Source organism: Schistocerca cancellata, chromosome 9 (assembly GCF_023864275.1).
Source record: "Schistocerca cancellata isolate TAMUIC-IGC-003103 chromosome 9, iqSchCanc2.1, whole genome shotgun sequence".
Classification (NCBI taxonomy): Eukaryota; Metazoa; Arthropoda; class Insecta; order Orthoptera; family Acrididae; genus Schistocerca; species Schistocerca cancellata.
The window spans coordinates 250,492,805-250,636,983 of record NC_064634.1 but is presented as its reverse complement, the minus strand read 5'-3'; the positions used below and the strand labels follow the sequence as shown (position 1 = coordinate 250,636,983).

The 144,179-nt window shown below is 39.0% G+C and overlaps 1 protein-coding gene across 1 annotated transcript; it reads left to right on the top strand.

The window, feature by feature from the left end:
• Window positions 1-68,466: 68,466 nt before the first annotated feature.
• LOC126101319 (RIMS-binding protein 2-like) lies at window positions 68,467-131,532 on the top strand. The gene is made up of 4 exons (XM_049911993.1): window positions 68,467-68,515; window positions 68,642-68,803; window positions 106,774-106,919; window positions 131,215-131,532. Exons 1-4 carry the CDS (start codon window positions 68,467-68,469, stop codon window positions 131,530-131,532), a joined length of 675 nt encoding a protein of 224 aa, XP_049767950.1.
• The last annotated feature ends 12,647 nt before the right edge of the window (window positions 131,533-144,179 follow it).

Here is a 144,179-nt window from a genome sequence, read left to right as displayed (position 1 = left end):
TGGGGTGAGTTTCATGTGAAGACATGCCTGCTGGCTAAGCCTCATGAGCTGTATCAGATTATCTGCCCATATACTTGCACCATCCATTAAGCATCTCAACCACACCTAATTGTACACCAGATCATGCCTGGTACAATAACACCCATTTCAGCTTTCCAAACTGGAAAATACTGCAGTCTCGTTAACACATAGAGCTGCCCTATCCTGCAATATTTCTACAAGCATTGTCACAAATGTTTTCTAATCATGAGCTGTGGGCCCATGGTTTAAAATTTCTATTATTAATTTCTTTATACTCAGGGTTCCTTGCCAGAATTTTGCGACATGTGGAAACTCACACTCTGTAGGAGTTCTCCAGTGATTATTTACATTGCTTGAAAAATCTGTCCAAGCAATTCACAAATTTTATTCCCCACAATTTAGTTAAGGTCCACTCAAACCAAAATGCAGTTGTACACACTGCAATTTTTCCAACTGCTCTACAGCCATTACTCTACTGTTATCTTTTAAATGAATGTTATATTGCCATATGTAAAAAGAAAAGGCTTCTTTTTTGTTTTATATGATTTTATAAATTCTACATTTCCATCTATACTCCACAAGCCATCTGACAGTGTATGGTAGAAGGTACTTCTGGTATCACTAACTGATCCTCCCTTCCCTGTGGGAAGAATTGTCGTTAGTGAACCTCTGTATTAGCTCTATTTTCTCAGATTTTCTCATTGTAGCAATTTTGCAAGATGTATGGGGAGGAAGTAATGTGTTGTCCTAGTCTTCCCAGAATGTGCTCTCTTGGAATGCACCGAGCCCCTCTCGTAGCATCTACCACTGGAATTTGGTGAGCATCTCCATAATACTTTCAGGCTGACTAAACAATCCCATGATGAAATGCATCACTCTACAATGTCTTGTCTCACTCTTCTATTAATCTAACCTGGTAAGGGTGCTAGACTGATGAGCAACACTCAAGAATCAAGAATTGGCTGAACAGGCACTTCTGGATGAGTTATATTTCCTTAAATCCTTCGTATGAATCTCAGTCTGGCATCTGCTTTTCATGCTACTACCTCTTTTTTTTTCTTAAAAAAGTGTGGTCATTCTGGATGGTTATTTGTAGATATGTTACAGTAGTTACTGCTTACAGCACTTTGTCATAAGTACTGCTTGTGTACAGTAGTGGATATCTTTTTCTGTGTATATGTAGTGTGTTCCATTTATTTACATTCAGAGTCAATCACCAGTCACTGCAACATTCATCGGTTCTCTGTCGGTCTTCCGCAAATTGTGACACTATTCTGGTATTGGTACCTTCTTGTAGACAACTGCATAATCTGGAAACAGCCTTATGGAGCTTCCGAGTAGACAGTAATGGTCCTACCACATTTCCTTGGGGTATTCTTGAAATTACCGTTACATCTGTCACTTTTGTTCATAATACATAAGCATAAAACATGTTCCATAATTCTACAACAGAATAATGTCAGTGACACAGGCCTATCATTATGTGCTTCTTTCCTAGAACTCTTCTTAAAAATGAGAATGTTTTGAGGTGGATTCCCCCTCCAGCATGAGGTACTCTTTGTTGTTTCAGTGACTATGCTAAACTGCTGCAAGTAGGGGAACAAGTTTTTGCACACAATGTATGCAGAATCTTACAGACATCTCATCTGGCCCATTCTGCGGCATTTCTCAATTGTTTAAAAAAAATGTGAGTTTTATATATGAGGAAAATATAGATTGCTACTTACTTTAAAGATATCATGTAGGTTGCTACTTACTATGACGATGACATGTTAAGTTACAGACAGGCACAATGAAAAGACACTTTCACATTAGTTTCAAATGGGTGCAATGAAAAAATGCTTTCACATTAACTTCTGGTCAAAGACTTCATCAGAAAATGGAAACACACACATGCATATTTATGTTATGTGATTTTAACAAAAAGTATAGTAATAATTTTAGTAGTAATAATATTAATAGTAATAATATCAATAGCCATAAAACATACAGTATGTCAGCTGGTTCTGTTTAGAAATTCTTCAATGGTGCAAAAGGAGTGGGCCCAAAGTAAGCCTTCAAGGTTCCTCTTAACCTGAACTTTATTTGTAGCTACATTTTTATGAGTGCTGGCAAGTTTCTGGAAATGTGTGTTCCTGAACAGTAGACCTATTTTTGCTTTATGAGGGTTATTCTTGTTCCCAGTATTGACTTTGTGAACTGAGCTGTTTGTTGGGAAAAGTTTATATTATTTGGCACAAATTTCATTAAGGAATAAATACGCCAGAAGCAGTAGTTAGTATACTCAGTTCATTGAACATGCTTCTACAGTGTGTTAGTGAATTTACATCATAAGTAATATATGTTATGCACTTTTGGACTCTGTAAACTTTTGTTTTTATTTCTTTTAGTTTTAGGTCACCTATGCTTGATAACATTCACATTGTAAATAAAGATTTGCTTAGGCGTTTCAGCAGTTCTGTTGTGTGCTCATCCAAACTGAATTTTCTGTCAGGTTGCACTCTCAGGAATTTCACACTGTCAACTTCTTCTATCTGTGCACCTTCGTACTTCGTATATATGTGGGGTGTAAACCTCTTGCATGTTCTTAACTGCATGCAGTAAGTGTTTATGAAGTTTAATGACAGTGGGTCGGGTGCAAACCATGTATTAATATCCTTGAAAATGTAATTTGTAACCATTTCTAAAACTATGCACAACTTGCTGTTTATTGCACTATTTGTGTCATCTGCAATCAAAACAAAGTCTGCCTTTGGCATATTGTAACTGATGAGAAATCATTAATCTACACAAGAAAAAGCAGTGGCCCTAAGATGGATTCTTGTGGGGCACCGCAGGTAATTACTTCCCTATCTGATGATGGTAGCTTAATTTACTACTCTCTCATACACACATTTTGTTTCCTGCTTGTGAGATATTGGTTAAACCTTTTTGCAACATTGCTAGTGGTGTCATAATGTTCTGGTTTACTTAGAAGGGTGTTGTGGTTCACACAGTCAAAAGACTTTGACAAATCATTGAAAATACCTGAAGATTGTAATTTATTATCTAATGAATTAAGTACATTCTCACTACATGTATAAATAGCCTTTGCAATATCAGATGCCTCAGAAATCCATACTGTGTCTTGGAAAATATTTGATTTATGGTCAAATGATTAAGAAGCCACCTGTACATTCCTTTTCCAAAATTTTTGGGGATACTGGCACATGTGAAATGGTCTGCAGTTTGGTGCCTTTTTTTTGTCCCCTTTCTTGGACGGAGTTTCAATGGAAACATATTTCAACCAATCAGGAAATGTTCCAGTGGCAAAAGTCTGATTCAACAAATAAGCATTTACCTGTCCACGAAAACACTCCTGAATTAACTTTATTGATATGTCGTATTTGGCACTTGAATGCTTTGATTGTAAAGATTTTATTATGGATATTATTTGTCTTGTTGAAATGAGTGTCGTATTCATGTAACTGAAGTTAACTGTAAAGGCTTGTCTAAGATATGCTAGTGCTTTATTTAATGATCCTGACAATCCTATGCTATCAGTGGTAGATGTAAAGTACTGTTCAAGACATTAGCCACACTACACCCATCTGTTATCAAGTGTATCACCAACTCTTAAAGCTGTCTGTTCCAGTTCCTTCCTAGTTCTGCTCATTCCCTACATCCCATATTCCAGAATGAAATTTTCACTCTGCAGCAGAGTGTCCGCTGATACATAACTTCCTGGCAGATTAAAACTGTGTGCCGGATCAAGACTTGAACTCAGAAGCTTTGCCTTTCACAGGCAAGTGTTCTACCAACTGAGCTACCCAAGCATGACTCACAACCCATCCTCACAGCTTTACTTATGCCAGTAACTCATCTCCTACCTTCCAAACTTCACAGAAGCTCTCCTGCTAGTTCTGCATGTTTTGCATGAGACCTTCTGTGAAGTTTGGAAGGTAGGATACGAGATAGTGGTGGAGGTAAAGCTGTGAGGACAGGTTGTGAGTCATGCTTGGGTAACTCAGTTGGTAGAGCATTTGCCCAAATTCGAGTCTCGTCGGTCTGGCACACAGTTTTAATCTGCCAGGAAATTTCATATCCCATTTTTTTTTTTTCACTTTCTTTCTTTCTTTCTTCACCCCCCTCCCCCCACCCCCCACCCCCCATGTAGCTATCTGCTTCTCATAGTGAATTTCTTATATGTCTGTATTACTTTTCTTAATATTCTGCAGTAATCCTTGTAATGAGCTAAATCATTAACATCAGAGCTCATCGAGGTTACCAGATACAGTTGCCTTTTCATCCTACAAAATACCTTCATTCCTCAATAATCCATGATTTTTCTGTAGACTTCTGTTTAATGTGAATTACTTTAGGAGGAAAACAATTTTGAGCCTAGGTCATGACATTATTAATGGAAGAATTGCATTTTTCATTCATATCACGAGCTCTGTATATATCTTTCCAGTTAATATCTTTGAGCAATTTCCTAAAATACTCAAGTTACAATAGATTAACTCTTCTCCTATACTTGGATTTAGTACACTTTTAAGCAGCTCAGTATTTGCTCATAGAACAAGGAGAAGCATGTTATGGTGTGGAAGGCTGTTGATTATTGGTTTTGCCATACGATTTTATTCCTTTGATGTGCCTAGAAAAATGTTGTCAATGACTGTTTTAGAGCATTTAAATATCCCAGTTAAACATCTTACTGTAGAAATTATATTAAATGACAATGTTACTTATTGTAATAAACATTTATTGGAAGAACTTTTAAGAAAAACTACGTTAATATCATCATCAAACACAAACTCTTTGGTCTTTACTGTTACATAGGCCAATAGAGCTTATGGATGATTTATGAGCTGGTTACAATTTCCTGCAGCTACCCAGTATATAGTTACTATAGTATATGGAATGGTATGAAAATTTTATATAATATGAATAGATAAAAAAATCAACTCACCAGGGACAGAAGGAAACACATATAGAAAATATGAAACTCCACAAGCATTTGCAGTCAGTGGGTTCTTTTACTGGTGGAAGTGTTGAAGGAATGGAAGGAAAGGATTGGTGAGATTTAGGAAATTGGGAGAGTTACAGAAAAGTTACCCAGAACCCTGAGTCAGTGGATACATATTGGACAGGATGAGAAGGGGGTGGAAAGTAGGGTATAAGCAAGACACATGTTACTTAAAAAGCATCATGCATGAGTCAATAATAGCAGAAAGCTAAAGGTAGACAGGTAAGGACAGTGGAGGAAAAGAGACAGGTTGGAAAATAAAAGATATAGAAAAGTAGAATGGAGCAAAGAAGAGAAATAGATACTGAAAAGAAATGCTGAGACCACATAAATTAACATAAATTTAGACCAGGTGTGTGGCAAGAACCAAGCACATGTTATAATTCTTAGTTACCACCTGCAGATTGCTGAGAAACTAGTGCCTACAGAGAGAACACAGATAGCACATGCTGAAAAGACACAGAGGTCATGACTATCATGTTACAGGCTGTATTTTGCAACAGGATATTATGTATTACCAGTATACACCCTCTGCCTATGACCATTTGTCCTAAACAACAACTTGGTAGTAGTTATACCAATGTAGTAGGCTGAACAGTGTTTACATAACAGCTTGTAGACTGCATATACCGTTTTACAGATGGCTCTCCCTTTGATAGTGTATGTGTTGCCATTCACAGAGTTAGTGCAGATGGTATTAGGAGGGTGCATTGGGTAAGTTGTACAGTGTGGGCGGTCACAAGGATAGGAGACATAGGGTAGGGAAATGCATGCAGAGGGAGAATAGGGCCTGACCACGGTACTGCAGAGATTCGGTGGGGGACTGGGTTACAAAAATTTATTCTAGATGTGGTGGGCAAAATGTCAGACTGAATGGACCTTGTTTTAGTTCACGGTTTTTGAAAGTCATAGCCTTGTCGAAGTAGCTGACTAATACCCTCAAGATGAGGATATAATGGGTCACAAGAGGTTTACTGCTAAGGTTTGCTTTTTATTTTTTTATTTTTATTTTTTAAGGTTTAATGTGAATAGAAGTGTGTAGCTTACCCTTAGTGAGGATGACTTCATCATCAAGAAAAGTGGCATGAGATTCAGTTTAGGCCCATGTGAAATTTAATTTTGAGAATGTATTTAGATATACCAAAAATACAACAGGTCAACCTCACCATGAGCCCATATGGTAAAGATGTCATCAGTGAATCTAAATCAAAACCAAAGGCTGAAGACTTATAAATTCCTGCTAAGCCCCCTCAAAGTGACCTATGAAAAGGTTGATACAGGAAGGAGCTATCCTAGTTCCCCCGGACATACCCCTGATCTGTTTGTGTCTGCCCCTCAGAGGTAAAGTAATTGTTCATAAAGTACGAAGTTGATGAAGGAGAGCAGGAAATCTGTCACAGTTTCGGAATCAAGTGGGCATTGGTTGAAGTTCTCTGTGCTGTGTGTTCTGTGTAATCCTCTTCATCTCTACGTACTAGTCAAGTTGTAAATTTCTTTTTTCCTTATTTGATTCAGTACTTCCTCATTTGTTATTCAATCCATCCAGGTAATCTTCAGCATTTTTCTATAGCAACACATTTAGAATGCTTCTTTTTCTTCTTATCTGAGCTGCTTATCATCCACAACAACACTTTCTTTCTCTTAGCAGATTTTTCTACCTTCTTATTTCTCAAATTCTTGTTGTAAGTTTTCTGTGCCCTTTGTACAGCTACATCTATGTGATGTTGCTGAAAAGTATACCTTAAAATGTGTTATGTCAAACCTCTTGAAGCTTTTTAAATAAAACAAATGTTGTTAACATTTGACATCTTTATTCTTCATGTCTACATATTTACATCTCTCTGACACAAGAGAGCTTCAAATTGTAACCTGTAACAGGGCAGTATGTAATGTAACTATGTTGGTGCATGAGAAATGGCATTCTGTTATTGAACTTCACATTCAAAGAATGCACCCTCACATGAAGTCTTGCTCTCCTTCAGCATGGCAATGCCAGACCAGACACAAGTGCTGTGACATCTGCGGCAATTCGATGCATTGGGTTCACTGTCATCTACATCTTACGTACAGTACCAACTTGACCCCATCTGATTTTCATCTGTTTACAGAACTTAAAGAACACATCCAAGGACTTCATTTCACAGGCTTATAAATCCCTGCTAAGCCCCCACAAAGTGACCTATGAAAAGGTTCATATAGGAAGGAGCCATCCTAGTTCTCCTGGACATACCCCTGATCTGTTTGTATGTCTGCCCCTCAGAGGTAAAGTGGTGCAAGCAGAGGTGAGAGTGTGGCTTCTTCAGCAGAGTCAGGCATTCTACAGTAACAGTATCAACAAACTGGTGTCTCGTTGGGAGAAATGATTCATCACCATAGTGACTATGTTGAGAAATAACTATCTAGAGATGAAGAATAAAGATATTTATTTATAAACTTTCTAAGTTTTCGTCTAAAAAATTCAGAGGCATTACTTCTCAGCACGCCTTCATACATGTGGCTGATGTTTTTCTCACTGGAGCCACAAGTCAAATATATTTGTCACGTTAATCACAACACTGTCTGAGGAAGTCCTATGTCTCTTTCCTCTATTACTTGTGGCTGTTTCCCACTTCTCTGTAACATTCTCCCTCCTTAATCAATTCTAAAATTGCAAACAGTATTTTGCTATTGTACTCCAAACAACCCTGATGTAAACTACAAATTTATCATCTCAGGTGATAGTGATTATAGTAAACAATCTGACAAAGACATACTCAAAGTTTATTGTTTGGCAAAATTACAAATGCAATACATTCATTACTGCCACTTACAATATTTCAAGAATTACATAATGAAATGCAATATGTCATTTTTGGAGAAGTGGTTTGCCCATTGATAGAAAATATGAGGAGGCATTTTTGTCACAGATGGGAAAATATTTTACACTTATATGTATGCCAGAGCAAGAAGATTTGCTGAATGTTCATTTGGGTAATGACGAGACAATATGGCCTACTGAGGTTATGAAGTGGGATCTTCTATTGATGCAACTGATTGTTTAATTACATTCATTTGGTAACATATAAGTATTGTCATTGACTGGGAAGGATACAATGTTTATACTGATTATTTTATTAACAATGCTGATACGCAAACATTTTGTATCACATGCAAAGCCAGCCAGAAATTCTTTTGGTTGAATTGTTTGTTTGAAACACAACATAAAATTTTTTGGTAATCTTTAAAAACTTTGAAACCTCTTCACAGATTGAAATTGTGTGCCAGACCAGGACTCGGTCGTGAAATGTAACCTTCCATGAACAGTGTTCTTATCAGAATGAAATTTTCACTCAACAGTGGAGAGTGCAATGATGTGAAATTTACTGGCAGGTTAAAACGATGTGCCAGACTGAACTTTGAACTTGGGATCTTTGCCATTTATGGGCAACTGCTCACAAACTGAACAACACAAACTTAGCTCATGACCTATCTTTACAGCTTCACTTCCACCAGAGCCTCATCTCCTACTTTCCAAAGTTCACGTAAGCTCTGTGAAGCATCCCCTTGGCTGTGTCAAAGCCTTGTCTCTGGAGTACCCTTCCTTCCAGGATTGCTAGTCCTGCAAGTTTCGTAGGAGGGATTCTGGAAAGTTTGGAAAGTGGGAAATGAGATACTGGCAGGAGTAAAGCTGTAAGGACAGATCATGCGTGGGTAGCTCAGACAGGTGAGCACTTGCCCACGAATGGCAAAGTTCAAGTTCAAGTTCATGACTTAGTCTGTTACACAGTTTTAATGTGCCTGTAAGTTCCATATCTACCTACACTCAGCAGCACAGTGAAAATTTCATTCTGGGAACATGCCCCAGATTGTGGCTAAGTCATGTTTCCGCAATATTCTTTCTTCCAGGAGTGCTAGTCTTGTAAGTTTCACAGGAGAGCTTCTGTGAAGTATGGAAAGTGAGCGATGAGGTACTGGCAGAAGAAAAATATGAGAACAGTCAATGAGTTATATTTGTGTAGCTCAGAGCTCTTGCTTACAGAAGGACAAGTTCCCAAATTAGAGTCTCAGTACAGTACACAGTTTTCAGCAGTCAGAAAGTTTTAAAGACCTTATCAACTGAGCACTTAAGGAATGACTTACAATCCAGCCTCTCACTTCTACTTTCTAAATTTCACAGAAGCACTCTCACATACCTAGCAGGACTAGCACTCCAGGTAAAAAGGCTGTTGTGGAGCAATGGCTTAGGGCAGCCTACGGTAATGTATCCTGAATGAATTTTTCACTCTGCGGCAGAATATTTTCGATCTTGAAACTTTTTGACAAATTAAAACTTTTTGCCAGACTGAGACTCGACCTGGAATCTTAATTTATTGTGGCAATGCTCTGTTGCAGTGGTTGTGCATACATGACATAACTGCATGCGAGTAGAAAGAGGCAATCAGTGACAAACTCTAAAAATAAGACTTCCACTACAAAGGCATCTGCTGAAGTTATCATATTCCGAAAGATCATAGTGTCACTGAAAACAGTGCAATGGGGAGTGCTTGAATAAAATATTCATCATAGCTCAGCTACTGCCAAACAAGAGGAACATTTAAGAGGCATCAGGATCCACTGCAAGTACTATGACAGTTATGTGGGAGGTGAGAAAAAGTGGATTTCATGGTCGAGCGGCTGATCATAAGCCACACATCATGCCGGTAAATGCCAAATGATGCCTCACTTGGTGTAAGGAGCATAAATATTGGGCTATTGAACAGTGGAAAACGAATCACAGTACACAATGTGGTAATCCATTGGCAGGGTGTGGGTATGGTGAATGCCCAGTGAACATCATCTGCCAGTGTGTGTAGTGCCAACAGTAAAATTTGGAGGTGGTCATGTTATGGTGTTGTTGTGTTTTCCATGGAGGAGGCTTGCACCCTTTTTGTTTTGCATTTCACTATCACAGCACAGGCCTACATTGATGTCTTAAGCACCTTCTTGCTACCCAGTGTTGAAGAGCAATTCGGGGATGGTGATTGCATCTTTCAACATGATCAACCACCTGTTCATAATGCACGGCCTGTGGCAGAGTGGTTACACGGTGCTAACATCCCTATAATGGACGGACCTGCACAGAGTCCTGAGCTGAATGCTGTAGAACACCTTTGGGATGTTTTTGAAGCCGACTTCATGCCAGGCCTCACTGACCAACAGCAATACCTCTCTTCAGCAGAGCACTCTGTGAAGAATGGGCTTCCATTCCCCAAGAAACCTTCCAGCACCTGACTGAACATATGCTTGCGAGAGTGGAAGCTGTCATCAAGGCTGAGGGTGGGCCAACACCACACTGAATTCCAGCGTTATCGATGGAGGGTGCCATGAACTTGTAAGTCATTTTCAGCCAGGTGTCTGCATACTTTTGATCACATACTGTAACTCACATGAACAAAAATGGACATTCTTTTGTGGAGATTTATTTTCAAAAAGCTTCTGTATAAATGTGTTGTGTGGTATGGTAACCTATCAGTAGACATGGCTCGTTGTGTTATCTCACTGCCTTATGAGGCACCATTGTCTAGAATTCCTTGAAAATGAGCTTCAAGCATTATTGGAAGAGTTTCCTTTGGCTACTAGGAAGAGTTTATTCTTCCCGCATGACAGAGCCCCCTCACATAATAGTCATCAGGTGACATCATTTACGTAATAATTACTGGACGATAGGCAGACGGAAATAGTGTGGTTCATTGGCCGTAGAGGTCGCTGGATTTGGAGCATATGTCATATTAAGGCTTTTTGAAATTACGTGTGTAAGTGACTTAAGGAAGAGACGTTTATGAAAAAGTATATTCTGCATTGACAGTGTGTGTTTTGCCTCTTGTAAGAAGTATTTACTTCTTGGTTCAGTATGCAACAGCTGTCATTCTGTAATAATTGAAATAATTTAAATAATTTGCATGGCAAATGAGAAACTAGATTTGTGAGTATTAAACATAGCATATAGAGAGATGCCCCACCATGAACCATGGACCTTGCCATTGGTGGGGACGCATGCATGCCTCAGTGGTACAGATAGCCGTACTGTAGGTGCAACCACAACGGAGGAGTATCTGTTGAGAGGCCAGACAAACATGTGGTTCCTGAAGAGGGGCAGCACCCTTTTCAGTAGTTGCAGGGGCAACAATCTGGATGATTGACTGATCTGGTCTTGTAACACTAACCAAAACAGCCTTTCTGTGCTGCTACAGCGAACAGCTGAAAGCAAGGGGAAACCACAGCCGTGATTCTTCCAAGAGCATGCAGCTTTACTGTATATTAAATGATGATGATGTCCTCTTGGGTAAAATATTCCAGAGGTAAAATAGTCCCCCATTTGGATCTCAGGGCAGGGACTACTCAGGAGGATGTCGTTACCAGGAAAAACAAAACTGGCGTTGTGCGGATTGAATCATGAAATATCAAATCCCTTAATTGGGCAGGTAGGCTAGAAAATTTAAAAAGGGAAATGGATAGGTTAAAGTTAGATATACTGGGAATTAGTGAAGTTCGGTGGTAGGAGGAACAAGACTTCTTGTCAAGTGAATACAGGGTTATAAATACAAAATCAAATTGGGGTAATGCAGGAGTAGGTTTGATAATGAATAAAATAGTAGGAGTGTGGGTAAGCTACTACAAACAGCATAGTGAATGTATTATTGTAGCCAAGGTAGACACAAAGCCCATGCCTACCACAGTAGAACAACTCTATATGCCAACTAACTCCGCAGATGATGAAGAGATTGAAGAAATGTATGATGAGATAAAAGAAATCGTTCAGATAGGAGGGGAGATAAAAATTTAATAGTCTTGGGAGAATTGTATTCGATAGTAGGAAAAGGAAGAGAAGGAAAAGTAGTAGGTGAAAATGGAGTGGGGGTAAGGAATGAAAGAGGAAACTGCCTGGTGGATTTTTGTACAGAGCATAACTTAATCATAGCTAACACTTGGTTTAAGGATCATGAAAGAAGGTTGTATATGTGGAAGAGGCCTGGAGACATTGGAAGGTTTCAGATAGATTATATAATAGTAAGACAGAGCGTTAGGAACCAGGTTTTAAATTGTAAGACATTTCCTGGAGCAGATGTGGACTCTGACCACAATCTATTAGTTATTAACTGTAGACTAAAACCGGAAAACTGAAAAAAGGTAGGAATTTAAGATGATAGAACCTGGATAAGCTGAAAGAACCAGGGGTTGTAGAGAGTTTCAGAAAGAGCAATAGGAAACGATTGACAAGAATAGGGGAAAGAGGTACAGTAGAAGGAGAATGGGCATCTTTGAGAGATGAAATAGTGAAGGCAGCAGAGGATTGAGTAGGTAAAAAGATGAGGGCTAGTAGAAATCCTTGGGTAACAGAATAAATATTGAATTTAATTGATGAAAGGAGAAAATACAAAAATGCAGTAAATGAAGCCGACAAAAATAAATACATTCATTTTAAAAATGAGATCGAGAGGAAGTGCAAACTGGCTAAGCAGGGATGGCTAGAGGACAAATGTAATGATGTAATGGCATATATCACTAGGGGTAAGAGATAGAAACTGCCTGCAGGAAAATTAAAGAGACCTTTGGAGAAAACAGAATCACGTGTATGAGCATCAAGAGCTCAGATGGAAAACCAGTTATAAGCAAAGAAGGGAAAGCAGAAAGGTGGAAGGTGTATATAGAGGGTCTATACAAGGGCACTGTACTTGCACGCAATATTATGGAAATAAAAGAGGACATAGATGAAGATGAAATGGGAGATATGATACAGTGTGATGAGTTTGACAGAGCACTGAAAGACCTGAGTTGAAACAAGGCGCCAGGAATAGACAACATTCCATTAGAACTACTGATAGCCTTGGGAGAACCAGCCCTGGCAAAACTCTTCCATTTCATGGGCAAGATGTATGAGACTGGTGAAATACTCTCAGACTTAAAGAAGATTATAATAATTCCAATCCCAAAGAAAGCAGGTGTTGACAGGTGTGAAAATTATTGAACTATCAGTGTAATAAGTCACAGCTCCAAAATACTACCATGAATTCTTTACAACTGAATGGAAAAAGAGGTAGAAGCCAAGCTTTGGGAAGATCAGTTTGGATTCTGTAAAATGTTGGAACACATGAGGCAATACTGACCCTACAGCTTATCTTATAAGATAGGTTAAAGAAAGGCAAACATACATTTCTAGCATTTGTAGACTTACAGAAAGCTTTCGACTGTGCTGACTGGAACACTATCTTTCAAATTCTGAAAGTGGCAGGCATCAAATACAGGGAACAAAAGACTATTTAGAATTTGTACAGATACCAGACGGCAGTTATGCGAGTTGAGGCCATGAAAGGGAAGCAGTGGTTGGGAAGGGAGTGAGACAGGGTTGTAGCCTATCCCCGATGTTATTCAATCTGTATATTGAGAAAGCAGTAAAGGAAACGAAAGAAAAGTTTGGGGTCGAAATTAAAATCCATGGAGAAGAAATTAAAACTCTGAAATTTGCCAATGACATTGTAATTCTGTCAGAAACAGCAAAGGACCTGGCAGAGCAGTTGAACGGAATGGACAGTGTCTTGAAAGGCGGATGTAAGATGAACATCAACAAAAGCAAAACGAGGATAATGGAATGTAGTCAAATTAAATCAGGTGATGGTGAGGGAATTAGATTAGGAAATGAGACACTTAAATTAGTAGATGAGTTTTGCTATTTGGAGAGCAAAATAACTGATGATTGTCGAAGTAGAGAGGATATAAAATTTAGACTGGCAATGGCAAGGATAGTGTTTCTGAAGAAGAGAAATCTTTTGACATCGAATATAGATTTAAGTGTCAGGAAGTCTTTTCTGAAAGTATTTGTATGGAGTGTAGCCATGTATGGAAGTGAAACATGGGCGATAAATAGTTAAGACAAGAAGAGAATAGCAGCTTCTGGAATGTGATGCTACAGAAGAATGCTGTAGGTTAGATGGAGAGATCATGTAACTAATGAGGAGGTACTGTATAGAATTGGGGAGAAGAGGAATTTGTGGCAGAACTTTACTGGAAGAAGAGATCGGTTGGTACGACATGTTGTGAGGCATCAAGGGATCATCAATTTAGTATTGTAGGGCAACATGGAGAGTAAAAATCTTAGAGGGAGGCCAAGAGATGAATGCACTAAGCAGATTCAGAAGGAAGTAGGTTGCAGTAGGTACTTCAAGATGAAGAAGCTTGCAATGGATAAGGTAGCATGGAGAGCTGCAGCAAACCAGTGTCTGGACTGATCACCAGAACAACAACAACATAGAGAGATGAACAGTGGGGGGAGTAAAGGTAACTGATCAGTATTTAGTTGACCCATTGGTTTGTAGACAAGACTCATAAACAGGACTGAACTCATAGCTAAGTTTCGAGACAGTGTTCTTTCTCAGAGGTACCACATCAACCAGACCAAGCATGCTTGCATGTGCATAGCCTGACTGGGATGAGGATGTGTGTTTGGCAGAGATGGTGAGAAGATCAAGGAATGTTAGGGTGACTAAGGAGGAAGAGGTTAAAGGGAACAGGGTAAAAATCTTGCATTCATTGCAAGCGTGAGAAGTTGAATGTACTTCATGAAGATATAAGAGGCAAGAGGCATTGGTGTGTTGATGTGATTCGATTATTACTGTGTGTGTGTGTGTGTGTGTGTGTGTGTGTATGTGTGTGTGCAGCAGGACAGTGGATGAGGGAGACTGGAGTGAAAAGTGTAGGTGTAGATTAATGGATATGAAGATCAAAGTCTAAGACGAGTGAGGTCCCTAGAGATAACAGTGGCTGTGGGGCAGTGGCTATTAAAAATTGAGGCTGGGGTGATTGCAGAATTGTGTATAAAGAAATACAAGTAGAGAAACATAAGGAAAGATATGGATCAACAAGAGAGAAGTACATCACAACAATTATTTCACACAAAACTTTCTAGTGTCATGTTAATGTCTTTAAAGAGATGTCCATCATTTCCATGAAAAAGTCTAAGATTTGACATCACAAGAAGATGATAAATTGGTCAAAGTTTCTCATACTGGCACTGAAAAGGAGGATGATATGAGAAGGCTGAAATACAAAAGTCCTTCAGGAAAGCTGCACAGAAATGTCTCTTTTCAATTAATGTATGAACACTCGACAGAGGAAAGGAAACTGGACCTACCAGAGTACAAGTTGAATTCTTTACATGGTGAATCTCATAAAACTTGCACCACAAAAATTATGGAAGTGGAAAGTGCCATTGGCGTGCAGTTTTCACAGATTGACAGATTGGAGCAGTAGTCAGGGGCTCATATCGTTAGCCAATAAAGAGATTCAGGGTGAATATGCCCCAGGACAACAGGAAAAATCACAGGATGTGTTGGTTTTTTTTTTAATTTTTTAGTTTTCATTTAAATTTTTATAATTGATGCTCTAACAAAGAATATTACTCTAGTCTGCTGCTTTGGAACTATACTACACCAATAAAACATAAGCAAGAGAATAACACCAAAGTTACTAAAATAAAACTTAAGTTGCAAAGAAAATGCACCATTTACAACAACAAAACAGAGTCCACAAGCAAGCATCTGTTAACAGCAAAATGTGTCAAAAGTTTTAGGACTTTAGGATGACTGTGCATTGGTTTGTAACAACAACCTACTTTTGATGAGTGTGCTGCAGAGGAAAGTGTTCTGGCATCCATGGAAGATAGTGTGTTAGGAGGCAGCAATACTTGTGTACGTTCAGTGTTCAATCTGTGAAAGATGGGCCTATGAGCTGATGGTTCACTATCTCACACCACATGTTTATACTCCATAGATGCTGATGTTCCACCTAATGAAGACAATGCAAATTGTCTAGAGACCAATAGTGCATGTTTTTGCGGCTAACCTGGCTATGATTCATAAATGTGGCTTCAGCACTAAACAAGGTACAGTCATGTTAAAAAAAAAGTTCAAGGTCAACATCTATATTGTGGTGGAACGCCACCCACTGCTAAAATGTGCCTCCAGCTCTCTTTGTTGCTATAAATCAAAGGTAATGGACCACTGTGACATGAGCAGTCATGCAGAATGCCTCGCAGATGTATGCACAAACTGTGCCGTCAAATCCATGTGTTTGAAAGAGGGCGCATTATTGGCATGAGAGATTGTGAGACATCCATCCAGGAAATTACTGCTCAAGTGTTTCGGCAGTGCAGTGGGTGTGTGTAGAATGATTCAAGGAAGGCTGTAGAACACAATGTGATGGATCAGGTCTCTCCACTCAGAACACCTCCCAAGAAGATCAACATCTCATGCTAATGGCATTGCAGGACAGATCTGTATCCTCCTCGACTCTTGCACAACAGTGGAGCAGTGCGCAACAATGGAGCGGTGTAACACATTGTACACTATCAGGGGTGGCAGTCCATTGCTGTTTATTACGGTATGGGTTATGTGCATGTCATCCACTTGTCTGCCTACCTTTGGCAGATGTGCAGTAACATGCTAGAGGGAGATGGTGTATGGAACAGGAAAGACATCGAATAGTGTTTTATATAAACCCAGGTCCTGTGACTGAAAATGAGGGCTGCATTTTGGTTTGCCGCAGACAGGGGGAGTGGTATCGCAGTGACTGCATGCAAGACATACTGCACCAAGTTGAGCCTTATGTTGTGGGGTGCTATTGGGTACAACCACAAAGCACAGTAGGTGCGTGTCCAGGGCACTTTGACCAGTGTGACCTATGTAAATGACATCCTGTGACCTGTAGCCTTACCCTTTGTGCACAACACCCCAGATGTAATTTTTCGGCAAGCCATTGCCTGAATATGTGCCTTCTTGGAGTCACATGATATCAGCCTTTTGCCCTGGCCTGCCATATCAGCAAACTTATCGTCAATCAAAAATGTGTGCTATATAGTGAAATGATGGGTGCAGCACTGTGACCCAGTGACAATCACCATGGATGGACTTTGGAACCAGGTGAATACAGCATGGATGGCTATACAACAGGATGCAATTTGTGCCTTATATGCGTTGATGCCATCATGGGGAAATAAAGGAAATCAGAGCTCGTACAGAAAGATATAGGTGTTCATTCTTTCCGAGCGTTATACGATATTGTAATAATAGAGAATTGTGAAGGTGGTTTGATGAAACCCTTTCCAGGCACTTAAATGTGATTTGCAGAGTATCCATGTAGATGTAAATGTAGATGTGTGTAACAAGCTATCAGGGTCCATGGCAGACCCTGTGCCTACTAGGCTAGGGGACACATGCTGAACTGAGGTGACTGGAATGCTAATCATTTTGCAGAACATACTAATGTACATGTCCTGTGAATATGACTGTCCTATCTCTAGTCATTCAGGGTATTCCATTTTTTTCTGAACATGAGTGTACATGATGTACCTGGAGTATCCTGTCTTAATGCCCATGTGGAGAAGTTAACATGATTCTCATAATAGCTTCCTTGCAGCTCTTGATGGAATGAGGTGTGATACGGATGGAACCTATGTTGATGGAGAATGTGTAGGAAATTTGCCTGACTGATGCCACTTCCTTGCCGATTGCGCAGGAGCTTACCCGCAGGTCAACTGCAACAGCAGCAAGAAGATTAATTTCCTCCCTTTTCTGTAATTACTTGTTTTCTTCTGTTGCATTTTCTAGGTTTTACTCTGCCACCTTTGAGTAATTGGTTAAAAAGTTTGATAAATAATTGCCAAGATGGTTGATGTCTATTGGGATATCGTGCCACATACACCACACAAGAACAAACTGCAATAAACCATGAGCATGTCGGCTTTCTCTACATTGGTAAATACCATCATCCACTCATGACCTGCTGCTCCATCCACTCATGACCTGCTGCTTTGAGTCTCACACACTAATTGACCAACTAATTGCAGTGCACTTAGGGAATGCACAAACACACTGTAAGCAAACATAACAACATCATACCTAGCAAATATGTAGGTTGAATGGCACCAAGAGATGTCGATGTGAAAACTTTTCAGTACATGATATCTTGTAAACAGCTTGCATTTGAATCCTGCAACAAACACCACTGTCATTCTCAGGTATGCTTCTTTTAGTTTTTTAATGTCAATAGGCATTGTTCCATTTAAAAAATGTGTTTACACAAAAAATTGACTTTTTAATTATTATTACAGTCTGTTTATTGACTAACAATATGAGCCCCTGACAAGCAATCCATTGTGTGAAAACCACACATCAGTAGCACTTTCCATTTCCACATTACTTGAGAGCTCAAGTTTTAGGTAACTCACCATGTATAAACAATGTAAAAGAACTTGTTCTCTTTTAGCATTAACTTTTTGTAGGTTGTTGGAGCAGCAGAGTATTTACAGTAATTGAAAAATGACCAGCACCTACTTCCCAGAATGGTCACTGGACATGCCTATCACTGAGGCATAATGGTTGTAAAATTATGGAACAAAATTCATGCTTCTACATAATGACCTTTTTGAAAACTGGAAGTCTCCCCTTTTGGGATCAGTCCTTTTTTCCCTTTAGGTCAAGGAGGCAATAGGCCTGATTGATGATGTGGTTCTTGACTTCAAAAAGCCATATAATTTGCTTTCACACTTTTCCCTAGTGAACAAAATATGAGTTTACAGAATGTTGGACCAGCTTTTTGATGGGAATGAAGACTTGTTAGCTAGTAGAACAGACAATGTCATTCTCAATAGGGAAATACTGTCAGATCTGGAAGTTGTTGCAGGTTTACCCAGGGGAGTCTTGTTCATGATAAATGTATATGACTTCTTGGATGACTTTGGAAGTCCCATGAAGCTTTTCTTGGACAAAGCAGTTTTATATAATGAAGTCATAGCATCAGAAGAATGAGAAACTGAGCAATACTTGGTGCAGTGTATTTAAAAAAGTGCAATTCCTGAAAGTACTTTTCAGAAGCACAGATGCCAAACAACCACTCAGCCTGACCAACAGTGAGATACTTTTTACTTAACAATTCCATGATAAGAAAAACTGAAAATACACAATTACAAAACTTCTCTTATACTGGTATCTGTATGCATTTTTAATTCCATACTATACGATGATGTAATTTTCCATTTTGTGTGTGTGTGTGTGTGTGTGTGTGAGAGCAGGGGAGTGGTGGTGATGGGGGGGGGCGGGGGGGGGGGGGGGGTTGTACTCCGTTATGGGCACCAGCAGCAACATATATTGAACTTACAGCATAGCATTTTTGTAGCCTACATCCAGTTCCACTATGCGAGGTCTGTTCAGTCAGTTCCAGAATTTAGTCCACAAAACTCATCTACGCATACCTTTTACTAATTGTGCTTGGTCTCCATAATACTCTCCTCCACAGTTGATACACTGCAACCCAGTGCTGTTTGCACTTCAAGAAGCAGTCTTAGTACGCCTCTTGCTGGATCCCATGAAGCACTGTCTACAGATTTTCTTTTATCTCATCTGTCATTGTAAATCTTCCTCCTTTCAATATAATTTTCAACTTTGTAAATAAAAAAAGTCCACAGTGGCCGGGTCTAGAAAGCATGGAAGATGAGACAGCACAGTGATTTCATTTTTTGGTGCAATGGGCATGCACCAACAGGGATGAATGTGTGGGTGAATTATAATGATGCAAGAACCATGAATTTTCTTGTCATGTTTCAGGCCATTTCCTTCTTGCGTTTTCTCGCAGGCGTTGCAACACATCCCAATAGTGCCATTGATTAACAGTTTCTCACTGTGGCATGAATTCATAAAGAACTAATCCTTCAAAGTCAAAGAAACTGTCTGCATGGCTTTGACATTCAATCTGACCTGGTGAGTTTATTTTGGTCATGGAGAACCTTTTCCGATTTTGGTCTCAATATCATAGCCATAGACCTACATCTAATCACTGGTTATGATTCTCTTAAGGAAGATCTTGTTCTCATTTGTGTGATCCTAAAGCTCTCCACAGATTGTGAGGCGAAGGTCTTTCTGGTCTGGAGTCATGAGCCATGGAACAAATGTGGTACCAACACAAAGCATTCCAAGATGCTGTGTCAGGATTTCATGACATGATCCAACTGAAATGTTACATTCTTCTGATATCTCTCAGTCTGTCATGAGCATTGTTGCTAGATGTAGAAGGGCTTGATGAATGAGGGTCATCTTTAACTTCTCTCCAGCCATTTTTAAACCACGAGAACTTTTGTAACACTGAGTATGGCTTGAGCATTCATCACTGTAGGGTTCCTGCATCATTTGGTGTGTCTCTGGAAAGGCTTCCTTAAGTTCCATGCAAAATTGAATGATGATGTTTTGCTCTTCTAACTCTGATATCTTGAAATCCGCAAACTGTGTGACACAAAGTTCTACTGAATACAGCACTGAACAATAAGTAACCAACATAAAACAATGAAACTTCGTATCGTTACACACTAAACACATGTGTGTCCAGGAATACCAACTGCACTTTGCTCCAATACACCATTGGGATGAAATTATGGATGTTCCGGAAGTTTTTGAGCAGACATTGTAATTTGTATCTGTCAAACCCCGTAGCACAAATTTGTTAATCTGTTAATGATGCTTTTTCATCATCAATCATCTGCTCTGTTGCATTACATTCTACAATATTTCAGCAACTTCAATTTTCTAGTGAAAAAAATAATGTTTGATGTTGTTGTTGTTGTTGTGGTCTTCAGTCCTGAGACTGGTTTGATGCAGCTCTCCATGCTACCATATCCTGTGCAAGTTTCTTCATCTCCCAGTACCTGCTGCAACCTACATCCTTCTGAATCTGCTTAGTGCATTCATCTATTGGTCTCCCTCTACGATTTTTACCCTCCACGCTGCCTTCGAATGCTAAATTTGTGATCCCTTGATGCCTCAGAACATGTCCTACCAACCGGTCCCTTCTTCTCGTCAAGTTGTGCCACAAATTCCTCTTCTCCCCAATTCTGTTCAATACCTCCTCATTAGTTATGTGATCTACCCATCTAATCTTCAGCATTCTTCTGTAGCACCACATTTTGAAAGCTTCTATTCTCTTCCTGTCCAAACTATTTATCGTCCATGTTTCACTTCCATACATGGCTACACTCTATACAAATACTTTCACAAACGACTTCCTGAAACTTAAATCTATACTCGATGTTAACAAATTTCTCTTCTTCAGAAACGCTTTCCATGCCATTGCCAGTCTACATTTTATATCTTCTCTACTTTGACCATCATCAGTTATTTTGCTCCCCAAATAGCAATACTTTAAGTGTCTCATTTCCTAATCTAATTCCCTCAGCATCACCCGACTTAATTCGACCACATTCAATTATCATCGTGTTGCTTTTGTTGATGTTCATATTATACCCTTCTTTCAAGACACTGTCCATTCCGTTCAACTGCTCTTCCAAGTCCTTTGCTGTCTCTGACAGAATTACAATGTCATCGGCGAACCTCAAAGTTTTAATTTCTTCTCCATGGATTTTAATACCTACTCTGAATTTTTATTTTTATTTTCTTTATTGCTTGCTCAATATACAGATTGAATAACACAGGCTACAACCCTGTCTCACTCCCTTCCCAACCACTGCTTCCCTTTGATGTCCCTCGACTCTTATAACTGCCATTTGGTTTCTGTACAAATTGTAAATAGCCTTTCACTCCCTGTATTTTACCCCTGCCACCTTCAGAATTTGAAAGAGATTATTCCAGTCAACATTGTCAAAAGCTTTCTCTAAGTCTACAAATTCTAGAAACGTAGGTTTGCCTTTCCTTAATCTTCCTTCTAAGATAAGTCGTAAGGTCGGTATTGCCTCACGTGTTCCAATATTTCTACGGAATCCATACTGATCTTCCCCAAGGTCAGCTTCTACCAGTTTTTCCATTCGTCTGTAAAGAATTCGTGTTAGTATTTTGCAGCTGTGACTTATTAAACTTATAGTTCGGTAATTTTCACATCTGTCAACACCTGCTTTCTTTGGGATTGGAATTATTATATTCTTCTTGAAGTCTGAGGGTACTTCGCCTGTCTCATACATCTTGCTCACCAGATGGTAGAGTTTTGTCACGACTGGCTCTCCCAAGGCTGTCAGTAGATCTAATGGAATGTTGTCTACTCCGGGGGCCTCATTTCGGCTCAGGTCTTTCAGTGCTCTGTCAAACTCTTCACCCAGTATCGTATCTCCCATTTCATCTTCATCTACATTCTCTTCCATTTCTATAATATTGTCCTCAAGTACATCGCCCTTGTATAGACCCTCTATATACTCCTTCCACCTTTCTGCTTTCCCTTCTTTGCTTAGAACTGGGTTTCCATCTGAGCTCTTGATATTCATACAAGTGGTTCTCTTTTCTCCAAAGGTCTCTTCAATTTTCCTGTAGGCAGTATCTATCTTACCCCTAGTGAGATAAGCCTCTACATCCTTACATTTGTCCTCTAGCCATCCCTGCTTAGCCATTTTGCACTTCCTGTCAATCTCATTTTTGAGACGTTTGTATTGCTTTTTGCCTGCTTCATTTACTGCATTTTTATATTTTCTCCTTTCATCAATTAAATTCAGTATTTTTTCTGTTACCCAAGGGTTTCTACTAGCCCTCATCTTTTTACCTCCTTGATCCTCTGCTGCCTTCACTACTTCATACCTCAAAGCTACCCATTCTTCTTCTACTGTACTTCTTTCCCCCATTCCTGTCAATTGTTCCCTTGTGCTCTCCCTGAAACTCTGTACAACCTCTGGTTTAGTCAATTTATCCAGGTCCCATCTCCTTAAATTCCCACCTTTTTGCAGTTTGTTCAATTTTAATCGGCACTTCATAACCAATAGATTGTGGTCAGAGTCCACATCTGCCCCTGGAAATGTCTTACAATTTAAAACCTGGTTCCTAAATCTCTGTCTTACCATTATATAATCTATCTGACACCTTTTAGTATCTCCGGAATTCTTCCATGTATACAACCTTCTTTTATGATTCTTGAACCAAGTGTTAGCTATGATTAAGTTATGGTCTGTGCTAAATTCTAACAGACGGCTTCCTCTCTCATTTCTTACCCCCAACCCATATTCACCTACTATGTTTCCTTCTCTCCCTTTTCCTACACTCGAATACCAGTCACCTATGACTATTAAATTTTCCTCCCCCTTCACTAACTGAATAATTTCTTTTATCTCATCATACATTTCATCAATTTCTTCATCATCTGCAGAGCTAGTTGGCATATAAACTTGTACTACTGTAGTAGGCGTGGGCTTTGTGCCTATTTTGGCCACAATAATGCGTTCACTATGCTGTTTGTAGTAGCTTATGCATACTCTTTTTTTTTTTTTTTTTTTTTTTTTTTTTTTTTTTTTTTTTTTTTTTCACCTGACCAAAAGTCTTGTTCCTCTTGCCACCGATTCACTAATTCCCACTATATCTAACTTTAAGGTATCCATTTCCCTTTTTAAATTTTCTAACCTACATGCCCGATTAAGGGATCTGACATTCCACGCTCCGATCTGTAGAACACCAGTTTTCTTTCTCCTGATAACAATGTCCTCTTGAGTTGTCAATGTGTTGTTAAAAAGTCTTGAAACCATTTGTGCGTGGTTTTTTCTTTTTCTTTTTCTTTTTTTTGTTTTTAATTGATTATTTCATTGCTCTTATGAGTCTTAGCTATGTTGATTCAAACAAGCAGTATCCATCAGTTTATTTGCAATACCCCACAACTAAACATTTGTGGATTCTCCTTTTTGTAATTTGGACAGTCACTTTACTACTGAATACTCAAAATTTGCTTCTAGAAGGATGAAGTCAGCCTTAGTTGCTTTGCTGTGATTGACATCGTACATGCAGCCTTCATTCTGAATGCTTGTACTTTTATCAATGTGCAGCCCATAACAGGCACTTTGTACTTAAATTTTAATGCAGTAGTGGTTTACCATTTTTCCTTCTCACTGCCATTCATGCGTACATCTTTAAAGCAGATGGTTATGATGTTCTTTTCCAACACAAAATCTATCAAAACCTAATGCTCAACATTTGACCCTGATATGAAGAGAAAAATTCAATTCGAAAGCCTTTGCCTTCAACCCAGTTATCACTAATACTTTTCTCCGCTGGCATGGTTGAAATGTATTTTTATGGTTTTCATTCCAAGGTGTCGGCATCTCTTCTTCCCGAATGATCAAGTGAACATCACTGGATGTATATTTTTTCTTGCAGGGATAAAAATAGTGTACTATTTGTTCCAAATTATGCTTCCAGTGTGGGCACATAGTGGCAGAGCACAAGTGATTCTGCAGAGCCACAAAAATTTATTACTTACAAAGATGAACAGTTTGGTTTAGTTTGTACTAACGTGTTTTTTGCTGGTTAAATTCGAAATTCAGTATATCACATTCACTGTGTGGTAACAAAATCTTGTGTCTCAGAATTGTTCTCTTTGAAATCTTTCATTACCACACACAAATTTTTTATGTTTTCTTCAGAATCTTGTGCAGAATTTTGCTCATATAATTATTTTGCTTCTCTTTCAGGTGCACTAAATGGCCTTCAATTTCATTTAGATTAATGTAACATTGCTTTTTCATTTGATCGCTTTGGGAATTATTCATTATAGTGATTGGTTAGGTTCATACTTGCACAGTTGTTCCACACTTCTTTTTTTCTTAGAAGTGAACATACTTTTTGTGTTCAAGTTTGCACTTCCTTGATTGTTATGAGTAGTTTTCTTCCCTTTTATGATATCTATTCACTACCCTTCATGTTAAATTAAATTTTATACATGGATGAACATAGTAAGGTTTGTTTCTGACCAAACATAATCACAACACTAGCTGAAAGTTGAATTTATTCTATAATCAACATTAATTCTCACTTATGACAGGATCCCAAGAACCCCAAAGTGAGTTTCCACAACAATCTTACTTTATTTACTTCATATAATTGTCAGTAAGAGAATCTGTGGATTTTTGTATTGTGCAGAGTTGTATGCCATTCTTATTACTGTGTTTCCTTTCATTTTTCCAAGCTTTTGTCTAATTTCCAACATTGTACAACTTACAATAATTCTGGAAACTGTAGTTTAATATATTCATGCAAAATGAGAACTAACTGAAGGCAGATCAATTTTAATTTTTATTAAATGCAATCTCACTCCAATAAACAGATTCAAAACATCAACAAATGCCAGAAAAAGGCTGCAGAGTGCAATATCAACAGTGTTCCTTTTTGTTATATAGTCTCTGTCAGGTATAACCTGTAACAGAGTTCACGATTTGTATGACACTTGATTTGAGATTTTTGTGATACAAAGAAATCTCTGTTTAGTGTATTGATGAACTATCAAACACATTAAAGGCTGTAGTGTGGGCAAAATGACCTGGTTTTCTTTCTTACTCCAAGAGGTTGTAAATTTGGAGAATACTACAGTTGTAAATAGTTTCTTGTTATTTTGTATTTGTTTATTTAGTTAGTTATACCATTTGTCATTAATGTATGTAGTGATGTATTTCATAACAAATCAGCTTAGTCTCAAGTAATTTAAGAAAACAAATCAATCAATATAAACATTAGTGGTTGAAAATATATGTTGGAGACTTAAAATTAATATGCTTGGAGAAATTTAAACCTCAAGTAAGAGACCATTTACTTCTTTGCAATTACAAGCTGTCCATTTACAGTTTCAGAAAAAATAAATGTGTTTGATGGCAGTGAATACTTTATTTTATGATAACAAATGCAGTGTTTTTCAGAACTATACTCTCAGTAAGCTTTCATTTTGTTGCTAATGACACTGCTTTCTGTGGCACAAAAAAAGTGACAGAAATAGCTTGTCTTTTATATATAATGGTACTGACAAATAAAAAATGTTCTGTCTTCAAGCAGAGTTATATACTTCATTTTGCAACTTACTGAATGGAAAGGGCCATTTGATGCAGCAATATTTTGATAATAGCTTCCTGTTGTGCAGTTGTTGCAGCAACACTTGTAATATTTTTGTACAGACCAGCAGTCTCTTTAATATCTGTCCACCTTTTCTATAGTGAAACTACAATAGCAACTGCTGTAGATTCAGCTCACTAGAATTCCATTTAGTATTGTTGTTAGTTTTGTAACCTCTTAGTTTTACCATACAACACAGAAAGAGTTTATCATGACTAACCTGTACTTTAAATAACCCATCAGAATGGGTTCTTGTGATGTATGCCTCATGCCTTTAGTGAATAGATATATTTAGATACTGTTAACATTTGTACTATTTTCGATTTTATTTCTGAAATATTTCTGTTTTAGATGTCTTAAAGTATAGTGACAAAACTGGTTGTATTCTCACATGATAAACTCTGTCCTTCAATGTGAGAGCATCATTATCAGCTTTTTTAGCTAATAAATGTGTATAACTGTTGCCTTTATAATTTACTGATTTTTCTTTTCTTGTATTTGTCTGCTTGCATGGATAAAAAAGGCTGCAAAGGTGATTTGATCATTCTAATTTCTTTATTTTTTCCATTTGAAATATTATTTTTACATCCTTTTGACCATTTTAAGCACAGAATTATGTTTGTACTGTGCTCATTTTAGTGTCTCTGCTTAGTGTCATCATACTAACCATGATCATCATGACATTTACAACTGCATGCCACACACAATTTAAAAGGAGTGAAAAGACATTTACTTATAAGCTACTGTATCTGTACAATTATCTTTGAGCATCCAGTGTTGCATTTGCAAGTCCCAAATTCCTTCCAGCCAAGCGCCATTAGCTTTTGTTAGAAAAAGCCTGTGCTTGTTTTGCCATGATGAAGACTTAAATTTTTTTTATACCTATGGCTCAGAGTACTATTTTTGTTGTATATGTAGTCATAAGAAAGTTTAATTTTGTTACAGTTTTATAACTATTAATGACATGTCCCTTGTACCAGGCAGTGACAGAAAAATTATGGACAAAAAGTGATTCAGTACTAATCTTAGGAGTCAGAGGTATGTTCATTTTACAACAAGGAAGTAGTTGGAAGATATAACACACTTCAAGTATTTACTTCAAAAATCAACCATAATTACAAGTCATTGGTAGCAAAATAAGACAGACTGAGAGGCAAATGGAGCATGAAATGCTACTGGAAGACAAGTTTCAAAAATCTGATTATTCAAAAATTATGGAAAGGGCAGTTAACAAGTCAAGGTTATTCTAAGAACACACTGATGCTAGAAACACAGATAAGACAAATGTAGAAAATATTCCTTTTCTTTGCACATACCCATATTCATGTATGCTACAGATTTCAATCTGGTCTTATGTTACCTCTGAACTAATTGGCTGCTCTCTTGCCACTTCTAACTTCTCAGTATTTCAAATGTTGTTTTCATGCCAAAATTTCATAGATGAATTTCCTCTTATCCCCTTTGGCTTGCAACCTCGGATGAATTTTTACTCAAGCACTGAATGGATAGATTACTTCCTCCACGGTTTGTAGATGAAACTTTGGTGTGAAAATATAATCTATATGCCACATTTTTCATGTGCGTATTTGCTATTGCCTGGTAAATACAATTTTTCTGTGTTTATTTGTGGTCCTTTGTTTTGGATGATATCTTCTTAGATGTAATAATAAACTGTCTTTGTTTAGGATAAAAAATACAACATCAAAAATCTGTCAGAGCAGCAGTGTTCAAACACTTAATTTTCTTGTTTACCTTTTGATGAAAGACTGGTGTAACTTGCTGGGTACTGGTATTCAATCAGTTTTCCTCAAAGCTTTTGTTCTTCCAAACAGAAGGAAAAAAATTACAAATTATGGTATAAAGTAGTCATTTGGCATTTGTCTTATCTATTTTTCAAATGTTGGTCCAGGTTTATCAGTTGTGTGCGTCAGTTTTCCAGACTGGTAGTCAAAGTGTATTACTTGTATTAACAAGTCAACCTGTGTTCTAAAAACTTAAGCCATTGTATTATTACAAGGATCAGTCTTGAGATTCTGAGATCAACTGGATTTTGATCCATTTTCTCACATGCCAGGAAGATATGTAACGATTTCAGCAATGTGTAAGCAGTGGAAATGCTTAAAATGGATCATTCATGAAGTTAAAATGAGAGTATTTTCATGTGGTGATTTACCATTTCAGAATGCATCTGAGTATAAATCTCAGTGGCATGAAGCTACATCTGCCACTTTAAGAATCTTTTCCCTTCTTAGCCATGTTTACTGCAACAAGAAAGGAATTTTCACAAAGATAATAGTCATTACAGGTTCACAGTAATAGTCCTTATAAATGTATGTACATATCATGTTCTTTGTTAAATGCGAAGTACATTTTCATTTGTTTTTATCTTTCCTGTCTTTCCTCATCTCATATATATAATTCTTGGTCAGTCATACAGTGTATACCGTGTCTATATCTCATCCACCAAGAAAATAAAGACTTTGTAAATGATGTGAATTATATATTTTTTGATGGTCATGTATAATTGAAAAGTAGAATATTACATCACCACAACCACTCTTGAAGAAGGCAATACAGTAATTATAAATGAAGTAGTCTCTGGCTGCAAGGATGGCGTAATGACTTTATTTTAGTACATAATTGATACTGGGAATTTCATTCGTATGTTGAGAGGCATCTGAGCATGTGACAAAATTTTGCAATCATTACATTCCATCACTGCATTATACAAAATAACAGCATTTCTTGTAAAGCGTATGCTGCAAGTTGTTAAGCTTATTGAACAGAAGATCAGGTTAAATATCTTTTGCTTTTGTTGGAATATGCAAGGCATTATAATGACTCATAGCCCAGACCAGATACTAAGCCAATAATGTTTTCTGCCTTTGTAATGTTAATATCATTACATGTTATTGGTAACAAATTTACAATTCTGTTTAATCCTGTTGTAGTAGTATTGTGTATTCACACAGTAGGCAATAACCATTTATGGCATTAACAGCAAAGCTCTCTACTGAACATAAGTGAAAATTTATATAAAAATTGGCATATAATGAAAAATATTTTATGCTCCATAGGCTACAGAGTCAGAGCATGAAATCAGATGAGTGTTTACCTATAAGAAAGTCATATGATAAATTAGAAGTTGCTAAAATTGCTAGAATTATCTTGTTTGACACATGGTGTAATTATGCATAGTCATAGAAGACAGTATTAATACTTAAAATTAAGGTACATTTACTGTGGGAATGTTGTTGTTGTTGTGGTCTTCAGTCCTGAGACTGGTTTGATGCAGCTCTCCATGCTACTCTATCCTGTGCAAGCTTCTTCATCTCCCAGTACCTACTGCAACCTACATCCTTCTGAATCTGCTTGGTGTATTCATCTCTTGGTCTCCCTCTGCGATTTTTACCCTCCACGCTGCCCTCCAATGCTAAATTGGTGATCGCTTGATGCCTCAGAACTTGTCCTACCAACTGATCCCTTCTTCTAGTCAAGTTGTGCCACAAACTTCTCTTCTCCCCAATCCTATTCTACACCTCCTCATTAGTTATGTGATCTACCCACCTAATTTTCAGCATTCTTCTGTAGCACCACATTTCGAAAGCTTCTATTCTCTTCTTGTCCAAACTATTTCTCATCCATGTTTCACTTCCATACATGGCTACACTCCATACAAATACTTTCAGAAATGACTTCCTGACACTTAAATCAATACTCGATGTTAACAAATTTCTCTTCTTCAGAAACGCTTTCCTTGCCATTGCCAGTCTACATTTTATATCCTCTCTACTTCGACCATCATCAGTTATTTTGCTCCCCAAATAGCAAAACTCCTTTACTACTTTAAGTGTCTCATTTCCTAATCTAATTCCCTCAGCATCACCCGACTTAATTCTACTACATTCCATTATCCTCGTTTTGCTGTGGGAATATCATCTGTAAAAACACAAACCAGTTATGTAATTGAAAACCATTACAATAAAATTAAGTGAACATTATTCTGGAGGAGCTCTGAGACACAATCAAATACCACCAAATAGTTGTATGTTAAAGAGTATGTAATTGTAAGAACCTCAGAGGTAGAATAATAGATATTAGAAAAGTACATATACGGAGTACCAGCATTGTCATAAAATGTATGTCACTAGTTCTCAAGCCTAATGGTTGTAAGATCAGATTAAAGTTTGTGTACTTAAATCAGATTATACATGAAATTACAATTATTGTTAGCCAAGACCAAATATTAAGTCAGTAGTATCTTCTATTTTTGGAATGTTAATGTTATTACATATTGTTGATATTCCATTTACAGTTGAATTAAAACCATTTAAATTGGGAGTGCGTAACCAGTCTCTACACCTTATAAACATTTATGGCATTACTGAGCACAAGTAAATATTAATCCGAAAGGCCACTGAAATTAGTAAAATACTATTTCATGTCCTGCAGTTAGAGCATGAAATTAGGTGAATAATCACCTGTAAGACATCAAATGATAAAAAACTGCTGCAACTAGTTTTAATTAGGTTGTAAATTTGTTAATAAGTAATCACATTAACATTGCGAAGACAGAAAATATTCTTGGCTATGAGTTATTGTAATTCCTTGTACAGTGTGTGTTCAAAAAGTAAGGTGACTATGTATTTTTATGAAAATTTTTTATTTATTCATCAATATTCTTGTTGTCCCCTTCAAAGTAATTCCACTTAGATAGAATACAGTTGTGTCAGTGCTTCTTCCAATCCTCGAAACATTTCTCATAAGTGCTTTTTGGTACTGCATTCAGTACTTCCAGCAATGCAGTTTTTATTTCCTCAGTCACTGAAAATCTTCATCCTTACGTAGGTCTCTTCAGTTTTGGGAACAGTTAAAAGTCACAGAGGACCAAATCCAGTGAATATTGTGGCTGAGGCATGATTGTCATGTTGTTTTTGTGCAAAACAACCTCTCATAAGCACCAATGAATGAACAGGTGCATTGTTGTGATGCAAAAGCCGTGAATTGTTTTTCCACAATTCCAGACATCTTTTGTGTATTGCTTCTGTGAACGGTGCATAACATCAAGGTAATACTCATTATTGACCATATGACATTGAGCCAAAAGTTTATGATGCATTAAATCATGGTAATTGGAAGAAAAAAAAAGTGAGCACAACTTTGACATTTGATCGAAATTGGTGAGCTTTTTCAGTCTTGATTCTCCAGGATGCTTCCATTGGAACAACTGGGCTTTAGTTTCAGTGACATTACCATCAACCCACATTTTGTCACCAGTTATGATCCTTTTGAGCAAATCAGGATCATCATTCACATCATTCAAGAGCTCTTGAGCAATGCTCATGCCACAGTTTTTCTGATCAAAATTGAGGAGTTTTGGAACAAACTTCATTGACACACCTCTCATGCCCAAAACATCTGAAAAATTTGCATGACATGAGCCAACCAATATGCCAACATCCTCAGTAACTTCTCTTATGGTAATTCGACAATTTTCAAAAACAATTTTCTTCACAGCTTCTATGTTATCATCTGTTGTTGATGTGCTGGGGTGTCGAGAGTGAGGTTCATCATTGGCATCTTCGCAGCCATCTTAGAAGAGCTTGTACCACTTGTAAACATTTTTTTTTAGTCAGAGCAGACTCACCATATGCAACTGTCAATATTTCAAGTATTTTAGAGCACTTGATTCTATTTTTCAAACAAAATTTGATGCAAATTCTTTGCTCCATTTTTTATAATAATCTAAAATCACCAAGCACACTAAAACATGTCTAACCTTTCTATCTGTCAAAAGAAAAACTCTGAACATATGTTCAGGACAAGTGTACCAACATAACAGGAAAAAAGATCGATAATCAAATGTACATTGCCTACGCAATTTGAAAAGTCACTTTACTTTTTGAACACTCCTCATTCATTCTGACTTCCGGCATAAGAACTTTAACCTGATCTTATGTCCTATGGGCTTGACAACTTGTAACAAATACATCAAGAGGAATTTGCAAAGTCACCTTACTTTTTGAACACTCCTCATACATTCTGACTTCCGGCATAATAACTTTGACCTGATCTTATGTCCTATGGGCTTGACAACTTGTAACAAATACATCAAGAGGAATGTCGTTGTGTTATATATGCAGTTACATAAAGAAATTTTTGAAAAATTTGTTATGTGCACAGGTACACCTGAGGATGGGAAAATGAATTCCCCAAATTGATCATGTAATAACAAAAGTTATAAAACCATCCTTGCAGCCAGAGTCTTTTTCATTTATAACTGCTAATCATATACAGCAGAACTGATCATATAATAAAAAAAGTTATAAAACTGTCCTTGCAGAAGGAGATTATTTTATTTATAATTTCTAATCATATACAACTGTTTTTCGTCATCCATTATGGTGGATAGTCAAGATATTACAGTAACTTCAGCATAATATTCTGCAGGAATACTTTCTAAATCTCTTACAAAAAGGTCACAAATGTACTCCCATTCTCTCTCTCATTCACAGTCTCTGTTCCCCTCCCTGTTCTGTAAGAAGATCTGTGGGCTTAATTTTGAATCTCCTGACATGGCCTTACCTCGTTGTGAGTTGTCCTGCTGTCATTCCCAAGGAGTATATCATGGGGACTTCAGTAAGCTGATTGAGAGAGTACTCTAATCCATCCGATCTGAAGGAGAACCTTTTGAGAAGATGTAACAGTAAGTTTTCAGAAATGCAGTAATTTGCATTACTTTCCCAAAGCATTTAAAGTATCCCCATTAGTATAATTTAACAGGATATATTCTGTGTGACATTACATGGTACCTTAAGAAAGTATAGCTTATCTACATAGTCAAATGGCTTGTAGCCTATGTCTAATTTTCACTTATTGTCAGAATGCAGTCCTGCCCATAAGATGTGTTTTTTGAAGTATCATGATAATTTGGCATCATACCAAGAGGCCACTATCAGGCATTCTGACGGGGGCAGGTGGTTCCATGTTCTCTCTTTCTGCTAGCAGACATTGTGACATTAATGTAATGCATTAGAATACTGAACAATGGCAGCTATGTCTGATGCCAAAGTAAAGAGGCACTTTGAGACTACCGTCTGCTGAGATATGCTAGAATTCTTTCTTTTGCCTAGTGCCATACCAATTCCTACATTTACAAACCACATGCTTCAACTGTATTTGGGAGAAATGTAAAGGAACAGTCCACAAATCAGACAGCTGTCCACTTATGTCCACCCCAGTTAAAAAGAAACTACAATCAAGGAACAGTAACTCAGTTTCTGAATGGTGGCAGATATATGAGAGTTGAATGAAATGTAATGCCTCCACCTTTATTAACTGGGTTTGGATGTGAATATTTTAATAAAGCAAATGCAGAAATAATCCTTAGAATGTGATTTTTAATTAACAATCTCCACTTTTCCTTATAATCACCAGCCAATTGGATACATTTGTGCCGACAGTGAACACGTTTTCTGAAGCCATCACGAAGAGATCAACACTATGTTTCCATGTCCACAGTCTCACAATTCCCTCAATGTCTTAATAAGAAGCATAAAGATGTCTCCTCAGGTCATCTTTCATTATCGGGAACAGATGGAAGTCAGATGGTGCTACATCTGGATTGTATGGAGGATGCCGTAAGGTGGTGAGATTAAGTCTCTGAAGTTCTGCTTTGGTGGCATGTGAAGTGTGTGGTTTGGCATTGTCATGATGCAGGAAAACATTTACCTTGGCATTGCAGAGTTCACAGCGTTGTGATGTAACACTCTGAATTTATTGTTGTTTCACAATCAAGGAAATCAACATGGATAACACAATATGCATCCCAGAATCCAAGAACACTGTAGACATGATTTTCCTAGCTGAAGGCTGCACCTTGAATTTCTTTTTCTGGGGTTAAGTCTTTGTGTCGATATTCGATAGACTGACATTTCATCTCCAGGTCGTAATGGTGTACCCATGTTTTGTGTCCTGTCACAATTGAATTCTCGTAATGCGAGAGAAGTTCCTGGCAAATTTCAAGTGTGTGTGCTTTCATCTCAGGATTCAGAATCTGGGGTACCCATCGCGCACAGATCTTCTGATAGCCAAGCAAAGCAATAATGTGACCCACATGTTTTTGTGGAATGCTGATTGTGCTTGCAGTTTCTCTCTGAGTGATACGACAATCCTCCTGAATCAGTCTGTCAACATTTTGCTTGTGAAACACGATGGTTGCTGTCACAGGCCGTCCAACTCTTTCTTTGTCACGCAGGTCAGATGAACCGCCTCAACATCTTTAAACTTATTTGCCGAACAACACAGAGTACTTACATCAACACAATCACCAAAAAATGCTTTCATTCTCTGGTGAATCTACTTTGGGGTGACACCTTTTGCTGTCAAGAGTTCAATGACTGCACGTTGCTTAAATTGCATTGACCGACTGTCTGTGCGAGAATCCATACTTTATTCTGTAACAACACAACTGTTCAGTGCTAAAGCTTCCTGCCAACTGGAGCTGTAGGGAAGAGACTTGTTAGGGACACCAGTTTTCAGAGAAAAAAAATTTCTTCAGTTGTAGAAGAGAATCTATTATGGGCTTAAGCAGAAGTATTCACAAAGTAAGAAGGAAAATACAAGGTTCTTTGTCAGTAGGATCATAACAAGATAGAAAAAAGGGCTAATGAGAACAAAAATTCCTGAAGTATTTAAAAAAAAGCAAAAAAAAAAAAAAAAGCTGGGAAGTTGGAAATAGTAAGAAGCAGCATTTGACGTAGTAAAAGACAGGCTGGAATTGTAATGCAGACAAGCACTGTGACCGAAAAGCTAAAATTTGAGACATTCAAAAAGTAGTTTTTAATTATATTGTATATCTCAGTAATTATAAACTTTATTTACATTAATAAAATTCGCACAATAAAGAGAATCTGCAAAATATAGGAGCATGGGAACGAGAAAACACATAAATGAATTCATAGATTGAAGTGGAGATAGAAACTGGGGAAGAGTGACAGTGGACAATGACAGGATTTAAAAATTTATGTTGCAGCTATCAAGAACGTGGAATAGAGTAAATCCAATGTGTGTGGTTATGAATGTGTAACTGAGGCACCAAATCATCTGAGAAGTGAAGCAGAGATGCAGGTCATGATGGTTGTATTGTAGAGAGTTGTCTGCTGTCTGTGTTTAATTTGCCCTTTGTGAATCCTTATTGGATGGCCCAAATACATGTTGGAAATTAGCTGGTAAATGACATGAGAATTTGACTGGTACATCTCCTTTCCATAGGGATGGTACTTGGATGAGGTGACAAAAGCAAGTAGTACTAGGAGGGTGATTTGGATAAAATTTGTAGTGTAGGGAATAGGTAGTCACAAGTAGATCAACAATACAACAAAGTGATAAGGTGAGGAACTGCATAATATTGTCATTAGGATGTTGTAGAGATAGATTTTGACAAAAAGTTCCTCTATACAACACAGAAAAAAATATTTTATTGTCCACCTCATATTGCAGTATAATCTATGAAATCCGTAGCTCCAATCAAGAAGTCAGGTGGTATACACCAAGAGAGTGAAGCAAAAGCTGATTAAGACGCACATTTCTTTTATATTATTGAAGAAAGAAAGGAAGGGTTAAGTTTATTATCTCATTGATGGCAGAAATATTAGACAAAGCTTTTGTTCATTTGAACAAGTATGGGAAAGCAGATGTTTCAACATGCCTGTGGTTGGGGGCTCTCTAAGGAATCCACGAGAACCTTGTGAATGAGGCTGTCAGGGTAATTCGCAATTAATTGTTATGAAGTAGAGGGTGCGTATTGAGGAAAGGATGGAGACCATCAGAGTAAAATTGCTGTGTTTGTTGCTGGCATTTCACATGCAAAATATGTACACTCTTTAGGTATCAGTGAGGTGAGGGTTGATAACAACGAAATGACAAAGATTAAAAATTGACCCATACGAATCATATTTGTGGAAATGGAATTCAGATGTTACAGCAAATAAGACAGTTAAGCTTCACCATGGATCAAAACAAAAATCCTAGCAATGTCACCAATTTACTAGATGAAAGGGAATAATTAATAAGGAAAGTATGAACACCGTCAAAGTTAAATTGTTGTTGTTTGTTGCTGATATTTGTGCATACAACATGTGAATATAGTTGTCCATGAGGTGAAGGTTGACAACAAAGAAAATGACAGAAGATTAAAATATGATGCACATCAGTCTTATCTGTGGAAATAAATTCACCTGTTCTGTAAAATTTAGCAGCCAACATTCATCATGGATTGAGATACTTACAATGTCACCAATCCACTATAACCATCCAGCTGACATCCAGCATGACCCACAAGTCCACCAATCAATCCACATCAGACCAGTGCTCAGAAAGGATGGGCTAAATACAGTCAACAGTGGCATGTTTGTTGCTGTTAGAAGTAGTTTATTATGCAGCGAAATTTAAGTAGATAATTCCTGTGAGTTAGAATGGGTAGATGTCATTCTTTATAATTGGAATAATAATTAGATCATTTTACTGACCTCCCAGTTTAGATGATACAATTGCTGAAAGATTGAAAGAAAACCTGACTCATACAATTATAGTTGGTGGTGACTTCAATTTACCCCCAATATGTTTGTGAAAATACATGTTTAAATCTGGAGGTATGTATAAAACATCATCAAAAGTTGTGCCAAACTCATTCTCTGAAACTTATTTTGTGCATTTAGCACATGAGCCAACTTAATTGTAAACGGTTGTGAAAACACACTTGAACTCTTATCAATAAATAATCCTGAGCTTATAACAAGCATCAAAATGGATACAGGGATTAGTGAACACAGAGTTGTAGTAACGAGACTGAATACCATAACTCCCAAACCCACCAAAAATAAATGAAAAATATATGTATTCAAAAGAGGCAATCACTATTCCTTCCAAATTAACAATGTAAGTGTAGACCAGATCTGGCCTGAATTCAAAGAAATAGTGTCAACAGCAATTGAGAGATTTATACCAAACAAATTAACAAAAGATGGAGCTCATCCCCTGGCTCCAAGGTTGGTGATCTTTTACAGAGCCTTGAAATTTAGTGCAGACCTCAGTGCAAGATGCTTATAATATTTTTCACACTTAAACTTTCCCTCAGAAACTGGAAGAAGATTCAAAGAGATTCAGCTTGTGTATGTAAAGTATGATAGTGACAAGACACAATCAATGCCTTCAATTAATGAAATATTTCAGGCTATTATGTCATGGTCTAAGGGATTTAACTTCAAAACCTGATGTTTTGTCTACATCTGCAGAGGTCATTTTCAAGGGGGATCATAACTTTGTTGAATGTCAGATTCATTCCCTGGCTCACTACTGACTACAGCAAAATTCTGCTTCTGCGCAGTGGCATGATTTCATATGTTTTGAATATGTGAGCGCAACTGGCCATTGTTGACTGCTGTCATCCGCTGTTACTACTATCATGCCCTGGTGGAAGATTGGTACACGTCTTCTTCAGCACCAGAACCCAAATTCTGTTCATTTCATGTCCTCCTCCTTCCTATTAAAATTCCTGGGGAATTTCACAATCTCTATGGCCTCTCTGTATAGCCTTTCATGGTACACATTTGTGGCTGCCAGTACTTGAATCCAGTCAAAATGAATGTGGTGGTCTCCGGGCTGAAAAACATGTTCCGCAACAGCTGATCTGCCGGTCTCCCGTCTTTTGCAATTGCCCTTGTGCTCTTTGAATCGTTTTTTGACAGTTATTTTTGTAGTATCCACATACACCTCCCAACAGCTACATGGAATCCTATAAATTGCAGCTTTTTTCATCAGTTGGCGAGCATCCATGGCTGATTTTAGTGATGTATCTTCCACGTGGATGTGTAAATTACTGCTATGTTCCATTTCTTCAAGATTTTTCCTATGCGGTCAGTCACATTCTTGATGGATGGTAGGAAAACATTCAATTTCACTGGCGCTTGAACATCACTATGATTTCTACACGGTGGTCTTAACGCTCTTTTCACCTCAGTGAATGAACAACCATTCTTGAGCAATACAGTGGTGAGATGTATTAATTCTGCCTCAAGCAGCTTTGGTTCACAGATTTTCCTTGTTTTATCCATCAACATTTTTATTATGCCTAGTTTTCGTGTGGGTGATAGTTTGAATCCCATTGTAGGTAACAGTCTCTGTGCATGGGTTTTCGGTAAATTGTGTGGCCCAAGCTACCATCTTCTTTCTTGAAAACTAATACATCAAGAAAATTTAATCTTCTGCCTGCCTCCTTCTCCTTTGTAAACTGAATCTTCGAACTGATCCTGTTCAAATGTTTGTGAAAATGATCCAGTTCCTCTCACAAAACAAATGTATGATCCACGTAATGGAACCAAATATTTGATTGCTTGTTCACAGTTTCCAATGCCTGCTCTTTGAATATTTCCATAAAGAAGTTCGCTACAACTGGGCTTAAGTGACCCCCACCCCCCCCCCTCCCCCCCCCCCCCCCCAAATGACACCATCTATGTTCATAAAACTCTTCCTTCCATTTGAAACACATGGTTTTGAGGCAATATTTAAACAGTTCTGCAACATCAAGAACCATTGTGAATAGTGAAACCGCATCAAAACTAACTAATATGTCCTCCAGCTGTACCACTATGCCATTTAATTTAGCGAAAGCACAGCAAAACTAACTAATATGTCCTCTGGCTGTACCACTATGCCATTTAATTTACTGATAAAATGTGCCAAATTCTTGTTATATGAATCTGATCAGTCCACATACAGTTGTGATAATGTTGTCAAGAACTTGTCAATTGAATAGGTGGGCGAACCAATAGCACTCACTTTAGGCCTTAGACGAACATTTTCTTTGTGCACCTTTGGCAATCCATAAAGTCTTGGTGCAAACGCAACTGAATTGAACAGACTTTTCTCAATGCTCTGTTTGACAGAGGACTTCTTTATCAGTTGCATCTAAGAACTTTGTCAGTGGGGTCTTTACTTCGTATTCTATATCTTGCGAATCTAATAAGTCGTTAATCATACTATGATAGTCAGTCATATTCAAAACAACTGATGCATTTCCCTTGTCAACAGGGAGAATGATAAAGCTATCAACCTCATTTAGACATTTTAAGGCCTTCCTCTTACCTACAGTTAAATTACTTTCTCGAGGCTTTGCACGAAACAATACTCTTACAGTTCTATACAGATTTCTTCAGCCATAACCTTGTCCACACTACTATCTGACTGGATTTGTGAATTCCTGTCAGAGAGGTCACAGTTTATAGTAACTGACAGAAAGTCATCAAATAAAACAGAAGTAATTTCTGGCATTCCCCAAGGTAGTGTTATAAGCCCTCTGCTGTTCTGTATCTATTTAAATGATTTAGGAGACAATCTGAGCAGCCATCTTAATTGTAGATGTTGCTATCATTTATTGTTAATTAAAGTCATCAGAAGATAAAAACCAATTTCAAAACAGTCTATATAAGATATCTATATGGTGCAAAAGTGAGTGATTGTCTCTACATAATGAAAAGTATGAAGCCATCCACATGAGTGCTAAAAGGAATCCAATAAACTTCAGTTACATAATAAATCACTCACATCTAAAAGACCATAAATACAACAAATACCTGGGAATTACAACTATGAACAACTTGAGCTCGAAAGAACACATAGAAAATTTTGTGGGGAAGGCAAACCAAAGACTGCGTGTTATGGGCAAAACACATAGAAGATGCAACATATCTGACATAGAGACTGGCCACCCTACATACACCCATACTCTTTTGAAGTACTGCTGTGTGGTGTGAGATCCTTACCAGATAGGATTAGCTGAATGTGGTGAGAAAGTTCAAAGAAACGCAGCAAGTTTGTTACTATCGAGAAATAGGGGAGAGAGTGTTACCGATGCGATACTGAATCTGGGGTGGAAAATATTACCGTAAAGGCATTTCTCATTGCGGTGAGATCTTCTCACGAACTTTCAGTTACCAAATTTCTCCTCCAAATGCAAAAATATTTTTTTGACACTGGCCCACAGTGCAAAACAGACATCACAATAAAATAAAGGAAATCAGGTTTTGCACAGAGAGATATAGGTGTTTGTTTTTTCCACCGGCTCTTTGAGAGTGAAATATTGGAGAATTAGTGTGAAGGTGGTTCGATGAACCCTCTGCTGGGCACTTAAATGTGATTTGCAGAGTAGCCATGTAGATGTAGATATAGATGTAGAAAGTCATTGACAAATGTGGAAGTGCCATCAGGCAAACTTGAGGGAAGTGTGTTAAGCATCTTATTGTCTGTATTGTATGTTAATAACCTGGAAGACAATATTAATAGTGGCCTCTGAAATATTTTTGATGATGCAATTATATATAATGAAACTAAATTTGCAGAAAAGCTACTCAAATATTCATTCAGATGTTAATATAATTTCAAAGAAGTGCAAAGAGTGGCATTTGCCTTAAATGCTCAGAAATATAATATTGTGCAATTCACAAAATACAAATACACTGTAGTCTAAGAAAACAATATCAATGAATTGCAGGGAATCAGTCAGATCATACAAATATCTAAGAGCAACAGTTTGTGGGGATGTGAAATGAAATGGAAACAAATGTAAACATTGGCTAATCCTAGGTAAAATTCATTGTACACTTTGATTCCTTGGTGGGATACTGAGAAAACAAAGTCAGTTTACAAAGAAGATTGCTTCCAAAGCACTGATGTGATGCATTCTGTAATTGTGGTGAACTATGTGAGATCTGTACCAAATAGGACTAAAAGAAAATACACTCCTGGAAATGGAAAAAAGAACACATTGACACCAATGTGTCAGACCCACCATACTTGCTCCGGACATTGCGAGAGGGCTGTACAAGCAATGATCACACGCACGGCACAGCGGACACACCAGGAACCGCGGTGTTGGCCGTCGAATGGCGCAGCATTTGTGCACCGCCGCCGTCAGTGTCAGCCAGTTTACCGTGGCATACGGAGCTCCATCGCAGTCTTTAACACTGGTAGCATGCCGCGACAGCGTGGACGTGAACCGTATGTGCAGTTGATGGACTTTGAGCGAGGGCGTATAGTGGGCATGCGGGAGGCCGGGTGGACGGACCGCCGAATTGCTCAACACGTGGGGCGTGAGGTCTCCACAGTACATCGATGTTGTCGCCAGTGGTCGGCGGAAGGTGCACGTGCCCGTCGACCTGGGACCGGACCGCAGCGACGCACGAATGCACACCAAGACCGTAGGATCCTACGCAGTGCCGTAGGGGACCGCACCGCCACTTCCCAGCAAATTAGGGACACTGTTGCTCCTGGGGTATCGGCGAGGACCATTCGCAACTGTCTCCATGAAGCTGGGCTACGGTCCCGCACACCGTTAGGCCGTCTTCCGCTCACGCCCCAACATCGTGCAGCCCGCCTCCAGTGGTGTCGCGACAGGCGTGAATGGAGGGACGAATGGAGACGTGTCGTCTTCAGCGATGAGAGTCGCTTCTGCCTTGGTGCCAATGATGGTCGTATGAGTGTTTGGCGCAGTGCAGGTGAGCGCCACAATCAGGACTGCATACGATCGAGGCACACAGGGCCCACACCCGGCATCATGGTGTGGGGAGCGATCTCCTACACTGGCCGTACACCACTGGTGATCCTCGAGGGGACACTGAATAGTGCACGGTACATCCAAACCGTCATCGAACCCATCGTTCTACCATTCCTAGACCGGCAAAGGAACTTGCTGTTCCAACAGGACAATGCACGTTCGCATGTATCCCGTGCCACCCAACGTGCTCTAGAAGGTGTAAGTCAACTACCATGGCCAGCAAGATCTCCGGATCTGTCCCCCATTGAGCATGTTTGGGACTGGATGAAGCGTCGTCTCACGCGGTCTGCATGTCCAGCACGAACGCTGGTCCAACTGAGGCGCCAGGTGGAAATGGCATGGCAAACCGTTCCACAGGACTACATCCAGCATCTCTACGATCGTCTCCATGGGAGAATAGCAGCCTGCATTGCTGCGAAAGGTGGATATACACTGTACTAGTGCCGACATTGTGCATGTTCTGTTGCCGGTGTCTATGTGCCTGTGGTTCTGTCAGTGTGATCATGTGATGTATCTGACCCCAGGAATGTGTCAATAAAGTTTCCCCTTCCTTGGACAATGAATTCACGGTGTTCTTATTTCAATTTCCAGGAGTGTATTTATTGCAGGCAAGGAAGGGCGGAACAAAAGGTCATATGTTTGTTTCACTCGTGGAACAGCATAATTGAAATGCTAAAAATGTGAATTCACCATATAGCAGAGATGCTGAGTCGCGATAGGCACAACAAAAAGATTCACACGCTCTAGCTTCCGGCCATTAAGGCCTTTGTCAGCAGTAGACACACATACACAAACGCACACACACACTCACGCAAATGCAACTTGCACACACATCTGCAGTCTCAGAGAGCCGAAACTACACTGTGAGCAGCAGCACCAGTGCATGATGGGAGTGCTGACTGGGTGGGGGTAAGGAGGAGGCTGGAGCGGGGAGGGGGAGGGATAGTATGGTGGGAGTGGCAGACAGTGAGGTGTTGCAGTTTAGACGGAGGACAGGAGAGAAGGTGTGGAGGGAGGAGGGAGTAAGTAGCGGAAAGCAGAGAAATAAAAATAAATTAAAAGACAGGGTGTGGCGGTGAAATGACGGCTGTGTAGTGCTAGAATGGGAACAGGGAATGGGCTGGATGGGTGAGAACAGTTACTAACAAAGGTTGAGGCCAGGAGGGTTAAGGGAACATAGGATGTATTGCAAGGAAAGTTCCCACCTGCGCAATTCAGAAGAGCTGGTGTTGGTGGGAAGGATCTATATGGCACAGGCTGTGAAGCAGTCATTGAGATGAGGGTTATCATGTTTGACAGCGTGTTGAGCAACAGGGTGGTCCACTTCTTTTTTGGCCACAGTTTGTTAGTGGCTGTTCATGCAGATAGACAGCTTGTTGGTTGTCATGCCTACATAGAATGCAGCACAGTGGTTGCAGCTCAGCTTGTAAATCACATGACTGGTTTCACAGGTAGCCCTGCCTTTGATGGGATAGGTGATGTTAGTGATCGGAGTGGAGTAGGTGGTGGTAGGAGGATGTATGGGACAGGTCTTGCATCTAGGTCTATTACAGGGGTATGAGCCATGAGGTAAGGGATTGGGAGCCTGGGTTGTGTAAGGATGGATGAGTATATTGTGTAGGTTTGGTGGACAGCAGAATATCACGGTAGGAGGGGTGAGAAGGATAGTGCTTAGGATATTTCTCATTTCAGGGCATGATGAGAGGGAATCAAAACCCTGGCGGAGAATGTAATTCAGTTGCTCCAGTCCCGAATGGTACTGAGTTACGAGGGTACTGCTCCTCTGTGGCAGGACTGTGGGACTTTGGGAGATGATGGGAGACTGGAAAGATAAGGCAAGGGAGATTTGTTTTTGTACAAGGATGGGAGGATAATTACGGTTAGTGAAGGCTTCAGTGAGACCCTCAGTATATTTAGAGAAGGACTGCTCATCACTGCAGATAAGACGACCATGGGTGGCTAGATTGTATGGAAGGGACTTCTTGGTATGGAATGGGTGGCAGCTGTCGAAGTGGAGGTATTGCTGGTGGTTGGTAGGTTTGAAATGGACAGAGGTACTGATGTAGCCATCTCTGAGGTGGAGGTCAACATCTAGGAAGGTGGCTTGTTGGGTTGAGTACGACAAGGTGAAGCAAATGGGGGAGAAGTTGTTGAGGTTCTGGAGGAATGTGAATAAGGTGTCCTCACCTTCAATCCAGATAGAAAAGTTGTCATCAATGAATCTGAACCAGGTGAGGGGTTTAGGATTCTTGGTTTTTAGGAAGGATTCCTCTAGATGTCCCATGAATAGGTTGACATAGGCTGGTGCAATGCGGGTGCCCATAGCCATACTGCAGATTTGTTTGTAGGTAATATCTCCAAAGGAGAAGTAATTGTGGGTGAGGATACAGTTGGTCATAGAGACTAGGAAGGAGGTTGTTGGTTTGGAATCCATAGGGCATCTGCAAAGGTAGTGTTCGACAGCAGTAAGGCCATGGGCATTAGGAATGTTAGTGTACAGGGAGGTGGCATCAATAGTGATTCAAATCCTTAGGCCCATTCCAGAACCTCTCCCCAGAGTCCACCTCTGTACTTACCCCTACCACTCCCACCTCCTACATGCTTCCTAAAGTCCATAAACCCAACCACCCAGGACGCCCCATTGTGGCCTGTTACTGTGCCCCCACTGAGAGAATCTCTGCTCTTGTAGATCAACACCTTCAGTCTATTACCCGGAACCTATTCTCCTATATAAAAGATACCAACCATTTCCTCAACTGACTCTCCACAGTTCCTGTCCCTTTACCACACGGTGCCTTGCTCATCACTATTGATGCCACCTCCCTGTACACCAACATTCCTAAGGCCCATGGCCTTACTGCTATTGAACACTACCTTTCCAGACGCCCTATGGATTCCAAACCAACAACTTCCTTCCTAGTCTCCATGACCAACTATATCCTCACCCACAATTATTTCTCCTTTGAGGGCATTACCTACAAACAAATCCTTAGTATGGCTATGGGCACCCGCATGACACCATCCTATGGTAACCTACTCATGGGACATCTAGAGGAATCCTTCCTAAAAACCTAGAATCCTAGCCCCCCCACCTGGTTCAGATTCATTGATGACATCTTTGCTATCTGGATTGAAGGTGAGGACACCTTATTCACATTCCTCCAGAACCTCAACAACTTCTCCCCCATTTGCTTCACCTTGTCCTACTCAACCCAACAAGCCACCTTCCTAGATGTTGACCTCCACCTCAGAGATGGCTACATCAGTACCTCCGTCCATATCAAACCTACTAACCACCAGCGATACCTCCACGTTGACAGCTGCCACCCATTCCATACCAAGAAGTCCCTTCCATACAGCCTAGCCACCCATGGTCATCACATCTGCAGTGATGAGCAGTCCTTCTCTAAATATACCGAGGGTCTCACTGAAGCCTTCACTAACCGTAATTATCCTCCCATCCTTGTACAAAAACAAATCTCCCTTACCTTATCTTTCCAGTCTCCCACCACCTCCCAAAGTCCCACAGTCCGGCCACAGAGGAGCAGTCCCCTCGTAACTCAGTACCATCTGGGACTGAAGCAACTGAATTACATTCTCCGCCAGGGTTTTGATTTCCTCTCGTCATGCCCTGAAATGAGAAATATCCTAAGCACTATCCTTCTCACCCCTCCTACCGTGATATTCCGCTGTCCACCAAACCTACACAATATACTCATCCATCCTTACACAACCCCTGCTCCCAATCCCTTACCTCATGGCTCACACCCCTGTAATAGACCTAGATGCAAGACCTGTCCCATACATCCTCCTACCGCCACCTACTCCACTCCGATCACTAGCATCACCGATCTCATCAAAGGCAGGGCTACCTGTGAAACCAGTCATGTGATTTACAAGCTGAGCTGCAACCACTGTGCTGCATTCTATGTAAGCATGACAACCAACAAGCTGCATGTCTCATTAACAGCCACTGACAAACTGTGGCCAAAAAAGAAGTGGACCACCCTGTTGCTGAACACGCTGCCAAACATGTTACCCCTTATCTCAATGACTGCTTCACAGCCTGTGCCATATAGATCCTTACCACCAACACCAGCTCTTCTGAAATGCGCAGGTGGGAACTTTCCTTGCAATACATCCTATGTTCCCTTAACCCTCCTGGCCTCAACCTTCGTTAGTAACTGTTCTCACCCATCCAGCCCCATCCCTGTTCCCATTCCAGCACTACACAGCCGTCATTTCACCGCCACACCCTGTCTTTTAATTTATTTTTATTTCTCTGCTTTCCGCTACTTACTCCCTCCTCCCTCCACACCTTCTCTCCTGTCCTCCGTCTAAACTGCAACACTTCACTGTCTGCCACTCCCACCATACTATCCCTCCCCCTCCCCGCTCCAGCCTCCTTCTTACCCCCACCCAGTCAGCACTCCCATCATGCACTGGTGCTGCTGCTCACAGTGTAGTTTCAGCTCTCTGAGACTGCAGATGTGTGTGCAAGTTGCATTTGCGTGAGTGTGTGTGCATTTGTGTATGTGTGTCTACTGCTGACAAAGGCCTCAATGGCCGGAAGCTAGAGCGTGTGAATCTTTTTGTTGTGCCTATCACGACTCAGCATCTCCACGATATGGTGAGTAGCAACTTTCATTCTCTGGTATTGTTACATTCCATCCTGGATTTTCCATTTTTTGATTAACAACATGAATTGGCAGACTCTTGGGGATAGAGACCATCTTGTGAAAGCCTGCTGTCAAAGTTTTAAGAACCAATAGTAACTGAGGAACCTACATGTATACTGCTGCTTCCTATATATTAGATTTGCAGGGTTCTTGATGACAAGATTAGACTAATTACCACTTGCTCAAAGGTATGTAACTAGTCATTCTGCCGGCACTCTATACACAAATTTAATGAGGGAAAACTCTAATATGCATTGCAATGGAAAGCATCCTTTGCCATGCACATTGCTAACCATGGTATAATGCAGGATATGGATGTAGAGGTCACTCTAAATGTAGATGTAGGAGTTATAGTCCCAATTGCCTTACTCTTGAGGTGCAATAACTGATAACCAAACACAATTTACTTGCATCCCCATCAAATATTTGAATGGTCAGAACATAGAATGAATCAAAACAAACACATGCAGTGAAATATCACTTGGCTGCAAAAATCAGTATTATTTTATAATAACTCTATTTATGTAAGAAATTAGCATTTGTATTAGCTGAAAAGAATTGTGAACTGTGTGATGAGTGTGTAGATGATTATTAAGGATATACTTGCATGAAACAGTCTGCACGAGGCTGCAATTCTTACCACTATCACTGCAACACCAGTTCACTACAAATAACAAATACGCTAACTTGTAAAGCCATAGTAACTGATTCGTGCTATTCAGGAAAGGTTACTTTTTATGCTGCCAATCACGGATTATTTCTCTGTTCAAATCACAAAGAGTAAGAAAAATGACTGCTTGTATTATGTTAAAGTGCAGATTTAATTGGGACTGATGAATATTGCACCTATAGGCAGCTTGATCGTAGGTGGGGTGTCCGCCATGGAGATATGCAGTGGGACCCATAAGAGACATCCAGAATGATGCAGCTAGCGCAGTTGCTTCACGTACATCAGTTGTTCAAAACAGCACAGCACGGTTGCTTCCTATCACAAAACATATTCCAGTCACGTCGGGGTCTCCAGTAATGTTACATATTTGTGCTACACTGTGGCAGCAGCACAGATAATGCAATGTATCCAGATAGCATACAACATTTATTAATAACTAACTGCTACATACCCAAAGAGTACAGAAATATCACTGAACAAAAATACTTCAAACACTGTTTGCTGTCACCGCAACACTCTACATCACTGCCCACAAGTGTCAACAATATTTGATATTGAAGTGAATGTGGCATCCCTTTCATGAGATCACTTGTAGTTGTGGAACCAGGCATGGTATTTTGTGAACTGCCATTCATTGTGCATTGTGGCAGAGTCACACCTACTGCAGTATCTGTGAGTTTGTTGTTCCTTGATTGTTCTACTGGTTCGTAACAGGCAGGTTGCTGGTAGCTAAGGGTGTGGTATTTCGAGTAGGCAGAGTATCTGCATTACATGTGCCAATGGTGAGGTGCAAAATCTGGGCTTCAGATGATCTGCAGTGACTGGGGTGGGAATAACCACAGTGTTGATCTTGAACATCTTTTCATCTGTGTCGAGGACTGTGCAAGGCTGCAGTTGGAGAGTTTGTGTACCATGTCATGCTGAATAAAGTCTTGGGTCACATGTTGCTAGGTTCTTGAAAATGAAAAGACAATGTCTAAGTTCCCCTCAATGCAACAGGGCAGAGTTGGCAGATTTGTGCTCATAGCTTGGAGACAAAGTCCAACACATCAACATCATCATTAGGTGTATTCTCAAGGAATTCACCTCGTGGTCATATTGCTGGCCATGTAAGTTCAGTTGATGTAACCTTGAGTTCTTCTTTAATTGATGCACTAAGGCCAAAAAGCATGTGGGTATTGTTTCTGTACAGTGATGATAGTTGTTGTATCTTTGTGCTGTGTTCAGTTGACAGTGCAATCATCCCACAAGTCCACTGGCTGCATTGTGGTAAACTTTAGTGCCATACATTTCATGTCTAATTGAATAGTGAGTGTAGTGTGTGCTTCAAACAAATGCAACTCAAATAGGTGGCCTTGATCTGTGGTGACAAAGAGGAACACTGAAATGGGCAATCCATCATCAAAAGAACATGATGTCCAGTATTTCAGCAGTTATATTATCCATAGGGCAGGCTTCTGTAAAAAGTGGCCTGTGACCATGAGACAGTAATTGAAATCTTCAGATGGTAATAATGGTCTGATTGTATCTAAATGGATATAGTCAAATCAATTAAGCTGGATAAATGTGCCAAGAGGTGCTTTGAAATGCCGAGTGGTTTTATTGCTCTGGCAGGCAATGCACTGTCAAACAAACAGCTTGCAATCCGTGTTCATACTCAGCCACACGAAAGTGCACTTCACAAGATTCACCTTGTTGCAGGCTCCTGGAGGCCCCAAGTTGTGCAATATCCCTATGGCTTGATGGTGAACCCGAAGGGGAACAGTCATGTCTTTGCTGTTGAAACATCAGAATAAAATTACATGTTTGCCAATGTTACTGTTGGAGGGCCAGCCTGGTTGGTTGCTTCCGTAGTGCACATAGCTCTGGAAACAAGATGTTGTGACGATACAAGGGCTTCATAGTTGGTTGGGGTTGTTACTGTTTTGATGCAGCAGAGAATGTCCACTGGAATATTCAACTCATCCTGAACTTGCATAACATAATTGTCACAATTCCTGGACAGTGACCAGCTGTGGGTATTTGAGTATGGCTTCCACTTTCACTTGTAGTGGCTTGATTCCTCGGATATCAATGGTGTATGTGAGGAACTGCACTTCTGTTGCTCTGAATGCACACTTCAAATGGTTAATAATCAGTCCCTGTGAATAAAGTAGTTGAAGATTTCGCACAACTGCTCCACATGCTCTGATTCGAAAACAGACATCACCAAGAAATCATCAATGTACACATAACAGAAATCGGGATCACACACTATTTCATCCATGAAATGTTGGAAAATTTGTGTGGTGTAGCATAGTCCGAATGGCATTTTCATAAATCTGAAGAAGCCAAACAGAGTAATAATGGCAGTTTTGTCTACATTCTTGGATGTGACCAGTATCTGATGATGCGATGTACTAAATCAGCGGTGAAAAATATGCATTTCCACATAAGCTGTGTGCAAAGTCCTCAGTGTGTGACACTAGATACCCATCTGGGACTGCCCTCATGTTGAGTTGTCCATAGTCTGTGCATGGATGCCAACCAATGTTCTTCTTTGTTATGACATGTAATGGCACAGCCCAGCTACTGCTTGAGGGTTTACAAATTGCTAGTCAACACGTACGAAAAGTCTTGCTTCACTACTGTTAACTTCTCAGGTGTTAATCGATGACGCCACATGTGGTTGGAGGTCCTGGGCTACTGAATATATAGATCAAAGTAGTGAGTTGTACAGGTGTTAGCATGGGCTTATGCCTGGTAAGTTCTGGGAACTTCTTGAGAAGCTCTATGTATGATGATTCACCTGTGCTAGTATGCACACTAGTACCAGCGACAAAGCATAATCTTCCATGGCTGGCTAAACTGTTGGTTGTATCAGGGAGATGGTAATGCCAGAGGTCTGGTAAAAGACTATAAAGTGACAAGTTATTGGCCACAGGAATGGGGTGTCCCTTGTCTGCCATTATGAACTGCCACTTGAATATACGTCATAGGTCTAAACTGAGAACCAATGCCACTAAACCATATGTTTGAACTGAAGATCCTTTGGCAGCAGCATAGCTGTGGCATGGCAGACAAGTAACTGTACACACTGACACCTCTGCTCCTGTGTCTACTGGAAACTGCTGCTTCATGTATCACTCTGTGACAAATAAGTGACAGCTGCCATTGATGGAGCCAGTTTCCATCATCACTGATTCCCAGCGGCATTGCCCATGTCATACATGGGTTGTATTTTTGTGGTGCTTCCAAACCAAATTTATTGAGGTCCCAACAGATTTTTGTTGCTGATGGTGATCGACTGAGTCTCCTTACCAAGTGGAGGCATTGTGTGTGTTGAGAAGGGCATGTTTGCAAAGCGGTAACTTGTGCTGTAATCTCCGTGATTTGCACGTACATAGATGTGAGTGTTGCCTGCTGTCCATCTGTGGGATTACAGTAGTGGTAGGACACATCTCAGAAATGTGTCCATAGTCTGAGCCAGTGCATCTCAATATCTGGTGCAAACTGCTAATATTTTCTGTGCATAAGGTGCTATGTGGGACAGCCAGATGTTCCATATCATTGTTGACAGCATTGCTCCTGAGCATCTGCAGGAATGAAGCACCTGCAAGGGTGTGCAATCTCCCTGTTCACTTGTAAGCAACAATTTCCAAGTCTTTCACCTTGGAATGTGACAGGCTCTCTTGATTGTTGCTTACTGGCTAGCATTCAGTGGCACATCCAGAATATCTTGCACCTCTGCAGCCATGTTCTCGTTCAATGCTGCAACAATGTAGCTATATTTAATCTTGTCCAATGTCACCTACAACAACATAAACTCACTCTACAACTGCTTGAACCATAAAATAGGGCTTTGCTGCCTGAATGAAGGGGGTTTAAGTAAGACTCTTCTAATTATTGTACCTATAGGTGGCTTATTGTAGGTGGTGTGTGAGTCATGGGGATAGGACAATGGGAACTGTAAGAGACATGCACATGACGTGGATGGTGCACTTGTTTCATGTATGTTCGGTGGTTGAAATGGCATGGTGCTGTTGCTTTCAATTATTTGATGATATGATCATTGTGGCTTTTCATGCTGAAGTGCTGCAGTATGGATTCACTGAAAGTGATGTAGCATGTCTGCATGTTGCCCCTGTGGGTGTTTTGATTACTTCATTAGATCTTCATATTTTCACTGCAGCTGTGAATGCAAAAAAAATGCAACACAGCAACAGATATGTTGAAAAATGTCAGTCTGTAAATACTGTACGTGTTTACATAGAGCTTTTTCCCTAATATTCTTGTGAATGTACAAGTCACACTTGTCTGTTACATGGTGTTGTTCCTTCAAAAACTTGTGTTCTGTGGTTGGGATTTGTTAATGCTCAAGCATTAATTGTACACGTATGCAGAGATTTACATGTAAATGACCTCAACAGATGGTAGGACAAACGCTATCTAAATTCTGAAGTCACTTTTATTTCACTTCAACTTTTTGTGTTGGGATACTATCCTTCTGAGATACAGCTATATTATACAGGGTGGAAAAAGAAGCCACACCTGACAGTTGGCTTGCGATTCTTCATCCCAATTAAAAAGTGTATCTAGCAAACCCTAGCCCCACCATTGTTTGTTGTTGTTGTGGTCTTCAGTCCTGAGACTGGTTTGATGCAGCTCTCCATGCTACTCTATCCTGTGCAAGCTTCTTCATCTCCCAGTACCTACTGCAACCTACATCCTTCTGAATATGCTTAGTGTATTCATCTCTTGGTCTCCCCCTACGATTTTTACCCTCCACGCTGCCCTCCAATACTAAATTGGTGATCCCTTGATGCCTCAGAACATGTCCTACCAACCGATCCCTTCTGGTCAAGTTGTGCCACAAACTTCTCTTCTCCTCAATCCTATTCAATACTTCCTCATTAGTTATGTGATCTACCCATCTAATCTTCAGCATTCTTCTGTAGCACCACATTTCGAAAGCTTCTATTCTCTTCTTGTCCAAACTATTTATCGTCCATGTTTCACTTCCATACATGGCTACACTCCATACAAATACTTTCAGAAATGACTTCCTGACACTTAAATCTATACTCGATGTTAACAAATTTCTCTTCTTCAGAAACGCTTTCCTTGCCATTGCCAGTCTACATTTTATATCCTCTCTACTTCGACCATCATCAGTTATTTTGCTCCCCAAATAGCAAAACTCCTTTACTACTTTAAGTCTCTCATTTCCTAATCTAATTCCCTCAGCATCATCCGACTTAATTCGACTACATTCCATTATCCTCGTTTTGCTTTTGTTGATGTTCATTTTATATCCTCCCCTCAAGACACCATCCATTCCATTCAACTGCTCTTCCAAGTCCTTTGCTGTCTCTGACAGAATTAGAATGTCATCGGCGAACCTCAAAGTTTTTATTTCTTCTCCATGGACTTTAATACCTACTCCGAATTTTTCTTTTGTTTCCTTTACTGCTTGCTCAATATACAGATTGAATAACATCGGGGAGAGGCTACAACCCTGTCTTACTCCCTTCCCAACCACTGCTTCCCCACCATTAGGGTGTGGCAATGCTGTAACTGTGTGTAGGGTGGCCAAGAAGAGGTAACATGAGCTCTGCACTGTGCCAGAGCTATCCCATGAGTTCAGTGAGACGATGCAGTGTAGTGGGTAATTGATATTCAGACTCATTGATGTTCAAGTTGTTTTTTGCCAAACTTTCTTCTTTTCTTTATTTTTTTCAGTTACATCATCAAATTTTTCCAATTTACACCTCCACAATGTGGTATTTTGTGTATTTCATTCTATTAGTCTTGACTTTATTTAATCTTTAAGACATAATATTAACTTCTTACAGACAGAAATGACTACTTTTTTCTGTCCATGACACAAATGAAAATAATAGCACATACAGTAACATCATCTGTATCCAGTGAGGTACAGAAACACGATGGGTAGACTACACTAGATTGCACACTATGCTGTGCACAGTAATTACATTCTGTATGTTTGAGATCCAGGCTTACCTTCAGGATGGTACCTACACATACGAGGAATGTTCTCTTTAAAGATGTTCAAAGCAGCCACCTTTTATTTGCTCGCAATTCACCTCTCACTTTATCATACTGTACTGGACCTTATGCAACACATCTGCATCCACCATTGCTAAAGTGGCATACACGGCAGCTATTAGATCGTGTAAATCCACAGCTAGAGTACTATAAAGCTGTTCCTTCAAGTGTGCCCACAGACAAAAATCTAGTGGATTAAGGTCAGGGGAATGTGGAGACTAGAACACTGAACCTCCATGACCAATCCATTTCCCTGGAAACATTTCATTCAAATAGTTAGATACATTCATTCCAAAATATGGTGCTGCACCATCCTGCTAAAACCATAGCTGTCACTGAAACCAAGTGGAGCATTTTCTAACATGTCAGGCAAAGTATTGCAAAGAAACATATGATACAGGGGCATATTCAATTCATCTGAGAATAGGAAAGGGCCCCTAAAGCACTCCTCCCACGATTCCAGACCGCAGATTAATGTCAAAGTTTGCCTGAAAGCCACATTCATGGGTGACATATGGGGTGTGTTTCGACCAATAATGGCTGTTGTGGAGGTTGAAAATACCTGCACAAAGGAAGCTAGGTATGACAGTCCATACCACATTATTTTTAAAATGTTTGTATCTTCCACTTAGTGCAAGAGTTATTCACTCAACTGCAGTCTTTTGGCCACTGGTGTTGAGTTAATGTGTAGTGATATGGATACAGTTCTTCATCGTGCAACACTTTAACAACCAGTCTTTGACATATTTGGAACTGCCATGTGTTATCATGGATACTTTACCAAGGTGATTGGTGGATAGTTTAAGGGAAAGCATCCTCTGTATGCCTAGTCCATGGACTACATCTATCTATTACTTGTGGATGAAGATTAGTGGTTTCCTGAAGGCTCCAGGAGATGAAAAACATTCTTATTGGAAAGGTGCCTCAAGGATATCAAGCAGCACATGCACATGCAACAGCAACAGCAGCAGCCTTGTTATTGGATGCACCCAGCACAAAAAGCTTATCGATGTATTCATTATTTGTGTTCTCTGTCAGGAAGCTGCCCTACGTGAACCTGACAGGCTCAGATGTGGTTGTGCATTGCATGGTTTTTAGATGCATGCATGCAGTTTAATGGATCCCACTGTCATATAATAAGCTATTGTCATGTGACAAAATGATGTCCTGCTTACGAACAATGAGAACTAGGGAACACACATGTAAAAAATAAAAAAGGACTCTGATGAGGATTTGAACCATAGCTCCATGGCAGTTATGGGTTTGATGTCCCAGCAGTCAAATAAGGAAGATACAATGGCTGGTACTCTAGTGTGGGGTGATACACATTCCTCTGAACATTTAGATGTGTTGCACAATGTGACAGTGTTGCCAGCTCCTTGTTTTCATACAAATGTTTTCAAAATGCATCTGATCTGATTTTGCTAGATAAACTTTTGGCATGAATCAGGATGAGGAATCGCATGCCAACTTCCAAATGCAGCATTTTTTCTTCACTTTGTAGATTATACAATGACAGCCTTTTCCATAGACAAACTGCAGTTTTTCTGTTAGCAATGCATCAAAGTCTGGTATTTGCTCTATCCAGCTTCCAAATGATGTTACTGTTGTATTCAGCATTTTCATCCATTGCTTACACCCCTCTGTGTCACATGATTAAGACTACTAGTGTATTTTATGAATGACACAACTTCAAACTTTTGGACATTTAGAACCAGCTCCAAACATTCTTTCGTGTTACAATGATGTCAGGAGCTGACTTGATGTTTCTGCAATTTCTTGAAACATATTATCATATACACTGTCCACTCACATTAATCTGACCGCCTGTTAAAAGTTTTAATGAGCACCTTTTGCAGCACAGACTGCTGCAGGACTTACAGGAAGAGAGTCAGTGAAGTTCTGGAAGATACCAACAGGAAGATTGTGAAGTCTTGCTGACTACAATGGAGTGGCCACCTGTGCTAGGTTTCATGGTTGAGGATCCACTGTGCAAACAGCCCAATCACGGTAGTGCCACAGATTCTCAATTGGCTTTAAATTGAGGAGTTGGTTGGTCAGTGGCTCATCAGTTGCATATATATTCACCCATACACATCTCCACAGCCATCATTTCACCTGTTGTTTGGTTCCCATGGTGCACCACAGTTGCCTTGGCACCAGATTCTGATACTGCTATTTTGCCATGCACAGTGCTGGCCACTGTGGCCAAGCAGTTCTAGTCACTTCAGTCTGGAACCACGCTGCTGCTATGGTCGCAGGTTCAAATCCTGCCCTGGGCATGGATGTGTGTGATGTCCTTAGGTTAGTTAGGTTTCAGTAGTTCTAAGTCTAAGGAACTGATGACCTAGATGTTGAGTCCCATAGTGCTTAGAGCCATTTGATCCATTTTTTCCATGCACAGTATAATTTAACCACAATGGCAAGCAAACAGTTTAAAAACTTAGCTATTTCTGGAAATGCTTCCATCCTTGTTCCGAAAGCCAGTCATCATGTCCTTTTGGACATCAGATTAATCACTCGGTTTCCACATTACGACAATGACTGCACTGTTTCCTGCATTCCCCCAACTTGCTTTATGTACCCTCCACTGCTAGTGCTGCCACCTGCCATCTGTGTATGATTATTGCAGGTTGATGTTGAGCATAGGTGGTGGTTACGTTAAAGTGGCATGACTCTGTATGTACAGTATGTTGTATCCTATGACACTTCCCAGAGACAGCCTCAGATTGTTTCTGTTTAGAATGCATGTGTGACTGATTGCTCTTTGCCCAGGGTACCATCATGTGTTCTGACAGTTCAGAAATTTTTAACATAGTCACTGTAATAGTAAATGTTTCATGTAAGCAGATTGCCTGTAAGCCACAATGCTATGGAACAAAATCAATTATTTTTCTTTGGACAGTATCTGCTGAAAAAGCGTGGTTGAACACATCACTTGGTGAATTTAAAATCTATGCTCTTTGCCATGGACAAGAATGTTTTGTGCATGATACACCATTATGTTTGAATCCAGAATGTGTTGTACAATTCTGCTACCAACATTTCATGATATACAGTGAGACAGTTCTGCTACACTTCTAGTAGACAGATGTGACCTATGTTGTCTTACACTCAGAACAGTTTTCTTTGCAAGAGGTGTCTATAAAATGTTACTGTGAAAAGTTGTGCTTCCAAGTATTTATGATTCGACCTGTTTTTCAAAAATTCTGTGAGATTAATGTTTGTGACACTATCCACCTCAACATAAGACCAAAAATGTCTTTTGTTTTGGTGTGACATTTTGTGATACAAGTCATCGGCAGAGTAACTGAAATATTCAGAAACTGTGATTGTAATAATGAAGGACATTTCAGTTAACTTCTGCCCATCTACAGACCTGTGCCTTACTTTGTAGCCTTCTAACAATATCAGTTATTCAGCTGGACACAAATCGTAATTTCGTTTTTCATCATATGTGCTTTCCAAAATTACTTGTTCAAAGCAGCTTTCAGGAGTAGCTTTAGGAATGGTTCTGCAGAAGTTTTCTTCTTGTCTATCACGTACTGAAATTATAATTTTGACAGTCTGTTTTCAAATATATAATATCTCTTTAAGTTATTTCAGAGGAATAAGGAAACATTTGAACTTCTTAACCAAGGTTATTGCTCTCTATTGTTCAGTTATCTCAGCAGATACATAGTGGCTGCTAGTAAAATGCAACTAAAAGTCTGATATGGTCCTTATTAATCTAGGTTGTTGGTCTCTATTATTCAGTTATCACAGTAGATGCATAGTGGCTGCTAGTAAAATGCAGCTAAAAGTCTTAAATGGTCGGTGATAGCCATTCAAATAACAGCAAATATAGGCTCAGTTTGTATTTCAGTGAGCCAAAGTTGCCCATCTCTTGGAAGAAACATATCCGATAATTACATGTAACTTATCCTTTTTGCAACACTTATTATTCCTTTTGACAGTTTCACCACTGTTAATTTCAAGTGTCTGCCAGCAGTTGGTACCATGTATTATTTACACCATGTTGCTTTCAGAAACATCTCATACTCTGACACTGTCTTGCAAATATCTTAAAATTTTGACTTATTAGAAGCATTTTTCAGAATCTCATAAAAGTGTTGTGGCCCTTCTGCATCAATTTTTTATTCCTGCTGGTATGAGCATCACATACCCCTAAGAAAGAGTTTTCTGCCATTTCACTCACAGTCAGCTGCTCAGTTAGTGATCTGTGATCACATTCATAAAGATCCTGCAACTCCTAGCACTCTGGTGGAAGTGTAAAATCATAAAATCTCACAATTAATAAAATTTTCTGAGCTATTATGCTGTGGTTGAATGGATTTCACCTTAAAACCCAACATTTTCTCCCCTTCTCTGGAGGACATTTTCAAGGGGGATCATAGCATCTTTGAATGTCTGATTCACACCCTGGCTCGTTACTGACTCCAGCAAAATTCCACTTCTGTGTAATGGTGTGATGTTACATGTTTTGAATATGCGAGGACACTGTTGACTGCCAGCGTCCACTGTTGCTGTCGCCCCATGGTGGGAACTGGTACACATCTTCAGCACTGGAATTCCAATGTCATTCAATTTCATGTCCTCCTCCTTCCTACTGAAATTCCTGCAGTGTTTTCAATCTCTATGGCCTCTCTGTATAGCAATTCATGGTATCTGCTTCTGACTGCCAGTGCTTGAGTCCTATCAAAATGAATGTGGTGGTTTCCTGGCTGCAAAGCATTTTCTGCAACAGCTGATCTGTCAATCTCCCCACTTCTGCAATTGCCCTTGTGTCCTACAAGTCGTTTCTTGACTGCTGTTTTTCTAGTACCCACATACACTTCCCCACAACTACATGGAATCCTATGAATTCCAGCTTTTTCCAGCACTTGGTGAACATCGTTGCCGGCCGAGTGGCTCTAGGCGCTACAGTGTGGAACCATGCGACCGCTACGGTCGCAGGTTTGAATCCTGCCTCAGGCATGGATGTGTGTGATGTCCTTAGGTTAGTTAGGTTTAATTAGTTCTACGTTCTAGGAGACTGAAGACCTTAGAAATTAAGTCCCATAGTGCTCAGAGCCATTTGGACATTGTTGGCCAGTTTTAGGTGATGTTGTATCTTCCATGTGGGTGTGTAGATTGCCATGATCTGCTTTCTCAAGATTTTTCCTATGTGGTCAGTCACACCCTTATTGAATGGCAGGAAAACTTTCAATATCACTGGCAATTGAGCACTGCTATGATTTCTTTTTTCACCTCAATGAACGAATAACCATTCTTGAGTAGTGCATTGGTGAGATGCTTTAATTATGTGTCAAGCAGCTCTGGTTCATGAATTTTTCTTGCTCTATCAGCCAATGTTTTTATGATGCCTCACTTTCGTTGTGGGAGGTGGTTCGAATCCTAGTGGGTGGCTTGTGGAAAGCTAGCATATCAAGAAAATTTGATTTTCCACCTATCTCCTTCATGGTAAACTGAATCTTCGGATTGATACTGTTCAGCTGTTTGTGAAAATGGTCCAGTTCCTCCCTGCCATGCTGCCAAAAAACAAATGTATCATCCACATACTGGAACAATATAATCAGTTTGTTGTCCACAGTTTCCAATGCCTGCTCCTCAAATTTTTCAAGAAGTTCTCTGTAACTGGGCTTAAGGGGCTCCCCATAGTGACACCATCTGTCACTTCCTAGAACTCACCGTTCAATTTTAAAAAAATTGTTGTGAGGCAAGTTTACATTTTACAAGTGTAAAACCTATCAACCTCATGATTGCTAAAATTTCTCATTATGTACCACAAAAAGTATTTTCAGGTCACTTGTTTCTGGAAACATTGATCATTTTAAATGTATCTCATAGTCATCATAAATTATGTATTAAATGTCATGGTTAGGTATAATTAGGTGAGTTCTGTGTCTCTGAAGTTCAAAAAACTTTTGATTTAGTACCACATCAAGGACTACTAAAAACGAAGACATCCATACTGGATATCTAACCTGGCTTCCTACTGGATCAAAAAATTTCTGACAGGCAGAACACTCCTAATTATCCTGAATGGAGATTCATCTACTGGCATATAAGCAGTGTCAGACACTTTCCTAGGTGATATAACAGGACCTTTACTGATAAATTATCCTCTTATGCTGTACTGTACAAGTATGTGCTACATTGACTGTATGAAAAAAAGATATAGCTGGGGCTCTGGATAAGCTAAATTCACTGCTAAATCTGTTCTCTCATAGGTACTAGTCTCACAGCACCACTGAAAAGCCCCTTCAGAATTTGGAAAGAAAGGGAAGAAATCCCTGATGAGTTGAAGCTTCGGATCAATTATTGAGGCATGTTCTGATGGCACAATTGGTAGCACACAGTCCCTTGAAATTCAAGGGTCTGAATTGTAGTACCAGTCAAACAGAGAATTAATCAACAGTCACAACTTGTGGCAGAATGCCATGCAAATACCTGTTTATAAAAAGTTCTGTCTTTCAAGGCAACAACTCGGAATACCCTTCAGTTGCCAACTTGTTAATCCCTTAGAGATTGTGCAGATGAAGTTAGCCTAATAACAGGATGCAGAGAGGTACATAATTAATTGTTCTTCTCTCAGAAAAATAACAAGAAGAAAGCTTAATACACCCAAGAGCCAAAGAAACTGATACAGCTGCCTAATATCATGTAGGGCCCCCATCAGCATGCAGAAGTGCCACAACCCTGTGTGCCATGGACTCAAGTAATGTCTGAAGTAGTGCTGGCAGGAATTGACACCATGCATCCTGCAGGGCTGTTCCATGGATTCATTAGGTTTTCTCCATACCCATACATGTTCATCCCCTCAATATAATTTGAAATGAGACTCAGCCAAGCAGGCAATATGTTTGCAGTCATCAACTGTCCAATGCCGGTGTTGACGTGCCCAGGCAAGGCATAAAGCTTTGTGTCGTCAAGTCATCAAGGGTACACAAGGGGGCCTTCATCTCTGAAAGCCCATTTCAATAATGTTTTGTTGAATGGTTCACACACTGAGACTTGTTGATGATCCAGCACTGAAATCTGCAGCAATTTCCGGAAGGGGTGCACTTCTGTCTCATTGAATGATTCTCTTCAGTCGTCATTTGTCCCACTCTTGCAGGATCTTTTTCCAACCACAGCGATGTTTTACCAGATTCCTGTTATTCACAGTACACTTGTGAAATGGTCGTATGGGAAAATCCCCACTTCATCAGTATCTCAGAATGGTGTGTCCCATCACTCATGCTCTGGCTATAACACCATTTTCAAACTCACTTAAATCTTGACAGCCTTCCATTTTAGCAGCAGTAAATGATCTAACAAATATGCCAGACACTTGTGGTATTATCTAGGCTTTGCTGACTGCAGTGCCATATTCTGCCTGTTTACACATCTCTGTATTTGAATATGCATGCCTATACCAGTTTCTTTGGTGCTTCAGTGGTTATGGTACAAAGAAATGTATCCTTATGCGACACATGTTATGGTGATGCTATAATAGATGTGTAACCAAAACTGTTAACAAAGTAATAAGATAAAGTAGTAAATACAGCATATTAGGGAGATAATCATTCTACATCAAAGTTTCAAGTGTTTCACAAGTGATGAAAGAGTGACAATAAAAATAACATTGCAAGCAAACCTTTGAACTGACTGACTCTCTTTTCTATGTTCTGTTATGTGGCACAATTGATCAGAACAACACAGTAACACCATGCATCAAGGAATAATGTTCAAATTAGTATTTGTGAGGATAATATTAGTGTTATTTATAGGAAAAGCCCAGTCAAATATAATGAAGCTGCAGAAAAGTAAATGGGCACACACATATTTAACAAAGAATGCTTTTGTGTCTTCAGAGTATGGATATATGTGTCATACATACTATGATACCTAACTGTGATCTAATCTTTGTACTGCTCTCTTTCAGTATTTCATATTCTCGACAATTCCTTTATTCGTATATTTCTCTCTGTGTTTGTTTATTCATTTTTAGACATTTCTATACAAAGTTGTATTCCTGACAAAACTATTATGTCCTATTCATCTGTAATTTGTTGTCTGTATGGCTTTTTGAAACACATTTTGGATCAAGTGTTCCCATAATTATTTTCCATAACCTACAGGATCCATTAGGTACTTTTTTTTAATCAACTTTTGACTGTTATTGGTAATAGTCTGTATGTGTGTTCTGTATATGCAGTTACTAAATAAAGTTGTCCTCAACCCTTAGATTGATTTGAATATTACACTGCTTTACTATGCATTGTGTCATTGGAGATGATATGTCCTTGCCTTTCTCCAAACTCTTAACTATATTACCCAGTCAGTGTAACGTGGGCTCCAAATAGTTGTGCAACATGACAGTTTGCACTTTTATTGATAACTTCCAAAGGTAAAAGAAGCAATGGATGGCTGAAAAACCGTGGGTCTGAACTAGGATTGTAGAAACTAGGATTTGTAGGTACTTTACTCAGTCACTGAGAGCCACTATGATTCATTATAGACACAATTATTGGCAGCCTCTGATCAGACTGTACCATATTTCCCCATCTGTTCATTTCAAATAGATATGCCCATTCAGCTCAACTTAGCCTGAAGAAGTATCATTGCATGCGTGTAAACTTACAGCGGATAATTTTCTCATATCTAACTTTTTTTACCACTTTGCTGTTTACAAATCTTTGTGCTCATGTTTTGTTTACAAGCCTTTGTGCTCATGTTTTGTTTACAAGCCTTTGTGCTCATGTTTTGATTACGTTTGCTACTGAATTATGCTTAAGTCATGCAATGTGGTAAAAATTCAACCTCATCGTCAACAGTAGCAGTGATCATTTCTTTCATTAAGTAATGTGACCTCCCTAAGTATTGAGCTCGATCACGTCTTCCATGGGCAAGAGGCTTAGGCAATATTTAGCTATTTGAGTTGAGCAACGTTCCACAGGTCTTTATTCTGTTGGTCTGGTGGTCTTCCTCTTGTTCTTACTCTGTCTCTTGGACCATCAGTCATAATTTCTTCTGGCATGATTGCTGGCCCATTGCCATTTCATAATGGCTGTTCTCTCCAGGATGTCCTTGAGGTCAGTAATTGATACACTGCACAGTTCTAAGTTTCTGTCTTGTATATTCATGAAGCATCTAGGTCTGACAGGTGCGATCAAAACTTGGAGGACACACTTAACAAAACCTATTGTTTTAAGTTTTACTGCCATGTCTGACCTGAAGATAGATGAATGTCTTCCATATGTTTGCCAGCTTAGCTTGGTGCACCAAGATTTCCAGTATTACATATCCTGTATATTGACAAACTAGCCAGAATGGATGTGTTCTCTCACAGTGTCCAGTAGTGTATTTTTTAATTGTAAATTATCATCTCAAAACAGAAGTCCATAGAGTTTTGTAAGAGCATAATTTTTTTCACCTTGTATGATAAATATAATTCAAGCTTCATGTTAGTGGAGTAGCGTTTCTAAAGAAATTTCACACTGGATTCCTTAGTTACCAGTGGGTTAGCATTGGGATGGACAGAAAAATTGAGATGAGTCAATTGAAGCTATTTATTGTTTACATGTGGTGCAGAGCTGTATTAAATTTCAACATAAACTCCAGTACAAACAATGCAAGTTCAGAAGTGCTTACAAAGTGCCTATTTGTTAGGAAATCTGCGTGTAGGTCACACACAGTATGGCATATGTCATAATTGAAACAAAACCACATAGGTTAAGTCTTGGAGGGTATGTTAGAAGACATTTTTCGCTTGAAGATGGTAGGTATGAGACTTATCAAAATGTTGTGACAAGATGACGCCATCAGTCAGATGATCACCTGAGAAGACTTCATCACCAGAAGACATTCAAACTTCGTGTCTGAGATTGCCCTAACTGTTGGCTGTCTGTGACTCTGCTTTGTTATCTTGCTACAGGAAACCCATTGGCAATGATACACATTATTTCAGTTTGAGTTCAGGGCAAAAATTATTTGTAGGTTGTCTGAGTAGGACAAATTAGTGCTGGTGGCCTTTCATGTGGATGATATTCCAAGACAACATGATTTTCATTTGAAAGAAGATCTGCATAACATTTTCCTCTGATCGCTGATGGCTGCATTAGAAACTTACTTGGTTTGGGTCCAGAGGTATGCTACCATACTGACTCCCTCTCTACGTTTTTGTTTGGTGCTAGTGGAACCATGTTTTCTCCTGAGGAATGCTTCTTGCAAGGAAAGTGTCACATTATTTTTTAGTTTTGTTTGGTCACCAGTCTTACTGGCACTTTATGAAATTGGAGCTCCTCATGCACAATGCAGTGTTTTGAACCATGACTAAGGATTATGGTTGATAACAGTGTCACCCAGAGGCACTTGGAGGTTTTTTGTTAAGATGGCTGCAATTGGGCAGTGTTTTCTAAAGCAACAATTCTGTACATCTGATCTGGTTGAGGAGCATTAGCCAAAGGCATCATACATGTTGCAACTTTCTGTTAAAATCATAGGTTTTCTTCTGAAACAAACATGCCTTATCATACTTGGATGATCATTTTGCAATGAATTTTGATAGGTTTCACAACTTCAGCACAGAACTGAAAACCATTAAATTTGATATAAGCTGCACATGGAGCAGCATGTTTACACAGTTCTGGTTTCAGTGTCTGTATGATTCTGCCACCTGGAGACAAACTGGCATACTTTCAGGAATATTCTTACTAACTTACTGGCTGCTAATACTGCATTTGCTTTTTTAAGTGTAAAATTATGCTTTCTTTTGACTCAGTCTCATATCTGATATTTTACAGCACAGCAAAATATACATAGTATATTTTCTGCCTGGAGGCTACTTGTTTAATTATTCATTAAGCACCAGAGTAGTGAAACAAATGCCTGAAAACTTCTGCACGAGAGTAATCCATTTCAGTTGGAAATTAAGTGTATCACACTGTAGCAGTAACTTTAGATGTATTAGGCACTGAGTAGCAGTGAGGATTTGTACCACAGTTGCAATACAATGTTTGTTCAGTCTATACCTAATCTATATTTCAGATTGTTACCAGTTTCACTTACATACTATCATAGATCATATACCTGATCGATCACTCACTCGATCAAGATCATCCTTAGTACTGAGTTTGCTGTCATTGCGGATGGCATAAACACTATAGTAAGAACAATGTCCAATAACATTTTAGGGATATGGATGTCTGACGATGGCTATGTAAGCAAAACCAGTTACTACTGTATTAGGAAAAGGATGGTTTGCTACTCAGCATAAAGATGACACCTTGAGGTGGAGACAGGCAGAATGGAAAGAGTCTTACACATTTAGCTTGCAGCCAAAGCCGCCTTCAGAGAAGAAAATTCCCACGCATTCACCCTGCACATGACCACAATTGCTGGCTGCTCGGGTTGGGATGCAACTGTCAAGTTGAACAAAAGCAGCAATCAAGAAATGAGCAGGGAATAGGGAGTGAGAGCAGGAGGAGAGAGGAGGACCTGGTCTTGCTCAGCCCAGATTCTTTTCTGAACTTTGACCTCCTCTTCTCTGATGGTTTTAATGCACACCTCTGTCCACATTAAACCCACTAACCAGCAACAGCACCTGCATTTCAACTGGTGTCATCCCTTTCACACAAAAAATTCTCTCTCATATAGCCTGGCCACCCAGGAATGGTGTATCTGCAGTGGCACAGTGACAAGAACACCCTTACCCGGTTTGTTGAAGGCCTTCACAGACATGTACTACCCGAAGCCTAGGCTACAAACAGATTTCTTTTGCCATTTCCCCACACAACCCCAATCCTTCCACCATCTCCAAGAACCATTTACAAATGAGTGCTTCTACCTCACGCATTACCATGCGAGACTGGAACAACTGACTCACATCCTTTGTTAGGGTTTCGATTCTCTATCATTGCACACTGAAATGAGTAACATCCTAAGCCAGATCCTTCACACTCCTCCTAAAATGGTGTTCTGTCACCTACCCAAACTCTACAACATCCTACTCCATCTCTATACCATTCCAAATTCCAATCTCTTGTCATAGAAATCATTTCCCTGTTGAAGACCTAGGTGCAAGAACTGTCCAGTCCACACACACTGTCTTGTTATGGGCTTATTCTATCCCAGTCATGTACCGACTTTACTGCAATCATTGCACAGCTTTTTATATTGGTGTGACTACCTATGAACTGTCAACCAGGGTGAATGGCCAAAACCAAACTGCAGCCAAGAGCAAAGTAGATCACCCCTGTGGCACAACATGCAGCTGAACTTAACATACTCGATTTCAATGACTGCTTCACAACCCAGGCCATGTGGATCCTCCTATGCACCACCAGCTTTTCAGAACTGGGCAGATGGACATTATCCTTGCAACACATTCTTCACTCTCAAAATTATTCCAGCCAACCTACAGTAACCCACTGTCCCCACACCCTCTTCTCAAGAGTTTCTGTTCCCTCTGTCATATCGCCTTCACCTTTTCACATGTCCCACCATCCTCATCATGTGCTAGTCTCTGCCAATGCATCCACCCTTCTTTTTCCCTCCCTTCCACTCTCTTTTTCCACTCCCCCCCCCCCTCCCCATCTCCCCATCACTCCATCCCCCATAACCTCCTAACACTGTGCCTGGCATTCTGGTCATGCCACCATCTAGACCCTGCACTCTCTACCAGACAGCATTCTTCTCTCACCTCACCTGCACTCTGATGTTCCACCCCCGTCTCTGTCTCACTGTATATAGCTATGCTCATTGATTGTGACAGTTGCATTGGGTACCAAGTTGCAAGAGAGAATAGTCATGTGTGTGTAAGGTATGCTTGCTAGTGTGAATGTGAGTGTTTCTGCCTTTCTGAAGAAGGCTTTAGCTGAAAGCCAAATGTGTAACAATCTTATCATTGTACCTGTCTGCACCTTGACATGTCATCTTTACAGTGGGTAATAATCTATCCTATTCCTAATACTGTTAATATTCCAACCTGGACTTCCAATGTTTACAAAACCAATTACAGCATGAAATACAATTGTGTGGTGGGCTGAATAAACATTCTATTACAACAAATGGAATCTGTAGCATGTGTAAAATGATCATGAAAGGAGATTAACAGAAATGCAATGAAACTTTACATCTGATCTTTTATTTCTAAATGTGGTGGTGATGGAGGAGAAGGTTAATGCCATAGAGCACATGATATACATATATGATGACAGCCACTAACTAAATATATGTGACAGTTCATATGATTGCGAATGCAATTCACTTTCCATACTGCTTTTGGCTTATTTTTCTTGCCTCTTTCATATTAAATAAGTAATTTTCCTCTTATACATTGGTATCTCTTGAAATGCAGTGTACCACTCTCCTTTATAACTGTGTTCTTTCTGTAGGTAAAAACACAAAAGTCACTGTGATGAAATATTTCTTTGATGATGATCCTCTTGTTTGATTGTTATCTAATGCAAAGCGACAGGTTAAAACAATGTACTGTATCAGGACTCACACCTGTACCCACCCATTTTGTGGTCATTGCATTTCCAACTGAAACACTTGAGTACATCTTAGGAACCAACTTGAAACATTCAAAGACTCAATGATAAACTGAAGCTTTGAATGTGCTCAAAAGGTGTGTATCAATGGCCCATTTTGTATAGCAGTGTTCATGAAAGGCAGGTGTCTAGAGCGTATTCCTGTCCCAGCACACCGTTTTAACATGTCACAGATAACGACAAGTATATATTGTCAAATGAATTTAATATGGCAACATCCCACATGACATGCTTGGTTGTAATTTCTTTCTGAGACATTAATACAATTATTTCATTTATTAGTAGATAAGTTGTAGCAGTGGTGGTTGTCAGTCAGTGCCCAGTATTGATAATTTAAAAATAAAATGTTCCATTCAAATTGCCCCTAAAAACAAGTTCTGATTGAGCCAGAATGCCCATGTGTTTTAGAAGAGTAGGTTTTTAATTTTGTCTTCATCTCATATTTATTGAAAGTGCATGTTTCCTTTGTAAATGTTCTTTTATTATTTTTATTGCAGCACTGGTATTCATCAGTATCATGTTTTATATACAATTACAAAGTTATACACCAGTGTTATTTCCAAGTTTATAAATGAGTGCTGGTTGATTGTTTGATTCACCTTGAATGAGAATGAGAAGTCAGAAGCTGTTCTAGTGCACTTACACCTTTTAGAAAATGCACATTGTTGATCTATTCTTCTGTAAGACACACGTGGTCATGTATTACACTGTGTAGAGGTCTCTTTAATAATCCCACGTGAAATGCTTGGTTGTTGTTTAATACTGCACAATAATCAACTTGTAAAAAGTTCTGTAAGAATGAAATTTAATTACTGTAATGGAAGTTATTGAAAGTTTTTATTGACAGTTATTAATTCTGTGCTATAAATATAACTTTTTAAAAAATGAAAGAAAATTATTTTAAAATAATTTTTTGCTGCAGTTTGTAAACTTCTTGTGGTGAATAGAACTTCCTAGAGCATCCTGACAAAACATTAAAACATATATCATTAATTACCAAATAAAATCATGCCCTAACAATGGTTTGAATAAAGAAATATTTTGCAGTTGTAAATATTTCTGCCAGTGCAGAACAATTTATTTCTTTTATTGATGCGCAGCTGGTTTCTTCAGAATACATAAAGCTTACTCAGAATGCTCGACAGCTAATTAACAACTGTATGGGAAAGATAGGTTGCAGTTCATCACATAGAGGGATATTGAGGTGCTGACATTCACAATGGGAAAGAATCTTAGAAATATTCAGCTTTTGGACTAAGTCCTTCATCAGACATAGAAAATTCACATTCGTTCACACAAGCAGAACTCACACTACACAGCCACTGTCTCCAGGCACTAAGGCCAAATCAGGTAATCAGACCTCAGCATCAGGGGCAACAGTGGCCTTGTGCATATGAGCTGTGCTTGTGTGAGTGTGCGTGATTTTGGTATATCCAATGAAGGATGTAGTCCAGAAGCTGAGTATTTCCAGCATTCTTTTCATTGTTCCTGACTGCAGCTAAATGCCTCCTCTACATATTTGGTGAATTGCCATGTAGTTGTAATTGCATCCTGGGTTTTCTATTGTTTGACACATAAATAAGGGTTTTAGTTAATAATGTATGTTCCTAACACACTAATTTTGAAAGAGTGGGTTCAGTAACATAACTGCTTGAACAGAAACTTTGAAGGAAAGTAAACATGATGTATTCTATCACTTGCATGATGAACTGAGTAATTACTCATGTTCCTCTGACCATCGAGATGTGAAAAAAGAGAATGAAGAATTCTTTCTCTCATTCATCTTCAGACATCACATGCCAGCCCTTTAAACTGGAATTCTGTGAATTCATTTTTATTGAAAATAGTGACTTCAAACTAACAAATTAAAAGGCAATTAAACTTTTTTGACATGTATAACACAGTTGCATAAGCATAACTTGAACTTACAATACACTATTATTTAAGCTAAAATCATTTGGAGTTCTGCACCTGTAGATTCAAACACAAACTGCACCTTTGTGTGTGATGACAGTTAGACACACTGCATGCTAGATGATTTTACTCACTGGCACAATATTTACAAGATTACAGAACTTGTTTCGTGAGTGGGTGATAAGCGTGCTAGGCAGTGGCTAACAATTCACCCATACATTTCTGTGGGAACCGTGCTACACTGAAGTGTTTGTCATTGGTGAGCCAGCAGAGCGCGGATCCTTGCTCTCCTCAGGTCTGCCCGACCCTCCGGTTGACATCCAAGTGGAGCCAGGCCCTCAGGATGGAACCCTGCTAGTCACCTGGCTCCCTGTTACGATCAACACAACAGCTCCGGTCACAGGCTATGCAGTCTATGCCGATGGCAAGAAGGTCACTGATGTTGACAGCCCAACAGGTCAGTATTATTCAGAGCTTTTATGTGTTAAATAAAATTATTATTGAGGCTTACTATATACATTCTGCTCATGCATATACTAGAAGTTTCATTATGAAAAAGGACATCCTGTTAGAAGTATATTACTTCATTATTTGTGGGTCAGAGCATTTTTCAAAGTCCATCAGGTTTGTTAACATAAAACTTTCAGTATTACTTATTTCTTATACTGTGTTATGTATGTTTCAACAGCAAGACTACAGTAATTAATTTTATAGTAATTATATTTAAATAGTTGCTTCTTATGGTTTTGTTTTCCTTTCATATGTCTATTAATTATAGGAACAATAGTGTCAAATTTAGACCTTTCTGCTCCATTCATTGTGAAACAAACAACATTTCTTATATGCAACATCTGTGTCACTAATGTGAAGGTTTGCTGTAATACAGCTTCAAAATGATAACTTTGCTTGCTTTCTGCCCCTCAACCCTGTTCTCCCCCATCTCACTAGTATGTTACTTCATTTATGCTCATTACTGCATAATTAGAATATTCAATAAAATTTCACCTTAATCATATACACTGATTAGCCAAAACATTATGACCACCTGTGTGAAGCTTGTTTGTCCATCTTTGGAATGAAATACATCACTGATTCTGCATATCAGGGATCCAACAGTTTATTTCATAGATGTCTACACACAGGTCATGTAATTCATGCAAATAATGGGCCATTGTTTTGTGTATGCAGTGATGGTGCCCAATAGCTACCCAGGTGGGTTCCATTGGATGTACATCAAGCAAATTTGGTTGCTGAGACATCAAAGTGAGTTCATTGCCATGCTCCACAAATCACTGTAGTATAGTTCTGGCTCTGAGATATTCACAGTTATACTGCTGAAAGATGACATCACTGTCAAGGAAGACAGCAAACATGAAGGGATGCAGGTGGTTCCAAGCTGTCAGCATGTCTTCGATTACTACCACAGCTCCCATGTAAACACAGGAGAATGTCTCCTCCCATGCAACCACAGGAGAATGTCTCCCATAGCATAAGAGTGATCTCACCAGCCAGTATCTGTTGCAAACTGCACACATAGATCTGCTGCTGACCTTGATGATGGCCTTTGCGAAGACGACAAGATGACCTAGTGTGATTCACATGAAGAACCAAAACATTTCCATTTATTAATGGTTGAATCCCAATGGTCCCATGCTCACTGTGGTTGGTGATGTTGTTGGGTCAACAAGTGAACATGTAGAAATGGCCTGCTGCAGAGCTCAGTGTTCAACAGTGAATGATGAACAGTGCACTCCAAAACACTTGTGTGTGAATCAACGTTGTTCTCTTTTGGCAGATACACCATAGCACCATCTATCCTAATTTACAAAGCAGACAAGCTTCTGAACACCACATTCTGTGAAGAGTTGTGGACATCCAACTGTTTAGTGCCTAGTGGTAGTTTCACTGCCCTACCTTATTCCATAGATGCTCGTAACAGTAACATGTGAATGTTTGACCAGCTTAGCCATTTTCAAGATACTCGCTCACAGGCTCTGTGTAATAAGAATCTGACCTTTGCGAAAGTCGCTTATGTCAATGGATTTCTCCATTTGCAGTCCATGTCTTCACTATGGTGATCCCACATCTGTGTCTGCTCTGCTTAAATACTTTCGTTATTGCATCATGTGCCCACAATGCCACCAGGCACCATCCAACTTCATGGTGGACAGTGGTCATAACATTTTGGCTAGTTAAATAGTTACATGTCTTGTTGCTCTGTTTCTGCCACTTGTATTTCAGGTTCATATTCTGGTTATTACCTTCCATTGAGTACTTCTACTTGAGACAGTCTCTTTAATATACAGATAATACAGTTGCCAAACAATTCAAAGAAGATTTGAGTCTCATTTCAAATAGGCATCCCACTCATACAGTTATACTTGGTGGTGCCTTCTATCTACCCTTGATATGTTGGCAAAAATAGACTTTCAAAGTCTGTGGTAGCATAAAAAGTCATTCGAAAGCATATGAAATGCTTTCTCCAAAAAATATTTGGAACAATTAGTTCAGGAGTCCACTAGCTGTGAAAATGTAATTGACCTCTCAGCAACAAATAGTCCCAAGCAAATTGGGGGCTTCATAATGGATACAGTAATTAGTGAGAACAATGTCATTGTAGCAAGACTGAATACTGTAACATCTAAAACCACAAAAAATAAACAAAAAGTGTATATATTTCAAAAAGCAGATAAAAATCCACATGACACCTTCTATGAAACTGCTTCAACTCCTTGCCAACTAACTGTTCAAGCATAGGTCAGATGTGGCTTGAATTCAGAAAAATGGTGTCAACGCTAATGGAAAGATTTATACCAAATAAATGAATATGAGAAAGAGCTGACCCAAGCAGGTAAAACACTGTTGCAGAAGTAATGAGAAAAGCATGTCAAATTTAAAGACCACAAAGCCCCCAAAGTTAGCAAAGTTTTGCAAAGCATGAAATGTAGTACGAATTTCAATGCAAGATGTTTTTAATAGTTTCCTCATCGAAACTCAGTTTCAAAATCTCATAGAAAATCGAAAGAGATTCTGTTTGTATGTGAAGTACATCGGCGGTAAGACACAACCAACACCTTAGCTTTGTGATAGCAAATTAATGCCACTATAACAGAATTACTAACAAGGTTTTCTGAAATTCCTTCACCAAAGAAAACAAAGTAAATATTCCACAATTCAAATCAGAAGCATCTACCAATGTGAGTAATTTGGAACTAGATATTCTCAGAGTAGCTAAAATGACACCCTTAAATGTGTGAGAGGAGGGAAGCATTTTAATTACCACTGGCGCTGAGTGAAAATAAAATATACAATTTCTGTAGTTCTACCTATAATTGGACAGTGGTAGTAGTGAATTCTCAATCATAACATCAGAGCAACTGAATAGTTTGGGTCTCCACCATTCACAAGTACAAAGACGAGTAAAAACTTGAAAATTTCAACTACAGTTAATGAAAGTTCAGATATTAACTTAGCTGCTCCATATGATGAGGTACTCAACTTTGATATCCTCAGGGGTTGTTGCTTCAGAAAGTCCGAGTGTTTGGCGATGCTGATGTACTAATTTTTAAATAAAACACAGAGTATATCACTTTTCTTGTCTTATATTGTGACCGATTAGCATGTACATTGTTGGAATATACATTTCTCATCTGACAGCCTCTGAAAGAGACTCAAACAAACAACTTCTGAAAGACAATAATGCAGACTTGATGACTGACTGACAGACTAACTCTCTCTCTCCCTCTCTTTTTATATAAAACTAAACAGTTGAATAAATTCTTAAATCTAAGATTTACAAAATAAAAGTTAAATGTCATGAGATTTTTGTAGTTAGTTACATTAAAAAAAAAAATGGGCCACATATTGCCCTACATGTTCTGATATACAGTTTGCAAAAGTTTACTTAATTTCATATACAATTTCAATGAATTTTACAGTACAACAATTTAAATCACATTTTAGCTAATTATAAGCAAATCACTTTCAATAAGATATAGTTCACAGCATTTTTGGTTTGCTCTCAAGTAGAGCTATCGTTTTACATAATCATATGAATAAACATGATAACTTTTCAGAAATAGGGGAGAAATACATTTTCAAGAGTTTGTGGTGCAGTGTGGCTGCACAGTTCATATCACAAAACTTCAAAGCTGAATATTAACAAATGGCCCAGTCCCCTTTGTTGCTAATATAAATCAGGTAGCATATTAATGTGAATTTTAATCAGAGATAGTAAACTCATTTATACTAATTTTTCAAAGGACAGTTTACTGTTGGATTTGGGTAGAGACATAACAAAATAAAGTCCTTAAAGTTAAAAAAACTTGAGCTAAAATGATCTCTTCAGAATATGTTGACATGAGGAAGGAATTTCAAATAGGGACAGAGAGGTAGTCCTATTTCATAGCAAAGCAACTTAAATTACTTCTAATTAGATTCCTTTCAGAGTCTGCTGATATAATAGATCTGTTCTTAACAGTAATGTTACAATCTCTGGTTTGATGATACAGGGTGTCTACGGCCCGGGACAACCGGGAAATCCGGGAAAAACCAGGGAATTTTTTCATCCAGGAGAAAACCGGGAAAAACCCGGGAATTTTTCGGAATTCCGGGAATTTTTCATTGTTTTAGCTTTCAGTTAAATTTTTGTAATTTTGACTGCAGAATTGATTCTCTAGCAAAGAATGTTATTGTATCCTGCTACTGGAGAATGATACTGCAACAAGAAAATATAAACGAGAGGGGAAAAAATAAAACTTTAGTGGCAAAAAAATGTGCAATTTAGAACAACAAAACACCGTGCGCGCACAAGCGTCTGCAAATAGCAAAAATATGTCAAAGGCTGTAGGGCGCAGACTGTAATTCTTCGTAACAATAAACTGCTTGCTATGAGCATGACGTCACAACTGTTCACGTTAGGTTCATTTGACCAATTGCCAGCGGTCTGTTGCGCATGCGCATTTGACTCGCGTATAAGCAGTACCTTCTCCCGCTACTAGAAGTTTGGCTGTTAGCTGTATCGGTAGTAGCAGCAAGCAGCCAGATGCAAACGAGAAAAATTTTACTCCCGCGCCCTAGCTGCCAGATTCACGCTTGCACAGAGTTGTAGTGGGGAGGGGGTTAACCTCCACGTGACCCGTGTTTACGTTAAGTGATTTCGCTGCTTCTCTTCGTGTACAGCTCCCACATCAAATGAAAACAAAATGGATTTCTGTGGCCGGAAGCTATCAAGTGAATTAAAATTCACATAATTATGGAGGGCAAAAATATATTATTAATTTCAGTTTTCTGATTTTATTTTATTTCCAAGTTTGTAGCAGTCAAGCATTAATCGCCTTGCAGAACAGTGAAGTTAATTTTGCAAGTTTGCTAAAGAAATTTGACTTTATTAATCTTTCCGCTGAGGCAGTCATTTTATTTGAAACGAAGTGTTTCATTCTACAGTATTGCCTAGTTCCAACTGTTCGCTGAATTTCAAGTGCACGTTATCATCTTCTGCCATATATGGCATTATGCCATAATAAAGAACCAAAAATGAGATCGCAGAGTACTGGTACTCCAAGAAAATTCACATCCCAAAAACCACACTGAAAAACTTAATATCAGATGGGACCTACTTCATTGTGAATCTGGAAAAAGCCAATTTGCACTCAAGCCGAATTATGCATTTTAGTATAGTTTACGAAATTCTGATGCACTTTGGAGTACCCTCTGATGACCTGTTTCTTTTATGGTGTAATGTAAGCTCTGTTAGTGCTTTATACACACGAACATGTGGGCTTCCTACACCAATACAGTTGCACACGCACAATAATGCCTGTATGCCTGTTTTTCTGGCGCTCTCTGGCAACTGGTAAATCGAACCTATTTGTAACAGTCTCCGGATAGTATTGCGAACGGTGGTTAGAAAAGCATTACTTTCAAAGTAAATTTCTTTTTACGCAACATAAATTATGTTACGTGTGAGAAAGTACGATGGATACCTAAATCACAGAGCGTTCGAAACTGAACAGTTTGAGGACCAGCCACTTACAAGAATTTCGAGCCGAGACATTTGTCAGAATTTTAAATTTACTGGCACATTTGTGTGATGTATCTTAAAGTATAACACACGCAAAAAAAAAAATCACTATTACATGTGAAAACTTAGCTACTGTTGTAGCGTGTTAATCTTGGAGACCAAAATTATACATGAAAGCTTCGCTTTTCTTGTAGATATACGGTACTGTGTACATTAAAGTAAACCGTTAACATTTCCTCTTGCGTGTTCGCGCTATGTAACCAGTGAATTTGCTATTGGCTGACTATAACACGTGTCCTATGCTCTGAATAGCTGCTGTCATCGGCTGGCGAGATCTCGTGGCTTGAGATATGACGCGCTTACAAAAGAACATCGCAACCTCGGTTTCAACGCTCCGGAAACTAACGCCCTGTGTTTAGTGCAATTCGAATTTATACTTTCGTAATACGAAAATATGCAGCGTATATGTTGCTGCAAATCAAAGGTCTTTCCAAAACTTCTCTCCTTTTTTTTTATGTTAAAAGTCTCTCCAAAACTTCTCTGCCCCGTCTTTTCTTTTTTTTTCCGGGAAGTTCTGCGCGATTGTATAAAACGTTAACCATTCAAAGGAGTGATAAGTTTTACAGTTCCGAGGGAAAATCTACGGACGGAAAACCTACTGTCACTTAGCACAGAAAAAGTGTATTTTCGCCCGGGAAAAAGCATATTTTTTAAACGGGATATCCGGGAGAAATCCGAGAAAAATCCGGGAATTTTTTTTCCTTGTCCCCGTATACACCCTGTGATAGATCCTCAACTAAACCCTGTAACATTGTGCAGGTCACACCAGTATTCAGGGAAGGAATTAGCAGTAATACGATGAATTACAGACTCATATCACTGATGTCTATTGGCAGTAAAATTTTGAAACATACGCTGTGTTTGAATATTATGAATTACCTCAAGAAAAATAATCTATTGACACATAGTCAGCATGGATTCAAAAAATATTGTTTTTATGAAATACCCTTAGCTCTTTATTCACACAAAGAAAAAAATACTATCAACAGAGGATCTCGGCGTGGTTCCGTATTTCTGGATACCCAAAGGGCTTTTGATACCATTCCTCACAAGCAATGTCTAATTAGATTTTGTGCCTGTGGAGTATCTTCTGATTTGTGCAACTGGGATCATGATTTCCTGTCATAAAGGTCAGACTTTGTAGTAGTTGATGGGAAGTCATCAGGTCAAACAGAGGTGATATCTGGCATTCCCGAAGGAAGTGTTGTAGCCCCTCTATTGTTTATAATCTATATAAGCGAATTAGGATACAATCTGAGCAGCCATCATAGAGTTTTGCAATTGATTCTGTTGTTGTGGCTGTCTCCTCTTGTAATGTTTTGTGGCTCCTGGCTGGATGAGGAGACGGTGGTATGATAGGTGGATGGCCAGCTTCCTCTCACTTCAACACAAAATGCGCACATGGTGAAAATAAACTTTATTACAGGAACCAATTGAGTACTTAACTTCCGTGCTGTCCAGTCTGAAGTTCTGTGGTTCACAACAATCAGATAACATTTACTACTTCTTAAATCTTGGACGTGTCCATATCACAACCATGTACAGTGATTAACTTTCCCTCACACTAAGGTGCAAGACGATGACTGTCACTGCAGAAGATTAGAGCACTGTGTGACGTATTGAGGTGCAATGTGAACTGAGTCCCAATGTGATCTACTGAGGTACTGAGATTGAGACAGCTCAGTCTGTGGCAGCGGCCTATATGCACGCTGCCCAGGGGGCATTATCGGCACATAGCCTGGGGGCTTGTCTTGGTTTTATCTTGTCACATACGCACTTAGTTCAGCACCTACTATAGAATGTTTCCTATTGCTGACTGGTGTGCTGGCAAAGGCATACACCAGCACATTCCTCTCCCCCAAAATGCCACACTCTTGTCGTGTAACTGTGGAGAACCATACCCTGATATCTGGCTTGTGAGAGCAGAGGAACATCCTCCTGAAAACACTGCTCAGGATACACTTCCAGTCCTCAAGGCAGCTCCTGGGGAAATGACGGCGACGACAATGGAGGGTCCATGTCCATTGAGTTGGAGAGCAGCGACAGTGGAAACGAGGGCGCTCTCTCCATTGGATCATCCTGGGGTGCCGTGGTGGCACTAGCAGGCACATGTGAAGGCCACATGGACCCATGAGACTGTAAATCTGGGAGAAGAAAGGCAGCAGAATCCTGGGGCAAATGACAAAGTGAATTTGATTCTAGAGACAGCGCTGCAAACCATCGGGACCTGCGATTAGATACATGTACATGCCATTGTGTTTCTGGATCTGGCCTTGCTCCCAGTGCTGACATCGGCCAAAAACCATGTAAAGAACAAGATCACATGGTACAAAGTGGCAAAGTGGTATTTGTGTACCATCAGTGGTGCTGGACACTGCAGTGACTGGAATAAGTGAAGAGTTTCCCATGGTGGTCGCCATGCAGAAGTTCCGCCGGTGATGGTCTGTTGTATGGATGGGAGCATTAGGAGGCAAGAAAGAGTTGCACTGCCTGTTCCCATGTGTGGGAGGCGTGGTGCTTGGCCATATGTTGTTTAAAAGTGCATACAAAGTCTTCTGCTTCTCCGTTGGACTAAGGGTAAAACAGAGTGCTTGTTAAATGACAAATGCCATTTCATTCACAAAGCTGTTCAAAGTCATGTTATGTAACTGAGGTCTATTGCCCATAACAGTGACTTCAGGTAATCCCTCAATACAAAAAAATTGAGAACAATACTTGAATGGTGCTACGTGACATGGTAGCATTCATAGGCATTCATAGAACTTGCTAAAAGACTCTACACTATGAGCCAACGAGTGCAAAATGGTTCTGCCAAGTCTATGTGCACTTGTTGCCTTGGGGATTGAGCCTTAGCCTAAGCTGAGAATATCAGTGGATTGTCTAGTTTTGAAGTACATTGTCATGGCTGCTAAGGCCAAACAAGTCAAACCTAAGCCAAAAATATTTGCACTGTCTCTTGGTTGCAATACAGTAGATTTCACTGACCTAGTGTGAGATTTGTAAGTGGCAGGTAAACTAAACTGTCCAAGTACAGGGATTTCCTGTCCATTGTATGTAGTGAAGTGCATGGTGAGTCTAACTGTTCATACATGGAACGATTAAGCAAAGTTACAGAAGCACCTGTGTCCAATTGAAAGTCAACATGATGTCCAGCAATTTTTAGTGTTACAAATAGTTTGTTGGTGGTGACATACTGCACTAAGGTGAGATGAGGTCACAACCCATTTAGAACCTGTAGTCGATTTTGAAAACACTGCATTCATAGAATGTGCATGAGATCTGGTGTCGTGAGAGCAGGCAGAATTGACGTTCTTTTGCCATTGCGAGCAAGCTGCCTGGACATTGCCTATCTTTTCATGTAAGTAAACATGCCGCATTATGCAACAGGCAGTCTTGCTGCTTATGGTGAGCAAACCATTGTGGGTTAGACTTCACTAGATTTACAGGCCTGGCTACTTGTTTATTAAGCTGTCTGCGCATCTCTGTGCATGCTAATTGTGACAGCTGAGGGGGCAGTTGCAGGCAAGATGCAACTTGACCCAACAAATTGGGACCTGATCAAATTTATCTGTGGCTATGCCACTGGATCGGAAGTTTTCTAATATTTGTAGCATTTGATAGAGTGAAGTACATGAGTACTTGAGAATCTCTTCTCTAATTCTGCTATAAGGGACATTGTAGGTGATCACATTGTGGATCATCATGTCACTATAAACGTTGCCACAGTTACACTTGAATTTACACTTCCTAGTAAGACCCTGTAAGTCAGTATACCACTGACGGTATGCCTGTTCTGGCTTTTTCTTAAGGAAAAAGAACTGAAATCTTGCTGCTGTGACCTGAATCTGCTGTTCATAATACTAACTTAATGCACCTACTATTTCATCATAGGAGAGTGCGTTGGGAGATGACCAAGGGAAGTGTTTTAGAATTAATCAAAACACTGGGGTTCCTGCGACAGACAGGAAATAATGAGATTTCACAGTACCTTGAATTCGATGTACTTGACAGCAGGTCTGGAACTGGGTGAGATATTCGAGACATTCTCCTCTTTTTCATAGAAGTGCCGAAATGGTGGTACGTTGTTTGGTGGCACTTGTTGGGTCGGTTGGGTGGTCAACTGGGCAGCCAATAATGCTTGTGCAGCAAACAGTTGCTGTACAGTAGACAGCAATGTAGTGATTTGCTGGTTCTGAAACTGAAAAATCTGATTTAGTTCCAGAGTAGCAACAGTCTGAAGCTGAGGGGCAGAGGGTGGATGGGGTAAGACAGCAATTCTAATGCAAACAAATTACAGCAAAATATGAAAAGACAAATAGAAAACCAATGTGCAAAGCCTCTGAAAAGAGAAATAGATTAGTTCTGCAGCTCCCCTTATGTAATAAGTGCACCAACAAAAACAAATGAGCAAATAGTATCTCTATAACAACAGCTGCCCTGTAGCAAGCGAGAACACCTGAAAAGCAAACAAAACTTGTTGATCAGACTCATTGTCACTTGTTGTGGCTGTGCCCTCTTGCAATGTTTTGTTTCCTGGCAGGATGAGGAGGGGGTGATATGATAGGTGGGTGGCCAGTTTCCTCTCACTACAGCACAAAATGTTCACTTGAAAAACACTTTGTTACAGGAACCAATTGAGTACTTAACTTTAATTATGTCCAATCTGAAGTTCTGTAGTTAACAACAATCAAATAAATACATTAATATTTGAATCTTGTACATGTTCATATCACAACTATATACAATGACTATTGTTTCCTCACAGCAAGATAAGGTGTGAGGTGATGACTATCACTGTGGAAGACTAGAGCACAGTGCAACATATTGAGTGCAATGAGAACTGAGTCCTGATGCGACGTACTGAGGTACTGAGATTGAGACAGCTTGGTCAGCGACAGTGACCTGTGAACACGGTGCCCTGGGGCGTTTTTGGCATGTAGTCTTGGAGCATGTCTTGGTCTTCTCTTGTCATAGGCTTGCTTAGTTCAGTGCCTACTATACAATGTTTCCTAGTGCTAACTGGTGTCCTTGTGAAAGTGTATGCCAGTGCAGCTGTCATTTACCATCTAGTAAAGTCATCAGAAGATCAAAACTGATTGCAAAATGATTTAGAGAAGATACCTGAATGGTGTGAGGAGCGGCAGTTGACCCTAAAAAGTTTTAGGTCATCTACATGAGTTGTAGAAGGAATTCGTTAAATTGGGGTTCCACAATAAATCTCACGAAATTAAATTCTATCAATTCAGCAAAATACCTAGGAATTATAATAATGTAAAACTTAAATTTGAACAGTCACATAGATAATTTACAGAGGAGGCAAACCAAAGACTGCTTTTTATGAGCAGAACACTTAGAAGATGCAACAGGTCTACCACACTTGTCCATCCTTTGTTAGAGTGTTGCAGTGCAGTATTGGATCCATACTAGATAGGATTGACTGAGGACTACGAGAAAGTTCAAAGAAGAACAGCTTGTTTTATATTAGTATGAAATAAGGGACAGTTTGTCACAAATATATGTCATACACTCCTGGAAATTGAAATAAGAACACCGTGAATTCATTGTCCCAGGAAGGGGAAACTTTATTGACACATTCCTGGGGTCAGATACATCACATGATCACACTGACAGAACCACAGGCACATAGACACAGGCAACAGAGCATGCACAATGTCGGCACTAGTACAGTGTATATCCACCTTTCGCAGCAATGCAGGCTGCTATTCTCCCATGGAGACGATCGTAGAGATGCTGGATGTAGTCCTGTGGAACGGCTTGCCATGCCATTTCCACCTGGCGCCTCAGTTGGACCAGCGTTCGTGCTGGACGTGCAGACCACGTGAGACGACGCTTCATCCAGTCCCAAACATGCTCAATGGGGGACAGATCCGGAGATCTTGCTGGCCAGGGTAGTTGATTTACACCTTCTAGAGCACGTTGGGTGGCACGGGATACATGCAGACGTGAATTGTCCTGTTGGAACAGCAAGTTCCCTTGCCGGTCTAGGAATGGTAGAATGATGGGTTCGATGACGGTTTGGATGTACCGTGCACTATTCAGTGTCCCCTCGACGATCACCAGTGGTGTACGGCCAGTGTAGGAGATCGCTCCCCACACCATGATGCCGGGTGTTGGCCCTGTGTACCTAGGTCGTATGCGGTCCTGATTGTGGCGCTCACCTGCACGGCGCCAAACACGCATACGACCATCATTGGCACCAAGGCAGAAGCGACTCTCATCGCTGAAGACGACACGTCTCCATTCGTCCCTCCATTCACGCCTGTCGCGACACCACTGGAGGCGGGCTGCACGATGTTGGGGCGTGAGCGGAAGACGGCCTAACGGTGTGCGGGACCGTAGCCCAGCTTCATGGAGACGGTTGCGAATGGTCCTCGCCGATACCCCAGGAGCAACAGTGTCCCTAATTTGCTGGGAAGTGGCGGTGCGGTCCCCTACGGCACTGCGTAGGATCCTACGGTCTTGGCGTGCATCCGTGCGTCGCTGCGGTCCGGTTCCAGATCGACGGGCACGTGCACCTTCCGCCGACCACTGGCGACAACATCGATGTACTGTGGAGACCTCACGCCACACGTGTTGAGCAATTCGGCGGTACGTCCACCCGGCCTCCCGCATGCCCACTATACGCCCTCGCTCAAAGTCCGTCAACTGCATATACGGTTCACGTCCACGCTGTCGCGGCATGCTACCAGTGTTAAAGACTGCGATGGAGCTCCGTATGCCACGGCAAACTGGCTGACACTGACGGCGGCGGTGCACAAATGCTGCGCAGCTAGCGCCATTCGACGGCCAACACCGCGGTTCCTGGTGTGTCCGCTGTGCCGTGCGTGTGATCATTGCTTGTACAGCCCTCTCGCAGTGTCTGGAGCAAGTATGGTGGGTCTGACACACCGGTGTCAATGTGTTCTTTTTTCCATTTCCAGGAGTGTATAACATAGTTGTTTTTTATTGGAGCAAGATCTTTTTGCGAAAGTTCAGTCTTTTTTGTTTACAGAGTAGAAGTGTTATCTCGGATAAATTATTTTAGGTTAGATTTAAAACTTGCTTTGCTAACTGTTAGACATTTAATGTTTAATGGAAACTCCAGATAGGAATATCAACAATGCAGAAAAGACAGATTGCCTCTTACCGTAAAGAAGAGACATCAAGTTGCAGACAGGCACAATTAAAAGACACTTATGTGAAGCTTTTGGCCACAGCCTTCATCAGTAAAAGAGAGGCACATACCATTCACACACACACAAGCAAGCATACCTCACACACACATGATTGCCAATTCCAGTATTCTGGCCCTAGATGATGGAGTTGGTGGTTGTGTGCTTGCTTGTGTGTTTTAATAGTGTGTGACTCTCTTTTACTGATGAAGGCTGTGGCCAAAGCTTTATGTAGGTGTCTTTTAATTGTGCCTGCCTGCAGCTTGACATGTCTTCTTTATGGTTTTATGGTAAATGGCAATCTGTCTTTTCCTACATTCTAGACATTTAACATCATTGGGTAAATGATGAAAATTTTTTGTTGCTGCATTTAGAATAGTGGGGAATAAAGGTCATTTTTTCTCTAGTGTTGTAGGTACGGATATATCTATTCTTATAAAATTGTGCTGGATTATTCATGATGGATTTTGTTAACAAATATGTGTATTGTCATAATGATGTTGAATCCCTAGCTTCTTATAGAGGTACCTACATGACAACTGCAGGTGAACACAGCACATTATTCATACTGTTCAGCTTTGTGCTAGCAATATTTTCTTTCTAAGTGATGAGTTAGTCCAGAAAATTACTCCTTAAGGCATTATTGAGTGGAAATACGAAAAATATGTCAGGAGGCTGATTTGTTTGTTTTCAAGAGTACCAATTGTACCAAGAGCAAAAATAGCTGAACATAATTGTTTGATAAGCACAGTAATGCAATGGTCATTCAATAAGTATTGTAACACTTTTTTTAAGCAAGTTTATTTTATTTGGAATTCCATTACACCATATTGTACCCCATTCTTTTGGGTACAAAACTCAGTTTTACAACGTAATCTCCATTCACTGTGATAAACATACACCACTTTATTGGGAGAGCCTGTATGCCTGCATGGCACCACTCTATCAGTTAACAGTGGAGGCAATGTCTTCCTGCATCAATAACCTCCTCATCATCTACCTTCTGCTTCCAGTGGAGTGTGTCCTTCATTGGACCAAACAGATGGAAGTCAGAAGTTGCAAGATCTTGGCTGTAGGGTGGATGAGGAAGAACAGTACAATGAAGTTTTGTGAGCTCTTCTTGGGTGTGCAGACTAGTGTGAGGCATTGCATTGTAATGGAGAAGCAGTGAGGTATTTGATTGTGATCTGTTGATCATCTCGAATAAGAATGTCTGCTCCACTGGCCTGAGACAGTGGTCATCTTGTGTGAGTTGTGTTTGCATGACTAGGTGTGTGTTTTCTATGTTAGAAGAAGGCGTTTTGGCTAAAAGCGCACCTCTGTAGCAGTCTTTTGGTTGTGCCTGTCTGCAACTCAACTTCTCCTCTGTGTGGTGAGTAGAAGTCTACCCTTTTCATAATATTAACTATTTCCTCTTGTTGACAAGTAGCTCAATAAAGCATATAGATTTCTCATAAATAGCTGAAAGTTTCTAGATGGAAACTGTAAACTGTTACAGATTTATTACAAGAGAAGTATTCTGTAGTAACAGCTCAAAACTATAGGCATCTAGGTAACAATCTACATAACAACTGCTTGTTTCAATGTTTTTACTTGGTATGCAACTTCTACATATGTTGCAACTCCTCCTTTTTCTGCATTAACTCTAGACAAAAATGATACTAGTCTCTAATTGATGATATTTAACTCCTCCATCACTTAGTTACATGGTGTTCAGAGAGGCACAGAATATCTATCAGTGAAAAAATTTTGACATCTTCTACACATACAAAAAGCTCACCTGTCTTTTTTTTCACATCTGTAAAGTTTTGATGAAACAAACTAATTTTACTTTACTGAAAACTGTTACATATATTATGGTCCTGTTCTCTTCTTATTTCTTTCAAGACTGTCTGCCTGCAATGTGATTCTAACCTAAAAAAAATGCATTTCTGACTCCAGTAACTACAGGAGTTTTGCCTTGTGTACTTGTGGCCTTCTTACCCTTTTTACAAGACACTCCGTGAACCTGTCCTACCCTTTCCCCTCCTATTTAAGTGCAGGCCATGGTTTGTTTATCCCCACTCCCATAGTAGGAACAAATACAGCACAGACATGAGACTTTGTTTCAGTCAAAAGCAATTCATAGAGCTGGTTGTTTACATGGTTGACAGCTTTGTTAACTTAGGACTGGCCATAGTGCTGGGAAACCTCCACAAACCCCACATGAGTGTGTGCTGTTGATGAAGCTGTTTCCTCCAGGTTACTTATAGTACTGTACTCTAAGTCGCTCCTCCTACATTGTAAGTACCTGATCTTCTGCATCAAAATTGCTGCGTGAACCCCTGTGCTCTCTGTCAGCTGACTAAGCTTGGCACTAGGTTTCATGATGTTTGTGAACTGGTACAGTATTCTAGTCCTAACTCTTCGTGTACCATTTGGCGTACATCCCTCCTGTATCTGCCACCTATGAGCAGGACACTTTTCTTTCTACTTGATATTTCTACCAATCTAGCCTTAAAGTTGATCCTACCTGTTGCCCTCTACCTTGCTCAAAAACTGGTTGAGGCACTTCTGTAACTAGTCAGACTGATTGCTAACTGGAAATTTAAATGTGATTTCTGAGATTTTCTCCTTTTGCTTGTTAGGTGTTACCTTTTCCCAGTTCCAGTTTTCTGTTTCCCCCCTTCAGCATACATATACATAAGTTGAAATACACCATTTGTAATCCTGTCTGAATGGCATAAATCATTTTTCCCTGTTCCATGATTCTCTCATCTCAACTGCATAATCTACATGTCCTTGGGAGAACCTCAACTCATAATTTACTTTCATCTTCACTACAATCGCTCCAATTAATCATGAGCCCACAAACATGAAACTACTTTTACAATCAACTGAAAAATATTAGCATATGCTTAAAATGCAATAAAGTAACAACTAGTGGGTACTTATCATCTGATTAGTTGCATGAATAACGTCTAGATGTCTGGTGGACATAAACAAGAGAATATAAAGAACACAGATATTTGCTGAACATAGATCTTTGCTCTGAGAAGACACAAAGTGAATGAAAACTAAAAAGCATGATTTTTAACTACATTCTTAAATAGGTGCTATAAGAAAATTATGGAAAAAACTGTAATGTATACAAAACAACACGTAGCAGTTTGAAACTGTTGATGCTAATGTCAGAGTGTGTATAGTGAGCAGACATCTGCTACTACTTCCATCTGACATTTCATAATTGCTATCAACAATTTGAGGATATTGGCTTTTTCTGTGAGAAAAATTCCTGAAAATACACATTAGCTTCTGGAGAGAGTTTCAAAAAGTTTTCAGCTTAGCTTAAAAATATTTGTTTGTTATGGCAGCTTTAACTTTTGGGTCATGGACCTTCAGTGGTACAGTTATTAACAATGAAGATAATCTTGATTCCCATACAATGTCTTAGGAAGAGTTAAGCTGATATTGTACAATTATGACCGATTCTTGAATCAAGTGACAAAGAAAAGTGTGTTGAGTTATTCAGATTGTGAGAATTCTACATTATGATTCTTTCACTTATAATTTTTAATGATGGAATCATTTCCCAATTCCTATTTTGCAGGCAGTTTGTTTAATTATCAAAACATGCACTTGCAGGAAACAGGAAATCTCTACCACTTTTTTTTCAATTTGAACAAGGCTGGTAAGAGATGAAAATATTTTGTACTTCTTGATAGAAAAAACTTGAAACTCTTTCTACATGTAAGATAAACAGAATTATGATAGTGATTGAACATTTTCCACCACCGCCGTTACCACCACCACCACCACCATCAACAAAAACAACAACAACAACACTCAGTTGATGTCCTCTGATCTAGAATTTTCCATACATTATGATCTACAGCTACATAAATCTATTCTGCTTCTGAATGTTTTCTAATGTTATCTACCTACCTTTCATTAGGTTGCCATCTTGACTTTTCTTGTCTCTTACCCAGTTACTGTTATCCATTCACCTGGCTGCATGTCCAGCCAGTCTCCATTGTGACTACAGTGAGAATGATGTTAGATGTAGGAGATATAAATATATTAAAAAAAACTTGCATACTTTGCTTACTTTCATTCTAATATTTCATTACTTTCATTCTGTTATGTAATATGGAATCATATTCTGGGGTAGTTCATCAAACTGAGCAAAATTTTTTAGTGTGCAAAAAGACTCATTTGTGGGGTGTAAATTCAAAAACATCATGTAGAAAACTGTTCAAGGAACTTTGTACTCTGACCACTGTTTCTCAGTATATATATTCTTTATTGAAATTGTTGCAAGTAATGTATTTCTATTTCTAACCAATAGCTCAAAACATAGTACCAATACTAGGAATAAGAACAATCTACATAAAGATCTAAAATCACTTACCTGGTCCAAAAAGGGGTCCAATATTCAGCAACACACATTTTCAATAAATTGTTAGCAACCGTTAAAAACTTGGTTTCAGATAAAGCGCTATTTAAACAGTTTGAAAGAATTTTTTTGTAGGCAACTCCTTCTACTCTATAGATGAATATTTTAACTATGACTGTTAGACCAGCTTAAGTAAAATTCTCTGTTAAATTTCGGTTTTGACAGCACTTCGTCACAACTGTCAAGATTAGATATTGTGTGTATGATAAATTTATTAAAACTGCATAACTATGTTTCATTCTGACAGAGTATTACTTCTGTAAATTTTAGCAGTTCCAGTTTACTGTAATGTATTCACCTATTATGGCAATTTCCTGACAAATGATTAGGGTAGTGAGTATTGTATTCAGATGTTTTATGTTGTACTTTCTAATTCATTCCACACCCACAAGAATAATCACATTTTTGGGTCTATGGAATGAAAACTGAATCTAATCTAATCTAATCTAATCTGCTATGCAGTTGCATGTCGCCACCGTGATCAATGGCCAAGTTTGAGCCAACCATAGATGCTTATGTGATTAGTTGTGTAGTGTCACCTGTATATGATAACAAGTGAAGTACAGCTGTAAAGCAGTTTCTGCACCAGCCACCAGTTTTTAAATCTCTGTATATTGTTTATTCCTTGCTGTGAATATTTACATGTTTTGTATGTTCTGTGCTTTATGTTCGGTTCTTGAGCCTGTCACTCCAAATTACAGTAGTAATTGCTTACTGACTTCCTCTTGAGCATTTGTACATTACAGAATTATACACCTCAGAATTTATGTTCTGATCAAAACTCACCAGATAGTAATAATTGATGTGCCCACTGTGCACCTTGTTCACTAAATACAGTGACTACAATAAAATATTTTGTTCCAATAAACATACAGTTGTATTGTGTTCACATTTTGCAAAGGTTGGATGGCCTAAATTTAACTGTACCTGATAAGTGGCGACCCCGACCTGATTTGAGCTGAAGAGTGTGGAATAATTGCCATTGTATTTACATATTACACAAGATGAATGACACTCCAGCTATGTCCAGACTAGGAGCCTGTTTGCCCCAATTCTGGTTGAAGAACCCTATCCTATGGCTCATGCAAGTAGAAGCCATCTTTTGCTATGCTGGAATTACAGCTGACTCATCGAAATTCACCTTGTCACAAGTCAACTTGTCAACCACCATGCCATGGAAGTACAAAATGTAATTACTGCACCATCTCAAGAGAATTCATATGAAAGGCTTAAATCAGAAGTTATATGGAGAGTCACAGCATCACATGAGGAGTGAATCTAGCAGGTGTTGACATAAGAAGACATAGATGCTTGCAAGCCATTGCAATATCTATATCACTTGCAGAGCAAAGTGGATACAGTTACCATTCCTGACAATCTACTACGCACTCTGTGAAGTAGAGGATCACTGCTGCAGGTCAAAGTGATCATGGTATTACAAACAGAAATGTCATTGGAGCCCACCAACCAAATTCGACAGTCTGTTGCACCCACCCAGGTTAGTGCAGTGACAGTGCCAGGCCGTAGTATGATCGTGACACTAACAGTCATGCACATAGAGTTCAACTCTTTAGTGGAAAAAGTGGGGATGTTGTGCTTGCAGATCAGTGCACTACTGTCACAAGGTGGGGCTTGGAATGGTAGAGGACATTATTGCTGGAGATCCAGAAGCCAATCTCAACCAATGCTGCATTCTCATGCATGTGTTGGTACCACCATAGGTTCAGTGAACATGTGGGTAAATGCACAGTACCATGTTTGCTCCCAAATTCCAGAGGCAGTCTATAGTAGGCAGAACTGACTGCCCTCACGCTTGTTCATTAGTAATAGGAAGTCCAGTCAGAGGTATTTGGTAGACACAAGCTCGGATTCAAGCATTCTCCTGAGAAATTCAGTGTGTAGGTGTAGACCACTGATGGAATTCTGTTTATCCACAGCAAATAACTCATCCATCTCAATGTATGGAATGCAGTGGACTGAGTTGAATATGGCACTGCATTGCTTGTTCTCTTGGGGCTTCACCACTGCTGACATCATGGATCTAATTATAGGAACTCACCTTTTTAGGCATTCCCATCTCTTACAGGATGTACCCGACACTAAGTTGGTCAACAGCATTACCAGACTGACAGCAGCAGGCTTTCACCAAGATATTATTCTGGAACTGTAACTGATCAATATCCTGTGCTTTTGTTGCATGATTATAATTACATGCTACACAGTCCAACAATATTCAGCATTTTGTTCTGCTCCAAGGAATCCATGCAGATTGGTTTGGTGGAGGAAGACATTCCCACCCCATTAGGGCTTTTTGAAAGCAGATTCACGATATTTGAGTTGCAAAATGCTGCCGAAACCTGCCAAAAGAGTATTGATGCCCTTCTGTGAGGACTGTCATTTTGCTTCGTGTATTTAGACAATATACTTGTGTATTTGACCACCAGGGAGCAATACAACCATAATCTTCAAGAGGTATTTAAACGTCTGGAGCAGTTTGATGTGGTATTAAATATGGCAAATTGGATGTTTGGGCAACCTGAGATAACATTTCTAGGCCATGGAATATCATCAGCAGGCTCTCTATGGCTAACTGATGAAGTCAAAGCAGTTCTACAGATCCCATAACTGACCACAATCAAGGAGTTCTGCCAGTTTCTAGGAATGTTAAATTTTTACCACCGACATCTACTACTGTAGCTGTAAGATCTATTGAACACAGTACTTACCGGTCCAAAGGCTTGAATGGAGTTCCATTGTAGTGGAATGACCCAATGTACTCTGCTTTTGAGGCCTTCTGACAGTGTACATCAAACACGGCACCTCTTGCACAGCCTAAGCTGGATGTGCCTTTGTCATTAGATGTAGATGCAAGTCAAACTGCTGTTGACATGTTACTGCAATAATGGTCAGATGATTCATGGCAACCACTTGTGTACTTCTCATGCAAATTGTCACCATTGCAGCAGAGTTGGAGTGCATATGACCACAAGCCCCTGGCTGTGTATGAGACAGTTAAGTACTTGCAGCTGCAAATAGCAACAAAGATATAATAAATTTCTGTAACCAGCTATGCTGCTATGAGTACTATTTTTTCTATGCAGCTATCATCAGGTTATCTATAACTGAACATTTTATAAATTTTTAAACATTTGTTGTATTACATGTGAGTTACTTATGAATGATATGATTTTACATATGTTTTTCATGTCCTGACTTCTATGCAGTATTGTTGTTTCTGTTGCTGTTTATTTTCCACGCAAGAAATTACCCACATTTAATCCTCAGTGAATAAATTGACCTAAAATATAAACAATTAATCGAAACTTCATCAACCTTGATTCTGGATAAACCATATTACAACCAGAAAAAAATTTGACTTAAATAACACAACACCACTGATATCCATTCAGAGTAGCCCAACAACACCACTGATGGAATTGTCAGGCAGCAGATTGAACCACACAATACTGCAGATAATCTTACATAACTACTGTCACAAAATGTAAACTGGAAATTAAGTTTATTTCTGACCATTATTAATGAAAAGTCAGAACATAACACACAACTGGTTACTACACTGAAGAGCCAAAGAAAATGGTACGCTTGCCTAATATCACGTATGGCCTCGACTAATGTCTGAAGTAGTGGTGGCAGGAATTGACACCAAAAATCTGCAGGGCTGTCCATAAATTCATAGAGTAGTAGGGGGTGGTGATCTCTTCTGAACAGCACCTTGCAAGGCATCCCAGGTATGCTCAATAATGTTCATTTCTGGGGAGATTGGTGGCCAGTGGAAGTGTTTTAAACTCAGAAGTGTGTTCCTGGAGCCAGTATTTAGCAATTCTGAGCATGTGGGGTGTCGCATTGTCCAGCTGGAGTTGCCCAAGTCTGTTGGAATGCACAATGGACATGAATGGATACAGGTGATCAGACAGGATGCTTTCTTACATGTCACCTTTCAGTGTCATATTTAGACGTATCAGGGGTCCCATATCACTCCAGCTGCATACATCCCACACCATTATAGAACCTCCACCAGCTTGAACAGTCCCCTTGCTGACATGCAGGGTCCATGAATTAATGAGGTTGTCTCTGTAACTGTACACATCCATCCGCTCGATACTACACATCCATCCACTCGATACAATCTGAAATGAGACTTGTCTGACCAGGAAACATGTTTCCAGTGATCAACAGTCCAATTTGAACACTGACAACCCCAGGCAAGGCGTAAAGCTTTGTGTCATGCAGTCATCAAGAGTACACAAGTAGGCCTTCAGCTATGAAAGCCCATATCAATGATGTTTCATTGAATGGTTCACATGCTGACACTTGTTGATGGCCCAGCATTGAAATCTGCAGCAATTTGTGGAAGGGTTGCACTTCTGTCATGTTGAACAATTCTCTTCATTGTCATTGGCCCCAATCTAGTAGGACCTTTTTCCAACCGCAGCGATGTCAGAGATTTGATGTTTTACCAGATTCCTGATATTCATGGTATACCCTTGAAATGGTTGTATTGAAAACCCCTACTTCATCGCTACCTCGGAGATGCCATGTCCCATCACTTGTGTGCTGAATGTAACACCACATTCAGATTCACTTAAATATTGATAACCTGCCATTGTAACATCATTAACCAATCTAACAACTGTGACAGATACTTGTTGTGTTATTTAGGCATTGCCAACTGCAGCGCCATATTCTGCCTGTTTATACATCTCGGTATTTGAATACACATGCCTATACCAGGATTTCTGTAGCACTTCAGTATATTAGAGTAATAGTGAAACAACTGTCACTAAATATCAACTACAGTATGAGATTTATTTCTAACCTCTACTAAATGAATGTCAGAATGCACTACAACTGATTATTGTCTCTACATCAATGTTAAACATAATCATTTACAAATAGACAGCAACAGAAACAACAATATTACATGGAAGACAGAACTGTAAAACATATGTAAAATCATATTACTCATAAGTAACTCAGATAAAATATGACAAATGTACCAAAATTTATCATATTATTCATAAGTAACTCAGATGAAATGCAACAAATATATCAAAATTTATAAAATTTCCTATTACAGCTAGCTTGTTAATGGCTGTACAAGGTATTCCAAAAAGGACTTTACAACTTTAAAAATTCATATAAATTTAGTGATAGAAGACATAGAGCTGGTTCTTTTAATTTTCTTTTAATATATATATTTAAAAAAAACTAAAGGTGTTGTGTGTGGCTTCTATTGGTTTTCCTGACTCACTGGAAGTCAGTTTCTTCCCAAACTTGCTGTAGCATTACAGTTGTAATTTGATCAGTGGCAATGTAAATTCTTGCTTTTAAGTTCATGTAGAGAAGCCGGTACAGGAGGTGCAAATCCTCATTAAAAAATCTAGTGGTGTCAGGTCCGGGGAATGTGGGGGCCCTGCAATTGGCACATCACAGCCAATCCATTGACCTGGAAAGCAGTCACTGAGAAAATCTCAGACATCAGACAGATATTGGGGTGGTGCACCATCTTGCATGAAGTAAACATTTCATTCTAGGTTGTTCTCATCAGTCTGTGGTATCAAGAATTACTGTAACCTATTCAGGTACATTATCCCGTTGATGCTTCTCTCTCAGAAAAAAGGTGCCATACACTTTGTTCTTGCTCAATGCCCAAAAATCACTAAGTTTAGGGCTATCATGAACATGTAATGTTTGATGTGGATTTTCACTGCCCCCAATCCAACAGTTATGTGTGTTAACCATGACACTTAAGTGAAAAGTCGACTTGTCAGAAAAGATGATTTTTTCCTGCGAACAATTTTATCAGTGTCTTTTATTGCTTTTAGAGTTGTCAATTTATATGGTTTCAAATGTGAACGGTTTCCCAACACATGCCAAACAGTCATATGTGGGACTCGCAGTTCGCGAGATGCACGACGGGTCGATTTTGTATGGCTGTTGACAAAACATTATTTCACCCACTCAAAGATATCAGATGTGCTTGGATGACCTGATGATTTCCCAAGCACCCTGTTTCTACAAAATATTTATGCCACTCATGAATTTTAGGCTTTAGCATACTTGGTATTGAAATTACTCTGAAGTGTTGTCACTGACGTCGATTCTTCAGACTATAACACACAGTCAGGTCCAGTGAAGTCACCCATCTTTAATGGAACTGCTGCTAGAGCTCCTTATGGTGTGATTCAGCACTCACAAACTATGTGGGACAAAACTTTATGTATCTCCCTACAAACTGACTCTACAATCACCTCTGTAGGCACTATGAATTAATTCATATGAATTTTCAAAATTGTAAAGTCCTTTTTGAAACACCCTGTATTGCTCAAATAGGTCTATTGTTCAAGTAAAAACAATAATATTCATAGCAGCGTAACTGATTGTACAAATTTAGTATGCCCTTGAAAAACATTTATTACACAGCAGGCCCAGAGGATTACAGAAGCAAATATGTTCACTGATCTACTCGAATCACAAGCTGCTAATCTATGCTTTCAAATAGAATAACATCAACTGCTCTCCCTGCCAGTATAACCATCTGAAATTTATAAGTTAATGTAGCACATACATAAGCACATTTCTGGCATTGACGGTGTGCTGACAGACTCTGTTCATGCATCAGCAGCGTGTCGTGACCAATAGATTTTTCAGAACTGGCCAGGCACAGCTGAGAGCTTCAGACCTTCATCGACAACACCACTTTAGCATTTAAGTTGCAACAGGTCAACATTCCTGATGAGGAGGCTCAATTGTGTAATCACGTTTCACTGAGAAGAGCATGACCATTCTTACCAACTGCATTATGGCCGCAAATCATCAACAGTTTTGCAATCTGTGCTGCCCTGTAGCATACTCAACTTTTCACCTTGTGTCCCAACATTTCATCTGGCCAGGGATGGAGAGAGATTCCATAAGTGTTCACGGATATGCCCCAGTGTCAATGCTGTGAAGTGTCCCATCATCTTCACTTGCTCACCGGGGTTTTCCAGATGCAGCCTCTCATTTTTCTCATGTGCGCCTTGACATGGTAGGGCTGTTTCTCCATTGAATGGCCAGTGATATCTGCTCACAGTGACATTGTTTTACATGATGTCTGGAGGCAACACCAGTGGACAACATCACTGCAGAAACTTTAGCCTCTGCATTCACATCAACTTGGCTAGCGAGGTAAGGCTGCCTGCTAAACATAACTATGATCATGTCAGCAGTTTGAATCGGTTTGTTCAGCTAGCTGGCAAAGTTCTGTAGATACATGCATCACAAGACTACCAGCTACTTTCCTGCCAGTAATGGAATGATCAAAAGCTAGTATCATTCCCTGATGGCAGTGATAAAGTGTCACGGAATGTCCTGGACTTCTGCCCTCCCGATAGTTCTCAGTGGCCTATGAATGACACATAAGCAGGGCTTGGATTCCTTGGCTATGGAATTTTTATGTGGTAAAACATTGCATATTCCTGGACAATTTAATGTGGCCAGCTCACTCCACTCAGCAATCCAAGATCAATCAGAATTCCTTCAGTAAGTAAGAGAACGCATCACTCAAGTATGATGTCCACAGCCTACAGAAATTGAACACTGATCACTTGCATGCTCCAGGAGTTAGAAATCTGCATGCACTGATGCTCTGAATGGTCAGTGTCAAGCCACTACTGCAACTGCCATTGTCAGGCCCCTGCCATGTTGTATGAAAAAGCGTACAGTCACTGGACATCATAGTAAGCAGAAATCTCTGTGTATTTGCTTATTCCTTGCTGTGTAGTTGTATATGTTTTGTATGTTCTATGTTTTGTATTCTGTTCTTGATCCTGTCACTCTGGGTTATAATAGTAATTGCGTACTGACTTCCTGTTGAGTAGTCATACATTTGAGAGGGATTTGTTTCAGAATTTATGTTCCGATCAGACCTCAAAGATAGTAATAATTTTGAGAGACCCTGTTCAGCTTTTTCACAAAATGCAGTGATTGCAATAAAGTATTTTGCTCAAATAAACCTCCAGTCTCTGTCTATTCATGTTTTGCAAATGTCAGATAGCCTGATGGAATCATAGTTACATCTTCCAATTCAGTTTTTTTTTTTTTTTTTTTTTTTTTTTTTTTTTTTGTCTCTCCGAGCAGTTTACAACTTGTATCTCTCAGCAGCCCTTAGTCTTTGAATGTTCTTCATATTAAAAGTCTGTCTCAATGTCTTAAGTCATAACTGGTGACATACAATGATTGTAAGTTTTCATTTTCAAACTCATTGAACATTTACTCTTAAAATCCATATTTAGTGTGACTCGGTGTCATTTTTACTTTTATGTTTATTTATTTTCCTGACTTTGTCTTCAACTGTCCTAAATATCAAATTGCATCAACTGGTACCATGACTTTGTTGTTAATGTCCTGAGAATTATTCAACAATCTTGGAATGAACTTTAAATGGCATCCTGAAGTAACTGTGTCCATCTTCTTGCACCACTGAAACTCATGGGGAATCAGTACCAGATCCTGAGCAAATTGATGGTATGATTGAAGAAGCAGTCAATCTTGCCAAACAAATTTAGAAGTGGATGGTGACGATTTTCAAGATCTGCTAGATTCACACCATCAGGAGCTGACAATTGATGAGCTAATAAAAAATGCATGAGCAAGAGCAGAACATGAAACAACCTAATGCCTTAGACACAGCTCAATCAAAAGACAAAATGATGTTTGCAAACTTGACACAAGACCTCAGTCCCATTTAAAAAGTGTTAGAAATTTTAGGAAAAATATACTCCTATGAAATGTGCATTTCTGCTAAAAAATGGGGAGTAAAAAATTTATTAGCATGCTTAGAGGAAGTTTTGCATGAGGAGAAAAAGAAATTGACTCCTCAGATGACATTGTTTGATTTCATGAAGCCTTCTGCATCACAGTAATTTAGGTTTGCATGGTTGCAGTGCATATTACTGTACTGTAATGTAATTCATTGTATTGTTGAACATCTTATTAAATATTTTTCTTCTAAATTACATTGTTTTCTTTAGTCACTGGTCCCAACTGAAATAATTTATATGTATTTATATGCAAAATTGGAACCCAACTTAAGTGAATTTGCCTTACATCATTATCACTCGGTCCCAAGTTATTACTGCCCAAGTTATTACTGTATTACATTTGTATTCTAGTTTGAGGGCATTTTGTGTTTCTCATACATCTTACATACTATGTTATGTCATGGTGGGTTCTTCCAAGGACCTCAGTAATATAGCTACTCTGTGTACTTTTTCCATCATACTGCCTTCCCATCTGTGCTCAACATTGGCATGTCATCTGAACTCTTGATATTCTTAATGCTGCATTTCTTTTCTTCAAAGATTTCTGTAATTTTCTTGTACATGGCACTTATCTTTCCCATAATCATGTATGATTCTACAACTTTGCATTTTCTTTCTATCCATTCCTGTTTTGTCTATTTGCATTTCCTATTAATCTCTTTTTTGTGACATCGTATTGCCTTTTCCATGTGTCATTTGCTTCATTCTCCTATTGTCTTCTTTTGCCAGTTAAAGTCAATATCTGAAGTTCTGTCCAAGAATTTCCATCATGTTTTGTCCTTTTACTTAATTGAACCTCTGTAGCCTTCACTATTTTATTTTTCAGATCTCCCTGTTAATCTTCTTTTGTTTTTGTTTCATGTATTTCTGTCAGTCATTGCCTGATGCTCCCCTTGAAAATCTCAATAATGTCTGGTTCATTCAGCACACTGAGGTTCTGTTCTATTAATTTCCTAACTTTCTGCAGTTTCTTCACTTTTAATCTGTAGTTCGTAACCCATAAATTATGGTCAGAGTTCATATCAGCCTATGGAAACACACTGCAATTTGTAATCTGGAAAAACCTGTGCATTAAGAATATTTTATTATACACCAAAAAAAAAATCTTCATGCACAGGTTTTTCCAGATTTCAATTTGCAATATGTTTCCATGGTCTGATATGAACTCTGACCATAATTTATGGTTTATGAACTATAGATTGAAAATAAGAAACTGCAGAAAGTTAGGAAATTAATAAAACAGAACCTCAGTGTGCTGAATAAACCAGACATTATTAAGAGTTATTATATACAATTTCCCCTCCCCAATGAACCATGGACTTTGCTGTTGGTGGGGAGGCTTGCGTGCCTCAGCGATACAGATAGCCGTACTGTAGGTGCAACCAGAATGGAGGGGTATCTGATGAGAGGCCAGACAAATGGGTGGTTCCTGAAAAGAGGTAGCAGCCTTTTCAGTAGTTGCAGGGGCAACAGTCTGGATGATTGACTGTTTTGGCCATATAACACTAACCAAAATGGCCTTTCTGTGCTGGTACTGCAAACGGCTAAAAGCAAGGGTAAACTACAGCTGTGATTTATCCCAAGGGCATGCAGCTCTACTATATGGTTAAATGATAATGGTGTCCTCTTGGGTAAAATATTTCGGAGGTAAAATAGTCCCCCATTCGGATATCCAGGCGGGGACTACTCAGGAGGATGTTGTTATCAGGAGAAAGAAAACTGGCATTCTTCGGGTCAGAGCATGGAATGTCAGATCCCTTAATCGGGCAGGTGGGTTAGAAAATTTAAAAAGGGAAATGGATAGGTTAAAGTTAGATATAGTGGGAATTAGTGAAGTTCGGTGGCAGGAGGAACAAGACGGTTTGTCAGGTAAATACAGGGTTATAAATACAAAATCAAATAGGGGTAATGCAGGAGTAGGTTTAATAATGAATAAAAAAAATAAGAATTCGGGTAAGCTACTACAAACAGCATAGTAAACGCATTATTGTGGCCAAGATAGATACGAAGCCCACCCCTACCACAGTAGTACAAGTTTATATGTCGACTAGCTATGCAGGTGGCAAAGAGATTGATGAAATGTATGATGAGATAAAAGAAATTATTCAGATAGTGAAGGGAGATGAAAATTTAATAGTCATGGGTGACTGGAATTTGGTGGTAGGAAAAGGAAGAGAAGGAAACATAGTAGGTGATTGTGGAATGGGGGTAAAGAATGAAAGAGGAAGCCACATGGTAGAATTTTGTCAGAGCATAACATAATCATAGCTAACACTAGGTTCAAGAATCATGAAAGAAAATTGTATACTTGGAAGAAGCCCACAGATACTGGAAGGTATCAGATAGATTATATAATGGTAAGACAGAGATTTAGGAACCAGGTTTTAAATTGTAAGACATTTCCAGGGGCAGATGTGGACTTTGACCACAATCTATTGGTTATGAACTGTAGATGAAAACTGAAGAAACTGCAAAAAGGTGGGAATTTAAGGAGATGGGACCTGATAAACTGACAGAACCAGAGGTTGTAGAGAGTTTCAGGGAGAGCATTAGGGAAGCATTGACAAATACAGGGGGGAAGAAATACAGTAGAAAAAAAATGGGTAGCTGTGAGAGATGAAATAGTGAAGGCAGCAGAGGATCAAGTAGGTAAAAAGATGAGGGCTACTATAAATCCTTGGGTAACAGAAGAGATACTGAATTTAATTGATGAAAGGAGAAAATACAAAAATGCAGTAAATGAATCAGGCAATAAGGAATACAAATGTCTGAAAAATGAGATCGACAGATAGTGCGAAATGGCTAAGCAGGGATGGCTAGAGGACAAATGTAAGGATGTAGAGGCATATCACACTAGGGGTAAGATAGATATTGCCTACAGGAAAATTAAAGATACTTTTGGAGAAAAGAGAACCACTTGCATGAATATCAAGAGCTCAGATGGAAACCCAGTTCTAAGCAAAGAAGGGAAAGCAGAAAGGTGGAAGGAGTATATAGAGGGTCTATACAAGGTCAATGTTCTTGAGGACCATATTACGGAAATGGAAGAGGATATAGATGAAGATGAAATGGGAGATATGATACTGCGTGAAGAGTTTGACAGAGCCTTGGGAGAGCCTGCCCTGACAAAACTCTACCGTCTGGTGAGCAAGATGTATGAGACAGACGAAACATCCTCAGACTTACAGAAGAATATAATAATTCCAATCCCAAAGAAAGAAGGTGTTGACAGATGTGAAAATTACTGAACTATCGGTTTAATAAGCCACGGGTGCAAAATATTAACACGAATTCTTTATAGACGAATGGAAAAACTGGTAGAAGCTGACCTTGGGGAAGATGAGTTTGGATTCCGTAGAAATGTTGGAACACGTGAGGTGATACTGACCCTTCGACTTATCTTAGAAAATAGGTTAAGGAAAGGCAAACCTACGCCTCTAGCATTTGTAGACTTAGAGAAAGCTTTTGACAATGTTGACTTGATTATTCTGTTTCAAATTCTGAAGGTGGCAGGGGTAAAATACAGGGAACGATAGGGTATTTAAAATTTTCACAGAAAACAGATGGCAGTTATAAGAGTCAAGGGGCATGAAAGGGAAGCAGTGGTTGGGAATGAAGTGAGACAGGGTTGTAGCCTATCCCTGAAGTTATTCATTCTGTATATTGAGCAAGCAGTAAAGGAAACAAAAGAAAAATTCAGAGTAGGTATTAAAATCCATGAAGAAGAAATAAGAACTGAGATTTGGTGATGATATTGTAATTCTGTCAGAGACAGCACAGGACCTGAAAGAGCAGCTGAATGGAATGGACACTGTCTTGAAAGGAGGATATTAGATGAACATCAACAAAAGAAAAACGAGGAGAATGGAATGTAGTCGAATTAAATCAAGTGATGGTGAGGGAATTAGATTAGGAAACAAGATACTTAAAGTTGTAAACGAGTTTTGCTATTTGGGGAGCTAAATAACTAATGATGGTCAAACTAAAGAGGATATAAATTGTAGACTGCCAATGGCAAGTAAACCGTTTCTGAAGAAGAGAAATTTGTTAACATCGAGTATAGATTGAAGTGTCAGGAAGTTGTTTCTGAAAGTATTTGTATGGAGTGTAGCCATGTAGGGAAGTGAAATGTGGATGATAAATAGTTTAGACAAGAAAAGAATAGAAGCTTTCAAAATGTGGTGCTACATAAGAATGCTGAAGATTAGATGATTAGATGACATAACTAATGAGGAGGTATTGAACAGAATTGGGGAGAAGAGAAATAGACTAGAAGAAGGGATCGGTTCGTAGGACATATTCTAAGGCATCAAGGGATCACCAATTTAGTATTGGAGGGCATCGTGGAGTGTAAAAATCGTAGAGGGTGACCCAGAGGTGAATACACTAAGCGGATTCTGAAGGATGTAGGCTGCAGTAGTTACTGGGAGATGAAGAAGTATGCACAGGATAGAGTAGCATGGAATGCTGCATCAAACCAGTCTCTGGACTGAAGACCACCACAACAACAACAATTTACACCTAAAACTGCAAGCTATTTTTGTACAGTACCACTTCCTACATTAAAGTATTTGTCATACTGAGGAACTAGTCCTTGTAGAATTTTGCTTCTTGTGAGGTAAGTGATGCTTTGACACACCTTTACATTATTATTTTCAATCCACTGTAATCATAGCTTTTTATATCTTCACCAACCAGTGAAAAATCAGAGCTGCAAAAAGGATGATGAAATGATTCGAAGTTGATACAGTTAAGCAATGTTTGTGTGCCTGTGGCAGTATGTGACCTAGTGTTAATCTGCACAAAAGCTCAACATTGCATGCATTTTCTTCTGGACACCACTTCTGCACTTGGTTAGAGGTTCACAATAAATCTCAGAGTTCATTCTAGTGCATATTTACATAAAATAAACAAGGAGCTCCTTTCTGTCCCAAAAATTAATTTTGTGCTGAAAATGTTTGGTGTTTTCTCTCCATGTTTATGTTTGTAACCATGTTTCTGCCTCTGTCATAATGTGACTGAAAAATTTGTCTCCATTTTTACTATACCTCTTCAGAAACATTACTGCATCTCCCAAGTCTTTGTTTTGTAGACATGAGTCAAAAGCTTTGAGATCTATCATGCGCAAAATTTTTGATAATCAAATTATCAATCATATGTTCATATAATACTATCCATGATATCTGAGGGAAACTGACTAATGATTCTGTAATTGGGAACCAACAATTTTCTCCAATCCTCTCATTAACCTATTTAACAAGTTCATTTTCCCCAAAAATGGTGATCCACTTTGTTCTTCATCATGGACTTTTGTCCAACTTTTACTGAAACAAATGGCACAATTTCTTTGCAGTCCTATCATTCATAGTGTTCCCTCCATTAATTGCACAAAGTTCACTACGTAGCATACAAACTTCAGGTTTTTCACACATGGAAAACATATCGCAGTTGTTGTGATGTTCAGTCTGAAGAATGGTTTAATGCAACTATCCAGGCTTGGCTGTCCTTCATCTCTGCATAACTACCACAGCCGTCATCTATTTTAACCTGCTTACGGTGTTCAAGGCTTGGACTCTACAAATTTTTACACCCAACACTTCCCTCCAATATAAAATCGACAGATCCTTGATGCCTCACAATGTGTCCTATGGACTGATCCTTTATTTAAGACTCAACAAAATTACAGACACTGGCTGAAAGTGGGCACTGATTTAAATCAATAGGAAAGATTGAGAAAGGTACTCTATAGCATTGGTGCCTTTCTTTGCTTCCATTTATTGTGTCCCAAGCAACTGAAAAAAAGTACAGGTGGTTGTTATGAGAAGGGTAGAGGAACTGACCCACAAATGACAGAACAATAAGTTTAACATTGGTTTGCTGCAGAATTCTTGAACATATTGCATATATTAAATTTTGTGGAGACTGGAAAGCTTATGTTCACAAATCAGCTCAGTTTTAGCAAGTATTGCTCTTGCAAAACTCAACTGGCCCTTTTCTCATGTGATATCCTGTAAAGTAAGGATGAAGGGCAACAGGCTGATTCCATATTCCTAGATTTCCAAAAAGCATTTGACTTGGTGCTCGACTTGGTTCCCAGATGTATGAGTCGTCTTGTCCTCAATGGCGAGTGTTACTTAGAGACAAGGATATCATCAGGAAGTGTGTTAGGACCACTGTTATTTTCTACATACATAAATGATCTGACAGATAGGGTGAATAACAGTCTGCAGCTCTTTGCTGGTGATGGTGTGCTCTATGGGAATGACTGTCGAAGGATATGTGATTACTGAGACAGAATTTTTAGGTGGTTGATTAATGGCAGCTGGCTCTAAATACAGAAAAGTGTAAAATATTCAGATGACTAGGGAGAAACAATCTCATAATGTTTGATTACAGCATTAGTAGTGTGCTGCTTGACATAGGCATAACACTGCAAAGTGATATGAAATGGAATGAGCACGTAAGGATTGTAGTAAGGAAGTCTAGTGGCTGACTTTGATGTATTGGGAGAATTTGGGAAGTGTGATTCATCTGTAAAGGAGACCACATGCAGAACGCAGGAGATGTTTCATGAACTCAAATGGGAATCCCTGGAGGGAAGGCAACATTCTCATTGAAGAACACTATTGAGAAAGTTTAGAGAACTGGCATTTGAAGCTGACTGCAGAATGTTACCAATGTATGTTTCATGTAAATACCACAAATGTGAGGTAAGAGAAACTAGAGTTCATACAGAGGTGTACAGATGGTCGTTTTTCCCTTGCTCTTTTTGAGCGTAACAGGAAAGGAAACAACTAGTAATCGTACAATCTATCTTCTGACACACAACATATGATGCCTTCCAGAGTATGTATGTAGATATAGTTGTAGATGTAGATATAACTGTTCTGAAAGATGTGTGTTTAGTTCATGCTTTAGAGTTATATCTCACATAGTTTCCTTGAGATGTTCCTTAATAGTTTTTCCTTCAGAGTTTTCTTCAAATATTCATCTGACAACTTGCTTTTCATATTTTTATGTCCTTCTATCTACTGTTTCATCTTTATCTTTTCCACCTGCTTTACCAACTTCTTTTCTTTCATCTGTGTCAGAGACAAGTTTAAAAATGTTAGCAGTGAACAAAATACTGCTCCCATAATTTATGTAATTAAAATGAACAGGACAATCATCAGGTGGCCAATAGACCTATATCCAAAAATAATAAATTGTTTCTAAACATGAAATTCCAAATAAAAAAACGAAGCAGATACGGAAATGAAATAGTCAAATAGAGAAACATAACAGCTTGCATTATTTTACCTTGCTCCACTCTCATGACTCCTCACCCTACCAATATAAGTTTGCAAAGATACCATTATAGAGGTTTAATAGAGAAACAATTATTTGTCCTCCTCTCCCATGCATGTAACATGGCCCCACCATCTAAGCCTGTTCGCCCTGACTGCTACATCTATAGAGTTCATTCCCAGATTTTCTTTGATTTCCTCATTGTGGACATCCTCCTGCCATTGTTCCCATCTACTACTACCTGCAATCATCCTAGCTACTTTCATATCTGTAACTTCAACCTTATTGATAAGGTAACGTGAATCCACCCAGCTTTTGCTCCCATACAACAGAGTTGGTTGAAAGATTGAACGGTGCACAGATAACTTAGTCTTCGTACTGACTTTCTTCTTGCAGAAGGGAGTAGATTGTAGCTGAGCGCTCACTGCATTAGCTTTGCTACACCTTACTTCCAGGTCTTTCACTATGTTGCCATCCTGTGAGTATATGCATCCTAAGTACTTGAAACCGTCTACCTATTCTAACTTTGTTCCTCCTATTTGGCACTCAATCCGCTTATATCTCTTTCCCACTGACGTTACTTAAATTTTGGAGATGCTAGTCATCATACCATATAGTCCTTACATTTCTGATCTAGCTCTGAAATATTACTTTGCAAATTTTCAACTGAATCTGCCACCACAACTAAGTCATCCGCATATGCAAGACTGCTTATTTTGTGTTCACATATCTTAATCTCACCCAGCCAGTCTATTGTTTTCAACATATGATCCATAAATAATATGAACAACAGTGGAGAGAGGTTGCAGCCTTGTCTTACCCCTGAAACTACTCTGAACCATGAAATCAATTTACCGTCAACTCTAACTGCTGCCTGACTATCTATTTATAGACCTTTAATTGCTTGCAAAAGTTTGCCTCCTATTCCATAATCTCGTAGAACAGACAATAACTTCCTCCTAGGAACCCAGTGATATGCCTTTTCTAGATCTATAAAGCATAGATACAATTCCTGGTTCCACTCGTAACACTTCTCCATTATTAGCCGTAAGCTAAAGATCTGGTCCTGACAACCTCTAAGAGGCCTAAACCCACACTGATTTTCATCCAATTTGTCCTCAACTAATACTCGCACTTTCCTTTCGACAATACCTGAGAAGATTTTACCCACAATGCTGATTAAAGAGATACCTCTGTAGTTGTTACAATCTTTTCTGTTTCCATGTTTAAAGATTGGTGTGATTACTGCTTTCGCCCAGTCAGATGGAACCTGTCTCGACTCCCACGTCTTTCAATTATCCTGTGTAGCTATTTAAGTCCTAACATTCCACTGTATTAGATGAGTTCCGACTTAATTTCATCCACCCCAGCCTATTTTTTGCACTGCAATCTATTGACCATTTTCTCCTCTTCCTCAAATGTAATCCTATTTCCATCATCATTCCTATCCCATTGTACATCGAAATCTGAAACATTACTGATCATATTTTCATCTACATTGAGCAACTCTTCAAAATATTCCTTCCATCTGTCCAAGCCATCAGCAGGATTCACCAGCAGTTTTCCTGACCTGTGCAAAATACTTGTCATGTCCTTCTTACCTCCCTTTCAAAGATTGATAATTACACTCCAGAATGGTTTTTCAGCAGCTTGACCCAAAGTTACAACCTGTTTCCAAAGTCTTCTCAATATTTGTTCTTGGATGCTGCACTTATTTGTTTGGCTTTGTTTCTTTCTTCAACATAACTTTCTATGTCTACCTGAGTTCTAGTATGTAGCCATTTTTGATACGCCTTCTTTTTCCTTTTACAGGCTGCGTTGACTGTGTCATTCCACCAAGCTGTTTACTTCATCCTACCTTGACACACTACTGTTCCAAGACATTCATTAGCCACTTCTGGTACTGTGTTCCTGTACCTTGTCCATTCCTTTTCCAATGACTATAATTGACTACATTCAACTAACTGGTACCTTTCTGTGATCACTATTATGTACTTGTGCCTGATTTCCTTATCCTGAAGTTTCTCCACTCTTATCCTCCTACATATGGACCTGACCTTCTGCACTTTTGGCCTCACAATACCAATTTCACTGCAGATTAAATAGTGATCAGTGTCATCAAAGAATCCCCTGAATACATGTGTGTCCCTCACAGCCTTCCTGAATTCCTGATCTGTTATTATATAGTCAATGACAGATTTGGTTCCCCTGCCTTCCCAGGTATACCGGTGAATGTTCTTATGTTTAAAAAAGGAGTTTGTAATTACTAAGCCCATAATGGCACAGAAATCCAAAAGTTGTTTCCTGTTCCTGTTGGCCTCCATATCCTCTCCAAATTTACCCATCCTGGCATTAAAATCACCCATGAGCAGAACACTGTCATTGTCCTTTACTCTAACAGCTATGTCACTGAATGTGTCATAAAAACTATCCACCTTATCTTGATCTGTCCCTTCACAATGTGAATATACTGACACAATCCTAATTTTCCTGCTAGACACTGTCAAATCTATCCACATCAGTCATTTGCTTGCATACCTTAATGCAACTAGGCTGGATTCCATTTCTTTCCTGATGTAAAGCCCTGCACCCCATTGTGCTATTCCTGCTTTGACTCCTGACAGGTACCTTGTATTCTCCCACTTCCTCTTCTTTCTTACCCCTTACCTGAATGTCACTAACAGCTAAAATGTCCAACCCCATCTTACTTGCAGCCTCTGGCAGCTCCCCATCTTATTACCATTCGTTTGCCAAGTTGTATCTTAGGAGTCCCTGGTTTGTCAATTAGAGGTGGGACTCCGTCACCTCCAAAGGTCTGAGGCATTTTGCTCTGATTGTTGCCAGCATCATATTTAAAGTACCAGGGAAGCAGGTTGCCAGCCTTACTTGCCCCGGGTCCCATTGAGTTTTACTCCTAATGCTTGAGGGACTAACTGGTGAATTTGGTAGTCTTTGCCGTCTGAGCACAAAGGTGACCATGACTCAACATATGTCTGAGATGCCCAGCCTTATTCCAAAGTAACTGGTATCCCAACTGTCAGGACCACTTACTTGGCCACTCATACGTTGCCCGTGGTTCATGAACTAGGACACAACAACAGGAACCCACACCATGAACCACTTATAATTATTGAAAAATGAAAAAAATTGTCAGAAAAATTACAAAAGCTCTTCTAGAAGCCTGGACAGTTGTTATTTCTTATATAATTATTTCTTTTTCTGGTAAGTATGATGTTGTGCTATGTCTTCAGTTTTTAATATCTGTAAAAGGGCTAGAAATGCTATGGAATACACAAGCAGACCCACTGTTACAATCAGCCGAAAAAGAGCAAGATAAACTCACAGAGAAGGAAGTGTTATACTTCAGTATCCAGAACCATATGCTTTTGGTAATGAACAGCAGAATACTGGTGATGCACACCAAGTCAAAGGTGTTATCATCTGGCAAAAAAGGATACGAAAAAATGTGTGCTTACACACTAGTTAACCTAAATGTTCCTAAGGACAAAGACACACACCTATGCCCGAAGGAGGACTCGAACCTTCGCCAGGACCAGCCACACAGTCCATGACTGCAGCACCTTAGACCGCTCGGCTAATCCCGTGCGGCAAAAAAGGATACACAGTAACATGATCAGAAATTTATGGAAAGAACGCTGTTTACTAGATGAAGACATTTCTTCATTACTATCTCATATGTATAAAGATTGGTTGGAAAGTTATGTCACATTATTCATTTGACTTTAATTTAAAAAATAAATATAAATGTAGGCAACATATAGTCAATTTTTTAAAACAATTATTGGCTTTTCCTTATAATATCTGGCCTTTTCAGCAGCTTTTATAGGCCTTGGAAGAAGGGAATGTTTTACTGTACAGTAAATATCTATTATCAAGTAATAGCCTCTGATGATGATGAATCAAATAGCAATTAATCTGTGCTGCATGTTACATCAGCAAAACTTCCCATTGTTCATTTTCAGTATCAGCACTGGTTTTCAAACTCATGTTCAGTATTTCTTTGCCATGTGAAAGAACCAAAGTTTTTGATAGATTAAGTTGGTGAAGATATGTTTCAGGTTCCTTCGTGTTGCTGATGTATTGCACAGATCTGATTGTTTGCCTTTATCCTTGCATCAATTGCAATTTTTGACTGTTAGCTTCATTTCTGAGCAGCTATAAGTGTTTATGCAACAATTTAAGTACAAACGCAAACCTAAATGTGTTGATACACACCTCACCATTCCAAAAGAAACATTCATCTGCCTTTCAGGAATGCAAATAGGGATTTCACCTTCAGTGTTCAGGAATGCAATTACAGCTTCTTGTAAAATACAAACATCAATGTCAACCATTTTTTAAAACTGTAGTGCTGTTATCTGTTCATGGAACACCCTGATATTTGTAAACAACGTAGAAGAAAATTTGGCATCAATCTCAGTGTTACATTTGTTATATTGCTCCAGTGTTTTGTGAAATAAAGAAAAAGATGGTATTACTGTCTGGCCACCCCTAGTAGTTGTGTTGTAACATTTTGTTGTGCTGTGACTTTTTATGGTGTTGGACACTTTATTGCTTGACTTCATCCTTATGATTCAGTAGTGTAACTGTAACTGATTACTTTTGCAGGAGATCATGCCTTAATAGATGTAAATAAGCTGCTTGGATTAAACCCAAAGCAAGTGACTGTACGGACAAAATCCCGAGACAGCCAGTCAACTGACAGTGTTCCCACTCCCATACCCTCCAGTGCTCTGAAGGGCAAAACAGCAAAGGTACAAACATTGCATCCAGTTATCTTCCTATGGCATGCTAAGATATTTTCTGTAGTTTGAGTAATTGACAGGAGAAATAATGCCTGTGCTTAAAATTTTCTCATTAAGTTTCCATTATTCGTTCATTTCTAGTTAGTGAAACACTATTTATGTGCATTTATTTTGTATGTTTGTTATTGACTGCAGAATAATAACCTATGTTAGTAGACTGCCTACCTTTATTCTCCTCATAAACATTTTTTCTCAAAATGTTTAGTTACATTTATTTGTTTCCTGATACTTGTCAGTATGTGATTGCTTTATGTTTGACAGTGTATGAAGAATATGTAAATGGTTTTTTAATATTTATTTTTATTTTTACATTGGAATTAAAGAGCAACAGTCCCAAATAATTGCTGTTAATGAGATAGTGTTATATTTTGTTAATCACTGTGTTTGATGCAAAGTATGTCTCTGTTCACATATGAATTGAAATTAAAACATAGAGTTGTTAAAGCTGTAGGTGAGAATTCATTATGTGTGTTTTACAATAACTATGCTAAATTAAATGTATGTTGTCCAGCTAATCTTCTCCACTTGATAGATTAGAAGGTTGTTCCACCATCCCAAAAATCTCACCATTTTTTTTAAACTTGCTATGACTCTGCTTTCAGTCTGAAACTTATTTGGGAGAATAAGTGTTGTCCATTTCTGTACATAAGTTTATACCAGTAGTTGTGGTAGATATTTTAAAACTACATTCGAGGCAATGGGGAGAAAAATTGAGTTTGTTAAAAGACATCAATTTAAAAGCATTCCTTATGGGATAACTGTTGTAAGGGACCTACACTACAAATTAACAAGGACATTGTAATATTAAAGTATTGGAGCTCCAGGTAGCTCCTGTTTCGTCAGTGCTTCAGAATAAGGTTGATAGTATGTGTTATTTGATAATGAGTCAGAGAATTCTAGTAACCTACCCTGTGAACAATTATACAGTGCTTTTTATATACCGTAGTGTAATTTTTCTGGCTTAATGAAGCCAGAAGATGATGAAACTCATTGAAACATAGCAGTATCTCAACACTTTTGCATGTGAAAACCCAAGAGCTTTTTGTCTGCTGTATTGTAACTTTAATCGGCTAAATATTTTGGTGAAAGTACTGCTGAGACTCTGTAAATTCCACTGCATTTGCTCTCTTCTTGTTAGTAAACAAATGTATGAGAAGTTGTAGAAGAACAGATAAATGTGTATTTTTGTAATTGTAGTTCTCATTTCTCATTGTAAAGTTGGAATATGTGTTGTGAATCTGTTTAGTAGTATGTGGTGCTCTAGAAAGTAGAATGGTGCTTGTTACACCATAATTAAGTTAATGGTACAAATACACATTTGAAATACATATCTGTGTTGCTCAGGGAATTAGGCTACACCAATGTACCACATTACTAAATAACTACAAAAGAAAACCTCAGCAGAAAAGCCTGTAGCAACCACTTGAAGAATTATTTTGAAATCTAAGACAAATTATGGTGACATTTTCATATTTTTTTTTTATATCTTAGTTGCAGTTGGTTGCTGTTTTTAAATTGTAATGCTTTTCTATGTCTCTCAGAAAATAGGTAGTTGCTTGTTCAATGCAAAAGGCAAACAACCAGCCATCACAAAAAGTAAGGTTTATAAAATCACATGCCACAGGTGTCAGTCATGCTACATTGCCTGGACAGTAAGGTCAATCTGTACCAGGCTTAAAGAACTTCATAGAGGCTGCAAATTGAGGAAGCCTGATTCAGCCTTTTGCCTAACATTGCTTTAACAATAAACACAAATACATTATGGATGTACAAGTCTTACACGAAGAGGAAAAGGGGTCCAAACACAGCTAGTTTGAAATTTTTGAAATTAAAAAACAGGTGTGTACATCTCCACACTTATTATTAAACTAGCAAACCCATTTCAGTTATACACCTGTTTTAGATGATATCACAACTCAAGGATAGAAATGAAACTTTGGACCTCAGTCCATCAGTAGATAAAAAGGTCTTGGCTGATGCACAACTTTAGTCCTTGCCATGTTTAATCATGTTAGTGTAATTGCTGAATTGTTTTGTTCCTTATGTACTTTGTCAAATAATGGTAATTGAAGTAATTACACATTAAGCCAAGAATTGAAACATTAAGAAGTTAAGATGACTATCTTTGCATTATCATCAAGTGTATCTTTGCATTATCATCTTTGAGAATCAGTAACATACTTGAAAATAGGTTTAAAACCGGAAACTTAGGTTGTGCAGTAACAATAACAGAATTTGTGAAACAAGGGAGAAAATAGTGTTTGTTTAGGTAATTTACAATGTTTCACCAAGAACCCCCAGTTGATTCAATTAAAATCATTACAAGAGCATTATATTTGTAACTGAAATCGTGTTAAAAATATCCCTTAACTCACGAGGTGAGTTTTCTGTAATGACTATACTATGAGGTGTGGTCTCTGAGACCCCTATCTTTAAAGCAAGATTAAAGCTGTAAATCATTTGAAAATTTTATTTATGTTATGTAACATTTATGGTTACAACTATATAAGTGTTGTTTAAATACTCCTTGTTGATTTTATTGCACTAAATACAGCCAACTTTTTTTACTTTTCTTTAAATCAAGCAAAAATCACATACTTTTGTGAAGCTTATTCAATAGTACAAAAAACAGACTGTTAGAGAACTGAATCTTACATTCTGAAAAATTATACTATCTCTGTAGAAAATAAATTTTCACATAAAACTAATTTCCAGGGTTTGCACATAAAAACTGAACTCAATAGCCAGAGAAAGATTGGCTGCAAAATTAATATTTAGTTCTGAGATCTACATCTTTCTTTACCATCACTCAGAACACATGTAATTTTAACTAACACTGTGTATTTTGTTGGAGAAACAGAAAGGTCCTCATCACAACTGTCTTGAAGTTCTTCCTCTGAATGGTCCTCTTGTTCGCTGGCAGAACTGTCATCACTGGCTATTGAAACATCATTGTCTTCTTCATCTACTTCTTGTTCTATATCATTTACATGATTCTACATCCACTGACTAAAAATTTCATCAAACTTAAAATGTGTAAAATTGTTACATTCTTGCTAACATATTTCGTACTGAACTGATGAAAGCAGGTTCGTAGTGCACGAGGTGTGGTCTACAAGACCCCATCACATGTCAACAACAATCAATAATGCAACTGACAATATTAATTTGCACAGTTGGTGATTAAAAAAGGGCAGGTGGTGTATAAAAATGTTCCACAATAATTGACCTATGAGAACGACTTGGAAAATTCTGGTATGGTCTGAGAGACCACATCATGTGAGTTAAGGGATACAAAATGTGGGTAGGATGTTAAGAGACAGTCAGTCGTAAAGCTATATCTTGAGAACAGAACTGTGCAGAAGTATGTCATTATAAAATTTCTTATACAGTTTGACAACCAAAATTGTGAAAACTAGTCCAGAAGAAAAATGAAGTGGAATGAAATAAAAATGCATGTTAGTTGTGCTGTTGTACGAGGGTCGAATGAAAAGTAATGCCTCCACCTTCGTTAACTGGGTTTGCATGGGAACATTTTAATAAATCAAATGCAGAAATAACTCTTAGAATGTGATCTTTAATTACCAATATTCACTTTTCCACATGATCACGAGACAACTGGATACATTTCTGCCAATGATGAACAAGTTTTCTAAAGCCATTACAAAAGAAGTCAACACTCTGTTCCCACAACCACAGTCTCACAGTTCTCTCGTTGCCTTCACCAGAAGCATAATGATGTCCCAGCAGATCGTATTTCATTATTGGGAACAGATGGAAGTCAGACAGTGCTAAATCTGGACAGTATGGAGGATGCCGTATGGTGGTGAGATTCAGTCTCTGAAGTTCTGCTGTGGTGACATGTGAAGTGTGTGGTTTGGCATTTCACTCTGCATGAAATCATTTCCCTTTTCCTTTCGGATTCTTGTTAGCCGGCGTTTCAGAGTTTGCATCATTGTGATGTAATGCTCTGAATTTATTGTTGTTCCATGACCACAGAAACTGATGTGGATAACATCATCTGCATCCCAGAACACTTTGGCCAGGATTTTTCCAGCTCAGGGCTGTGTCTTGAATTTCTTTTTCTGGGACAAGTCTTTGTGTCGATATTCCATAGACTGATGTTTCATCTCCGGGTCGTAATGGTGTACCCACATTTCGTCTCCTGTCACAATTGAATGGAGAAAGGTGTCACCTTCATTCTCATAATGTGAGAAGAGTTCCTGGCAAATTTCAAGTCTGTGTGCTTTCATTTCAGGAGTCAGCATGCGAGGTACCCATCGTGCACAGATCTTCCAATAGCCAAGAAAAGCAATAATGTGATGCACACCTTCTTGTGAAATGCCGATTGTGCTTGCAGTTTCTGTCTGAGTGATATGACAATCATCCTGAATCAATCTGTAAACATCTTGCTTATGAAACTTGGTGGTTGCTTTTACAGGACATCCAACTCTGTTTCTCACACAGGTCAGATGTTCCTGCCTCAACATCTTCAAACTGACTTGCCCAATGAAGCAGAGTACTCATATCAACATAATCAGCATAAACTGGTTTCATTCTCTGATGGATCTCCTTTGAGGTGACACCTTCTGCTGTGAAGAATTCAATGACTGCACATTGCTTAAATCACATTGACTGACCGTCTGCGCAGGGTTCCATACTTTACACTGTAACAACACAACTGTTCAATGATAAGGCTTCCTGCTAACTGGAGCTGTAGAGAAGAGGGTATAGAAAAAGCCAGTACTTGCCACATACCAATTCTGTCAACTGTTGAAGAGTTGTAAAGGTGGAGGCATTACTTTTCAGTCAACCCTTGTACTTTTCTACTTCAGATGGCACTTAAGAGATGCAAGAAGTTTTTCTTTGTGAACTTAAGCTGTGCCTGAACAATTGTAATCACATTTATCATGTTTTCTGCTTATTCCATCACTTCTTGGTACAACAACATTATAATTATAAATGAAAACAACAGTATTGTGTGTGTTCTAATGTATTAATTTATTTCATTAGGCAGTTTTTGGCTTACAAGACCACCATCAGACTTTAACTCATGGTCATTGATAGGATGTGTGACTGCTGTGTATGGACACAGTAGGAACTGGCCACTGTTCGCGAACAGCTGAACGTGTTGATGGCCACGGTCAGCCGTCTTCAGGCTGCTGACTAGGAGTGTAGCGGCAGTGGGGAGTCTGGTGCATGGCGGGTTCGGCGGCATTCGCAGCGCACGAGGCGGAGGGTCAATGTGGAAGCTGGCTGTGTGGCATCGCCCGCTCTGCCTGTGAGTGGACATGTGGCCGCTCCTTCAGCAAGGTCTGAGCAGGCACACAGGGGGAGGGGTTTATTAGTTATTGGGAGCTCCAACGTTAGGCGGGTGATGGAGCCCCTTAGGGAAATAGCGGAAAGGTCGGGGAAGAAGGCCAGTGTTCACTCTGTCTGCTTGCCATGGGTCTCATCCGAGATGTGGAGGAGGCCCTGCCAGCAGCGATAGAGAGCACTGGGTGCACCCGACTGCAAATTGTTGTTCATGTCGGCACCAATGACTCCTGCCGTCTGGGTTCAGAGGTCATCCTCAGTTCGTACAGGTGGTCGGAATTGGTGAAGGCGGAAAGCCTCGCTCGTGGGGTGGAATCAGAGCTAACTATTTGTAGTATCGTTCCCAGAACCGATCGCGGTCCTCTGGTTTGGAGCCGAGTGGAAGGCTTAAACCAGAGGCTCAGACGATTCTGCGGAGATCTGGGGTGCAAATTTCTCGACCTCCGCTATCGGGTGGAGAAATGTAGGGTACCCCTGAATAGGTCAGGCGTGCACTACACGCCGGAAGTGGCTACAAGGGTAGCAGAGTACGCGTAGAGTGCACATGTGGATTTTTTGGTTAGAGAATTCCCTCCCTAGACCCGACAAGATGCCTCCTGAGACGCGGCAAGGTAGGAGTAGGCAAAATGCAACAGGAAATAACAATATTAATGTGCTAATAGTAAACTGCAGGAGCATCTATAGAAAGGTCCCAGAACTGCTCTCATTAATAAACAGTCACAACGCCCATATAGTACTAGGGACAGAAAGTTGGCTGAAACCAGACGTAAAGAGTAATGAAATCCTAAACTCAGATTGGAATGTATACCGCAGAGACAGGCTGGACAGTGAAGGGGGAGGCGTGTTTATAGCGATAAGAAGTGCAATAATATCGAAGGAAATTGACAGAGATCCGAAATGTGAAATAATCTGGGTGAAGGTCACGGTTAAAGCAGGCTCAGACATGTTAATTGGATGTCTCTATAGGCCCCCTGGCACAGCAGCTGTTGTGGCTGAGCACCTGAAGGATAATTTGGAAAATATTTTGAGTAGATTTCCCCACCATGTTATAGTTCTGGGTGGAGATTTTAATTTGCCGGATATAGACTGGGAGACTCAAACGTTCATAACGGGTGGCAGGGACAAAGAATCCAGTGAAATTTTTTTTTAAGTGCTTTATCTGAAAACTACCTTGAGCAGTTAAACAGAGAACCGACTCATGGCGATAACATATTAGACCTTCTGGTGACAAACAGACCTGAACTATTTGAAATAAGTTAACGCAGAACAGGGAATCAGCGATCATAAAGCAGTTACTGCATCAATGATTTCAGCTGTAAATAGAAATATTAAAAAAAGGTAGGAAGATTTTTCTGTTTAGCAAAAGTGACAAAAAGCAGATTACAGAGTACCCGATGGCTCAACATGGAAGTTTTGTCTCTAGTACAGATTGTGTTGAGGATCAGTGGACAAAGTTCAAAACCATCGTACAATATGCGTTAGATGAATATGTGCCAAGCAAGATCGAAAGAGATGGAAAAGAGCCACTGTGGTACAATAACCGAGTTAGAAAACTGCTGCGGAAGCAAAGGGAACTTCACAGCAAACATAAACATAGCCAAAGCCTTGCAGACAAGCAAAAATTATGTGAAGCGAAATGTAGTGTGAGGAGGGCTATACAAGAGGCATTCAATGAATTCGAAAGTAAAGTTCGATGTACTGGCTTGGCAGAAAATCCTAAGAAATTCTGGTCTTATTTCAAAGCGGTAGGTGGATCAAAACAAAATGTCCAGACTGAAGTGGTACTGAAACAGGATGACAGACTAAATGCTGAAATACTAAATGTCTTTTTCCAAAGCTGTTTCACAGAGGAAGACTGCACTGTAGTTCCCTCTCTAGATTGTCACACAGATGAGAAAATGGTAGATATCGAAATAGACGACAGAGGGATAGAGAAACAATTAAAATCGCTCAAAAGAGGAAAGGCCGCTGGACCTGATGGGATACCAGGGATGGCTAGAGGACAAAGCAGGGATCGCTAGAGGACAAATGTAAGGATGTAGAGGCGTATATCACTAGGGGGTAAGATAGAAACTGCCTACAGGAAAACTAAAGAGACCTTTGAAGATAAGAGAACCACTTGCATGAATATGAAGAGCTTAGATAGAAACCAAGTTCTAAGCAAAGAAGGGAAAGCAGCAAGGTGGAAGGACTATATAGAGGGTCTATACAAGGTCAATGTTCTTGAGGACAATATTATGGAAATGGAAGAGGATGTAGATGAAGATTACTTAGCCATTTTGCACTTCTTGTCGATCTCATTTTTGAGACATTTGTAGTCCATTTTGCCTGCTTCATGTACTGCATTTTTGTATTTTCTCCTTTCATCAATTAAATTCAGTATCTCTTCTGTTACCCAAGGATTTATAGTAGCCCTCATCTTTTTACCTACTTGATCCTCTGCATCCTTCACTATTTCATCTCTCAAAGCTATCTGTTCTTCTTCTCCTGTATCTCTTTCCCCCATTCTTGTCAATCGTTCCCTAATGCTCTCCTTGAAACTTTCTACAATGTCTGGTTCTGTAAATTTATCTAGGTCCCATCTCCTTAAATTGTCACCTTTTTGCAGTTTCTTCAGTTTTAATCTACAGTTCATGTCTGTCATCCTGTTTTATTGAATGCCTCTTGTATAGCCCTCCTCACACTACATTTCACTTCACATAATTTTTGCTTGTCTGCAAGGCTTTGGCTATGTTTATGTTTGCTGTGAAGTTCCCTTTGCTTCCGCAGCAGTTTTCTAACTCGGTTATTGTACCACAGTGGCTCTTTTCCATCTCTTTCGATCTTGCTTGGCACATATTCATCTAACGCATATTGTACGATGGTTTTGAACTTTGTCCACTGATCCTCAACACAATCTGTACTTGAGACAAAACTTCCAAACTATGTGTCGTATATCGGTGTAATTTTGCAGGTTCATTCAGTGGTACATGTTGGCACTGGCTGCAAAATGTTTTGCAAATCGAAATAGTAGTAAAGAAGTAATAGATTAAAATGGCATGCTGAATGCTGTAGCTTACTGCATGGATAGCAAAAATGTAGTAAATCATGAACATTTTCCTTTAATTATTTTGTGGAGGGATTCCTGACAAAAGGTTGCAAAAGGGTTTTAAATTACAAGTAAAGTTTCTTTTAAATTCCTAAGTATTTGTATTCTCATGGGCATCTAGAAATGAATATCTGGAATTCTACTACACCACAGATTCACCATTGCTGAGCACAACATTAAACACTATGCCTTTAGCAATTGCTATTCAACACAGGTTTGTTTGACTATCACACTGTTCATGGGAAATTAAATTATTCCAGCTTTTTGGTTTAGTGGTGGTTTCATGCAGTCAAGTTGGATTTGAAGTTTTACTGAACAGTAACATCTAGTAAATTCTCCATCCCAAATTCCTTAAAGAATTGAACTCATATGTATGAAACAGTTTCAAATGTCTGGTTACTTCACAAATAAAATAATATGATAAATATTTGACTTTAATCATGTAAGCAAGAAAAAGTTTAAAAAGGTTTGCAATTGTGGAAGTCTGTTGGAAACAGCAAGTGCTCTCGTTATCAAACACTGGATGGATATTTTCTGAGTAATTTGTGTTCCTTTTTAAGCAAAATCTAGTTTTTCATGTGACTCTGTGTTTGTGATATCATAAACTATGCTCGAAACTATGTGTCGTATATCTGTGTAATTTTGCAGGTTCATTCAGTGGTACATGTTGGCACTGGCTGCAAAATGTTTTGCAAATCGAAATAGTAGTAAAGAAGTAATAGATTAAAATGGCATGCTGAATGCTGTAGCTTACTGCATGGATAGCAAAAATGTAGTAAATCATGAACATTTTCCTTTAATTATTTTGTGGAGGGATTCCTGACAAAAGGTTGCAAAAGGGTTTTAAATTACAAGTAAAGTTTCTTTTAAATTCCTAAGTATTTGTATTCTCAAATGCTGGATGAATATATTCAGGACAATTTACACTGCCTCCGATGTATATACAGTTTCTAACCGTAATTGTTGTCTTATTTTATGAAACAATTAATGTGAGATTCTACCTCTTAATTAGTAAATTATGATGACAATTTAAATTTTGTAATTAATTTTCATGGGTTTGCCACCAGATCACATTGTGCAAATTCCACAATATTTCCTTGGAGCAACTGTCTGACATCTTCAGGTGGTTCAACCTTGCTGGTGGCTAGGTACAACTGATGGTGTCCACATATCGATGCCCCATTTCTAGAACATTCATGGTAAGAATGCGCAGGTGCGGAAATCTCCCATGTGCAGATGATTTGCAGATAAATGGTGCCATATTCAAATGCCCTGTCAAAAATCGCAGAGTGGCTCTGTTGCGCGTGTGCTGCATGCTGCGTTTACTACCAATGTGGCCAGATGTTACTCACCAAGGACGATACTAGACCAATGTTATGATGGGTCTGTTATCGAAAAATCTTGATTTTTGCATTGTGATTTAATAGCAGACAGTGCAGGGTTCCAGGCTGTGCTCAGTCGAAATCCCACATCCCTGTTGATGAGAGTATGAGCTGTACGAATATGTATTTCTTCCTTAATGATGCACTCCCAGAATTATGATTCTAGGAATAAGAAATCCATCTTTTCATAAATTGTGTGATGTCCTGTATTTAGACAGTGTTCCACAATTGCCAACTTTTCTGGTTGGCAAAGGTGTTTAGGATGCTGATGTCCATCACAGCATTCTTGTACTGTGCAACATGTCTGGCCTATATATGTTGACCCACATTCACAAGGACTCTTGTACACACCACATTTCCTCAGGCCAAGATCATCCTTAACCAAACCTAACAGGTTTCTCAGTTTTGCAGATGGTTGAAAAACACACTTAATGTCATTTCGTCTGAGGACTCTTCCGATTCTTGATGATGTGGCACCAAAATACAGCAAAAAGGCCAAAGTGGTGGGTGTTTTTGAATCTTCATTTTGCTGCATAGATTGAACTCACCTGGGCCTGAATGCAGTACATATCTGTCTCTCAGAATAACCGTTTTGTCAGAACACTGTCTTCAAATGTTGCATTTCACTACACAGGCATTCAGGATCAGATACCACATGTGCATTATGAACTAATGTACTTAATGCACTACCGCATTGTGCAGTATGGTGGCTGCTGTATGCGTTGGCATGCAGTAGACGCTGTGTCCCAAGGTTCCATCTGCTTTCCTTCAAGCATCATACACACTTTCACCAACCAGAAAAGTTGGCAATTGTGGAACACTGTCTGAATACAGGACATCACATGATTTATGTCTGCAGCTCGTGGTCGTGCGGTAGCGTTCTCGCTTCCCGCGCCCGGGTTCCCGGGTTCGATTCCCGGCGGAGTCAGGGATTTTCTCTGTCTCGTGATGACTGGGTGTTGTGTGATGTCCTTAGGTTAGTTAGGTTTAAGTAGTACTAAGTTCTAGGGACTGATGACCATAGATGTTAAGTCCCATAGTGCTCAGAGCCATTTGAACCATTTTTTGAACCATGATTTATGAAAATATGGAAGTTTTATCATATTTCTGGGATTCCATCATTAAGCAAGCAATACATATCCACACAGCTGATAATCTCATCAACAAAGATGTGGGATTTCAACTGAGCACAACCTGGAACCCTGCACTGGTCGCTATTAAATCACAATGTGAAAATCAAGATTTTTTGATAACAGACCTGTCATAACATTGGTTTAGTACTGTCTTAGATGAGTAATGTCTGGCTGCACTATTAGTGAATGCAGTATACAGCGCACATGCAGGAGAGCCGCACTGCGATTTTTGGCAGGGGCGTATAATATGGCACCATCTACGATATGCAAATCATTTGTGCACACACGATTTATGCACCTGTGCATTCTTCATGCACATGTTCTATTATCAGTCATACCTAGCCTTCAGAAAGTGGGGTGTATTTTTCTTTCTTTTACTGTTGTTGTTTATTTTGTAAGATTTGTGGTGGGTCTTATACCAGCACAATTGGGCCAATATAACAGGGCAATATTTTGCCGACCCCAATACACCACCAGATGAAAGTAGTATTAACTTTATGCCTCTCTTCTCAGAGTAGTTTTTTGGTGGTCCAGATCTTTCCTTGCCACCTCCCTGTCAATCCAACTGCAGTGAAGATCCCTGGAATTCTCTGCAAGTTCTCTCTGGTGTGCTACTAAATAAATAGCCACACTTCTCACAAACTTGGCCATCATAATGCCTTGCACGAGCTCCACTGGACCCGTGGATGCCCTCGTGAATGTTCCTCAGAGTGTAATGGAGCTGCCAACAGCTTGTGTATGTCCCACAGTACTGGTGTCAAAGAGCTGTTCTCCTGTAAGATGATGGACCTGCGTCCTTCCATCAGCATGATGAAGGAGGTAATCGGTATTCATCATACCATGCAACACTCTACCACTGCGCCAAAGTCCAGTGCCAATGGTAATGTACCCATTTCAGTTGTAGTTGCTGATGCTGTGGTGTTAACATTGGAACATGCATGTGTCACCAATTGTGGAGGCCCATCGTTTGGAGTGTTCAGTGCATTGTGTGTTCAGACACAATTGTACTCTGCCCATCATTAAACTGTGACATTAATTCTGCCACAGTTCATCACCTGTACTATTTTACCAGTATTCGTAGCCTATGATGTTTGACATCTGTGATGAAGGGTGGTCACCAAACACCAAACTGGACGTAATTTCACCTTGCTTTTGCCACGTGTTGTTGACACTCACTGCAGCATTCCTGGAATATCCAACAAATGTGCAGTTTCTGAAATGCTCATGCCTCCAGGCATCACAATCTGCCCTTGGTCAAACTCAGCTAGATGGTGCACCTCCCCCATTCTACACATTGACTTCACACGGCCTGCTACTGCATGCACTGTACATGTGTCTGACTAGCATTCATTCCCTTCCAGGTGTCACTGGTATCACCGTGATAGATTTATATTGATAGTAGGAAGGTGGTCATAATGTTCTGGTTGATCAGTGTAGGTGTATATCTACATCTACATGAAAACTCTGCAGTTCACACTTACGACTTTGCACAGAGTCATCAGAACCACTTTCAGACTGTTTCTCCATTGTTAAATTCAAGTACAGCACCTGGGAAAAATGAACACCTAAACTTCCCATGCAAGTTCTGATTTCTCTTATTTTATTACAATGCTCATTTCTCCATATGTATCTGGGAGTCAAAAAAATATTGTGGCATTTGGAGGAGAAAGTTACTGACTGAAATTTCATGAAAAGATCTTAGCACAATCAAAAGGCCTTTGTTATAATGATTGCCACCTCAACTCACTTATTGTATATGTGACACACTCTCCACTATTTCATGATAATACATGATGAGTTGCCTTTTTTTGATCTTTTTCGTGTCACCTATCAATCCTCAGTTCTACCAGGTAATTTGAGTGATGTTTTGAGTGCTTCCCATATGCATCTAGCAGAACCAGCTAAGCCTTGGTTTCACATTACACAAAACCCAAAACACAACTTTTAAAAAAAACATTTGTTTATCTTCATTTACTCCAGTCAACATTACAAAAATAGGAGATGAATTCAATGCAACACATTCATTAACATCATCAATTGTGAAGTTTTGTAAGCAAGTGGAATCTTGGCGTCAGAGTTGAATAAGCACTGTGTGTTTCTTTTTGTCTTTCGCACTAGCCCCTGCCTTACACACATCTCCTTCCCTGCCCCATTATTCAGACTTCTCTCATACTGCATCTATATCCTATTCCTTTAAGCCTCCTTCTCCCTCTCTTAAATCTCCCCTTCACAATCCACTCTCCATGTCACTGTGCACTGCACACAACTCATCTTGCCTGCATCAGGATTTGTTCACTGTAGACCCATATTCATAACTCATCCACAGTCTACCACTCCCTCCCAGCCATTAGCTACCCTTTCACTATCCTCCCTCATGTTCCACTGCTTCCTTTCTCCCTTTGCCCACTCCAACTTCACAAGCTCTCACTCAGTTCGAGCTACAATGTGCCTTTACTTTTCAGTGAGTTACTACCTTTACTCCTTAAATTATTTATGTACCTCCAGGACTCTTCATTACTTCAAAATTACTTAGCTATTAGGATTAAAAGTAATATTTCTTTAGAAACATATTGAGCATTGTGTATTTCCTGTGAAAATTAGTTCCTCCATAATGACACTTATTTCAAGCTCACACAGCCAGTTATAAAAAAAAATTGGAAGTTTTAGAATATTGCAAATTATTTGATAATTTTTCTGTGGACGCCTATGCTCTTTACTCACCTATCCACAAATCCTACTAGTCGTGCCACCATTCTTTACTAATTCCAACTATGTGTGACTTCAAGCTATCCATTTTTCTTTTTAAATTGTCTATTGTACCAACCCATTCTGGGGATACAATATTCAACACTCTAACCCGTAAAGCACTCATTTTAGTTTTCCTGATGACAACATCCTCTTGAGTGGTCCTGGCTGGAGCAGTGGGTGGAGGACTATTTTACCTCAAATATTTTATGCAAGAATGTATTGTGAACATTAAACCATACAGTAGCATTGCATGTATCTGGGGAATATAATGGCTGCAGTTTCCTTTGCTTTCAGCTGTTTGCAGTACTGATGTAGCAAGGCCATGTTGTGTTTTTATAGACCACACCAAATGTCAGAAAGAAAGCGTGTAAACCGTCTGATGATGAATCGCAACGATTTGAAACCGGTAACGGTTTCCTTTGAATAAAGGAACTCAAAGTAAATTTGTGGCTGGTTGCTGTCATTACACCATCAACATTTGTCTTCAAAAACAGCCATGGTCTCCAACATGTCATCATATGACAAAATTCCTTTAAGTTCTACTGATAGACACAAGTAAAAGTACATGAAGCTGTTACCTAGTCTTAGAACCTATGAGTACCTTTGTCGGGGAGTAAAGATGAATAAATTAAATTTCAGAAAACTGAGAAGAATGTAATAGGTCACTCAAACCTCACATTGAGACGAACCCACCTGGTTTGAGGACAAGTGGTGACAAAAGTGAAGCGAGAGATGTAGTGTCACTCAAACCTCACGTTGAGATGAACCCACCTGCTGTGAGGACAAGTGGTGAAGTGGTGACAAAAGTGAAGCAAGAGGTGTAGTGGAGTGTAAGAAGTCAAAGATACCACATTAGTAAGCACTGTACTGGCTTCAGTCAAGGGCTCATAAGAGGGCAAAGTGAAAAGTGAAGATGAATGAAGAAGAAGAGAAATGATAAATGGAATGAATAACACAATTAAGAACTAATATCAGCCAAAACATTGTTCTCCAACATTTTCTCACGTTGGTTGAGACACATATATTGATATAAACCCATCCAGGCGATAGCATCATCACCTGGCAAGGAATGACTGCTAGTCAAACACATGCATGGTGCATGTAGTATCAGTGAGTTTGCTGTTTCTGTGCAGAATGGGGAAGGCTACCATCTATCTGAGTTTGACTGAGGGCAGATTGTGATGGCCCAGAGGCTTTCCATGAGCATTTGGAAAACTGCATGACTTATTTGAGGAGTGCCATGGTGATGTGGTGAGTGTTTTCAACACTTGGTAAAACCAATATGCACACCACCTCCAGACATCATGAGGCTGGGTGGAAATTGTAGGCTGGGCAGACTGGTAGAACAGGACAGGTGGCAAACTGTGGTGGAGCTAATGTCAGACTTTAGTGCTGGGCAGAGCACAAGTGTGTCAGTGAAAACATGGTGCACCAATCTCTCCTAATGATGGATCTCTGCAGCCAGCAACCATGCACGTTCCAATCTTAACACCACAACAAGAGCAACTATGACTGAAATTGGCACTGGACATTGGTGCATGGCAGAGCATTGCAGGGTCTGATGAATCCCGATATCTTCTTCATCATGCTGATGGGAGGGTGCAAACTCATTGTCTTCCACTGGAACAGCTTCTTGACACCTGTACTGCAGGATGTAGATAAGCTGGCGGTAGCTCCATTATGCTCTGGGGGAACATTCACATGGGCACCCATGGGTCTAGTGGAACTCATGCAAGGCACCATGATCGCCAAGTAGTATCATACATTGGTTGCAGACCACATACACCCCTTCATGACGATCATGTTTCCTGACAGCAGTGCCATTTTTCAACAAGATAATACGTCATGTCACAAGGCCAGGAGTGTGATGGTGTGATTCAAGGAACACAATGGTGAGTTCTAATTGATGTGTTGAATCCCCTGCTCGCCAGATCTAAACCCAATAAAACACATCTGGGATGTGACTGAAAATGGCATCAGAGCTCGTCTTCCCCCTCACCAGAATCTGAAGGAATTAGGTGACTTGTGTGTGCAGATGTGGTGCCAACTCGGTCCAGCAACCTACCGAGGCCTCATTGCTTCTATAGCATGATGCATGGCACTGTTGTCCATGCCAAAGGTGGATGTACCATCCGTTGGGTAGGTGGTCATAAAGTTCTGATTGGTAAGTGTATGAAGATATAAAAGTAAAAAGAAATAGAGCAAATCATTGAGTAAGTAACAAAATTGTACTAACAAAATAAAAATATATGGGTCTCAACCAATGTGAGAAAATGTTGGAGAAGAGATTCCCTTTTTCAGAGATCCGGAAACACTTGGTTGATGGGAGGGTCCAAATGGTCCATACAATGTAGCACGAATTTAGATCACTTGAGACATACTATAGACCATACTCAGTGAGTGGTTACTTGATGTTACCAAGTTAGACAGTTCTTCTGTGGCCATACTTGCAACCAGCCAGTATAGTGGAGTCCATTGTAATATAAAAAGCCATATGGTGAACACATGTTAGTTGGCAAACAATGTCCATTTGCATCATATATTACTCTAACTGTAATATTGTGAGATTTACTTGTATTGGTGGGACTGGAGTAAGTAGTGAATTACGTATTTACTGACAGCACTTTTAATTTTACTGCCTTAATGTAAGTTCTTGCCAGAGATTGTGCATCCTTGTAATTTTACTGTTAATTCGCATGAATTATCTTTTTGGTATAATTCATTAGAATTGCATATGTACATGCTGCTGTTTACTCACTTTCTTTTGTGATAACAGTGAAGATGTAGTAAGCTGTGGTAGCAGTATGCATACAACACATTTTATTAGGAGGAGAACTGGACAGTGAAATGATAGAAATTTTAGTGCCAAACTTATCTGAAAAGTGAATAAAGAGGGAGGGGAGGAATGTTCCACTTCAGAATAATGTGGTGGTTTCACAGTAGAATAATGTGGAGCAAATAGTGGCTTTGGATCACTTGTGATCATTCTTTAAATTCTACAATATTCTTATGAGTCTCTGCAATACTGTATTTTAATTTTGGGAAATCAGTGGAGAGTTGATTTTGGTGTCTGAAACTAAAGTGCATTTTATTGAAATATGAAGGAAAATGGAATGTGAGAAGGGCATCTCACAATCAACAGTGGCATGAAATTGGTTTTCTTAACTTTCTCTTCGCTGTTTCGAAAATTCCCAGCAAATTAAATCATTATCTATGTTATGTTGTGATCTATGTCAAGGCTGCTGCTGGTTATTAATTAATCAGATCTGCTAATTTACTTTCCATAGTTGCACACTCACATCTTTCGAAGAACTTTATGCTGGAAAGGAAGTTGAAAAGTTTTAACAGATTTGTTGTGCAATAAATATAAGACTAAGAAATATAGACCAAAAGGAAACAATGGTAAAGTTCCAAAAGACTGTGTGATACAACCAGGTTTATATGAGGCTAAAGTGTCAGCCTCAGCAGCAAGGTCAGAAGTAGAGTCCAAGCCTCTGAAGGTCAATTGTTTCAATCAGTTGTGGGCTTGACAAACAGGGGCAAGAAAAGAAATGAAGGCATTCAGCAAACACTTAATATTTACAGCTTACATGACAAAATCTTAGACTATCACCAAAATTGGACAGGTCATGGAGAACACATGATTGCTGTAAATTTACCAGGGTTGATCTGCATGTATAAGGCTTCGAGCTTCCGTAGAGTGGACAGGTCAAAGAGAAAATAGGAAGATGCAAGTTTGAAGTTTGCAACATGTCTAAGGCCATAATACATGAAGAAGAAAAATATGGTGGTGAACTAATACAATTACTAGAACATTATCGCATAAAATTAAATGTATCACATGTTATTTATATCAATACATTTTATCCAAAAAAAATTATAATCAACAGTAGCACTCTTCATATTACATAATGTATGATTATAGTGGCTTTTCCCTGTCTCCAAGCCATACAGCAGATATATCTTCCCTTTAGTATATCATAAGTGTATATATAATTGTACTGTGTAGTCCGAGCACATAACCTTCACATTCTAATCATGAAAATTGTTAACAGCAACCGCTACATTTAAAAAACATCAGATTTTTTTCTAGCAAAGGAATAATTTGACACTGAAATAAATACATCACAATGAATCATTTCCAAGCTGTGAAAAAAATATCAAAATGTGCCAGCATCTTTAATTCACAAAGGTGTCGGTAAAATATTTAAATGGCTGCATACTTTTACTACTTTCTGTGCAAGAGTAGATAATAATGTGGAGAGTGTTTTTGTTCCTTCGGATATATTTGTGGATGCTAATATTAGCTTAAAATTGTGCCAAAATTTTTGTAACATATTTCATAAGAGAGTTAAATGTGTTGCGGAGATGTTGTTTCTGCCTAATTTTTAAGCAGCGCCTACATCAGCTTTGAGAGTGGAAACCGGACATTAACTGTACAGCGTATTTCTCTGCAATGAATACTTTGTATGTAAAGCTGCCCCCTTGTAGTGCTGTGATGAAAAATGGCTCACTCTACCTGCAGTCATACCAATAGTCTGGTCATGGGCTAATGCCACAGACTTTTAGTTCACGATGCTGAATTGTTTTTGGTACTGATATATTTTTCTGTGTGTGGAACTGAATGAACTAAGGTTTTTTCTGATTTAAGTGATAGGCCATTTACTGAGAACCAATAACAACAGTTTTGAATATTTTGTTTATTGCTCCTTCTATCATTGCAGCTCTATTAGATTTGATTATAATGTTTGCATTATCATCTGAGAACATTATTTATGCTTTATGAAAGTAATGTGAGAGGTCATTGAACTGTGTAGAATGTCAGTAGTAATTTTTCCCCATTCTGATGAAGAATCACCATGAGAGCTCCGTGATGTATCTAATATGACTGTTTGTATCTAACATGGCTGTTTGATTCGTTTCAGTTAAATATGAAGTGCACCACTTGCCCATTGTACCTTGAAAGCCATAAACTTTACATTTGTCTAAAGAATGTTTGGACTTGTACACTCAAACATCATAGACATTTCAGAAAAACCCAACAAGGTGAAATCTACTCATTCAGACTCCTTAATGCAGAGTAAGTGAAACGATAGTTGGCATGTTGAATGGAGAGGCCCTGCTGGAAACCAGCTTGTGATGAATTTAGAATCTTATATTCACAGATATGCTCAACCATTCTTAAATTCATTACATTTTCCAAAACTTTTTAGAAGGAAGTTAATAGTACAGCACTTCACAATTATTATTATCTGTCAGCACTACCTTATTAAAGAGAAGTCCATTACTGGCGTATATTAATCTGCCTGAAAAGGTACCTTGTCAAAGTGATGCATTAAACACATGGCTGTGTACAGTAGCTATATCAGAAAAAACATATTTTCAGTGTTTTTCATGAGATGTTATCAACCCCAAAGAAAATATTTGCTTTTTAGAGAGTTGGCTAATTTTTTGATTTATGTGGAAGAAGTTGAAGGTTCTCAGATTGATAAAGCTTTTGGTAGTGACAGTCTCATTTACTACAAAGTTAAGCTATCCATGCAATGTTGCTCACTTACATTTAGAAAGTGCTTGTTAAAGTGTTAAAGAACCTTGTTGTATGTTTACTGTCATTGACCATTTTGTCATTATCTTTAATCACTAAGTCACCTTGTTTCCTGATAGACAGTAACAATGTAATCAAAGCTGAGTCACCAGGTGTACCCAATAAAAAAGCTGAGGAAACACTTAAGCATGTATGCCAGTGGATAGAGACTAATAAATTAACCCTAAATGAAAAAAATCAGTATTAGCAGTACCAAGCTAAAAGTTAATGACGAACACATCAACAATATTTTTAGACATGCATGTTGGTTCTCAACTAAATTGGACTGAGCACACTGTGGTATAGTATCAGCATGCTATGCACTTAGGATAACAAATTCAATGTGTAGTAGCTCATGTTCTAGAACTGCATATTTTGCATATGTCCACTCTATAATTAATTATGGCATATCCTTCTGAGTATCAACAGAGCAGAACAGGAAAAAATATATAAGTTGCAAAAAAGGACCATACGAATCAAAACGAAAAGTAGCAATAGATCCCATTGCAAGGAGTTATTCAAATCTTTGGGTCTATTGAAAGTTCCATGTGAATACATTTTGTAGACAGTATTATACATAAGAAAACACATTGACCAGTTCCTGATAAACAGTTCCATACATGCACATGACACCAGACACAGACAACGCTTACACCTCTATAGGATAAACATATGAAAAACTCAAAATACCATGTTATATAATGGAATTAAATGGTGCAACAATCTTCCACAAGGGATCATAGGCATAAGCGAAATAGATAACTTCAGGAAATCGCTAAAAAATTATCTCTTGGAAAAGTGTTTTTATACTGTCAAGGATTACTTGGAATGATGTAAATATATAGATATATATTTAAAAATTATCAACTGTGTTATTAAGTAGTTTAATAATGTATCTTTATGTTACAATATTCATGAATTCTGATTGTGATAATTATAAATTCGTGTTCCTATTGTACATACTTATGTTGACAACATTTATACAATCCTGATTGTCTACAGATGAATAAATAAATAAATAAATAAATGAAATAGACTTAGCCATTCCCCATCTGGGTTCTTTTGTTTTGGTTTGGTTCTCAGAATGATTTTTCTCACACATGGCGTACGAGCTTTTATATTTTCTTGTAATGCTAGTCACTAAACAACAGAACCTCCTCTAATTTTAAAGTAGTTGCATATCTGTGCTTATCCTGACCAATGTTTGGGTTCTCTCTTTGAACTACACAATACATTAACATCTTTTGGTATCCAAGATTTCCACTAGGACTATATTTTATGGTTTTACTTGGGGAACATCTGTTAAATGTGGAGAGAATTTTACTTAAAAGTGCATTAAATTTTACCTGTTGCCTCATATATATTCCAGACAATGATTTGCATACCACTTCTTGGTTTAGATAGTTTAGTATCCATCAAAAGGGCCGTCTCCCAGTTCTCTTTTTGTCTGCAACTGATCTGCATTCTCAGAAGTGGGAAATTAATCTCATTATTATTGACTTGTCTGCCACTGTAGCATCTGCATATTTCTCACAAAATACATTTACAACAAGTGCATATGGACAACTGGTAATATATATTTTTCAAAAACTCATTGCCCTTGGGAAAATATTAATGAACTGCACAAGCCCACAGAAGTCATATGACAAAATTTTCAGGACTGGTGCTGCCACGTGGAAAATAGGAGTAGTAGATCTTCGCACCGCTAGGTGGTGAGAGCTGCATATCTGATGAGTCAGTGTAGCTAGTGGCTTTCATCTGGGGGGACATGGTACGTGTCCACAGTGATTTCTGTAATACTCTATGTTTTGTGTGTGGCGATTTTACAATGGATTCGGGAACAGGACAGGACATGTGTATCAAATTCTTTGTGGATCTCAGTAAAAGTGTTACAGAGATTCTTGCTATGATTCAACAAGTATTTGGGGGACAGAGCATGAGCCATACGTTTGTGTTTGAGTGGCATGCTCAGTTCAGGGCCGGCCGTACAGACGTTTAAGATGATGCTCACGCTGGAAGGCCCATTAGCTGCAAAACACCAGACATTGTTGCTAAACTTCAACAGTTGGTGTGTGAAGATAAATGTCAAACCATTCAACACCTTGTGGATGAAGTGGGTATTGCTCATGGGACATGTCAATTAACATTGACTGATGAACCGGGCATGCATCGTGTCGCCGCAAAATTTGTGCCAAAGATCTTGACTGCTGATCAAAACACACAGCATGTTGAAGTGTGTATGAACCTTCTCCATACTGCATCTGATGATCCATCCTTCTTGTCATGGGTTATCACCAGTGACGAGAGCTGGATTTATGGTTATGACTCAGAGACAAAGCAACAGTCGTCCCAGTGGAAGAGCCTGGGCTCTCCAAGGCCCAGAAAAGCAAGACAGGTGAAGAGAAAATTGAAGAGCATGATCATTATTTTCTTTGATACCAAGGGAATTGCATTCAAAGAATTTGTCCCTCATAGCCAAACAGTGACTTCTGCTTACTGCTGTGATGTTTTGCAACGGCTCTGTGAAAATGTATGCGATGGCAGCCTGAGCTTTGGCAATAAGGGAACTGGCTGTTGCATCATGACAGCACACCCTGTCACACGTCCTTGCTCACCAGGACCCTTTTTTGGCAAAAAACACAAGGTGGTTGTACCCCACCCACCGTACTCACCAGATTTGGCATCTTGCAACTTCGCACTATTCCCAAAACTGAAACTCAAGTTGAAATGCCGTTGGTTCAACACTCTAGAGAGGATTCAGAGCATTGCTGGGGATGATAAACACCTTCAAAGAACAGGACTTCCTGAAAATGTTCAACCAGTGGCAGAAGTGCTGGGACCAGTGTGTACATGTGAATGGGAACTACTTTGAGGGTGATGGTGACCAAAGGTAAGGTTTTCAACAGATGGCAGCACCAGTCTTGAAAATTTTGGATAGCACCTTGTATGTTGGCATCTTTGTTTATTTTTGGTAACACCTGTGGTGCTATTTTGCAGTGGCTGATCAGAGAAGTGTAATGCAACTCCTGTTTTCAGTCAAATTTATTTGCATAAACACAATTCTTCAGTCACACTTCAGAACTGATTGTTAAGTATCTGGATTCACTTAATTGAAGACAATGAATAGAAGGACAACACAAGATATAAACTGAAAGAGGGAGAAAATTATGGCAGTGCTTTTAATAAATTGAACTGAGTTCTAAGAACTAACTGTATATGATATGGAAAGTTTACAGTTTTTGACATTTGTGTGTGAGACAAAGGCTTTTAATTTGAAAACTACTCAGTGAGCAATGGACGCATATTGGAAACTTCCAGGAGACACATGAAAACAGACAGACTAAAATGAGCGATGAAATTATGACTAATGAGAATAAAATAGAAGTAACCATGCCATGTAACCAGTTAGTGGATAGTAAATTGGCTGAGAATGTTTTTTTATTGGGTTCAGAGTCATAATAAAATGACATGAAGGGTGGTGGGCGGACGACATTAAAAACATGTGGGGATGTCATGGATGTACATAGCTCAAGAACATAATCTATGAAAAAATCTAGAAGAAGCATTTCATAAATCAATGTATGGCAGTTGGCTGTTGATTATGATGATAAGGAATATTATATTATGGAATTTGAAATATGTCTTAATTTTTCCACATATATTCTCTAATTCAGGGGAGGTATACATAAAAACTAGTTGGAGAAAAATACTGTTTATGTGATTTTGGGCCCTGTTCTGAAACATACTATATCTCAAAACTAGCTGAGAAACCAGACATTGACCAAGTATTTATTTATAGCTGTACCTGAGACTTTGTACACATGGAATTTATTTTTGACTTAAAAAACCTTCTTTGTATACAACATTTGAAGTAGTACTATTGATGAAATGAGTGAAAAGCTTGTTTGCTTCACTAACATGAGAAAGAGCCACATAGATCTGGACATGTGAAAAGCAATTGACACTAAGGCCAATGCCCATATCAAGCAGTGTCTGGCATGTGCTGTGTTTATGGTCATGACATAACATAAGTTCACCAGAAATTGTACATATTTAAAGTGAAAGTGTAAATTGTTAGGAATAAGCAAGATTTGGGGTATAAAAACTTGTTCACATGTGCCACTCCCCATCAAAATTTCCACTTCTGTTATATTATACTGGCGAGAAGTAACTTCAAGCTTCTGTGAGTGAAGGGTTCTGAGAAGTAAGATAATACTTGATGCTCTTGATCTGTTACATCATACCTCACTTTTGGAAAGAGATTCCAATGAACAAATTAAAGCCTGATGTTCTCGAGCTGCTGCAAGACTGCCTCACAAGCTTCATTGGTTTCATAAGACTGCATAGTCCTCGGTCCTTTAGCCATTCTGGTGTATTCAGAAAGATTCAACCAATTTTCTAGGAACATTTATTTGTAAATAAAACAAAATCAAAATGTAATGAGTAGTCACCCAAAACACAAAGCAAACTTTGTAAATTTGTTTTTCCTAGCAAAGAATACAAATAAAACCCATTGAAAGAAGCAAAGCAATGATGCTAAGCTTTTAATACACAAAGTGAAATCAGTAAATCCATATGTCCTAGTCAAGTAAATTTGCTGTTGGTTTGTATTTGTACAGAAAAGATTGTGGCTCTTAATTCTGTCTCTGAAATAAACTTCCAAAATTACTCTTTTCCCTGAGTAAAAAAAACTATCTGTGCCATCTATTGGTTCTTCGTTGTACAGTGAAACGGACAGCTCCATCTATTGATTCTTTGGCATACTATGCCGTAGTTCACTGAGTAGTTTTGGAGATTAGTGTGTTCAAAAAACAGAAATGTCGGTTCGACAGCTTTACTGTTAGTATAGATTCCACAAGAATTTTACTATATTCCATTACATATCAGTTAATCTTTTTTTTAAAAAAAATCTGCTTTTTGCTCATTGGAGTATTGTTATGATTTTACTATGTTGCTTGAAATTGTAGTTAATAGGAATATATTCTCTTAACAGGAGTCTGCTGCACTGGAAAGTGCGAAAGCAGATAGAGACCGTCGTCAAAGAGAACGCTATGGCTCTGCAGTACCACCACATATGAGGCATCATCAGCAGTCTTCAGGACACAGGCAAATGAGGATTGATTCACATGGACAAGTTGTAATAGAACCTGAAGAGAATCTTAGTGATAAAGAGATCTACCCAGCAAACAACATGAACATACCCTTAATAGGCAAGATATTATCTTCTCACATTTCTTTAATACAATTGAGGTATTTCTGTTTTAAACAGAGGAGGAGCTGTATTTATTCCCTTATAGAAACAGTAGATTGAGTATAGAAATTATGACATTGGTTTGTGCTGGATTAAAGTTAGTTTTGCATTTTGTGAGCAGTAGATTAAAAAAAATAGTGATGCATTGTGTGCCTTATTGGACCAATTGCTAGATTAGATAGTACATGACAAGACTGCATGATTAACTGTCACAGTTGTAGAAAGGTGATGACCATTGTGTGTGTGTGGGTGTGTGTGTGTGTGTGTGTATGTGTGTGTGTGTGTGTGTGTGTGTATGTGTGTGTTAACTGTCTTGTAGAATAAAGTGGAATTTATTAGTGCAGATCTAGAAAAAACTATAATCAAATTTTTTAAATTAAATTCACAACTGCTATGTTGTTTGCTCTTGTAACAAAAATGAATCAGTGACTATTCGTTAAGAGTCTCTCAAATTATTAATGTCCATCACAACTTATGTCACAGTTTTGCATATTTCACACATCAATGAGTTGTAATAGGCATCAAAAATGTGTCTGAAAGTAATGCCGTATTATTATTATTATTATTTTTCTTTTTCTTTTTTTGGCCTTGTATAAATCTGTCACAGTGCTATAATGCCAAGATTATGTAGTGGTATATACTCTATGTTTCACCACACATGGGAAAGATAATGAACTAGAGACAGATAGAAGGTAGAAGGGGAGGAGTAACAGAAGTGTTTGTGCTCAGATATGACAAACTGAGAGTGGAGATTGAATTATAGGATAATGAAATATTTCAAGAGCAGTTTCCATATTCTTACTGTCACACTAGATGCTATTTCACACTGCATATTTGAGCTGTTTATAGGTGTTCTTTGGTTGTATCTACAATTTTATGATTTTGCCAATGCAAAATTGATAAACTGAAATAGATTCCATGGAACTACTATTACTCTCTCTCTCTCTCTCTCTCTCTCTCTCTCTCTCTGTGTGTGTGTGTGCTTGTGTGTGTGTGTGTGTGTGTGTGTGTGTTTATGTTTTATAAGATGGAGGAATACATAGGTGACTAATGTCTGACATTTGATCTGTAGTAACTGCAAGATGTAGTGACTATAAGATTTAAGTTTATCATACCTTCCGAATTAAAATATCAGCTGGGTTCATGATGAGAGACAGAACTACAGGTAACAGGAAATTTTTGTGGAAATTTCATATAAAGTTTTATTACCAACAGCGTGAACGAAGCTGCTCACATGAAAATGGTCTCAAACAAAGTATCTCAGTTGTGGAAGGCCATGTGATGCTGGTCGATGCATTGATGTAGTGATACACATCAGTTCTACTGTTAGGGAAGTTGGGTATTTTACTTTCAAAAACTGTTGCACCTGTCTGATAGTATTTGGATTGTTGCAGATGTGTGTACTTTTAATTTCTCTTCCTTGGAAACAGCAATGTGGAGAAGTAGTTTCTCAAGATCTATGCACTTAAATGCTTTGTCCTGAAAGACCATGTTTACTGAAGCTATATTTTCACTGGTCAGGCATAAGTGCACCATTTGAAATAAGAACAGATGGCAGAGTCTCTTGATGGTTTATTGTGAAGTGGATAGTACCAATGAAAAACACAGCATTTACAGTGATATTCAAGCTGTGTGAATGTGGCTGCTATAAAATGAAGTGCATCTAGTATACATTTATTGCCCACACCAAAACATTGTAAAAAAGTGAAAGAATGTTGAGCTCTGTAATACATATTCTGATGGTCATGTGAATAGTTGTAAGTAAGAGCTTCTCGTGTGTTTAAAGAAGCAACATAAAAGCTTCATTTTCATGAAAACAACAATGTGTATATACATATGCTTCATCAAAAGAAAGGGTAGACAGGAGTTTAAATTTCTATTAATGAAGAGATGATTTGAGAACATTGCCAAAGGTAATGAGGAGTACTTATCTCATTGTCATCATAAAGGGTCATAATGGCTCTGGCATTTTAGGTCATCAAATATCTTTATGTTGAAGGTATAAATTAAACTTTAAAATAGCAAGGAAAATAGAGATTCCCCCCCCCCCCCCCCCCTCCAAACACACATATAGATTCTTGCTGTCTTGGTGACGAAGTGTTTTACATAGTCATCCTGAGCATTGCCTGGTTGAAGTGGAAACAATGTATCCACTGTCATTTTGGCCTTGTCACTGTGGAACCTGTAGTCTTTTGCTTCATTTTGTTGTATGTGAATGTCACAATGGGCAGTATTGTATCCCACTGTCTGTTTGGCATGTGTGTACATTGATACCATATCTGCCAACCTCTGCTTAAAGTGTTCTGTGAAGCCATTTGTCCAGGAGGTGTTAGGCAGTTGTCATCCTGTGACTGATGTTCCTACATTAAGTTATGTGTAATACTAATCTTAGCTGAAAAACCCTACCATGATCAGAGATCATCATGTGGAGTGCTGTGCTTCTACACGGAACCTTCATAATTATGGAGCTTTGGCAGTTGGCAGAGCTTTGGTGGTTGCATAGCAGATGTGGTAGTCATTGCAGGCTGTTATCTAGAGAGTCATGCTTGTCAACTTCAGGAACCCATAAGAGGTTGATCCCAATCCAGTGAAATGGCATAGCTGCAGGTGATTTGTTTAGTAGAAATGTTATTTAATGCAGCAATGACTGAGTTTGTGTCAACACTGCAGTGTTCTGCCAAAGGATTCCTTGAAAGGTAGTTGGCATCCTGATGTTTGTGTCCATATTTGCATATCACTGTGCTCCTGAAGCCTCAGTGCCTGTCTCATCAGTCAGTCCATCAGGATCCTTCTGGCTAATCAGCCAACATAGAGAATGATGGTTTATCACAACTGTGAGCAGTGTGTCACATAATTATGGCTGAAATCTGTTAATGGCACAAAAAACCATAAAGCACTCTTTCTCCGTTATGAAGTAGATCTCAGATTTGGAGAGTACTCTGGAAGCATAAGCTGTCAACTTTTCAGTACCTTCTTGAATTTGCACTAGAACTACACCTATCCCATAGCTACTAGCATTGGTAGGAAGTTTTGTCTCAATATTCTTGTCTTACAAAGCTAGGGCCAGAGAAGATGTTAGTGCCTCCTTAAGAACAAGGAAAGCTCTTTATTGCACTTCATACCAGAAAAATTTCGCATCTCCATGCAGTAGGTCTTGCAAGGGATGTGCCTTGGTACGTAATACTTTTATGAATCAATGGTACTGCGTGCACATTCAGAGAAAACATCTCTTATCACCAATGAGCCAAGGAGTCAGAATATTTGTAACTGTTCTTATTTATCTGTGGATGGGTGGGTCTCCATTGCCATTCTCTAGGTGCCCCAAGATTTTTGTTTTTTAGGTGACAAAGAGACACTTACTTGGATTCAGGCAAATGCATGCAGTCTGAACACAGTTCAACACGGATGTCAGTCAGTTTAGCTGTTCATCAGATGTCTGTTCAATGATGTCATCTTGCAGCATCTTCTCCACTTCCTCCTGGATTATCCATTGATCAACCAGCAACACCCTACAGAAGTGATGGTGAGTTGGTAGATGATCCTCAGTATTGATACTGTATTTTATCACTGGACATTTGGTCTGTCTTTCCTCCACTCAGGGTATGAAAGCATCTGAAAATTGACACAGAATGGGTACCACTCACTAATGTTGGTCCTTAAATTCCCCATTATCTCTTGATGTATGGGATCAAAATTCATTGCTGATATCTTTTGCTTATTTCATCCGACAGTTCTGGCTACAATTAACTACTGTATCTCGTCGCTTCATAAGTGGCGTATGAACAGTGTAGGACAAGATAGATTGCTACTTACTGTAAAGTAGCTCAGGCCGGGCTGCCAGAGTTGGTGGTCAAGTGTGTGTGAGGTGAGCTTGCTTGTGTGAATGAATGGTGTGTTTCTCTTTTTCTGATTAAGGCTGTGGCTGAAAGTTTATGTGTAAGTATAATTTAATTGTTCCTGTCTCCAACTTAATGTGTCATCTCTACAGTAAGTAGCAATCTATCTTTTCCTACTTTGTTGATATTCCTAACTGGAATTTCCATTGTTTGATTTTACCTGGTCTGTGAGAGAGGTGAGGTCATGGTGGTTGTCCACAACTGCCGTAGGGACCACATTTGGGAGTCCATCATACTTCTTTCATCCGAATTTTTTCTGTTGCATTTCCCTCATGCACTGGCGTAAATTGATGAATTTCTTGGTTGTTATGACATCCTTCACCAGAAGAGCTTGGTGCAGGTGTCCTGTGACTGCTTTCTTTCAGCTTCTCTCATATTCAGGTTCACAATGTGGTATAAGACCACAACATTCTGTATGTAAGATTACATCTTTTCCCCATGACCCTGAGCCCTGTTCTTCAATTATTCTTTCACTAAAAGGACTTGCTGCTGATCTCAACAAATGTTTTCTTCAGTTACTTTGGATTTTCTTCCAACTCTTGAGCTTCACTTTGTTGTTTTTGAACCACTATTGGAGTATGCCATCAAATTAAAATACACATTTTCCAAAGACATCATCTCATCCCACTGACTGTATTTGGCAGTTTGGTCAAATCCTTCCAGGTATCTTGTCAAGTCCTGGCCAGCATCACCGGAAAACATTTATGGTTGATTGATGAGTAACTGATTACTGCTGGCTTGGAGTACACTGGTCTCCCAAATATATAAACCTTGGGAACAATGTGCTGCTTATATTTCATTTCCTTTCCATAAAGATGATAGCTTTTATGTTGCTTAATTGGTGAGGTAGATGTTCTGAAGTACCTGGCATCTCCATCAGTGTGATGCTGTAACAACAATCAAGTCCAGATCGAAAATCAGGATCACTAGTGAAGTACAATACTTGGTACTTAAAGCATATGACTTATGGACATCAGTGAATGGGGACAACAAAACTGAACTCCTGGGCAGAGAGTGCGGCTCATTATAAAAATGTTAAATATTCTTGTATATACAAATATTGTAAACATAAGAAATTTTGGCAGTCTTTCAGAAATGATAAATACTGAGTGACAAGTAGCAGATGGTGGTAGTGTTTGAATTGGTGACCTGTAATACACCAGCTCATGATGCTAACCATTATGCCAAATTGCATCTCCAACACAGCTCTTGATAGTATTTACAGATTACATAGCAGGGAGATAGCAACTGATGGAAATGAATACACATAAGTTTTTAGTGTCTTTCCTTCTTCTTTCTTTTTTTAAAAAATAATAAGAGTTCAACAGCCTAAGAGCTTGCTGAGTAAAATACTCTTATTTTCAGATACAAGGGTTTAGATAAACTACAGGAACCCTTAGTCACATTGCCTGAATAGACTTTTAATACTGCTGTTTCTAAGTGTGATACCATTATGTTAGTACTGTGCTATCTAGTTTAATGTCTTATACAAGAGGCTCTTGATTATAAATTTATCTGAGTGAGTTAATAACGTTCAGTTTCATAAAAAATTATAACTGGCTAAAAAGTTTTGGTGTATGACATTTATTGTAATTGAAAGTATTGGTCATTTGAGGTCTGCATATAGTAGAAACTTTGGTGCAGAGTTTTGAAAAATGCTCAGATTCAAATGAAAATGGTAGTAGTAATAGTAGCTTTATTCATCTGCAGATTTGTTTTTACAAGGGTATAGGACATGTCAAAGTTAGACCTGTTTAAAATAAGCTAATTGATATACACATACATGTAATTTAATGCCAAGTTAGGACTATTTAAATTAAGCTAATTCATATACACATACATTTAATGTAATGCCACTCCATTCACTCATATCTATCAGTCACTGCACACACTATACATTCATTGTTTCATAACACTTCACTCACTACACACACAAACACACACACTGGTGATCTCATCACCCACTGGGATATTTTGTGGTCTCTTAAAGGCTTTTGATTGTGTGAATCATGAAATTCTTCTACATAAGCTTAAGTATTGTGGTATGAGTGGGACAATGCAGAAATGGTTTAATTCATACTTAACTGGAAGAATGCATAAGGTTGAAATTAACAGTACAGATAGTCTACAAAAACCAGCAGAGTCCTCTAACTGGGCAGGTATCAAGAATGGTGTCCCACAGGGTTTAGTCTTGGGTCTTTTATTGTTCTTAATGTACACTCCTGGAAATGGAAAAAAGAACACATTGACACCGGTGTGTCAGACCCACCATACTTGCTCCGGACACTGCGAGAGGGCTGTACAAGCAATGATCACACGCACGGCACAGCGGACACACCAGGAACCGCGGTATCGGCCGTCGAATGGCGCTAGCTGCGCAGCATTTGTGCACCGCCGCCGTCAGTGTCAGCCAGTTTGCCATGGCATACGGAGCTCCATCGCAGTCTTTAACACTGGTAGCATGCTGCGACAGCGTGGACGTGAACCGTATGTGCAGTTGACGGACTTTGAGCGAGGGCGTATAGTGGGCATGTGGGAGGCCGGGTGGACGTACCGCCGAATTGCTCAACACGTGGGGCGTGAGGTCTCCACAGTACATCGATGTTGTCGCCAGTGGTCGGCAGAAGGTGCACGTGCCCGTCGACCTGGGACCGGACCGCAGCGACGCACGGATGCACGCCAAGACCGTAGGATCCTATGCAGTGCCGTAGGGGACCGCACCGCCACTTCCCAGCAAATTAGGGACACTGTTGCTCCTGGGGTATCGGCGAGGACCATTCGCAACCGTCTCCATGAAGCTGGGCTACAGTCCCGCACACCGTTAGGCCGTCTTCCGCTCACGCCCCAACATCGTGCAGCCCGCCTCCAGTGGTGTCGCGACAGGCGTGAATGGAGGGACCAATGGAGACGTGTCGTCTTCAGCGATGAGAGTCGCTTCTGCCTTGGTGCCAATGATGGTCGTATGCGTGTTTGGCGCCGTGCAGGTGAGCGCCACAATCAGGACTGCATACGACCGAGGCACACAGGGCCAACACCCGGCATCATGGTGTGGGGAGCGATCTCCTACACTGGCCGTACACCACTGGTGATCGTCGAGGGGACACTGAATAGTGCACGGTACATCCAAACCATCATCGAACCCATCATTCTACCATTCCTAGACCGACAAGGGAACTTGCTGTTCCAACAGGACAATGCACGTCCGCATATATCCTGTGCCACCCAACGTGCTCTAGAAGGTGTAAGTCAACTACCATGGCCAGCAAGATCTCCGGATCTGTCCCCCATTGAGCATGTTTGGGACTGGATGAAGCGTCGTCTCACGCGGTCTGCACGTCCAGCACGAACGCTGGTCCAACTGAGGCGCCAGGTGGAAATGGCATGGCAAGCCGTTCCACAGGACTACATCCAGCATCTCTACGATCGTCTCCATGGGAGAATAGCAGCCTGCATTGCTGCGAAAGGTGGATATACACTGTACTAGTGCCGACATTGTGCATGCTCTGTTGCCTGTGTCTATGTGTCTGTGGTTCTGTCAATGTGATCATGTGATGTATCTGACCCCAGGAATGTGTCAATAAAGTTTCCCCTTCCTGGGACAATGAATTCACGGTGTTCTTATTTCAATTTCCAGGAGTGTATATTAACGACTTGCCACTCTATATTCATGAAGATGCAAAGTTAGTTCTTTTTGCTGATGATCCAAGTATAGTAATCACACCCAAGAAGCTAGAATCAGCTGAGGAAATTGCAAATAATGTCTTTCAGAAAATTATTAAGTGTTTCTCTGCAAATGGACTCTCACTAAATTTTGAGAAAACACGGTTTATACAATTCTGTACAGTAAATGACATAACTCCACTGATAAATATAGACTATGAACAGAAGTCTGTTGCTAAGGTAGAATACTCAAAATTTCTGGGTGTGTGCATTGATGAGAAATTTAAGTGGAAGAAACACATCAATGATCTGCTGAAACGGTTAGGTTCAGCTACTTATGCTATTAGGGTTATAGCAAATTTTGGTTATAAACATATCAGTAAATTAGCCTACTATGCCTATTTTCATTCACTTTTCTCATATGGCAATTCGTCATTAAGAGAGAAAGTATTCATTGCACAAAAGCGTGCAATCAGAATAATAGCTGGAGCCCACCCAAGATCACCTTACAGACATTTATTTAAGGAATTTGGAATGTTCACAGTACTTTCGAATATATATTTATATATTCACTTATGAAATTTGTCATTAATAACTCATCCCAATTCGAAAATAAAAGCAAAGTGCATAGCTACAACACTAGAAGAAAGGATGATATTCACTACTCTGGATTAAATCTCACTTTTGCACAGAAAGGGGTGAATTATGCTGGGACGAAAATCTTTGGTCAATTGCCAAATAGTATTGAAAGTCTGACAGAAAGCCAACCAACATTTAAAAGCAAATTAAAAGAATTTATGAATGACAACTCCTTCTACTCAACAGATGAATTCTTAGATATAGATATGAAGTAGTTATTGTAAATAATAATAACTGCAGTTTGTTCACTTTCTGGTGTGAGGTCTTCTATAATAATATTAATAATAATAATAATAATTATTATTATTATTATTATTATTATTATTATTATTATTATTGTTATTATTATTATTTTGTGTAAAGAAAACTTACATTAAAGTGACACATTCCACATCATTACGAAATCTCGTATTCATGATCTATGCAAGAAGGATTAATGTATGTATGTACCTCTCAAATTACAACTCAAAATGCATCTTTTCAAGAAAACGTTATGAATATCACCCACAAACTCTTAAAAGTACATTTTTGCATACAGGATACAAAAATGTGTTAAATACATCCATTATACTTGACATATACACTTCTGTTATCAGCCAATCTGAATGCAGGGAAGGTATGTGTCACAAGAGAGTAATCTCTAGCATCAAAAGTGGTATAGGACAAATGAAAAACATGATAAAATTTCAGTTTTTATTACTGGTCTCAAAACAAACAAGCATAATTCATTTAGCATCTCTACATTAATGAATCACTAATGGTAACTGAACAGGATTTGGTATTTCAACAAATTATTAGTATATCACAAATCTTTTTAGCCTAACTATGCTCTAACACAATAAGATACAGTGTGTAGTCATGTCTGCACAAACCTTTGAAAAACATAAAAGTAGCTGACTGTTTCTTTTGTCCTAACTTTAATACTGTATTGTCCACCTTAATACATACATTCATCACTTCTTTGTTGACTTCAAAACTCAAAACATATTGCTTAAATTGTTCCCATTGCTTCAATAGGTTTTGACACTGTAGGAACTGGAAAAGGTTCTGGTTCTCTCCCATCTTCACTTTCTTCTTGTTTCTGTGCCTTCTGTTCCTGCAAGACTTCATTAATTGTCATGAACTTCATCACAATCAATATATTGATCAAAGCTAAGGTAGTCAGTGTCCCATTATTTTCTGCCATTGTTCAACTGCAGTTTGTTCACTTTCTCGTGTGAGGTCTTCTATAACTATCAGATGAAAGCCAGCCTTCTTGAAGCAGTTTGCAATGGTGCTTTCTTGCATGGAATCCAAGGCACTTCTTACAAAATGTATAACATACAAAATCATAACCTTTCTCATCACAATATCAAGACAGGCCAAGAGTAGCCCATCTGTTCAACTATCTTCCTGTATTTTTGTTTCAGTCATTTTATAATACCTTATGGTAAAGTGGCTTGCAGAGTTGGGAAGAAAAAAATGCTACATTTGTATTACACAGATATACATACCCCAAAGATACAATGCACACAGGTCAAGACAAAAAAAATGATTTTCCTAATTCTGATACCCATCCTAGGCATGCAAAAATTGTTTGACTAGAGTGGTTGTTACCCGCACATTTGTATTAGATGTATATTTACATAGAAATATCTGCATATTTTAAAAGCATTGTGTACTCTGCCTTTTCAGTTATTAGTGGCATCAATTATTCTGTTCCACTTTCATTACAACATAATAAAACATTTAGCCTCTCTTTACTAAATTTTCCACCACAATGATTTTCATCTCTGAACTCAGGAGTTTTGTCAGGCAGAAAGTGTAAAAAATAAGCCCATTTCATCTGTGTTAAAAACATAATTGTGAATGTGCTTTTCTAAGATTGATGGAAGAGTATTTTTCCATGACTGAACAGTGTCATTGTTTACACTTCTAGCCTCACCTTGAATAAATTCATACACTAAATTATGTCACTTTAGCATGAACTACAGTACCATCAATTGGAGTATTCAAAGCACAAGTTAGGCTTATCCACTTCAGTAGCATGTTCTCCAGTTCTCAGAATCTGGTGCTTGTGCACTTGTTTTAGTTTGTAGTTTCTTCCTTCCAAACATGCTGCTTCAATTATTTTTAATTTGCTCACTATTGTATTTAATGTTTCTGGAGGAATGTTCAGTTTTCATGAAACAAGAACACATGTCATGTGTGATTTTTGCTAACTTCCTGAATAATGTTCCACTTTTCTACATTTGTTGAGTGTCATATCATCTTTTTATCCAAGATGTACCAGCATATTAATAAAAAAAATCACAATCTGTCAGTCAAATTCTAAACATAAAAAAAGAACACCAGTGTCTGAGTTATGTGCTATTGTGTTCATTATTTGGCCGGTACACAAGTCGGAAGTAATTGGAGCTATTGCCCAACTATACAAACTACTTACACAAATCTTTTCTACTATAACAGATGATCTATAGGACTTGCAGGGTTGATGACTGAATAGCACTGTTTCTCTGCATCTTTCTTCATCCCACAGCCACAAATGTTCTACTCCCATCACTCATAGACCTCTCAGTGGCAAAATTTGCAGCTGCCAAGCAGTACCATTACTGCCAAATTTGAACATGCTAATCAGGAAAGGAGAACACACAAATGAGTCATTTTAACATGCTTTAAATGCAGTTGGGATTGGGAGATGCAAAAATGGACATACTATGCAAGAAAAGCTGGTAATGAGGGACATACTAATGAGATTCCACTGTATTCCGAAACAAAGAGAAGACTGTGCATATGGATTTAGAGGTGGATGATACAGTGCTGGAAAGTACTTTGATTCTTAGTTATTACTGTGGATAATGAGTTGAAGTGGAAACAGCATATTAATTGTGTCTGTAAGATACTCAGCCCTGTAGTATTCATAATAAAGCAGCTTTCACAATGTACACACAAATAGCTCTCTGAGCTATACTCACAGTGTGAAGTGCTAGTGTGGGAATTCTGAAACACTGAAGAAACAAAAATAGTATTCAAATTACAAAAAGAATTGATTAGGGGTATTTTAGGAAGGACTTCTGAAACATACAGAAACTGCCGCTAAAATCGAGGCATCTAATCTTTTATGTCTTTGTACATACATAAAACAATAATATACATCACAAAAGATAGTTCAGAGTGTATTACATACAAGTGTACACACTCAGAAATCACAGAGGAAGAATGACATATGATGCACACCCACTGAAGGATGATGCTCAAAAAAGTTCCACAGTATTCTGGTATCAAGTTACTAAGAAATCTGTCTAAAATCCTGAACGATAACATACTTAACACTAATTTTCCAAAGAAACTCAAAGTATCTGGTGGAAAAGGAATTTTACAGTGTTAAAGAGTATCTATTAAATTAAATTTTTATATGTTGTTCCTTATAATCTGTGATGTTAAGAGTGCATTGCCAAAATCAATACTCCTTAGGAAATAAGTGATAATGAATGTTTTCGGTTTTGGACTTGTCGTATATTACATGTGCTTTTACTGTACGTGGTGTAATCCTACATGGTCAAATAAAATTCAATTGAAATTAAAGCTTTGCACGTGTTCTAATGTATTTCCATTCATATTATCTACCCTTTTATTTTCTCCTAGAGCCAATATCTTGTTTTCTTTGTTGATTTTTACTCCAAATCCCTTTTCTTTAGCTTCAATGACATTCTGTATTTTATGAAATTATTTTCCATACATTGCTCAAAGAACCATTCTGTCTGCAAATCTCAGTCTCTTTTCCCTCATTATAGTTGCAAGCTTATCCTAAACCACATTGTCAAATGCATTTTTCAGGCCAATAAACATGTGTACATCTCTCTCCCCTTCTCAATTAATCTCTTCCAAAGTTGTAAGGATCCTATTAAATCTCTTGTGCCATATTCCTTCTAAAATCAAACTGCTCCTCAACCGACTTCTATCCATTAAATATTTCTACTCATTTATTCATGATTCTTAAAATAACTTCTTATAAAATACATTACCTGATGAAAAAAGTGAAACATCCAGAGGATATGATCTGATGTCAGTGTAACCTTGTACAGATAAACACAATTGGTCGGTACGTAATTGATTAGAATTGCAATTCCAGGTAGAACAGCTGCCAGACTGCACTATTGTTGTTCATATCTGTTCTGATGTGTTCATATCAGATCTGATGTGGTATATAAGGAAGATGAACAGCATCATATGTTGAGTAACCACTGCAAGGGCATGGGGGTGAGGTGTACTTGTGTGGGACAGAGTTTTTTGTTTTTGGCGTGTTTGGATGTGACAGTGGTCCAAAGTTTGGCTGCTTTAGAGTGTGATTGTTGGTGTATTCAGTGTCAAGGTCCGGGTCAACCATGTCTGACAACCCGAAGAGTGGATCTCCATATTATGCAATGAGCATACCATAATGCCTTCATGGCTGTGCCTTCTATGTGAGAACAAGTAATTGATTCCCTGCAACATTCTGTCATGCCATACCATTGATCAGAGAACAGTGACAAC

Coding starts and splice junctions, on each gene's coding strand:
- LOC126101319 (XM_049911993.1), top strand. CDS start 68,467: ATGATTTTACTCACTGGCACAATATTTACAAGATTACAGAACTTGTTT. Junction 68,804..106,773: donor TGATGTTGACAGCCCAACAG/GTCAGTATTATT, acceptor TTACTTTTGCAG/GAGATCATGCCTTAATAGAT. Junction 106,920..131,214: donor TGAAGGGCAAAACAGCAAAG/GTACAAACATTG, acceptor TTCTCTTAACAG/GAGTCTGCTGCACTGGAAAG.